This window comes from Chenopodium quinoa, unplaced genomic scaffold (genome assembly GCF_001683475.1).
Source record: "Chenopodium quinoa cultivar QQ74 unplaced genomic scaffold, ASM168347v1, whole genome shotgun sequence".
Taxonomy (NCBI): domain Eukaryota; kingdom Viridiplantae; phylum Streptophyta; class Magnoliopsida; order Caryophyllales; family Amaranthaceae; genus Chenopodium; species Chenopodium quinoa.
This window is the reverse complement of record NW_018744890.1, coordinates 138,081-254,497: the sequence shown is the minus strand read 5'-3', so window position 1 is coordinate 254,497 and position 116,417 is coordinate 138,081. Positions and strand designations below refer to the sequence as shown.

General features: G+C 34.9%; 8 protein-coding genes, 2 non-coding genes and 1 pseudogene across 12 annotated transcripts; 6 read left to right on the top strand and 5 right to left on the bottom strand.

Annotated features, from left to right (window-relative positions):
* Positions 1 to 22,504: 22,504 nt before the first annotated feature.
* On the top strand, positions 22,505 to 25,682 carry LOC110705956. Of its 3 annotated transcripts, none has more exons than XM_021883877.1 (2): positions 22,505 to 22,855; positions 24,113 to 25,682. In XM_021883877.1, exon 2 carries the CDS (start codon positions 24,136 to 24,138, stop codon positions 25,423 to 25,425), a length of 1,290 nt encoding a protein of 429 aa, XP_021739569.1. In that variant the 5' UTR covers positions 22,505 to 22,855; positions 24,113 to 24,135; the 3' UTR covers positions 25,426 to 25,682. The 3 variants fall into 3 exon arrangements, with proteins under 3 accessions (XP_021739569.1, XP_021739568.1, XP_021739570.1); XM_021883876.1 differs by having other exon boundaries at positions 22,505 to 22,880; XM_021883878.1 differs by lacking the exon at positions 22,505 to 22,855 and adding an exon at positions 22,894 to 23,215.
* Positions 25,683 to 28,371: 2,689 nt separating this feature from the next.
* LOC110705955 (protein TORNADO 1-like) lies at positions 28,372 to 33,731 on the bottom strand. Its single transcript, XM_021883875.1, has 3 exons — positions 32,189 to 33,731; positions 30,516 to 31,759; positions 28,372 to 29,915 (listed from the first exon to the last, which is right to left on the bottom strand). Exons 1-3 carry the CDS (start codon positions 33,699 to 33,701, stop codon positions 29,046 to 29,048), a joined length of 3,627 nt encoding a protein of 1,208 aa, XP_021739567.1. The 5' UTR covers positions 33,702 to 33,731; the 3' UTR covers positions 28,372 to 29,045.
* A 553-nt stretch (positions 33,732 to 34,284) lies between these two features.
* On the top strand, positions 34,285 to 36,275 carry LOC110705927 (annotated as a pseudogene).
* Positions 36,276 to 42,722: 6,447 nt separating this feature from the next.
* On the bottom strand, positions 42,723 to 47,188 carry LOC110705954 (heterogeneous nuclear ribonucleoprotein 1-like). The gene is made up of 5 exons (XM_021883874.1): positions 47,013 to 47,188; positions 46,802 to 46,917; positions 46,274 to 46,518; positions 44,811 to 45,999; positions 42,723 to 43,357 (listed from the first exon to the last, which is right to left on the bottom strand). Exons 3-5 carry the CDS (start codon positions 46,493 to 46,495, stop codon positions 43,344 to 43,346), a joined length of 1,425 nt encoding a protein of 474 aa, XP_021739566.1. The 5' UTR covers positions 46,496 to 46,518; positions 46,802 to 46,917; positions 47,013 to 47,188; the 3' UTR covers positions 42,723 to 43,343.
* A 2,419-nt stretch (positions 47,189 to 49,607) lies between these two features.
* On the top strand, positions 49,608 to 49,680 carry TRNAR-CCU. The gene has a single exon. It is a non-coding gene; the product is annotated as a tRNA-Arg (tRNA).
* Positions 49,681 to 49,831: 151 nt separating this feature from the next.
* LOC110705932 lies at positions 49,832 to 53,415 on the bottom strand. The gene is made up of 7 exons (XM_021883849.1): positions 53,247 to 53,415; positions 51,697 to 51,880; positions 51,459 to 51,620; positions 51,180 to 51,308; positions 51,001 to 51,082; positions 50,726 to 50,839; positions 49,832 to 50,456 (listed from the first exon to the last, which is right to left on the bottom strand). Exons 1-7 carry the CDS (start codon positions 53,311 to 53,313, stop codon positions 50,259 to 50,261), a joined length of 936 nt encoding a protein of 311 aa, XP_021739541.1. The 5' UTR covers positions 53,314 to 53,415; the 3' UTR covers positions 49,832 to 50,258.
* A 19,183-nt stretch (positions 53,416 to 72,598) lies between these two features.
* On the top strand, positions 72,599 to 72,671 carry TRNAR-CCU. Its single transcript has one exon. It is a non-coding gene; the product is annotated as a tRNA-Arg (tRNA).
* Positions 72,672 to 76,177: 3,506 nt separating this feature from the next.
* LOC110705953 (probable serine/threonine-protein kinase WNK11) lies at positions 76,178 to 78,781 on the bottom strand. The gene is made up of 3 exons (XM_021883873.1): positions 78,613 to 78,781; positions 77,554 to 78,063; positions 76,178 to 76,932 (listed from the first exon to the last, which is right to left on the bottom strand). The coding sequence occupies exons 2-3, from the start codon at positions 78,061 to 78,063 to the stop codon at positions 76,543 to 76,545; spliced, it is 900 nt and encodes a 299-aa protein (XP_021739565.1). The 5' UTR covers positions 78,613 to 78,781; the 3' UTR covers positions 76,178 to 76,542.
* A 13,747-nt stretch (positions 78,782 to 92,528) lies between these two features.
* Positions 92,529 to 101,180, top strand: LOC110705952 (probable WRKY transcription factor 20). The gene is made up of 6 exons (XM_021883871.1): positions 92,529 to 93,225; positions 94,784 to 94,963; positions 95,272 to 95,809; positions 95,893 to 96,058; positions 96,987 to 97,145; positions 100,367 to 101,180. Exons 1-6 carry the CDS (start codon positions 92,917 to 92,919, stop codon positions 100,869 to 100,871), a joined length of 1,857 nt encoding a protein of 618 aa, XP_021739563.1. The 5' UTR covers positions 92,529 to 92,916; the 3' UTR covers positions 100,872 to 101,180.
* A 1,283-nt stretch (positions 101,181 to 102,463) lies between these two features.
* On the top strand, positions 102,464 to 104,145 carry LOC110705951. The gene is made up of 2 exons (XM_021883870.1): positions 102,464 to 102,812; positions 103,525 to 104,145. The coding sequence occupies exons 1-2, from the start codon at positions 102,575 to 102,577 to the stop codon at positions 104,127 to 104,129; spliced, it is 843 nt and encodes a 280-aa protein (XP_021739562.1). The 5' UTR covers positions 102,464 to 102,574; the 3' UTR covers positions 104,130 to 104,145.
* A 19-nt stretch (positions 104,146 to 104,164) lies between these two features.
* On the bottom strand, positions 104,165 to 107,532 carry LOC110705950 (scarecrow-like protein 21). The gene is made up of 2 exons (XM_021883869.1): positions 107,339 to 107,532; positions 104,165 to 106,483 (listed from the first exon to the last, which is right to left on the bottom strand). Exon 2 carries the CDS (start codon positions 106,340 to 106,342, stop codon positions 104,942 to 104,944), a length of 1,401 nt encoding a protein of 466 aa, XP_021739561.1. The 5' UTR covers positions 106,343 to 106,483; positions 107,339 to 107,532; the 3' UTR covers positions 104,165 to 104,941.
* Between the last annotated feature and the right edge of the window lie 8,885 nt (positions 107,533 to 116,417).

Genomic DNA, 116,417 nt, shown 5'->3' with positions numbered 1-116,417 from the left:
CTGGCATTTCATGGACTTCGAATGCAAAGATGTCCTTGTATTCTTTCAATAGTTTGTGAAAGTCGTCACCAAGGTCTCTCAGAGCAGTCGTCCCAACTTTGACTGTTCGGTCAGGACGTGAGTCGTCTAAGATCAGGTCCGCATGCTCACCAGCCGGCTGAGGGCGGAACTCATCCGACCGCTCCTCTGCCAATGATTGCTATTTTCTTTCTTTTCTTGCGGCCCCTGTCTGGGATTCCTTTCTCTTCTTGCCGCCTGCTTCTTGAACAGGCACACTCTCCTTGACATTGTCAAGGTCCGTTTTTTCACCGCTTGACCCAGTGGCCATAACAGTGGGCTTGACATCCGAGAGATAGCACTCTCGGGCCATCCTCTGATCTCCCCTTAGGGAGCCGACTGTTCCATTATCCCTCTCAAACTTGAGCAACATAAGAGATGGGATTATAACAGCCTTGGAATTATTCAGGGTTGGTCAACCCAGAATCATGTTGTAGGCCGAGAGTTCTTCTACTACCAGGAACCGGACTACCATGTGTCGTCCTTCCCCTTTTTCGCCCAGGCGGATGGGTAAATCCACTCGTCCCAGTGGGTGGACGACTCCTCCTCCAAACCCTACTAAAGGGTGGGAGGCCGGATGTATGCAATCAGTCTGATATTTTAGTTTCGACAGACATTTTCTACTGATGAGATTTGAGGAGCTTCCGGTATCTATGAGGATTCGGGAAACTCTCTGGTTGGCCACTTTACATTCAATAACGATAGGGTCGTCATGCGGCCCTCTTGCCCCTCCTAGATCTTCTTCAGTGATGACAATCTCAGGAAATGAATATTTGGAGGGCCGTTCTTGGTGAACGGAATTTACATCTAACCGCCTGATATTGTCTTTGTTGCCCCTAATAGTGGGGCCGCCTCCTGAGAAGCCGCCTGCAATGGTGTAGACGACTGCATCATCTGTATCGGAGCTGTCGGCCTGTTGATTCTTTTTGGCCGACTGCTTTTTTGAGGAAGTGTTCCCCGTAGATTTCTTGACATAAGTGTCAAGATCACCTTGCTCAGCCAGGCGGTCCAGATACCGCATGAGACTGATGCAGTCATTGGTGTGATGACCAACATCATCATGATAAGCACATAATTTATCTTGGTTTCGGTTGTTTGCAGAACCCTTCATGGGGACCGGCTTCTCAATTGAGATCCGTCCCTTGATTTCTTTTAGGATAAACTGGTTATCTTTGTTAAACGCATACTTTGGGGAGTATGGTTTGAATTCTTTTTTCTTTTTCTGGGCCGGCTGTTTAGAGGAATCAGCCGCCCAGACCTCTTTTCTCTTCTCATCTTTGTTTGACGACTGTTTCTGTCGTCCTTCTCTTTTGTCGAACCTTTTTCCCGTCCGACTGTTTTACCGTACAAAGATCAGTCGCCTGTATATAGGCTTCTGCTTCAATCAAGGCCTCTTGAAGAGTCGCCACCCTCTTTCGAACCAAATCAAATTTGAAGGTAGACCCGTCTTTGAGACCTCTGAAAAAGTCAGTATAGGCTACCTCATCCGGTAACCCTTGAATCTGTATTCTCATCAGGTTAAACCGCCTGATGTAAGAACGAAGCCCCTCCTTCTCGCCCTGCTGAATTGTTCCTAAATCAAGGGTCATTTTCTTCGCAGGGATGTTCATGGCGAAGTTGGAGGTGAATAAGTAAGCAAGCGTCCTGAAGCTATTTACACAACCAGTCGGCAGGTTGCCGAACCATTGTTGTGCGATTCCTTTGAGAGTCGCTGGGAAACACTTGCACCAAGTGGGATCATCCAACCCTTGAAGGTACATCAGGTTGGTGAATGCCATCAGATGGTCTTCTGGGTTAGTAGTGCCGTCATAGGCGCCTACTAGTACATTTTTCACTTTGGCCGGCTGAGCGGCTTCAGTAATTTCCTTGGAGAAGGCCGACGGCTGTTCACCAAGTCTAAGCAACCGTAGCTGCCAGTCCATAGGTTGGACGTTTTTTGCTGCAGGTCCACCAAACGGAGGTGGCTGCAAAAAATACTGTTGTTGCGGCACAAATGGTAAGTTTGGTACCGCCTGGTCGCTATGAAAGCCGGACTGACGGGAGGTGCCGCCTGACTGACTCTCATGATACGACTGAGTATGCCTCATCGAGGCATTTCGCAGACTGTCTTGAAAGTTTGAAGTAGAGGCCGACTCTGACAATCGGTCACTCTTCTTCTGCTCTAGCAGTAGCCGAGCGTCTGTGAATGTTTGCTTTGACCCGTCCGCCTGAATATGACGAACAGGTTTCCTATTCCCTGTAGGAAAACGAAATTTTGTGAAATCAAGGGCAGGTGGCTCCCGCTTCCTAGATTTAGGATGAGGAGTCGCCTCTCGCCCTTGAACTGGCTTCCTCTTCAGTGAAGTGGAGGGTTTCTTAGCCGACTGCTCCTTGACTGGAGCAGGCGGCTTCTTGTTGATCAACTCTTGAATCTCTCCCTTGAAGTTCCTCATGAAGGTCATGAGTTCGTTCCTTGTGATGGGAGCAGACCCATCAGTCGGCTGTTGCCGAACAGGCGGTGCGCCTGCTGGCTCACTTCCAGTTTGAAGATGTTCCTGTTCCCTCCATTCGGTATGACGGGTACGTCGGGCCCTTAAGGTCCCGTCTGAAGCTGTGTGAGCTTCAACTTCAAATTCACTCTCGGTATCATGGTCCGACTGAACTTGAGGGTCGTCTAGGGGACGCCTCTCTTCAGGAGTCGGTACAGACTTGGATGCCATCTCAGAAGTACTCTCCCCACAGACGGCGCCAAATGTTTCGGGGTTTTCTGATGTCCTGCGGGAGAGTTACAATTCCGAGACTGGAACCGGACGCCTGTACCTGCAAAATAACAGAGACTCCTGGTGGTGGGAGCTCCGCCTCCAACGGTCAAGTTAGTACTTGATTAAGGAGTAATTAATGCGGAAATTAAAGTGATTGGGTCTCTCTAGGTGAGAGTGTTTAATGTAGGTAATCTGTTTTGTTAGCGAGATCAGCCGGTTATTACTGTGTGTAATTAATGTGTTTTTTTCGTAATCCCCCTTAATGAGGATTAAGGGAGGTATTTATAACCTTGGGAAACGTGCCCATCCTAGGTTTAGGTTAACCTAGGGCTGATAGGGCTTCCCTCGGAAGTTGGGCCTGGGTGGCCGGTTTCTCCATTAGGCATGGAGTATGCCACATGTCATGACATAACAGGTCCAAGGTGGACAAATAAGCGTGTGCCACGTGGCATGCCCTGACAGTTCCATCTTGGGGACACTTGGCAGGATCTGATTGGCCCACGTGGCGCATTCCGATTGGCGGGAGCAAAATCCCCTAATCAGATACCTTTCCACCAATGTTATTGCTTTTTCATTTACTAAATATTTTTAGGGAGGTTAATTTGATTGGAAGCCTCCCAAAAATTAGGCGGTCCCAATTTGCATAATAGAAAGGTAAAATCTACTAATAAACCTCATTTTTTAAGAGAATACTCAGATATGAGGTCACTTTTCATTTTTCCTTATTTAGACCGTATCACTTTTATACTTATAATAAAAGAATTATGATTTCTTAATGATACTCTTAACTCTTCTTTTCTAAACATCAATTGAGAATTTTCTTATGAATGTTGAGATACTTGAGAATGTTACAATAATATAAGCTTGTACTATATTTTGTTCATGATTTGATATGATTATATCTAGCACAAAATTGAAACTGTGCACTAGGGTTGTCAAATAATATCCTCGATAAAAAAGTAAAATAAATAAATAAATAAAATAAAATAAAATAAAATCCTTATTTGACCCTATCATCATTTAGAAAGGGCATAATTGAATATCCGCAAACGATATCATACCATTTTTATTTTATTTTTTTTGACAAGAAGAAAAAGGATTTCATTAATGAAAGATAGCCAAACGGCACTTACAAACAATTCTTAGAAAAATAAGAATTCCTACACAAGTACAAATCACCTTAGAACTAGATACATCGCAGATTCAATAAACGACCGCCTTAATAAAAAAAACTTCATCCGAAACAATACAATCTGTGAGTTAGCACTAATTCGGCTTGAGATCCATTGATGAATAATACTTTGAGTGAAAATACTCATATGGTCTTCTAGATACTTTCGGAGATTATTAAACCCTAAATCTTCAATATTCGGAAGACAAACCAAAAAAGAAATTAACCCTAATAGAATAAACACCATCTCAAATAGCAATTGATGCTAGAAAAACCCTCCCAAGAGAGAAACCCTATAGGAAACCAAATAAACCCTCCCAAGGAGAAACCCTAGAGGACGATATCATACCATTTATAAGTATTGGTTTCCTTATATTTGTGTATACAACATACAAGACGTTAATCTAATACTCTCTCTGTTTCACAATAATCGCAAGACTTTTTTTTCATAATAATTGCAACACTTATGACAAATTTGGATGAAAGAGTGAATAGAATGGATTTATTATTATTGATTAGCTAGATTAAACCCCGTGCAAGGCACTGTTGCTAAATATTTATGACGACAATGAATTTGACCAAATAATGGAATAAAAATTATGAATAGATTCACCAAATGATAAAAAGTATGAAATATTTTTTTAGATTTTTTTTTTTGAATAAAATATTATTAGAAATTATAAATATGCGAAAGAATATAATTAAACACACGTAATATTTATAATGGGTTATTTAATATTTAAGGAAGTTTATTTTAGATTTTGTACAAAGTAAAAGTCATAATTTAGGTACAATTTTACAAACCTTCTTTTTATGTAACAATGAATTTTTATTATATTAAGCAAGTAATTTTGGAAGGAAAACTTTTAATAATACACTGACAAGTGTTCCTCTAAGTTTCGCCTTTAGTAGTATGTAATTGATTGATATGTAGAGTATTTATACAAAACCTATGCTCATAAGATAGGAAACAATCTTCTTAAAAGATATACTAGTCTAACCATAAATCTTAAAGATATATTCAATAATATTTTAATCTATATAATCCTAAATATAGTGTTCTCCTAATTATATCTAGGGAAAATATATATATATATATGTAACACCCTCCCGCAATCGTAACAGCAGTAACACGAATGTTGCAATTGGAAATTCTTCTTTTGGTTGAAGTCGAGATACACTCTTTTTGTGATGTCGCCTTCAATTTTTTTTTCTTTTTCTTTTTGAATGATGAGAACGTTCAGATTTTCGAACCTATCAATCATCAACCAAGCAGGAACATCATTCTTTTCGAACCTGCAAAAATAACATTACAATAAGAACGTCTTTTCTTCTCGAACTCATTGTATTTTGGTTTTTCCTAAGCAAAACCAAGCTCCAATCAAATATTGGTTTTTCAGAGCAAACCACACTCAAATCTCTTATTGGTTTTATTTTAGAGCAAAACCAAACTCATATCTAAAGGAGCACAATCATGCTCGAATCAAATCACAAACCCTGTCTCACAGTACAAGAAGAACCAACAAATAAGCCCTGTCTCACGGCACAAGGAGAACCAACAAATAAGACATGTCTCACGGTACAAGGAGAACCAATATATCTTGTCTCACGACACAGACACAAGAAAGCCGATTTTTTTTCTCTTTTTTTTTTTATTTTTTTTTAAAAATTCATAGGTCCAAGCTTAGACCCTCAATCACCTTGTCAACTACACAAACTCAAAAAAAACTCATGATTAATTAATTGTTAAATAGTTATGTAATTATATAAATTGTTAAATACTTTCTCCGTTTTCTTAATTGCACCATTTAGACTTTTTCGATATCCACACTCCTCTTTTGACCTTTTTTGTGATTTATCCGTTAGAAAAAAATATAATTAAATATCATATTTTTATAATTTTACTAAAATAAATAACTAGTAATCATCAATAAATAATAACCAATCAATAATCTATAAGTATATATTTCAATAACTATATACTTAATGACACACTAAAATAATACGTGTTAATTCTTGGTGTGATAATGCATCATTCTTTTTTTTTTTTTCTTTTTTGTCATTCTCGTATGGAAAATAGTTGCGTAAAATAGAAATGCATATACAGATGATTAGTAAAAGGAAATTCTAACATAATAAAATAAAGGAAAAACTAACCACAATAAGTCAAACTTTAGGTGATCTTCCAATATTAAGTTCAACTTTAATAAATTCAAAAATAAGTCTAGCATTGATGTCTATATTCCATAGATAAGTACTTTACTTGTGACCAGTCAAACAAGTCATCAATTGACTTATACCATAATTAACTCTTAAATAAATAAGAATTGACATAATTAAAAACAAAATAAAGCTTAATATTAACTTTAAATACAAAAAAAATAATTTTAATTATAATAAATAATTTTTTAAAAAGATCGGGGTGTCGGGTTTGGTGTGGAGGGCTTAATTAAATAATCTTTTAACAAAGCTAACCATTAATTTCTTTGTCCGGAGGCGGGTTTGGCTATTTTGGCGGTGGTTGGGAAAGTGGGTCGATGGCTTCAAAGAGGTTAGTTTCTGTTGGTGGGGGTGGATTTTTGGAGGACATGTGGTTAATGAAAGACTAAATCAAACTAGGGGTGGCAATTCGGGTCAGCAAGTTAGGTTCGGGTCAGATTTCGGGTTGTGCTTAGAAACTATCAAAAATAGTGTAAAACTGAATATTATTACAAAATATGAAATTTCGGTCAAATCGGGTCGAATTCGAGTAGTTCGGGTTCGGGTCAGGTTGGGTTCGAGTTACTCTCAGTAACTTTGGCTCGGGTTATCGGGTCAGGTCAGGTTGCATCACTATCAGTTAATGGTGGCACGATTGTGGGATCTACGACTAGTTTGAATGTGGTGATTTTCGTGGTGGGAGTGGGTTAGAAGTGGTGGTTTCGTGGTGGGGTGGGTTAGACAGTAGTGGTTTCATGGAGGGTGGATTCATGATTTGAGTGGGTTAGACAGTGGTGGTTTCGTGGTGTGGTAGGTGAGACGGTGGGTGTGGGGTAGGGTGGCAGTGGGTGTTAGTTTTGGTGATTTATTGGGCGGGGAGATAAGGGAGGAGGCACGATAAATAATTATTAAAAAGGAAATAAAGAAATGAAACCAATGAAACAATTCCATGTGGTCCATATGACCGGTTTAGCGGGTAAGTTCTGGCCATGGACCGTTCAGAGAAAGTATATGCAATAGTTGGGTTAGTGGGCTACCCTTAGTTATTCAAAAGTTGGAATCTTTTAAAGAAGGTCATCCATAGTTGGACTTTTGTTGTTAATTTTTCCAATATTTGAATGTTAATGGAAATAAAAGCTTCTCTTTTATAACTTTTAACCTATGTCCTACAAATCAAGCTCATGTTCGATCTCTTTTTACCTTACAGTATCCCTGAACAGAACATCTATTGGTTTGTCGACTGTTACAGGTTGCTAAATTGATTTTTTCTTTGACCTTAATGATTTTTGATTCGATAGTGTATTTGCTGTCATTTTCTTATGTCTAACCATGCTGACCGGAATAGATTTACTTGCTTTACCATTAACTGGTCAAGTGGACCAAAATGAGAAGGCATGGTGAAAAGTTGGGATTATTCCCTGTTAATTGAAACGTGAGATTAATTTTGAGAAGACCCTCAAAAGATGTGATTTTTACTGTAAATTTTTCCTATTTTAAAAGACATAGTTGAAGTATAGTTGCATTTTTTGTTGTTGTTTTGTGCATCTTTTTTCAGATTCAGCAATTTTTGGTTATTGGGAAAGCGTGACACACAAGAGTAGGCAAATGCAAATGTAAATGGACAAAAGGATATTAATTTCTGCACAAGCACAATTGTATTCTCATTAGGGAGTATAAACAAGAACATTAAACTTGTCAATGAATGAACTGCTCTTAGAAAAAACCTAAAAAGAACAATATATAGGTTCATCATTAGGAAATAAAAACGTAGAAATTAATATTTACACAAAATTAAAGTTAGTACTTGCTGGTGGGAATAAACAGGAAAGAACAATAGGTGTTCTATCATTAGAACATAAAAAACAAAAATATATATACTTTCAAGTTGTAAATACTTAGAGCAAACTATAACAACAAGAATCTTGTGACCTCAAACCAACCAAGATTTCAAGCATATATATGGACCATTCAACACTAATATCTGTGAACAAATTGAGGTAAAAAATGTGATTAGTAAGAATTAAGATGATCAATTATTTAACAATAATAAAAAGCAAGAAAATAACTTGATTAGTATTTTTTTTTATCAATTTCCTGCAATGATTTCTTGGGATTCTATGAATTATCAAAGATTAAAATTATGAGACATATTAAAAGAAAATAAATAAAAATATTCCGTATACAAGTGATAGATAGAGAAGGTACGTATCTTACATGTGCATGATAGTGCGCAAATGTATTCTCGAACGATACTAAATGGCTTCCTGTATGTAATGACGTCATTACCTTTGAATTTATACAACGCCTTTAATGGGTTTATTTTACCATCCCAAGGTAATTGTAGCCCCATTACCAAATCTTCATATTTCTCTTTCCTTGTGTAAGTTGCATAGTAAGTTCAAATGTTTGTAGCAAAAATTTGCGATTTTCCATATGAAATTAAACCTCCCTTTGAATCCCAAAAAAGTGCACTGTGACAAAATGATATAAGATAAATCTAGGTTGCAAGGAAACGGTAAAAGAAAACAGAAACGAGAAAATGGGGAATTGGGGACACGAAAATTTTAATTACATGAAACAAATTACGTAAAGATTATTAACGGATTACGAAAAATTTAATTATATGAAACAAATTACATAAAGATTAGTAACGAATTACCAAATATTACAATTATGAGACTTATTATGAATTAAACATCTTGCAAGTAATCAGCCACCATATAGCAAGCACTCACACAAATAATCAGATACACATCATATAATTACATTATGGGTTTCACTTGGTAAAGTTAATTTTCAAAAGAAATTGTTAAGGAAATACATTGATATATATGCGTTTTCATTAGTGATTAAGCTTATCTGGCTAAGTGTAGGAGGTTGTATTACATTGGATGAATCGACGCTATTTCATCATACACCTCTTCTTCGGCAGCGGGGTCGGAGGGTGGATTTCGGTTACTAGATCTTCGTTTTTTCGATCTCTTTCTGTTTTTAGCCATAGTGGGGAGATATCTACACGTTTATATAAATTAAAAAAACAAAATCATTAGTAACTTTGTAGTATATAATAATTATCCCAAATTAACACTATAAGTGAACATGTCTATGGAAGGACCCGTATAACTAAAAAAACACGGCTTATTGTGACGTTTTTTTAGACTCATAGCAACGCAAAAAAGCGTCGTCGCAATTTTCTATTTGGACGCTTTTTAAAAGCGTCGATATTTTCCAGCTCAATATATTAGGACGCTTTTGTTTGGCATTTTTTTGTCTTTATTAGGGCACTTTTATTTGGTCCATTTTGCAAATTTTGAGACGCTTTTTTTTTGTCCATTTTTCAAAAATTTAGGACTCTTTTTTGGTCCATTTTGAAAAAATTGATTCAGCCTATGTAGGAATTGAACCTACATTATTGTGCAATCGCACATTACTATACCGTTTTGAGCTAATTGGCTTATGAATTCAAATCAAGCTATTATAAACCACTAAATCAGCTACATTCCTATTATGTTAACGTCGACAATATTCCAATCTTTACTATTATTAAAACACAAAAGGTATGTTTTCCATCTCGTCATGTGTCACCTCTTTACCAATGACTTAGCATGCCATGTGTTGCCTCCTCATTCGCATCCGCATTGAAAAATTGCTTTTTATCAAAACTTAAACCCACAACCCTTCAATTGTAATTTAATGACCTTACCATCTCATCTAAATGATTTTATAATTTATTTTATTGTACCAATCTATAATATTAAGCATCTATTATACTACCTCGTTTTTATTTAGGGGCCGTTTAGTTCGCAGTAATAATCAAAGGGAATGGGATTTCATGGGAATCATTCCCTTTGTTGTTTTTTTTTTTCCATTTCTATCATTCCCTTTCACCTTTAATTACCCAAAATCTTCTACTCCCATTCCCTACCCCCCCGTAGCCTTTCCCATTCCCTTTCCCCAACCACCACCGTACCCACATCAACCACCCTCACCCACTTCTCGCCGGAACGTCGCTGCCCCTCACCAGAATGTCACCGCCATCCCCCTCACCATTCTCTCTCATCGGAATACGAACACAATCACAGTTTCAGAGGAGAGAGAAAGAGAGAGAAGCTTCGACCTTCAAGAAGCCCGTCAATGGCGGGCAACGCAGATGATGACGATGCAACTCCTCTCATAATGTCGCCGCCATCTCCCATTCTTCCAACGGCTGCGATCGGCATTGAAGCTTGCCCTTCTGAACAAATTCAATGCCGTATTTGTCTCGAAACTGACGGTCTCTTTCTCTCTTCCATTTTCTAGGGTTTCATGTTGATAGTCAACTTGGTCAATTTTTTCCAATTTTGCTTTGCGTTCACTGATCTTTCAATATATTTCGATTGTTAATCTGGAAATGAGATCTTTTGGCGAGTGGTTTGGTGGATGGATGGTGGCTGGAAAAGGTGGAAAGTGAATTAATTGGTGGTTGTGTGGTGGTGGGATTGTTTCCCTTTATTTTTTAAAACAAACAACATAAAGAATATAAGGTATTTTCATTCCATTCTTTTCCATTCCCTTTGTTCATTCCATTTCGTTTACCCCGTGTGAACCAAACGACCCCTTAGTAATTTAGTTGATCTACTTCACTTTTCGCACTTGCTGAGACACAACTTTCACCCAAAATATCTCTAATTGCATAAATTTAAAAATAATAAAAAGTATATGCTCAAAGAGTATTAAACGAGACGAATCTAACAAGATCCCACATGACTATATTGTTCCTTATATAGAGATAGTACTAGAGGTCAAATTAAGCTCGATGAATAGTTCGTGCAAAAATCAAAGTGGAACAACTAATTAAAAACGGAGGGAGTATCATTAATCACACATCATAATTCATACACATTGCATTAGTACTTTTATCCATTATTACACTTTTAAATCCAAAACTTATTTATAAACAAAATGTAATTCTATGTATTACTAGGGAAATTTTTTAAGAATTATTAATGTCAAGAATTTAATTATACACAATAGAAGGTTTTTTTAAATTTATTAAAATAGAGTAATACTTCCTCTGTTCCACAAATATTGCAACAAGGATGAAATTACGCATCCCAAAGCACATTTTATATATTAAATATCTATAATTATATAATAGTAAAAATTATAAAAAGTTGATATTGTGAAAGTATTTTACGAGACTAGTCTAACAAGACCCCACATGACTATATTTTACTTTACGTATAAATCATAATTTGTGGTCAAACAGGCATGATGAATAGTGTAAAAGTCCAGTTGTTGTAATATTACTAGAACGGAGAAAGTATATAAAATTAAATGTAAAGCAAATTATCTAGAGCATCGACAAGCCGGGGAAAAAATTAGTTTTTACAATAAAAAATGTAAAATCTTTAATAAGTGATCCATAACGCACTAAGGCAATAAGGATCTTAGAGCCTAATTAAGCACAAAGCGCAAGCGTAAAGTGTGCGCTTCATCAAAGTGCGTCGCAGTTCTTAGTTATTAAACATTTTTTCACTCATACATACATAACTCGTTAAAATAAATCTACAAAACACATACAAGTCAACAAAAGATCTAAATATCATCAATTCCTATTAATATCCTACAAACAATGCATATATGTCATATAAATATCTTTTTTCTTTATCCTAAGTGTAGGTGTCGCTCAAAGTGCGCCTACGTTGAGCATACGTGAATATGCTTGGCAATCATACAAAGTTGGATTTGACATACAACGATAGGGATAAAAAGTAGTGAGCCGCCAACAAGTTTTTAAGGAACTTGTAATCCGTTCATGGATCATCAAAGGCAACCACGAAAAGGGACAAACCAAAGGCAACAACGATTTGATCCATGAAGGCTACACCTCATTCATAATCCATGAGATTACTAACTCTATAGTGGTCCTGAACCATAACTGGATATTCGGGGATGATGGTATGGATTGAGTCATGAACCCAATTCCGCTCGAATTGGCCTTTACTCGATTCTTATAGCGACATGTATTAATTGCAACCCAAAAGACATACAAACAATATTCAATTCGCTCCAAAATAATTAAACTAAGTCGGTTGAATATTTAATGCACACATAAATCTAATTATCGTGATCACTGAAATTAACAACAGGATTACTAGGAACCTAAACCAATTGTCCAAATTATTGTATTAGGCGTGATTTTCAATTACATATTCCCAATTAAACATGCAATATAGGTGATCATAAAAATAAATTAAATAAATCATATAGATTAAATAAGAATGCATAAAAACATTAGAAGCAACTAGATTATAATTACAGAAACAAATTGAAGCATCCTAAACATGATACTAAATGATTATTAATAAAATCCTAGATATGATGCTAACAAGATTAATATAACGCCTAAACATGATACTAATAATTAAAAATCAATCCCTAAACATGATGCTAGCAAGAATAAATATTGTAGAATTAATTAAACAAAGGAATAATTAAATCTACTTCCTTCAATTGCGAAACCTTGCAACTACATCATGAATAAATGGTTAGTAACTTCAATAAAATAATAAATCAAATTAAATAATGAAATTAAATTAAATTAAATAAAACAAATTAAATTGAGTTTAGATTGAAACCCACAGGGTTTATGATCAACCTTTCACGTCGTGGACCGCTAATAGAGCTTCGGGTAAAGTATTGATGTCTACGAGCAGGAGGAATGTTGAAAGATCAAAAGTGTGAGTGATTCAGAGTATGAGAGAATATGTGAGCAGAAAACTGTTCCCGTAAGCCCGAAAAGCTAAAATATTTTTAGAAGTAAAACAGGACAAGATAGAAAATTGAATCGTCAAACTAAGAGAATCATCGTGCCACGTCAACCTTCGTCGTGACGTGTTGGTTTATGTTGCGTTGCAACATTTTGGGCGCGTCGCTCCGGATTCCTTTTTTTTTTAATCATAACTTTTGATCTCGAAGTTGGATTAAGGTATATAATATATCGTTTGAAAGTTATGGAAGTTTACTTTCCAAACCAATTAAAATCTAGTCAATATCTTATCTAGATCAAAAGATATGATCAAAATAGTGCAAGGGTGTCGATTTTGGATAGAGTTTGGTATTTCAATCAAATCTTTTTCATTATAGCTCGGAATTGTGCTTATGGTATATCATTGGAAAGATTATTTCAAGGGCAATCCATCCATTTAACATTTGGATAAAAAATTATGAGACACAAAAAGCAGATTAGCTCGGTTTCTAGACTGCAATTATGGAAAGATAAAAATGGGCTAAGATATGTGGATTTTGGGCTAAAAAAAGGTGTTTGGGCTATTGAAATGGCTACAATTGCTAAAGAAATGATAGAAAATGAAAATGACATGAATTTCTAAGCAAGAATTAAGTGCTCATTTCTTTCAATACTCTACTCGAACCAAATGGAGATGAAAGGTTTTACTCATCATCGAGTTTCGGTCTGGGAGACATTTTTAGGTGTCTACACTATGTTATAAAGATACTACCTATTTTAACACAAAGATCATATGGTTTAATAGAAGGTCTAATTACCCCTAAACCTATTACAAGCACCAAAATTCTGAAAAGAAGTAGTGATTTGGCAATTCTTTCTAATGCAGTGCCAACTCTTAAAATATTCCATCTATGATCTCTCTTTCTTTATCAATCACAAGTTCAGTAGTTCACAACACCAAAAGGGTGGTAGGGAAATCCTTATAAATCGAAGTAATGAGCCAACGGCCTAGCACGAACCAACGTCCAAATTACATGTTCCCTCACATTGGACTTATAAAGTTATAAGTCTTTCTATCTACTGCTAAAAAATAAACATAAAGCCTTGAAGCAAAAGAGTTACTGCGTGCCTTTAAAAGAAAAGAAAAAAAGCACAAAATAACAACGTACTTTTCACCATAATAGGCAGCTACAAAGACTAAATCAGAATTAAAAAAAAAACAAGGAATTAATACACGAGGGCATTTTTAGAACAACTAAAATAATACTTTTCTATGTTTCTTTTTAGTTGACACGTTTTTTTAGTCATGTTTGTCAATGCACAAATTCAACTGTTAATATCTTTAATTATCGATTACCAAAAATTATTAAAAGTTAATATTTTGAAAATATACATGGTGACGAATCTAACAAGACCCCACATGACTATATTTTTCATTACATATAAATCACAAAACACGGTCAAAGGGAAGTGTGCGAATAGTGCTAAAGTCAAAACGTGTCAACTAAAAAAAACGGGTAGCAGCTTGTACGTAGCATTAATGTATAGACTGGTATAGGGGTGCTAATTGAGTTGAGCAGCTCGTGAGCAACTCGGACTCGACTCGGTCAAAGCTCAGTCAAAACTCAACTCGAGTTGGCTCGACTCGATTTCGACTAGACTCGAGATGTTAACAAGCACGAATTGAGCAAGCTATAACTCGACTCGATAAGCTCGTGAGCAACTCGATAATATATTTTATTAATACAGAATTTACAAACAAAGTTATTACCATGAACAAATTTGAAACTTAATAAGAGTTAATATATGTTATCAAAAAAGAAAGAGTAAGGGGCCGTTTGGTTGGGGGTATTCATCAAAGGGAAAGAGAATCAAGTACCCTGATTCCCTTTGTTGCTGTTTGTTAGCCATTTTTTCCCATTCCCTTTACCCCCTCCATTCCCCCAAATCTTTCCAAGTTGATTCCCCACACCCCCCAAGGTATTTCCATTCTCATTCCCTAGCACCACCACATCACCACCTTCCTACCTACCCACACCACCGGAAAACCCAACCACTGCGCTACCTGGCCTTCGCCGCCTCTGCCCCGACCCTCGCCGCCCTTCTCCTCCCCCACAAAAACATCCCACAGCCCCGTAAAATCCTCCCTATCTCCCTAATACCACCGTCTGCCCATCCCTCCACCCTAGAAACCCTAGCCACTAGGGTTTTGAGGGTGTAGGGCTAGGGTTTCGAGGGTGTAGGGATGGGCGAACGACGGTTTTACGGGGTTAAGGAGGGGTTTCTAGGGTTTTACGGGGCTGTGGGATGTTTTTCAGGGAAAGGGGAGAGTTTTGCGAGAGGAGGGGAGGGGCGACGAGGGCCTGGGGATCGGAGAGGCGGCGAAGCGCGGCGGTGGTGGGGGAGGTGCGGCGCATGGTGGGGTGGCTAGATGGTGGTTGGAAAAGGTAAGAAGTGAAGGAGATAGGTTGTTGTGTGGTGGTGGTATGGTGGTGCAACTGGTGGCTTGATTCCCTTTATTTTTTAAAACAAAGAACATAGGAAATTTGAGGGATTTTCATTCCATTCTCTTTCTTTCTCTTTGTTCATTTTATTCCGTTTACCCCATACCAACCAAACTACCCCTAAATCTTTAATAATAAATAAAATAAATAAAAGAAAACTATATAAAGTGAAAAAAAAATATAGGGCTATAATTTTAAAAGGGCTAAAACTTTAACGAGCAGATTGTGAGCTGTTCGACTCGACTCGAAACTTTAACGAGCACGAGTCGAGCTCGAAATTTTAACGAGCACGAGTTGAGACATGAAAAAAGTTTTCGAATCGAGTCGAGCACCCCTTAGCTCGTGATCGACACGCTCAATTAGCACCTCTAGACTGCTACATAAATACGAACAGGGAAGAATTAACATTGGCAAGAGCGAAAGTTTAACAAAAAGTACATATTTGTGTCAACGAATGTAAGATAGACTGAGTATTATGAACTCTGAGAATTGATGTAACAATTCATACACCAGTCCATAATCTTATTCTCATCCATTAACTATATAGAAACAAGAATCAGTATTCAAAAAATGCAAATATGAATGCATTTATTCAAAAGCTTTAAAACAACAATAATATGTATGAGTTTAGTGACGCATCAGGTTGATTTTCCCACGGACAAAATAACATACAAGCTTCTGACTAGAGGTGTTAAAACCACACCCGACTCGATCCGATTGAAACCGATCCGAAAAATATCCGATTTAAATTTGAACTCGCGTGAATACAATAATGTAGCATGACTCAACTTTAAATATTGACCCGACCCGACCTCATCAGACCCGATCCGATTATCCGAATTGACACCTCTATTTCTGACAACATCAAACTCATAACCAAAATATTCAAATTGAGCCGAATTAATGCAAATAGACTTGGAATAAACTTGACTCTATATAAACTACATTTTTTTGGTAATTAAGCAAATTTTATTAATTACCAAGCAAGGAACAACACATAGCCAAAACACAAGGCTACAACAAACACAACAAACCAGCCACTACCAAAACAACAAACGCAAACAACAAACCAGCCACTACAAATTCAAATTCAAGCTTACTTTCGTCTCTAGTCTAAAAAGTTGTTGTAAAGGCTTTAGTATTAAAAGCCATATTTTAAGTTTTAATTCTTGTTTTGTAGGTTGTAAACTCTGATTTTATGAATATATTTGCTCTTGTCAAAAAAAAAAAAAAAAAAGCCACTACCAAAACAACAAACGCAAACAAAAACAAAACAATACAAAACCAATAAATAAAAACCAAACCAACAAGAAAGCACAAAGTCACGCACTCTACACACAAAAGAAACAGAGAAAAGAACAGCAGCAAGCTAAACATAAGCCAAAGCCCAGGAAAGACAACAGCATTAAACCTAAAAATCAAAACTAAGCATGTAATTTGGTCCAAATTCAGCATAATTGTACTTAAAAAATACACAAGCGTGACTAAAGACACGTTTCAACAAAAAAACTAGATGAAGTACAATCAAAACTAAGCATGTAATTTGGTCCAAATTCAGCATAATTGTACTTAAAAAATACACAAGCGTGACTAAAGACACGTTTTAACAAAAAAACTAGATAAAGTACAAAAAACACAAATAGAAAAAAAAAAAAAAAAAAAAAAAAGGTACTCCCTCTATCCCATAATACATGACACAATCAAACATTGCACACATGCTAATGCACTAGTTTGACTTTATTTTTATATAATTAAATATTAATGAAAGTTATTTTAAAAATTATATTATGAAACTTTATATTAAAACCTATCTAACAACATATTTTATGTAAAATATAATTTTATTATGTTAGTAACAAATTATGGTCAAACCTAACATATGATTACTGAAAAAAAGTTCAACATCTCATGTATTATGAAATGGAGGGTGTAATTTATATAAATAGTGCTCAAAATTCAAAATGTATCAATTAAAATAAAACGGATAAAAGATGTAATCATAACAAGGGAAGATTATAAATGTGTGCCCTTCATCCACTTCACTAACATAATGAAGTGAAACTTCTACACCTACGTAAGCCCATAGCCAAGCAAGTGACTTTTTGGGAGACATTCACTGTTAATTTGATACGAAGTACCAAGAATTTTATTACGTAGTAATTACATTGTTTATTTAAAAGTGCTACTCATTAATTTTCTAGATGATTTTGGACCTTTTTAGTTTTTATTATTTATGTTTTTGTGCCTCCCTTACAAATCTACAAGGTGCATTTCTTAATTGTTATTGCGACTTTAGTTATGTTATAATCAATGATAGTGACCATATGTAGCCCTTACTCAAATGAAGCAACTCAAAAGCTATAATTATGGTGATTACGATCAATTATTGGTTAATTTTTAATTTTTGGGATGTGACCAAACAAGGTGAGGCGGCTTTGTTTGACAATTGGTTTTTGCGCATCTTTGTTTTTTTTGTCATCTGATGATTTTTTGTGATTGTTACGGTGAATATTTTTTTTATTAATAGGCGATTATACATATATGTTTGATAAATGACTTCTCATTGAATTTAAACAAATGAAAAAGGTCAATTGTATAACAACATTTTTTACCAACTTTTAATATCCAGACGTAAATAGTTAAAGTTGGTCTTTTTCTTAAGAAAAAAAGTTGATCATTTTACATCATACTCCGTGTAATATTTACTAGCTGGTCAACACAAGTCAAGTGAGTAAGAAATTGATTTTCTTTGATTATACATTATTGCCTTATGTGTGATTACATAAGTCAATTATTGCAGGAGCAAGTAACCAACGTTAAATTGGTTGATTGCATATTAGAATTCTTATTTAGATTTTTTAATTAGATTTAGGTTGTTTTATTATAAAAAGCATAAGGTTGTAATATTTTAGAGATAGAGTTTATGATATATGAGCATGAGCTAAGACTTTGACTTTGCTCTTAAAATTATTGTTAAGAGTTCACACATAAAAGTATCCATTTGGATGGTAGACCTAGAGTGATAGGTCACAAGTTGCAAACCCAACCTTGAATGGAATATATAATTTCAACAAATGGGTTAGGAAATATTGAAATGTGAGGTATATGGTTATTAATACTTTTTTCGTTCACATTTTTTTTTTTTTTTGTTTTTTTTGGCTTTAAACACCAATACATGATTTGTGCACCTGGTTAAATAAAAAAAAGGCAGAAAGAATATGTAGGTTTTTGAAAAAGAACATGTATGTGTTTAACAAAGAACATGCATTATTAAAGAACATAAAGACATTACCAAAAGACATTAACGTAATTTTTTAAAAATCTTTACCAAATATATCATTTCCCAAAAATTGTTTTTTCTCTCTCCAAAAACTAACATTCCATAATAATTTTAGTTTTCTCTCTCTAAAGTATTTTCAACTAAGAAAAAACCAAGATTTCATTTTCAAATTAAATTTCAAAATTTAAAATAACATATGTTAAAATAGTATAAAATATAATGTAAAGAACATATAATTCATGTATGAAGAACACACTGATCAAACTCAAAGAATATACGATAATATAAAATAATGATATATGATAATTCAAAAAAGAATTTGTACGTCACTCGTTACCTCAAAGAGAATACGAGCCAAATTCAAATAACATACTTTGTATTATTGAAACCCAAAAATGTCTTTAAAATGTTTTAAAAATGAAAAATGTCCATTAAGGATAATAATTTAAAACTGAAAGTAGTTTAAAGGGAATAATTCCCTATAATTTCGCCCAAAATTTTTTATTTTTTTTTATTTTCCACGAATTTAATGCTATTAGTTATGCCACATCACCAGGTGCACTATGAACATGGTGCACCCTGGTGTATTATACAATTTTCATTTAAACACTCATATTAACTATTAGGGAATATTGCTAAAGAAAGGGAGTTATTAAAAAGGATCAACATCATTTTAAGTTGAGTGAGAAAACTTTCCATTTCAAATAACACTTTGTGTTCAATCTATTGCCTATAGTGGAATCTCAGTCTAAAAGATTGGTAAATAGTCTACATAATGAGGATATTATAATTTTTAAAAATACAATCTTTAACCTAGACTCGATAAAAAATCACGTACCTCCAATAAATCCCTATTGTATATATTAATTTAGATGCTTTGGCGTTTAAATTTTTTACAATCTTTTTTACATTCGTCTTAATGTATGAAGTATGTAATTTCAAAATACCAACATTTCTATTCTTTATATTACATAGTTAATTAAAGATATTAAAACACCCATAAAAATAGTAAAACTCAAATACATGTATTAGCTACAAATTGTGCAAAAATGAAGATGTAACAAACTAAAGATAAAAGGAATGGATCACACTACTAAAAAATAGAGCACAAAACTAAGATATCATCTATGATTAAATGAAAAGAACGAGAGCCCTTTATTTGTTTCCTTTCTATTTCCTCCGTCCCACAATATCTGGGACTTTGGTCTTTTTCACTATTTATGTATTAGTTTGACCATATTTTTTTACTAATATAATAAAAATATATTTTTTCATAAATTATGTTGTTAGATAGGTATTAATATAATTTTTACAATAATTTTTAATACTATTTAATCATATAAAAATAAAGTCAAACTAGTGTATTGACATGTGTGCAAAGTTGAACGTGTCAAATATTATGAGACGGAAAGAGTATGCCGCTTTCAATACTTATACTAAAACGGCCCCAAAACCTTTTTAATTATCCAAATTTAATCCAAATTAGTTCATGACTAGTCACAACTCACAAGTCACCACAAATTTGGTTGGCGGTTGGCAAAGGTGGGTCCCAAGCCCAAAGGCTTTGTGTATGGCCTACAACTACAAAAAGCACTAAAAATGAAACTCATTAGCTAACAATATCGAACCATGACCACCTCATGGGTCGGTTCACCGTTTGTCCCATTTAAGTCCAAAATTTGGACCCTCTTTTTCTAAACCGTACACTTATATTAATTCCTAATTTACATTTTCTTACTTCATCCTTATTTTTTTATTCCCCTTTTCTCATTTACATTATCATTACTGTCTTCTTCCCTAACGATTATGTCGATTTCTCTATTTTATAATCCAGATTCTTTTCAATAATTTAAGAGGAAACTAAATCTTATCCTAGCATTAGTATAATCTTCTATTATTTCTAATATACTAACCATGACATAACTTATACTACCTCCAATCGTCCTTAGTACCTCAACTTCATTCTTAAAGGTTCGATCCACTTATATTCATCTGTTCAAAATATATAATATTGACCCCATGATCCATAAAGAAAAAAATTACAAAATTTAACAAGTGGAATCTTGTTTAGATTAACATAAATTTTTTAAAAATTTAACATTTTATAATATTTAATTATACATAGTTGAAGAAATTCATGGTCAAAGATGTGATTTTAAAAGAATCTCTAAATGTAAAACGAGTTGAACTTTTAGGAATTGAGAAAGTACGTTTTACTTTCTTCTTTTTCTTAGTTGTACCATTTTTTTTTTCCTGTAATATAAATATCCTATGCTTAAATTTTTCATTATTATATATACGTAAGAAAAATCTAATATGTCAAATATATTGAATCTCAATCTATATTTTTATAATATCAAAATTTTTACACATAGTTAATATAGTTTGGTTAAAGATAGGTGTTGACAAATTTCAAATCAATATTTATATGGTATTACTAATAAATAAAAAATGGAGCAAGCTAAGTATAATTTTCTTAGAGGATAGTGGTGTGCAACTAAATTGAGAAGTGAAATTGTATAGTTTTTATCCATATATGGTGTGGATTGAAGATGACATAACACCCTCAACACTTGTACTTTGAAGTTTGAACTCTTCTAGTCAAATGTTTCTCATAAGTGTTCAACCGCTTGTAAAACTTGTGAGAATGATGTCAAAGCTTTACCTAATTAAGGTACCAACAATACTGAATACTTGTACATTTATTGAAAGTAGATTTAGCAAGGTTAGTGTAGAATTTGGCTACTTTAAATTAACACATTCAGGCGACACAATTTTTAGTCTTGAAAGAATATTAACCTAACAACATACTATTACATTTGTGTATTTTTTTTTATAAATTTATATAAAAAAATTGATAGAAGAAAATATCGTTTATTCAGATTTTCATTGATTTTTGGTTGAAAATTTTAACAATGTGTGTTTTTAAGGAGTAAAACTACCCATAACATTTTGTTACCTTAGACATGGAGCCATAAAGTTTATACTTGTTATTTCTACGTTTAAGATTGAAGATGTTAGTATGGTGGTCCATGAACCAATTTTGTAAGCTTTTTATTTTTAGCATCACTAATTTCTAAAATGAGAATTATCAAAATGGTTGTAGACATTTTTTTTAATAGCAAATTGTATTAGGGTTGCTCTATTTTCACCTAAATCTCTATGTATAGAGATGGATCGGAATTTAGAATTAAATCCTTTAATAAGCATATATGACAAATGTTAATAATATGGGCCTGATCTAAATCCAAATCTAAATTCTTGTGTACATCGTACATGACCTCTATTAACTCTAGGTGATGTATTTATCAAATTACGAATATTAGGTTGCTATCTTGAAAGAAAAATGTTGCACAAATTGTCGTAGAAAGTTAACTCAGTAGAAACAAAAATTCATGCTTAAACAAGAAAAATTAATCTAACATCATTGACTAGTATGCATGAATCTCATACTAGACATCATCTTAATTAGACAAAAAAAAAAGGAAGTTTGAGAGGATCTTTCACCGTACACACATTCAAGATGTGAATCATCAATCGCCACGCTAAAAGATGATAACTGATAAGCCATTAATTAACCGAGTATCTAACTCGCAAATTTTGAATTACACCTTCAATATTGGCTGATCGAGTAGGTCCCAAACTAAACAAAAAATCAAGTAATCAAGCGAAATGTCAATTAAAGTTCCAAAATTAGCCAAAACTCAAAAGCATAATGCAAAATTAATTTGCAATTGATTTTTTTTCAATACTTTGAAAAGTAAAGGTTGGACCTTTTTGACAAAAAATAAAAAGGAAATGTTGAAAATTGTTGATACACCAACTATACATAGAAATTCCAAACAAACGTCCAAAAATACCCTGACTCTCACAGAAAAACAATAACTACTCTATGCATTTTTCAGTACAGAGATTTCATTCTTACCCTTTTTCTCCACTCTTCTCTGTCTTTCTTCTTCCTTTTTTTTTTTTTTTTTTTTTTATTGCACAAATTTCAAGCTTCAATTTTTTCTCGAAATTCCTTTTTTTAGTTTTTTGGGTAATAATTCCTCGATTAGGAGAATTGGGCAATCGACAAATCTTTGAAATTTAATCTCTTGAGCTAAGTGCTTGCCTCCTAATAAACATCATCTTTGACTTTTGTTCTCAAATTCCATTTTTTGGGCCTAAAAAGTAAAGAAATTATCCTTAAAATCAGGTCTTTTTTCTGGGTTCTTATTTGAATGTTTTTTTCTTGAATTTATTGCTTTCATTTGAATAGATGAAGGTTAAATTTGCAGTTTTTTGATCTGGGTTTTTTCTGGGTTTTTTTTAATCATTTATTTTTGTATGACTGTTTCAATTTACTTCGATTGTGGTGCTAGTGCTTCTGATTATGTGGGGTTTGTTATGCCTCTTTTTCTTGGTATCTGTTAATTTTGTGGGGTTTTGTGTTATGTTTGATTGATTATATTTTATTATACTCTTTTTATAAGCTCAAAATTGGGGTTTTACTTATTCTACCTGGTGTAATTTGGAGCTTAACTTATTGAGGTAAGTTTCCTCCTTTTAATAATCTAGGGTTTTGGGTTTATGTATATCTGAATTTTGGGTTTCTTTGATGGAATTTCTGTTTAGGGTTTACTGTAATTGAATGCATGTACAATTGGGTTTACTGTAATTGAATGCATGTACAATTGATTGCTTGTTGAAAAATTCGCTTTAATCAGCTAATTTTAGGTTTTGTGGTGCATGAATTTTGGTTGATTTGAAGAAATTTAGTAAGGGATTTTATAGTATAATAATAATAATAATTGAGTTTTTGGAATCTGGGTTTGGTGAGCATGTGCACAAGAATACCTCATACACTTCTTTCTAAATTTGTGAAAAGTTAGATTTTTTATTTTAATTAATTTTATTTAAATGTATCTTCTTTGAGATCAGTGGAATATTGCTTCTGGGTTTTTTTTTCATTTGTGTTTATTAAATGTAGCATGTGGATCCTGGGGTTTTGAAGATGCAATGTTCACTGTGTCTTGATTCCTATTGTTCTGGGATTTGTGTGATTGTGTTTGCTAAAAATTTATACTTGGAGCTTTGATAGCATTTATCTCCTTCATATTTGGTTGATTAAAGAGTGTATTACCGACGTGAATGATGAGGCTTTATAATTGTGCTATTAAGCTTCTTTGATCTGGATTTATTATATAAGAAAACTTTGGTGCTTTGAGAGAAGTTTCTAATTTTAGTTTTGATTAGTGGTTCCATAAGTTAAAAATTCAGTTTTTGTGGTTCTTGTTGTTGCTAATTTTGCTGTGATGTGAATAATGTGTTTTGTTGGACTTGTTATGGTTAATCATGACTATCTTCATTGATATAAACTAGTGTGTCGCGCTCTAATTTTCCCTTTGTCAAAATTGCTTCATAATTTGTAATCCCATGATATTTCAGGTTTGTAGTTCTTGTGTTGCATAATGGACTCCCCACAATCTGTTGTGTCACCTTTTAAGAATCTGACTGTTAGTGGTGCTGAGCCAGAGAAACAGAGATCAGAAGTCTTATCCCGTGGCTCTTCCACTCACATAGCTAACGGAACAGACAAGAACGAGGTGAATGGGAATGCTCATAATCCAGAAGACTACATCGGTACCCTTGATGTGTACGTACATCAGGCAAGGGACATTCAGAACATTTGTATATACCACAAGCAAGATGTTTATGCTAAGCTTTGCCTGACCAGTGATCCTGAAACTACTGTATCCACACAAACCATCAATGGTGGTGGAAGAAACCCGGTCTTTAATCAAAGCCTCCAGCTGAATGTTAGGACGGCAGAGTCCTCTTTAAAATGTGAGATTTGGATGCTTAGCCGTGTCAGAAATTACCTTGAAGACCAGCTGCTCGGGTTTGCTCTTGTGCCACTGTCAGAAATCCTGGTCAAGAATGGGAATTTAGAAAAAGAATTTACTCTCTCATCAACTGATCTCTTCCATTCTCCATCCGGGTTTGTTCAATTGTCTCTCTCATACTCTGGAGCTTCCCCTGAAGTCATAGAAATCCCTAAACTGTCCATGGATGCTGAAAATGCGGTGCAGGATTCAGAAGCTGTCAAGTCTGTTCCCAGCGAGTTTGACAAGTTTGAGTTCCCTGACCCAAACATTGTGAATGAAAATCAAATGATGGTATCCGAGTACTTTGGGATGAGCTTGGAGTCTCAGACTACTGAGAGTTTGGTTTCGTCAGACAATGAGAGTCACGAGCTTGGTGTTCGTATCGTGGAGAGCTTCTCGGCCAATAGTGAGGACTCTAAGCCAATTCTTAATGCTGATTCCCCTCCTAGCAGTGTTTCAACCAATGGTTCCCCATCTGTTTGTCTCCCTACAAGCTCTCAATGTTCTGAGGCTCCTGTCACTTCAAAGTCTCCAAGCCAAGAGCATGTTTCCCCTCTAAAAGACAACAAGAATGCTGAGGGACACGGTGAGAGCAATTCTGCCAATGTTAGTAAACCATCAAAAGATACAACTGTAACCCCACTTGTTACTGTGAATGTCGAGCCTGAAGAGAAGATGGTGCAACAGGAATTCGTGAATATGTACATGAAGAGCATGCAGCAGTTCACCGAGTCCCTGGCCAAAATGAAGCTTCCAATGGATCTGGCCGAGCCTGAACCAACCAAATCAGGGGATTCTAGCTCAGACCAGAAGTTGGAAACCCCGAAGAGTGCTGGATCACGGGTCTTCTACGGGAGTAGGGCTTTCTTCTAAGCTTTTTATGGTCACAGGTGGAAAGCTAAAACAGGTGACTTTTAGATTTTAGAATCAAAACCCAATATTTAGTGATTACTAATGTATGTTGTTGTGATGTAATTTGTGCTTTTAGTGTTTTACCTTTGTATGTTAAGAATTTCTTAGATGTTGATGGGAGATTGAGATATCGAGCAATGCTGTACTGGGTGCAAACTTTGTTCTGTTAAATTTCCTGTCATGATAAATGAACAAGTTTGTTCTGTTTACATATCTCATTCTTTGTTTACTACCTGTGCTAATGCATACCTTGTGCAATTTGTGTTACATGGAGTCATGGATCGCCTTTTCACCTCAACAACTTGTGTCAAACATGAATGACTAGGGACTCCCAATACATCATTTTGGACTCAGTAAGGAAAATCATCATAAACTAGCTGATTTTGATACTTGGATTCGTACTTATGGACGACATGACTAATGAGTTTGAGCAACATTAGCTACAAACTCAATTACAAGGTAATGAGTGAAAAAATAAAATAAAATAAATAAATAAATAATAAATAAATAAATAAATAAAACAAACAAACAAAAAGAAATATCCGAACATGATTAGTTTTGAAGTACGGTGATATGGTGTTCCAAATCTCGACTTAATATTCGGTTCTTTATCACCTTACGGGGCGCTTGAAATGTGGGAATGAGAGTTTGGGGATTAAAAGGTGGGAATGAGATTGGGATTGGGAATTAGTTGTTGGGAATTCATGAAAATATACCAATACCTTGTTTGGATGGTGAGTTGGAACATATAGGGAAATACTAATTTTACAAATTTACCCTTACTAATACTTCCTTTCATAGTTTTCATTAATGGCAAAAATGTCATTTTAAACTTATTCCCATTCCCATCCATTTATTACCTACCCTCCCTAGGTAATAAAATGGTGGGAATTCTCCCCTAAATATTCCATTCCCAAACCTATTTTTAATCCCATTCCCATCAAACAAACAAAACTTTTTTCTTGAATTGGGATTAAAACTCCCGATCCCACCTCAATTCCCAAATACCAAACACCCCCTTAGTGCTCTTTCTTTCTTTTGGTTTCCAGTTTGGGATTTTCCAGTAATTATGGTATCAAATCAAAGCATGTTATAAACTTCGTGTATGCTATTATGTATGCTGATGAACCCCCAAAATACATGTAAGGTGGTCCATGAGAGTATACAAGTATAAAAGATTCATTATTAATATTATTTTGGATAGTATCATATAATTGTTCTAGTTCTTTAGTGCTAGATTCATAATAATAGAGCCTAAAGAAAGGAAAAAAAGACAGTAATTGAGAGAAACAGGAAGATGTAATTTGTGCCTTTTTTTCTTCTCCAAAAAGTTCACTCCACTTATATTAGTTATATACAATAGTCTCTTTATTAATCAGTCCAATATGTAAGGCTGCTTTAAAGCTGCTGCTGTGATCATCAAAGCACAGATAATAAAAGTGGAAATAAGGGGTATTGGACTGATTAATTGAGAGAAACAGGAAGATGTAATTTGTGCCTTTTTTTCTTCTCCAAAAAGTTCACTCCACTTATATTAGTTATATACAAGATTGGCCCCTTATTTCCACTTTTATTATCTGTGCTTTGATGATCACAGCAGCAGCTTTAAAGCAGCCTTACATATTGGACTGATTAATAAAGAGACTATTGTATTGTATAATGGGGTAAAAGTTGCTGTAATAATGATTATGCATTTCCCTTAGGATAGTCACAGGGCTCAAGGGTGAGGGACTACTTATCCTCTATGTTACCTAGGCATTATAGAAAGAATTTAACTTTTTTTGAAAGATAAACTATCCATGGTTTCGAGGGCTGATACACTTATCTTTGAGAGTGCATTTTTAATTCTATGTTGAAGGGTTTTTTTTTTTTTTTTTTTTTTTTTTTTTTTTTTTTTTTCCCTCTTTATATGGATTAATAGGCGGTGTTTTGTGTGTTCCCGAACCCTAAGGAGGGTATTAGACTGTTGTTATGTAACCTCAAGATTATAAAGGATCAAATGTAGGGTAGAGTGAAATATTCTTGTACATCTTTCTTTAGAAAAAGAATTAATTAATCAGTGCATAGCGGAGTTAGACGTAACTTGAAGAGGCTTTTAACTATGGTATACTCAAATTCTACAAGTCAAATTATTTTCACTCCGTAACTTTTACTTTCAAAAATCAATTTAATTGGGTAGGCCGAGTGGGGTCAATTGATCCGTTTCCAAAGTGTAGCTTCACCTTTGATTAATACTAGCATTGTAAAGTTGCCAGTAATTTGCATTGTTTTAGTAAAAGTAACAAGTTATATTGTACTGGTATAGTAGTATTAAAGGAATTATGTGACTTTGAAATAGTCATTTGATTAGATGGTGGCTCCATCAAATATGGTTGGTGAAATTTTGTTTGAAAAGTTACTATACTAGGATACTTGTTTAGGCAGTGGGAAATCTGTTCAGATTAAACCACAATAGAGCTTGATAGTAACTACCCACTGTTAGTTTTGCTGAATTAATACAGAATGTATGGACAATAGGATCAAACTCGGGATTAGTCCTTGTTGATTAGATGTTAGCTTCCTGTCCCATGATGGTTTGATTGGTGTCAAGACTGCCAACTGTACTATTCATGGGGCGACGACTTTGTTCTCGGATTTATGAAGAAAGAACAGTCTGATATCCATTTCAACAGTATCAGACGAATACTAACAGTCTTATTGTGTCGCAGGTCAAATGAAATGGATTCATTCTAATATTATCTGAATCAACTTGATGATTATTTCTGAGATTTAAACAGAGATTTGGGTCATTATCAGTAACCCTGCTGGTTCACCTTTGAACCTGTATGGTACAAGCTACCTCTGCCCTGAATTACTGTCAAATTTTTAATGACCACTAATTGCTTCATTCCTGTACTTAGTCTTCTCTTACCAAGTCTCAGTGACGTTTGTATATTAAGTCTCGGTGACATATTCAATTATACATTAATTATGAACATCAGAAAGCACTCATATCAGAAGGGATTATACAGTTTATGAATATTGGTGGCTTCTACTGGTAAAAGAAAAGATTATATGTCATCAAAAGATAAAGAGTAGTAACTTTAAAGAGGCACTTCAACTATTTCATTGGCCCTTAAACTCATGTGCCTCCTACAAATCCATGCAACTTGTCCTGTATCTCTATATTTCACTCTCCACAGTCCAAACTTCTCTGTGATATCTCTACCAGTTGAACACCCTCGGTCCCTCAGGAAATCCAGAACCCACTGCTGTGCTGCTCTCTGATCCTGTTGAATATTTCGTGATCTGTCTCTTGTTCTACTGTTCCCCACTGCCATTGCCCCGATAGCTGCTGCCCCTGCTACTCCAGCTGCTCCAGTCAGAAGAGAAGAATCAAGCAGATGGGCAGCTTCTTTGCCTAAATTAGGAATCATAGATCCCATTCCAGTAGCCAAATGTGTACCTATCTTCAAGGCAAATGTTAGCAACGTCATAAACTTTGTCATGTAGGGTGCCAAGCATTTGACTGCAACATTATCAATCTGCATTACTTCACACCCCATTTGATCTTCTACCACGTGCATCTCCCTCCTAAACTCTCACAACATGTGGAGTCTCATTGCTGTCATTCCTGAAATGATTGTGGTCACAAGTCTCCTGGAATAATTTTCTGTTCTCACAAAGAAGAACATGTTTGGCACTTTCCTTTCTTCAATATGGGCATTGTAGTTGACTAAATGGTCAACTTTCCGATGTAGTTCAAGCAAAAGCCTGTGCTCGTAGTATCTCAGCCCTTGTATCTCTTGCTTTAGATCTCTGATCTCCTGTTCGATGATCTTCAGCCTCTGTAACACTTGCTCTACTCCCTTAGCTATCCCACTGAATGATGGATCAACACTTTCTGAAGTCACGACTGCTACACTATCAGGGTCGTCGTCTGGAGGGACATCAAGTTCATTTGCTAGGTTGTAAAGATCATGATATCTTCTATGAATTACCTCTAGAAAGTCATCATCTGATAAGAGGTCCCTTGCAAAATCAAAGCCTGCTCTTATGATGGGCTTTCTTGTATCAGATACTGCACTCCATGTATGCTGGTAATCATACATTCCCTCCGCTGAAACAGTTAGTAGAGCTTCTTTCAGTTTGTGTAGTGCAACTAACTGAGTCTTTCTGTATCTCGGAGGAATCAAACTTCTCACACATTCAGGTCTAATGATGTTTTCAATCAATACAATTCCTTGACAGAGGCCATGAATTGCAGGGATTATGAGATGATGGATTAATCGGAGTGTTTCTGTTAGATTCTTGGTCGAGCAAGCCAAGATATCAATATAATGGCTCAACTGTCCTCCAAGCTCCACTCTGACGTCAATTCCATTGATGTTTATTGAAATGAGAGAGGTTTCCATGCTGTAAGTTGCTCCATGCTGATCTTTCAGTTCCATGAATTTATTGTGGAGATTCACCTGCATTGCACATAACACACATAAACAAGGTATTCTTATTTGTCATGTGCTCAAATCAGCAATACTATTATTAGTGAAGATGATCTACTGTCAAAAATCAACTACGTTATTGGTTTCTTTGGTTCTTAATTTAATACATTCACAATACATACCGTTTTTGAAGATTGGAACCATTTATGGATTGATATATTTACCGTACTAAGGATGTTTTGAGAAAATGAAGAGCACTCTGACATCATTATATAACAGCTGACAGTCGGACACTTGTTTAATAAAATCCTGAATAAAGGCTGTGTTTTGGGACCTGAGGGACTAAATATTGGCACCGGATTTCTAGATTTCATCTGTTATCTGTTCGCTTTCTCATACTCCATCTGAATATATAGTTAACGTATACTATATTGGAGTCAGGAGAATAATTGACACCTTTCCTAAAATAGTAATGAATTAAGTTTGGTCTCTTAACGTGCCCTTAAGTGATGAGAATGTGAAATGCAGATATAGCACAACTATTATGAATGGTATTTTTGCTTAATCATGTTCTGTAAATTGTGGGATTAAAGGTAGGATAGTAGTGTAAAACGAGAAGATGAATCTTGCCTGTAGTTGTGGAAAGAAGCCAGGAGTCAAAAAAGTGCAGCTTGAATCATCACAGTCAAGATGCCGTCCTGCATACACACAATCAGATGAACTGAGCTGCCACTTTTGTTGTTTTTGCCTCCCCTCTTCAAGAAATGACGGGACAAATATGGCTGAGTTTGGATCGTTTAGGTCTTGTTCATAACAGAGTTCTAACTTTAACATCAGCTTCACAAGGTCAGTGGCCTCCAAATTCTCGAAAACCTTAGAACTCATCCCTAGAAGCTGACTCTGAAAACTTCCTTTCAGAATTTTTTCCAAGTCTTTCCTGCTTATGAAACCATTCCTGATTGATCCTTGCTTTCGAGCAGCTTTTAATCGGACTAATTGTGCCAGCACTTCTTGGCAAAACCATTCACAATCCAGGATAAAAAAACCAGGATCATCAAAGTAGATAACCTCTCCTATCTGATGAAGACAACTAGCAACTGCCCGCCTTCTCATATCAGTCTTCTCTTTGTTCTCAAACCTAGACTGAACCCTCAAAGGTGGAACCTTGACTTGGCAAAGCTCACAGAATTCTTTCCAGCTCATAGCAGGTTTGTTGTCATTATCTTTCCTCCAGTCCAACAGTATCTCTGCTAAGTCATTGCACAGCTCATAAACTCGGGGAACCCTTTGTAGGATCATCTTGCTCGTATTCTTTAAATGTTGAGCAAGTTTACTTACAGATGTTGATGATCTTGCGTCAACTGTAAAAACAGTTGGATAAAACTCAAGGAACCCATTGAATTTGTCCCTCAGTCCTTGGATTAGGTTCACAATAGCCTGAAAATTCTGAGAGGGCAGAATGACTTTGTCAAAGTGTGTTAGGACTATGGTCACATTCGGAAGCATGCATTGTTGGACTGCTCTTCTTGAGTTAGAGACTATGAATCTGAGCCAGTACTGCAAGTCTTCTTCAATTTCAGCCGGGTCTTTCATCTCTTTGTTGCTCGGTTTCTTGAACATACTCAACAAAACTAAGAAAAATGATGCACTCCCATGCCCTGGGAACATAAGGTCATGCAGAGAATACAGTTCTTGCTGGCCAGCCAGATTCCATATGAAGATCTTTGTGTCTTCATCTTTGAAACTACTGATTTTCATCCCTTCTGATTTGATTGCTTGTTCAACTGGGTTCACCAAAGTTCGGACTTGGTTTACATAAGGTAGCTTGGTTGATAAAAAATTGTAGGATATTGAGTTGCAAAGTGAACTTTTACCTGCAATACTGAATGCAATTAGCCTAACATATATTTTCTCCCATCATCATTACTCTTATGGTTGGTATTCACAAGACTAACCCTTGATTTATTCATCAGAAAGCCTCTTATAAAATTAAAATCCTCCATATAAGAATTAAGCCATGAGAGTATTTTGTAATGTCTATTCATAGTCTTTTGAATTATGGATGGCTTTCTGAAAATGGATAGCCTTTTTTTTCAAGCACCTGTAATCTATGGTTGTTTTATGCTATTACTCTCTAGATTAATGGACAATTTATATATAATCATGAATGTCATATTTATTTGTGCAACCTTCAGAAATAATGGAACTAATTGCTCTTGTTTCAATATAAGTAGTTCAGGTATGAACAATGACTGAAACTAAAAGAAAGCAAAATTAAGGTGACTATTTCTTCAGGAGTTTACCTGCATATTCTTGCCCACAGACGAAGACTCGACAGCTCTTGGGTGTAATCATCGGCATATCCTTAAAAAAATCCATATCAGGTTCAGACTTTGCATTCTGACCCAGTTTTTGATATATCCCTTCAGCCATTCCTGCCTTATGCAGTGGTGTATCCTCAAGATCAATCTCTTCAATCCAAGGATTCACCTGTAAAGTCTCCACAATCGCCTGTAAAACCGACTCTCCCTTAACTCCCCTACAACCCTTCAATGACAGATACTTCAACGACGCATTTTTTTCCAAACTCTGAAAAATTCTGACTATGTCACCTGGTCTCAGCCCCTGATCATCAACTATGCCGAGCCTACTCAGGCTCTGATTGCTCGTGATCATCTGTAGTATCGCTTCCAAGCCTGCACGCCCCACTCTCATTCTTTCTCCTCCAAATGTAAGCGATTTCAGTGTCGTGTTTGCTTGGCATTGTAGAGCAGAAAATCTGCTCAAAGGACAGAGCAAATGCTCTACTCCTACCGCACTAAAACAGTTTCCATCTAAATGCAAAGTCTCCAAGCTTCTGTTCTTAAATAGCCCTGCTGATACATAAACAACCCCTTTATCTTTTAAACAACATTTTGATAATTTCACTTCTTTTAGAGTTCTATTCTGCTCTAACACCCATCTGAACTCCCTCGCCCATTTCGACTTCAATCTAACTCCTGTCATATCAAGAACCTTAACTATTGTATTCATCCCAAGAGCACAGACAACCCTGCAACTTCCTGATATGTCAAGCCTGTATATTCTGAGTGTGCTGTTTTCTAGCACAAACTCCACCACTTTTGAACATCTTTCACCCTTTTCCGCGCTCCAAATGTGAACTTCCATGTCTCTATTCCTAGCTAAAACTGCTGAAATTAGCGGTGTTGCAATAAACAAGCTTGAATCGAATACTATCAGCAGCTTCAGAGATGTATTAGCTTCAATCATCTTTGACAGCTCTTCTGCCCCTCTTAACCCAATTGAATCTTCCCAAATTTGCAGCTCTTCTATGCAATCATTCGCCTTCAAAGTATCAGCTATTATCCCAGCACCTCTTCCTCCAATGCAGGATTCACAGAACACAATTTCCTTCACATTTTCGTCAGCCTTCAGAATCTCTGACAATTCCTTCAAACAGTCTAAACTGAAGTCATTTCTTTGAAACACGATTTGCTTAACTCCCGGGTTGTTTTCAAGCAAAGATTTGAGGCTCCGAAGATACTCAACTTCCCATATTACTCTATGGAACTCCAAGTTTCTTAAGGCCGATGTCGCGCTGTTTTTCGTCATTGTTGAGAGCTGTGTAAGGAGGTAAGAGAATAGAGCATTGTTTTCCTTTGACAGGTTTATGTTGATGCAGGATTCTGTTTCTTGTTGACAGCCTGAAATTTGATGAGAAAGAAAGAAGGAAACTTTCTGCAGATTTATGCAGTTTTCTGATTCCAACACTTGCAGCACCCATTGCAGATCTTTCAAGTTTTCATCAGATGCCATTTACTTAGAGGTTTATGAAATTCTTCTTATTTTTTGTTCAGATGAGTGTAATAATAAGTTACTTTACCCAGTATAGTTTCTGATTAAAGAGGGTTTTTTCTAGAGGTGTCAAAATCTGATCCAATTCGAAACTCACTTGAAACATATCCGATACGGAGTATCAATTTTGACTCGCACGAACACAATAATTTAGCATGATTCAAGTTTAAAATTAGACCCGATCTTACCGAACTCGGCCTGGACATTCCAATTGACACCTTTAGTTTTTTCCGAGTACAGTAATAGTGCAAAAGGTTAAATCATGTCAGTTTTTCTTGTGTCCGATTAAACTGTGTCAATTATAATAAGACGTCGGAGTAATTTGTTTAGAGGGGCCCAGATGAGGTGTGACTGATCTTAGAGTTTGACAAAAAGGGCCGTTATGTTGTTGTTATCATGTTTAGATATTCTGAGCTTCTTTTTCAAGAAATTACTTTTGGCCTTTTGGGAAACCATGTTCCCACTTTATAGGTTTTGATGCTTTTCTTTGTATCTTGTTGCAATAATTCCTGAATTCCACCCTTAAATTGTGGGTAGGTATCAAATGCTGTAAATATTCTTACTGGGTTGACAACTTGACATTGAGCAACCTATGGTATGTTGTTGCAATTCCTGTAAGTTTTGGCCGGCCGTGAGGAACGAGCTAGATCATGTTGTCGCCGTCGGCGGGGCTACCAACAGGCGTACAAGGAGAAATATGTAGTACAAAAACTACAAATGTACAATGACTACAAATTAGTGTTACCTTTGTTTTAGATACAGAAATTATTTACTTTGTATGAAATTTCTAATGTACATTTTTTATGATTAATATCTTTTTATTAGATACTTTGTAAAAATGTTAAAAAAATTGCATTTTTTTTAATTGCAACACATTTACAGGTATACTGTTAATATACTTCAAATTTTTTGCAAAATATACTTCATATTAATTATTGTAACGTTGCTTATTTAAAAAGTGATGCACTCCGTAACTATACATTGTAAAGTCGCTAAAATTTACCACCACTTGTATGGTTCGGAAGATCAACACATGGTTAATGATACGTCTCAATAGTGTGATTAATTGATTTTTAAACATTTTGTACTGTAGATTGTAGTGCAGTACATACTACATAGTAATTAATTTTGAAATGGGATTAAATAGCTCATGCCTTCCTTATAGTGGATCATGGGCCATGATTATTTAACGTTATGGGATCCTACAGTTTTGGGCTTTTGGCCCATAGCATTTTTGAATTTTGAGTATCTCATTATTCTTGTTTTCAATAATTTTGTATATGGACATTTTTTAGAGTTTATAAGAACAGTCTATCTATAATCAATAACTTTAAGGAATGACATGTGTCAATTCATGATAAAATACAAATAATAAAATATTTGAAGAGATATTTTTGCAAATGTTAACACACTATCTTATGAATGTAATATATTTTGTATATAAATATTTGACTTCATGATCTTCTTATAAATAACAAAGATATGGTAAATATGTGAGGATAATCTATATAATACTATACTACATAGTCTGTACTTATTATTTTATAGATTATTAAGTCAATGGAAACAAAATTGATTTTGTGTACAACTTTTTTTCTTTTTTTTTTTTTTTTTTTGAAAAAGTTAGTGTACAACTTTATATATGCAGTAAACTTTCTTTTTAAATTATAGATTAACAGGAAAAAAAAAAAAAACAAACTTTGACCTTGTAAAAATCATATGTTAAGAATATTAATTTTTATTCTAGGTAAACTAAAAAAAAAAAAAATCATCTTGGCCCCCAAGGTTCTACGTTTTTTTTATTTTTTTATTTTTACACTTATACTACAAACCTATATACTACCTCCGGGTTTTTTTTTTTTATCTGCAACTTTGGAATATTTTGTCTCGTAAAAACCTCACATTCTCTATCGAAAAAAAACCTAAAACTCTCACACGTACAAATAAATCCAGCATAATGGGACGAGTGATCCGTGCCCAACGTAAGGGAGCCGCAGGGTAAGTTCCATGCCCTAGACGTGGGTGAGAAAAAGGGCTACCTAAAGGGTTTGGTAACCGAAGTTGTCCATGACCCTGATAGGGGTGCCCCTCTTGTAAGGGTCACGTTTAGGGACACTATTCGTTACGGTCTTAAAAAGGAATTATTCATTGCTGTCGAGAGTACGTACATTGGCCAATATGTTTATTGCGGTAAACATATTAAAAAGTTTTGAATATTGAACAAATTATTATGGTAAATATTTATTCTTATGTGTAGCATATGATGTATGTGAAGGATGAAGCTACTCTCCGGATGTAAGAAGTTAATAAACAGCAATTGACGGTGCAAGTAGCCGGCGGAGGGAGGACTGAAAAACCACTACTGAAGGCTGGTAACGCATACCACAAGTTTAGGGTTCAGAGGAAGTGTTGGCCTCGTGTCCGAGGTGTGGCTATGATCACCCTTTCGGTGGTGGTAACCACCAGCATACAGTCCCAGGTGCTAAGGTTGCTCAAATTGCAGCTCGTCATTCGTCAAACTGCTCGTGGATGTAGCAAAAACAAGGCCTTAACTAGATCCGGTTAAGGATTCAAGTTTCAATTATGGACATTTATCTATCTTTGTTAGCATGTTAAAACGGTTTGACAGTTCGGTTTCGTTTCGGTTTGAAATCGGTTTGGTTTGAAATCGGTTCAAATGTCTTACGGGTCGGTTTCAGTTCGCTTTAAATAAATATTGGTTCGATTCGGTTTCGGTTTATTTTTTAACGGTTTAAATTCGATTCGGGTTGTAAATGGTCCGGGTAGTAAACAGTTCGGTGCAGATAGGTTGCGGTTTGTTAACGGTTCGGTGTAAACGTTTTTATCCTAGTTTAAATTCGGTTCGGGTAGTAAACGGTTCGTTGCAGACGGGTTGCGGTTTGTTAACGGTTTGGTTTAAACGGTTTTATCCTGGTTCAAATGGTTTCGGGTTAGAAACATTTCGATTCTTTTTTGGTTCAGTTTTATTTAGTTTGGTTTAAAACTAATTCGGTTCGTTAACGGGTTCGTTTCTTCTATGATTTAACATTATTCGGATCGGTTTTATTTCAGGTTTACTAAATTACGGTTTGGATCTGTTTTTTATTTCAAAAAATCGGTTTTTTATCGAGTCGTTTGGATTCAGGCAATTAAACGGTTTTGGTTTGAAATTTGATACTACTTTCTATCTTTTGTTGGTTAACAAGTTTTATATCAAGCCGAGACTTTATCACTTCATATTGAGGCATCATATTATATGCAAATTCTCATTAATTTTATAAATACATATCATGTTATATATGTTTCAAGTTTAGTCATACTGATCTTACTAGTTTATTACGAAGTAGATTATAAAAGTTTAGTGCATTAATGTATTATTACTATACTATCAGATTATTATCTGCTTATTATTTGATCATTGAATTAATAGTGTCATAATTATGATTTGATGAGTTGTTGTGACATCGAAATTTGCAATTTGGTATTCGATACTTAATTAGTCAACAAGACTGATAATTAAGACTCGTTTATCATTATATATTTGCATAAAGTTATATACGAAGATATTACAAATTAGTTTGATTTGTATAATGAAAGAAAACATTGATGAATAAGAAGGTAATATTGATTTTTTCAATCGATTATACATATACATAACATCTAACCATCTCATATTCTCATAATTAAATATTTATTAGTATAAAGGGATGAGAATCATAAGATTATTATATTTTTGTATATCTTTTACTGGTTTACCCCTAAGGCTTAAGTCACTAATTAGTAATTACTAATTACTTAATTAGACTAACAAGTTAATAAGAAAGTGTAACTTTTATCTTGAGTCTAATAGATCAAATACTGAAATGCTATTAGTATATTATCGAGTAGGATAGTCTAGTACACTGTTAATCTGTTATGCAACTATACTAAATTGACAATTGCTCATATAGTCATATTAGTCAATTACTCATGTAGTCATATCTAATTAAGTAATTTGTATTTATGTACAAATCTAATAGTCAATTTGGATGTGCTCATTGAGGTGTGTTTAATGCTTGCTTTCACTTTGGCTAATTGAATGCATGATCTAATTTATTTATAAACATGTGCGCATATGCATAATAATTATGTTTCAAATAAAAGAAAAAATAAAACACATATGTGCATAATTAGATTTTATTTAAAATACCTTTTAACTTGGTTTTAATCTTTTCTTTATAGTTAGTGGTTTGTAAACGGTTCGATTTATAAGCGATTTGGTTCATAAACAGTTCGGTTTATAAACGGTTCGGTTTATAATTAGTTCGGTTTATAAACGATTCGGTGCAAACGGGTTGCGGTTTATTAACGGTTCGGTGTAAACGGTTTTTATGCCAGTTCAAACGGTTTCGGGTTAGAAAAGGTTCGGTTCATTTTCGGTTCGGTTTTCTTTCAGTTCGGTTTAGATTTGGTTCGGTTCTTAAACGGTTTAACGTTACTCGGATCGGTTCGGTTTCGGGTTTACTAAAATGCAGTTCGGATCGATTTTCGGTGTCAAACACTCGGTTTTTAATCGGATCGGTTTGAACCGGTTCGGTTCGGTTTTTGACAATGCTAATCTTTGTGTTTTTCTTCTTACATTCAATTGTTTTGGTATTAAAGTTTGCTTTGCTACTAATATTGGACAAGGTTTTCAATTACTCGTATTAGTTGATTTTCAGACAATTGAAACATTTTCGTATATATTATTTCTTTTTTGAAGTAAAACTTGATTACTTCGTATTATTTATTTTAGGAAAAATTTGCCGCAACAATACCAACTATTACAAAGGTACGTGTGTCAGCACAACCTTTTAAGAATGCGGTTTGCATCACAAACTATGTACTTGGGTGCACACCAACGGATTAAGATTCCATGGGAAAAGTGGAATCTTCATTATTTTATTATTGTTTAAATATTTCTTAAACTTACATGATTTCCCATTACGCATGACTAAGTTAGCCTTTACTTTTATTAAATATTTTTATTTAAACACTTCTTAACCTTCACCATTAAAATGAATTCCTTCAAAAAGTTTTCACTATTATTTTCCTTTGTTCGCTTCATCAATTACGTTTTTTTTAATACATCGATCTCATGCAATTGATTTAGTTATTACCTCTCCCCCTCCACTAGTCATATACTAAATTGATAAATAAAAGAAAACCATCCGAAAACCATTTATTTCCTTTAAATTTTAGGATAACAAGTCTATTTCTAACACCATGCAAGCCCACAAAATGCTTCAAAATACTTAATTCTTCAACAACAACTTCAGAATATGATTTTAGGATAGGCCAAATTGATCCTTTTGGTTTTCAATGTACAGCACTTTAATGGTGGAGTTTGAGAGAGATAGTAATTTAAAGGGAGAAAATTAAATACAGGAAGTGAAAATTAAGACAATCACGTGAGATGTTAAAAAAAGTAACCGAAGAAACAAACGAAGGAAAATAATGGTGAAAACTTTTTGAAAATATCTCTTTAATGATGGAGGTTGAAAAGTGATGTTTAAAGGAAAACAATCAATATGGAAGAAAAGACTATATAGTCAAATGAGATGGAAAATCAAGTAAGATGAAATAAAATAAAAATATATTAAATTATGTATAAAAAGCATTAAAAATATTAAACGAAAATTTCACTTTTCAATGAAATCTGAGTTTAGTTGGTGACATTATGCTGTTATTTGCACCCAAGTGCATAGTTTGTGATGTGAAGTGCACCATCGAAAGGTTATGCTGCTGCACGCACCTTTGTCATATATAGTTAGTGCTATTATTCGGTTTTAATATTAGGTAGGTTGAGTAGTGTTAATTTCGTGTTCAGAATCTCAACACTAACCCAACTTGTTTAATTAAACGTGTCGTGTCGTGTTAACACGTTTAATTAAACGTGTAGAAAATCCTTGACACTAATCCGTTTTTTTCGTGTTCGTTTCTTGTCGTGTTATTGTAATCCCCCATATTTTTAGAGTAAATTATAATATATTTCTTTATTATTCAAACTAATATTTAATTTCGATACAATAATTTATTTTCTTTAAGGAAATGCATAAAAAATAATTTTCAATGTGTACCTAAGTACATTTTCTGTATGTCATTATGTGAGAAACATTTACTTCAAAGAAAAAAAAAATACACATTTGCTTTTATTTTTTAATGGGTTTTTCTATGCAGTAACCTTTTTAATTTCACTTTTCTACGTTGTGTCTCTCAATATAACACTTTTTACACTGTAATTCGAAAATTACATTTAGTTTTCATACAGTAACCTTGTCGTTATCCCGCCATTAACAAATTTCGTTAGTGGGGCCCACTTTCCACTTATTAATATTTTTAATATCGATTTGCGTGTTAAAAAATGTTCCGTTAAAAGTTTTGGTGGCTATTTTGTCCTTAAGGAACCAAATTGAGCTCATATTTAGTAAAAAATAATAACGTAAATGACTCCTTTTTCGTATTAAAAAAATGACTCAATTTGCGTATTTACGTTTTGAATACGCAAAACGAGACATTTACGTTATTTTTTTTGCCAAATTTGAGCTCATTTGAATCTTTAAGGAACAAAATAGCCCTCAAATCTTTAACGGAATATTTTTTAACACATAAATTGGTAAAAAAAATTAATAAGTAGAAAGTAGACCCCACTAACAGAATTTGTTAATGGTGGGATAACGGCATGGTTAATGTATGGAAACTAAATATACTTTGCAAGTTAAAGTGTGGAAAATGTTATATAGGAGGACACAGCCTAGAAAAGTGAAATTAAGAGGGATACCGCATATTTGAAAAACCCATTTTTAAATTTTAATAATTTTAATTGGGTAGAAAGGAGATGTGGCGAAGAGGGTGATGAAAGAGGATGGAGACATGGAAAGCATAAACATTCCCATTTGTTTTTTTTTTTTTTTTTTTTGAACGGAAAGCATAAACATTCCTAGCAGCAACTACAGAGTACAAACACAAACACAGACATATTAAATTATTAATGCTATTTCAATATTTTTTTTATAAAGTAAAATTAAATAAAATAAAGTACAATAACCAATACAGTGAGATTATACTCTAAATGGTGGGCCCAAAAGAATCTGGGCCGATATCCTTATTGCTTAAATGGTCAAAATATCTGGGCCCAACTATTCCAACAATTTTTATTTCTTTTTTAAAAAAAGAAAAGAGCGCGTTGGATAAAATCAACGACCTTTGAATTGTTAAGGCGCCGAAATACGTTAAGACAGTTGCAACTTCTCAACAGTCAACAGCAATATCAAATCATTTGGCTAATTTTCATTGGCCCGTTGATTATTTTTTAAAAAATTCAATACTACTTTTAGTAACCTATAAACTACAATTTGTTACTCCAAAATATTAATTAAATTGATAAAAAAATTCACTTTATAAATTATAATAATGTATATAAGGAATTTGAGGTAAAGAAACAAGTGAAAAATCAAGAAAGGGTTTGGGAAAATAGGTTTATTTGATCAAGTTGAATGAGATAGTTTGGTTGAGATTCTAAAGAGGTTTTAGCCATAACTGTGATAGGTCCAATCTTACATCAACATCTCTATCACTTTCGTATCAACATTGAGGTGGATATTACAATCACTAATAAATGGGATTGATAAGTTCATACTTCCAGTTTTCTACTTCACACGTACACCCATTGAATCCCTACTGGCATATGTGTTGCCTTCCAATCCCTAACTAGGACTCTTAGAAAACCCGATCATCGACCTCGTAGCTAGAACTCCACCCATCATGGATTAGTAAGGGGTGTAGAGGAAGGAATACTTAGTATACTAAAAAATTGGTGATAGTAAGGTAACAATAGTGTGTGTTTTTTTTTTTTTTTTTTTTTTCCCTCTTTTTTATTACAATTTGTCTGCTCATAGTCATAACACTACGAAGATATCCCTTAATACAATCATACACCACAAACTAGTTAAAAAAATGGAACAAAAAATAAGTCACTTTGTATCAAGTATCAACCCTCATGGGTTCCAATACAAATTAATAGTGGGACCAATTACCAAAGAAAACACATAGACAGAACAAGTATGGGGTATGACTAGTAAATAGTGATAAAGTTAGAACTATTAGAAAAGAAAATGTCCCCAATTTTAATTTTAATTTTAATTTTAATTTTTTCCATTTTTTTTTACTCATAGTGGAGCTTTCCCTTTTCTGTTCATTACAAAAATGGACCACAAACCTCATCCATTATAATCTCAATAAAATCTCCTTTCCCATGAACAGAAAATTTTTTAGGGGGGTGGTATGCAGGTTTGGAAGATAAGGTACCACAATGACCACACGTAAGAATATGTTTTGACTGACGTTGGATCATTTTAGATAGACACATCAAGATATCGATCCCTTTATGGAAAATAAAGATGAATCCTATGATTTTGTGACTTCAATAATAGATCTGTTTGTCACATTAATTTAGGGTAGGAATGTAGGATCAAGAGGATTTCGAGGCACAACCAAAGCTCAAAAAGAGGTACAAAATACTCGATATTATTAAGAATAGAGATTCACAATGAGGTTGAAATCTATATGCAAATATAAATTCTAAATAGATGTCATTCATTGGTTCTCCATAATATAAAAAGAGACAAGAAAAAGAAAATCAGTGATTTTTTTCAACACCGTATAAATATAATTACCTATTGGTAGGCTGACAGCAATGAATATTGCCTTGAAACAATATAAAGTAATTGCCTAAAACAGAAAATAAAGTGTTCTTGGGGTGTTTTAGTGCTGCACAGTTTGCAGTCAAATTGTTAGAAAAGCAAGTGGAAAAAAAAGGTAATCAAAGAATCAAATAAAGTTTTTAACAAAAATGTATACATGCAAGTTGCTATATGAGGAAAAATAGCTTTCCCTGTTCAACTGCAAAAGGCAATAAATAATGAGGATGGAAAATAAGAAAATCTAAACATAAAACTTCACAGCTAAAATCGTCAAGCTGCTTCAACAGCAGACATCTTCAACACAAATGAATTTTGAGTATCCAATAAACTTATTTTAAAGGGAATCCGAGATGGGTATCCCGCTATTGTTTCACACTATAAATCAAAGAAAGCCTCACAGCATACAATCGGAGGACAAAATAACAAGGTAAAATATACGTAATGAGTACATGAAATTCGACTAGCTAGTCGTTACAGTTTGTTAAAAGAGGGGGAAAAAACGAACAAAAACACTGATCTATATCTGATATACTATCACTCGCTCTCTCAGTTTTAGTGCACTGATAACTATCTCGAATGAACGTTTTGAGTATATCCCGCAATCTGATTTTACAGCTCAACCAAATACCAAGAACCTAACTTCAAAGGGAAGAAAAAGAAAAAAAGTTCAAGTTTTAAACCTTATCTGGAAAAAAACCTTCTTAACTGCCCTTAACTGAATTTGTATAAAGAGACGAAATCCCTGTTATTATCGTGTGCTGAATTTCCTTATATGCTGAGACATATGAACGAGGGAATGTATAACTCACAATCTTATCACCTGTTTAGCTGGACTTCCTGGATATTCCTAGCAATTACCATCTTCTGTCCAAATCACAGTTTTCTACGCAGCAATTCCTGAGGGAAGTTGAAAGAAAAAGAAATTTTTAAATTTTAGCTTACTATACATAATGCAAGTCTAAATCTAGCCAAAAAAAATTCAACTTGGCATACATTTGAGCAACTGTTTAAAAACATGAGTATAAACCCCAGTTAATCACAAATACGGGGTAGTAAAACAAAATGATTTTAAATAAACTGGCATATGAAGAGAGCCATTTCTTCTAGCATTGATGAAGCTGAAGGATTTTACAGAATTCTATAATATCTATCGCCAAGACAAAATTCAGAACTTTCAAGCACAAACTTCTAGTTCAGAGACTAACATTCATTCATGAAATTTAAAGGAAGAGGGCTCGAATACTTGCATAGTAGCAAGAGTGACTATTCCTATGTCAAACACAATTATGTACGCCTCCCTCAGACCAGAAAGGAAGAGTTGTAGTTGATGTGGATCAAAACAATACTATCTTATCCCATTGAAACCAGAATGTCACAGAGATGGCACGGCCAATCCATGACAAGACAATTCTATGACAATAAGCCTCCTCCATTATCAGGGTGACATTCCTAACCCAGGAGAGTAAGAGACTGAACTGTATAAACCAAACCTTTTGGGTATGTCCTAATCTGCCTGATGTTGAAACTGATTGTTCACTCCACTCATATGACTTAAAAATAATTTTCGGCTTCATGCTGCTATCTTACACTGAAGTAAGGAAATAAAAAGAGGACTAAATATATTCTAGTCTTTTCAGTCAGCCCTAACAAGGTAAGCAATAATATTAAGTAGAATAAATATCTATTGCTGGATATGGAAAGCAATTATACTGTTGAGGCTGAGTACTTCAAAAAACCTAGTAATATAATCCACAACATTCATAAGTAATGCATCACTTCTAAATTCAAAGTGATGCTATCTTTCACTGAAGCTAGAAAATTCCATGAGAAACTTAAGTTCACAGCAAAAGATAAAGCAGACAATATTATTGGACATAGCAAGACAGAAAGAGGGAAGAAAAACTACTCTTATTCTACCCTAATTTTCTTTTAGTTCAATGAGAAGGTTCAGCGATAAAAAGCTATGAGTTTTTTGAATAAAAGAAAAAAAGCATGAAGTTTGTCCAGATATGACACTGCAACTCAAATTTGACCTGAAAGGAGCACAAACTAGGTCAAGTTTTGTGTTAGACTGATGAGTGAAAGATCAGTTTTATGTGTTAGGGTACACCAAAATCAAAAGGCATGGGAGTCGAGCTTTAAGACAACAGATAACTATGATCTGGAACAATGATTCTTGGCCATTTGATATTAATATCCTACAATCCCCTAAATTTCTAGCATCTTTACAGGCAGCTTACAAAAACAACCTAAATCTAAGTTAGCACATGAATATTCATAATTCAACTCTCTTTGGTAAAATCATAAATTGCGAAGTTTATGGAAAGGAAGGGAAATTAAAGAAGTTTACCTCTACTTGCTTGTCTACTTGACGCACTATAGTTTCCAATTAGACCCTCAGAAGTTCTTGATGCAATATCTGCGCTGCCTAAACCAAAGCCAAATGAACCAGATCCATCAAGCTCAGGAGAAGTAGAACGCCATGTTGAATCACCATACCCTGACGTACCACGATATAGGTCACCATATGATGTATCAAAACCACCTGTTGATGCTGCAAATGTAGATGGTGGTGCAACATCAGTGTTATGTGTTCTTCCATAGCCTCCACCGCTCAACCCATAACTTTCACCAAAACCATACCCGAGATTCCCACTGCTATATCCAGAACCATTACCCCCACCTTGGGATGTTGTAGGAGATGTACCCCAATTGGCTCCACTGTTACCAAACGAGACCCCAAAATTTCCACTACCAGATCCCAGAAAAGCACCAGGACTGGGGGGATTTGTAGGATTGTTAAAAGATCCATTTCCCCAGACATTTCTTGCTGTTGAATTTGCCAACGAATCACCCCTTGTATTACCAACATTATATCCGATTGGAGTGTTGTACCTGTTTGAGTTGCCACTATAATAAGGTCCCAAAACACGACCATAACCCTGGTTGTTGCTGAAATTAGAATTGGCACCGTAGTTAGCACTTAACCCTGGCTCCATATTCATATTCATATTCATACCCATCCCATATCCAGGATTGCCAAAAGGTGGAAGCCCAGTTCGACCAGTAACAAGAGGATTAAGTCTACCATATCCAGCAATAGAGTTAAGATTGTAGCCTTGAGCATAGTTGTTAATGAAGTTGCTAGCCCTACTCATGCCATAATTATATCCTACTACAGGGCTGCGACTAGGGCCTGGAGACATCTCTTTAGGTACAGCTCGCTTAACCTCAACCATTTTTCCATTAAGTTCATGGAAAGTTCTATGCAACACCCTATCAACAGCATCTTCTGAATCGTAAGTAATGAACCCAAACCCTCTTGGCCTTTGGGTGTTGTGATCATACATTACCACAACATCTGTAATAATACCGAATTGATCAAAGTACTTCCTGAAGTCACTCTCGGTAACTGTTGATGCTAAACCTCCTACAAATATCTTTTTGGTACGTCCAGGACCGGGAGATCCTTGGATCATATTATTGTTTCTACTCAGAATTTGCTGATCATCCCTTGGGACTGCTTTCTTTGCTTCAACCTAAGCCAAAAAGGTCAAAGAGAAACAATTTTCATCAAAGATCATGTCAAAGTCAATTTAAACATCTAGTTAGCATGTCTGTACATTACTCATTTCAAGCTACACAAGTCGCAAACTGACTAATCAAACATGTCGATGCAAATTAGCGAGGCTATAGCAAGTACTAATGTACTAATGTACATAGCATAATTATTCAACATAAGAGCTAATGCACAATCTAAAATTACATTATCAAGGTATGCAGAACATCAACAATCACAATCAATCTACTCACTGTTCGGCCATCGATCATATGCTTGTCCATCACAACTCTCTCAGCAACAGCAGGATCAGCAAAGACAATAAAACCGAAGCCACGGGCACGACCTGTAATTCGATCCCTCATGATCACAGCCTCCACTACTTCTCCATATTGCCCAAAATACTCCTTAAGCCTACTCTCATCCGTGTCCCATGAGATCCCACCAATGAATAGCTTACCAAGATCTGATTCCATTTTTTTTTCCTTCTATTTTTTTTCTGCAATTCAATTTCAACAACATCATCATAAACCTTATAAAGGGTTTTCATTTATTCCCATCATTACCATAAACTCTAAAATGCAATAAAATTAAGCAATCATATAATGCAAACATCAAAATTCAACCTAAAAATCAAAATTATACCGCTAAATTGACTAATAATAGATCAAAATCATCAAAATTCAAATGCCCAACTCAGGAAACGACCAATTCAATGAAATTAAAGGCAAAAAATAGACTAAATCGACATCAAAACCAAAAATTAAATTTAAAAAATTTACCTCTTTTTTTATATGAAATGAGCAGAACCCAGTATAGAATTCTGATCAATGAAAAAGTGGGATATTGCCAATTTAATCCAGGGACATCGGATCGTGTACAAATCAATCTAGGATTCCTGAATCAATGAGAAAATAAATAGAAAATAAATAAAACAAAGAAAAACCCAGAATTAATTATGGGAAATGAGAGAATTAGAGAGAGAAAACAGACCGATTGAAAGGAAACCCAGATGCGAAAACTAAGATCTAAGAAGAGGAATGATAAGGAAGAAGGAGAAGAGAGGATGAGGTCATCCTCTACAAGGCTCTTTCTTTCTCTCTTTTCTCTTCCCCTTTTTCTATATTTCTTTGGTTTATTCCACCCCTCTTTTTTTTATTAATTTTTTTTTTTCAAATATTGGATTGGTAAAAATAAAAAAAATTTATAGAAAATTGAGATTTAGATCCTACACCCGACCCATTTAGATTGATTACCATTCAAAGTAAAAGAACACATGAAAATATGAAATACTTATAGGTCATAAAACTTATAAAATTATTTAAATCCCCACTACAACTATTGTGAGGGAATTGGAATTTAACCACCCAAAACTGATCCCTGAATTCAGATTAGTCCAAAAAGTGAATCGAGTGGAAAAAAAAAAACTTATAAAATCATGCTCCAATTGTACTTTATCACTTTATTTTTTTACTTGCACTATTTGTTGTTTTATGCTCACCAATGTTTAAATCGTGAATTTCTTAATTATTTGTTGGTAAAATTATGAAAAATTACGGAGTGATTTTAAGAGCATATATTAAATTAAACTAATAAAGTTAGTTCCACGTGATTCTACATGTATATTTTTTTATAAATTTTAAAAGTGTATTTTATGGTTAAAGAAAAGTAAGTAAATAATACGGAGTACACAAATTCAAATGATACAAATTTAATCACAGAGGTATCAAATATTCATTCATAGTAGAACATAACATGAAATAACCTACAATAGTACTTTATATGATTAAAAAAAATACTTTGTATATTAATTAAAAAAATAAAAAAAATAAAAAATATATGCAACTTATTGAGTTATTGGTCTAGCCTCACAATTTACAAAGGTGGTATTGAACAAAATAAAAAACATATACTATATAAATTGTTGATTTTAAGGGTCAAGCAATCTCAGATTATCGTAGTGTGCAAGAGAATATTTGGAAGGGTCGTGCTAATGCGCAATAGTACTACAGTAGTTGGAAAAAAATATTATGGAAATTACATTTTTCTTTTTAATTAGAGGTATCTTTAGATGATTAAATTAAACAAGTATATTACATAATAACGACAATAAAACTCCATTACAAAATGTTCTTTTATATAATACTAATTTGCTTGTGAGTTTACATATGTAACAAGTTTTTTTTCTTTCATCAAACTAGATTTATAATAATGGTTACAATCAAATCGTAAAACAAAATAATTAATATATAACCATTATTAGAACAAAATAATTAATATTTAACACGCTGTTCTACTCCTCTCTGCCCTGTTTTTCTCTTCTTAAAATTAATAATTATTAATAATAATAATTATTAATATTTAATAAAAAATAATAATAATAATTATTAATATTTAATAATAATAATTAATATTAATAGATAATAATAATAATAATAATAATAATAATTTATAATAGTAAAAATAATTAATATATAATATTAATTAATAATAATAAATAATATTTAATGATAATAATTAATATTTTATATTATTTACACATTTTTTAATGTTATAAAAAGAGTAAAAAAAATCTTAAAAAATCAAATAAGAAGAAGAAGAAGAATTAATGATAATTATGCGATAATAATAATAGTAATAATACTAATAAAATAATAATATTATTAATGATAATAATAATAATTATTATTATTATTATTATTTTGAAAATCTGCTCTGCTCTGCCCTGCCCTGCTGAAATCTGCTCTGCCCAAAAGCTCAAAAGAACAGGGCCTAAATTGTTGGGCCAAGTGATTTCGACCTTTCGCATAGAGTCAATTTCAAATACAATTATGTCTATATATGGTAGGAAGTATATTTAAGCAATTTTGGATCAAGTAATTAGAAATGAATTACTTCAAGATCAACTTACGCTACCTCTGATATAGTTTTATGTCATTAGGAGTGCTATGTAGATAAGGAAACTTCAAGGATAATCCGACCCAAATCTTTAAGATTAACTGGCAGGTGAAAGGGAGATAAGGGAATCTTAACCATAAATAATTACAACATATAGGAATCAAATCTTTAACCTCAATGACAATGTTATATGTTGATATCTATATCAATTAATTATCAATATCACTTGATTTACATTCTACTTAGCTCAAGCCAGTCTAAGTGATTGGCTGAATACCTTCCCTTTCCTCTTCTTTGGCTGAATACCTTCCCTTTCCTCTTCTTTCTATCTTCTTTAATTTGCTTCTTTTCTTTTTCTCTTTTGCATGGAAAGAGTTGAAATTGTTATAGAGGTAGGTTTTTTGTGTGATTTTACAACAATTCTTACTAAGTTTTTATTTTTTTTTATTTTTTATGTTCGCATTATATTTATAAACCAAGTTAAAAGTACTTTTTGCAAATGTTGAACATAGTAAATTTTGGACTATGGCTTCAATTTATGCTTCGTATTTATTTTATTTTTTTGGGGTGAGGGTTTCATGAATTTTTTTTGCCTTATACCAAGACTATCTTTTCTAGTTTTATTATAGTTGTATGACCCCTAACAATATAAACACTAAATTAGAACAAAAGCTGTATCAGACAACAAAGGCGTCTGTAGCTCAGTGGATAGAGCGTCTGTTTCCTAAGCAGAAGGTCGTAGGTTCGACCCCTACCTGACGCGAACAGTTTAATTCTTTTTTGTATTGTTCTTATTGTTCTAACTTCTAAGTAGTATAATACTGCAAATCTGTTGCATTTTTTACTGTTCTAAGTAAATCAACATTGCATCTTCCAGATTCTTAATCTCTGTTCACTTTTAATTGCACACAGTTTTTAACGACAACAGAGATAGAGAGATCTAATGTAATTTATTTTACAACTTCACAAAAGGAATACGTTTCAGTTTCAAATAAAAAAAAGAAGTGAGGAATTACAAAAGTTTTATTTGTAGTACAATGTACTCACTACATACATGCTTAATGTTCATAAGCACGACTTCAAAAACATAATTATCCACCACTCCGCCAAAGCGCTAACCTTTGAAATATTCTGCAGCCAATAATGATAATAATAATAAATTTAAATGAAGCTACATAACTTCTTCCATTTCTCTAAATCTTATGGAATATTTTGCACTCTTATGCACTATATATACACCTCAAAAAAAACCTACAAGTTATTTATAATCTGTTCATAAGCACCTTCACTTTAAGCAAAACGTCCACCAGCACCAGCCTACAAGGAATGATATCAAATGCATCAGTCGATGACTAAGACTACATCTTTGTTTGGTGGATAAGATGTTTGTGAATCTTTTTGAAAAGTTTGTTGTGCAGTGATCCTTTGCGAAATTCTTCTTGGAACTTGTTCTACTCCTTGTTCTGGTGTGGGTATGTCCTCTTCAAGTTTGTTACAAAACTTATCAAAATGCTCAGGACGGAACCAGTTAGATGTCAGCTGCACCATAAACAAAAGAAATGGGAGATGTTGTCAATTGCCATGTTATTACAATCGGATCTTTAGCCTTAGTTTGTATCTCATCTTATGTCCCATTGTAAACATTTACCAATATTTTTTAAAAACTTCCTTAAAGGTGATAACATGTCAAAATTAAGGAGAGATGAGACACAAGATGTGACACGAATTGGGACTAGGATTATATATTTATATGATCTCAACCCATAAATGGAATCTGATAGCGAGCAAGAGAAAAAGAGGGATCGTACAAAATAAGGGTAACCATTTGAAAGGCTAAAATTTTCAGGAGCAGCATCCATAAACAGTTTGATGAAGAACAGAACAAATCTGCCACAGTCAAAGTCATTTGTCTGTTGGGGAACCTGAAAACAATTGTGTTTACATTTATCAGAGTTGCTTCAGCTAAGAATCCATTATCAATATACCGTGTACAACAAAGAGGATGATGATGAAGTCGCAAAATCATATAAATTTAAAGTGAAAGATGTAATAATAAATGTCTGGTTAAGTATAGAATATCTACCTTAGGCATCTTTAGAGGTATTTGGTATATGTCATCTTTGCTTTCAGGTCGACCCTCAGCCTTAAATATATCAAAGACAAGCCTGCAATGCAGTATGTTATATGAAACAATTTCATCAAAAAAACAAATTTCAAATCATTACTTGAACAAACAATAATAAAAATGGGCTAAGACCATACTTCCTCACAACAGGTCCAATAACATCTGCACTCGTCTCAGCAGAATCAAGCAATAAGATGCAACGAGTTCTGGTTTTTGAGCTAATAGCCTCACCAAAATGGCAGAAAATCACTAGTCTCCAGTGATCCCTACAGTAAGGAAAATCAGAACAACATCAACAACTAAACAAGCTACAAAAGCTTCACAATCAGAGCATATTAACCAATAAACTTCTAGGAAAACTTGCATTACAAAATTGGAAAAAAAATTGATGAGGAAAGAAATATGCCAATACATACCAGCAAACAATGGGAACAAAAACATACTTCTTTGAGAAAATGTGCTTCTTTTTTATCAATTCCAAAGCACGAATTCTTCGGGATTTATAAATCAAATAATAAAAGCTATACAAGTGAGCAAATGCAGCCCTCTTGTCTTCAGAGAAACTCCTCCAAATAGTCCTACAAGTACCGGAATCATGCATAAGAACTGTGAAGATTATACAGGATCCAGTTGTTTAATGGGTTAAAAACTTACTCCAAGTTGTCATCAAATTTACAACTACCCATCTTTGAGCGCTTTCCAGAGAGTTGTCTACCTCTGCTCTTTGATTTTTTGAGACACGGTTCAAGCCTCTTCTTTGATGCTTTCGCATCCTTTCTGAACATCACCCCAGTATTGACGTCACAGTAATATGTTACAACACCATCTTCATATATTTCTGTCAACAATAGACGTTTGATCAGTTGCTTCTAGAACTAGGCATGCTAAGTTAGTTGTCACATTCTCCTTACCCCTCTAATTAAAATTATGACATCAATCAGAATATTTAAGTCATTCAATCTTCATCGCATCACTTAACCAAAGTGACAACTTTTTCCTAGCATCCTTAAACATAACTCCGTAGTCCGTATATGATTTATTTCCAAAGGGAGGAGTACATGATGATCAAAGTAAGATTCTAAAGTTAATGCCAATCAACGCAGTCAATAAGAGGATCTCAAGCCTCATCAAGACAGATAACATCATAACAGTCTCCTCATAGACGAATTTTATAACATAACTGACAAGATGAACCTTTAAAAACTCTAGATTTTCTGATAAATAGTGATCGAACTAACCTCCTAGCACAAAACACAAACACATTCATCATTCATCAACAATTTATGCCTATATCTCATACAGACTTTCGGTAGCAAAACGGTTCTATCACTGAACTCTCCACTGCCACTGAGTACAGTCCATGAATAAATTGATATGATATAGATCAATACATCAATATTAGCAGAATACCGCCCCATCTGCAACAAACTAAATACAGTCCATACAAAGAAATTATTGAGTAATTGCTACCCAAAATACACACTTTAAACACATGATAACATTGTCAAGTACAAAGACTTTGTAGAGTTGATAAGTTTCTTTATAAAAATACTTTTAGTCCAATACATTAAATTATAGTATATGAAACATTAAAACCTTATATCCTGAACAAACATTTCTGAAATTTGATCCATGTTATTCAGATTAGATGAAATGATGATCAAATACTCAGCAGAAATGATATACCGGGTTATTCAGATTAGATGAAATGATAATCAAAATACTCAGCAGAAATAATATACCAGTCCTTGAACAAACATCAGTACACATACTCAAGCCTCAAGAAAGAATTTTTCTATAAAGTTCTGACTGTCTGTTAAATTCAATTTTGCACAATTGCACTTCACCAAAATACACTATACAATAATTGAAGGCTGAGAAAGTCTAAATTAATATCCGATGTTGATCAATCTTACACACGTGAATACTAAAACCGCAAATGAATTTAAAACATTGCCAAAACCAAAACATACAAAATTAAAAACCACAAAACACCATAGACATTATTGCAATTCAAGGTTTAAATTGCCAAAGCTTATAATTAAAATCACTTAACAAATACCCATTAAAAAAATCCCAGAAAATTGTAATTTCCAACTACATATTCTTGTAAATTACCTCAACAAAGAAAATTCACATAATTAAACATAAACAAATGCAAACAATGCAACCAAAAAAAAAAAACAACAAATTTAAAAATAAACCTGAAGTGGGTGATTTAGTATCATTATCGTCATTCTTAGTTAAAACTCGAGATTTTCTCTTCCCCATTTGCAAAAAGATCACCCCTTTTTTCTTGGGTATAAACGTATAATAATTTCTCTCCAGCCAATAATATATATTCTTCACTTCAATGGTACAGTATATTTTTAAATGTTCTGTGTTTGGTTAAATTGATAATGAATAAATACTGTGAAATTTAACCCAAAAATAAATTAATTAATTAAATACTGTGAGAAAAACGGAGGAGTAAAAGCCTTACAGCATCAAATCTAGACCGTCCTTTTTTGCTGCTACAAAATTCAAGGGTGTTGATTGGTAGTACAAGTATTAAAAGAGGGTTATCAAAGGTTGAGCAATGAATTTTCCTAAATTGGTAAGTAATACTTGGAAAATGCAACGAGTACTTACTTTACTTACGTTTCTACACTTGCAATTATTTGACGAGTAATCGAGCATCTGTCTCAATATAAGTTTTACCATAAATATATGCAATTATGAATTATTACGTAGTATTAAAGATTATGAAAAAAAAAATATTAATACTCCAATAATAGAATAAGTGTTATGATTAGGGGATTTTTATCCACCAATCACCGTCTGACAAGTGGACCAACCAGGTTCCGCCACGTGTCCTTCACGTAGGCCAATAGGAGCCTGCCACGTGTCAATCACAGATACGTCCTCTACGGACCAATCAAGGCACGCCACGTGTCCACCCATGCCAAATGGGAAAACCGGCCAACAAGGCCCAATCCTGTCTAGAGGCCCGGTCAGCCCTAGGTTTACCCTAAACCTAGAGAGTGGCACGCTTCTCAAGACTATAAATACTTAATTAATCCTCATTAATCCGGGGATCAAGAAATCAAGAGAACATCAAGAAATCAAGAGAACATCAAGAAATCAAGAGAACATCAAGCAATCGAGCAAACATCAAGCAATTAATCTCACCTGAAGAACAGAGAAGAACAGAAACATTACGGAACACTAATAACCGGCTAATCTCGCTAACAAAGCAGATTACCAACATTAAACACTCTCACCTAGAGAGATCTTATTGCTTTAATTTCCGTATTAATTACTCCTTAATCAGGTACTAACTTGATCGTTGGAGGCGGAGCTCTCAGGAGTCTCCGTTATTTTGCAGGTACAGGCGTCCGGTTCCAGTCTCGGAATTGTAACTCTCCCGCAGGACATCAGAAAACCCCGAAACATTTGGCGCCGTCTGTGGGGAGAGTACTTCAGAGATGGCATCCAAGTCTGTACCGACTCCTGAAGAGAGGCGTCCCCTAAACGACCCTCAAGTTCAGTCGGACCATGACACTGAAAGTGAATTTGAAGTTGAAACTCATACAGCTCCAGACGGGACCCTAAGGGCCCGACGTACCCGTCATACCGAAAGGAGGGAACGGGAGCATCTTCAAACAGGAAGCGAGCCAGCAGGCGCACCGCCTGCTCGGCAACAGCCGACTGATGGGTCTGCTCCCATCACAAGGAACGAACTCATGACCTTCATGAGGGACTTCAAGGGAGAGATTCAAGAGTTGATCAACAAAAAGCCGCCTGCTTCAGTCAAAGAGCAGTCGGCCAAGAAACCTTCCACTTCACTGAAGAGGAAGCCAGTTCAAGGGCGAGAGGCGACTCCTCATCCTAAATCCAAGAAGCGGGAGCCACTTGCTCTTGATTTCACAAAATTCCGTTATCCTACGGGAAATAGGAAACCGGTTCGTCATATTCAGGCGGACGGGTCAAAGCAAACGTTCACAGATGCTCGGCTACTGCTAGAGCAGAAGAAGAGTGACCGATTGTCAGAGTCGGCTTCTACTTCAAATTTTCAAGACAGTTTGCGAAATGCCTCGATGAGGCATACTCAATCGTACCATGAGAGTCAGTCAGGCGGCACCTCCCGTCAGTCCGGCTTTCATAGTGCCCAGGCGGTACCAAACTTACCGTTTGTGCCGCAACAACAGTATTTTATGCAGCCACCTCCATTTGGTGGACCTACAGCAAAAAACGTCCAACCTATGGACTGGCAGCTACGGTTGCTTAGACTTGGTGAACAGCCGTCGGCCTTCTCCAAGGAAATTACTGAAGCCGCTCAGCCGGCCAAAGTCAAAAATGTACTAGTAGGCGCCTATGACGGCACTACTAACCCAGAAGACCATCTGATGGCATTCACCAACCTGATGTACCTTCAAGGGTTGGATGATCCCACTTGGTGCAAGTGTTTCCCAACGACTCTCAAGGGAATCGCACAGCAATGGTTCGGCAACCTGCCGACTGGTTGTGTAAACAGCTTCAGGACGCTTGCTTACTTATTTGCCTCCAACTTCGCCATGAACATCCCTGCGAAGAAAACGACCCTTGATTTGGGAACAATTCAGCAGGGCGAGAAGGAGGGGCTTCGTTCTTACATCAGGCGGTTCAACCTGATGAGAATACAGATTCAAGGGTTACCGGATGAGGTAGCTTATACTGACTTTTTTAGAGGTCTCAAAGACGGGTCTACCTTCAAATTTGATTTAGTTCGAAAAAGGGTGGCGACTCTTCAAGAGGCCTTGATTGAAGCAGAAGCCTATATACAGGCGACTGATCTGTGTACAATAAAACAGTCGGATGGGAAAAGGTTCGACAAAAGAGAAGGACGACAGAAACAGTCGTCTAACAAAGATGAGAAAAGAAAAGAGGTCTGGGCGGCTGATTCCTCTAAACAGCCGGCCCAGAAAAAGAAAAAAGAATTCAAACCATACTCCCCAAAGTATGTGTTTAACAAGGATAACCAGTTTATCCTAAAAGAAATAAAGGGACGGTTCTCAATTGAGAAGCCGGTCCCCATGAAGGGTTCTGCAAACAACCGGAACCAAGACAAAATCTGTGCTTATCATGATGACGTTGGTCATCACACCAATGACTGCATCAGTCTCATGCGGTACCTAGATCGCTTGGCTGAGCAAGGTAATCTTGACACTTATGTCAAGAAATCTACGGGGAACACTTCCTCAAAAAAGCAGTCGGCCAAAAAGAATCAACAGGCCGACAGTTCCGATACAGATGATGCAGTCGTCTACACCATTGCAGGCGGCTTCTCAGGAGGCGGCCCCACTATTAGGGGCAACAAAGATAATATAAGGCGGTTAGATGTAAATTCCGTTCACCAAGAACGGCCGTCCAAATATTAGGGGTGGGACTTCGGTCTGGCAGTTCGGTTTGACCTCGGTTTGAGTCGGTTTCGGTTTGGAGCGGTTCGGATTGAAACGGTTTAGTTTAGCAGGCGGGTCGGTTTGGTTCGGTTTGGGTTAGTCACGGCTCGGTTTGGTTTCGGTTTATTTCTTTGCGGTTTAAATTCGGTTTGGGTCATAAGCGGGTCGGTTTATAAACGATTCGGATTATGTCGGTTCGGTTTGATACGGGTCGGTTTAAGGGGCGGGTTTACCCGGGTCAATGTCAGTTCGGTTTACAAACGGTTTGGATCAAGCCGGTTTGGTTTGAAATGGGTCGGTTTAGGGGCGGATTTACCCGGGTCAATATCGGTTCGGTTTATAAACGGTGCGAATCATGTCGGTTCAGTTTGAAATGGGCCGGTTTAGTAGAGGGTTTACACAGTTCAATTGGTTCGGTTTATGAACGGTTTGGATCATGTCGGTTCGGTTTATAAGCGGTTTGGGTCATGAATTGAATTCATGATTGTTTTAAAGATCGCGTCATGACCATGATTTAATGAGTTGATACTTATAATACGATAAATCGATAATTAAGAATGTACAAGTATTCAATTAGATTGATCAACAAGTGTTTTAAACTTTTAAGTTTTAATGATCAGATATGTAAATAACTAAATATGTTTATCGATTATAGTACATACCAATAATTCAATGAGGCAATGATACTTATGATAGTATGATAATGATACCAACCGTACATTCGTACGATATGATATACATCATATACATAATAATATAATTACATATACATTAACAATATCTTATTGAATCAATTTCCATTTCCAAACATTGCATTTCTTATAAATTATAACTTACACGAGATTAAATGGATTCGTTATTTAGTTTGTTACTTTATTTAGATTACTAACTCAAACAACTTAATAAGTTAAATGGACGAAATCACGAAATCATGACCATGATTTAATGAGTTGATACTTATAATACGATAAATCGATAATTAAGAATGTACAAGTATTCAATTAGATTGATCAACAAGTGTTTTAAACTTTTAAGTTTTAATGATCAGATATGTAAATAACTAAATATGTTTATCGATTAGTACATACCAATAATTCAATGAGGCAATGATACTTATGATAGTATGATAATGATACCAACCGTACATTCGTACGATATGATATACATCATATACATAATAATATAATTACATATACATTAACAATATCTTATTGAATCAATTTCCATTTCCAAACATTGCATTTCTTATAAATTATAACTTACACGAGATTAAATGGATTCGTTATTTAGTTTGTTACTTTATTTAGATTACTAACTCAAATAACTTAATAAGTTAAATGGACGAAATCACGAAATCACTAATTAAAGTGGTGATGAAAGCATTATGCAATACTAATGTTAGTAATGTACGAATAGTCAAATATACAACGGTTAGATTGAATGCCCATGAAAAACAATGGTTAGATTTTCATTACTTTATTAGTTATTAGTATTATTACTTATTAAGTTATTATTAGTTTTATAGTTTATTATATATACTGATATACAATCACAGACTCACAGATGTCAGATATTGTCACATTGATGAGCATTAAGCCATTAACTCATTAAGTCATTAACTATGTCGTATTGAATCAATTTCAATTTTGAAACATTTGCGTTTCTTACAATTTATAACTTATAAGTAATAAACTAATAATAATAATAATAATAATAATAATAATATAATAGTAGTAGTAAACTAGTAATAATAATAATATTAACAAATAATTATACTAACAATAATAATAATAACAATAATAATAATAAATAATTAAAAAAAAACGGTCAAAAAGACCTAGAAAAACACAAAGAAAATCTAGACCGTTAGATCTAGATGAATATTCTAGAATCTACAAAAAAAAAAAAAATGAACGGTTAGATCTAACTTAGATGTTGAGATTGAATATGGACGGTTAGATCAACTGAAGTAAAACCTAAACCTCATTCACTCATTCAGCCATTTCTCACTCTCACTCTCTCAGCCATTCTCATTCACTCATTCAGCCGTTTCTCTCTCTGTCATAGTTTCTCTCTCTAACTTCTCAGTTTCTCACTCTTTCGTTCTGAAATTCTCAAGCTCAATTTCGTTTCATTTGTGTTTTAGATCTACATTTCTGATTTCTAGCTTTACATTCTCGTTTTTTTGTTAATTTTTGTTGTTTTCGTTTTGATTTTTTTCGTTTTTGTTCCGGTTTGTTAATATAGGGTTTTTGTTTTCGTTTCATTTGTGTTTTGGATCTATATTTCTGATTTCTCGCTTTACATTCTCGTTTTTTTGTTAATTTTTGTTGTTTTCGTTTTGATTTTTTTCGTTTTTGTTTCGGTTTGTTTATTTAGGGTTTTTGTTTTCGTTTCATTTTTGTTTTGGATCTAAGTTCTGATTTCTGATTTCAAATCTTCCTCTCCTTCAAGCCGTCAAACCCTAAGGTAATTTTTTTTGTTAATTTATTCGTTTTTTTCGTTTTCGTTTCGGTTTTTTTTTTAATTTCAAGTTCTGATAAATTCTTGATTTTTTCTTTTGATCTCCAGTTCAGGTAAGTTCTCCATCTTCAAATCTCCTTCAAGCCGTCAAAGGTAATTACTTTTTCCTTTTCGTTTTTTTTTTAATACAGTTTTTCTGTTTTTGTATTTGAATAATTTGATTATTGTTGTTGTTCTTGCTTGAATATAGTCGAAATATGCCTAAAATGAGTAAAATCTGTTGTTGATTGTATTTTTGTTTTTTACGGGAAAATGGTAGATTTGTGCATAAAATGAGTAATCACGTTTGTTGTATAATTCTGAATTTTGAAACATTGACTAGTGCAAATGAAATTCTGTTATCAAGCGGATGTTGAGGAAGACGTCCTCCTTATTGGTAAAGAGATTAAAGCCGAAAGTGCTTCATCTGCATAACTGGTATTTGTGTCTCATTGTGGTTTATTTTATCTTGAAAAATCGTTGCCCTTGTCATTTATTTTCAGACTTGCTGGCAGCATTTTTCTAGACTTTTAAAATCGTTGCCCTTGTCATTTATTTTCAGACTTGCTGGCAGCATTTCTTAAGTTTTTGTTAAAATAACCATTGCTCGGTGATGTAAATCTGAGAGCAATTTTAAAAAACAAAAGCTATAATTTTGAAGTTGCTTGAACTTGTTATGAGCTGCTGCCTGCTGGTAGTGCTTTTGCCTTTTGGTTGTTGTCTCTGCTGAGTTGTTATTGCCTATATTGTTGCCTGCATGAGCTGGTTCCTGCCTCCTGCCAGCTTGAGGTGCTGTGTTGCTGCCTTTTGTGTTATGAATTTATGATAAGTTTTGTTGCTGCCGTTTCTTATGCTTGCTGTTTTAATTTTTCTTGAATCATCGTTGCCCTTGTCATTTATGTTGAGACTTCAATGTATATGTACTTGCTGGCAGCATTTTTCAAGTTTTAAGTTAAAACAGCCATTGCTCAGTGATGATACGATAAACGTAAATCTGAGAGCAATTTTGAAAAACAAAAATAAGTTCCTCCCAAATCTGTGCGGGTTCCTGCTTGTTGCTGCTATTTCCTCTGCTCTTGGTTGCTGTGCTGCTGCTTCAAGATTCTGTTTCAAGATTCTGCTCCCAAATCACTCACATTCTCACTCCTCCCTTCATCTTATCATGTATCATTTTTTCAGTTGATAAATCTGAAATCTAATCTTGGTAGTAGTGATAGTAGTTTCATTATGTATTGCCGTATTGGTATATGTATTGTGAATTTTAATCAATGAAAATGGTGACTTTTTTTAATTGCTTGTTGATATTACTCTAATTTTAATGTTATTTATCTCCAATCTTATGTTATCTTATTGGATGATCATGAATATCAAGGAACAATGAAGATAATTTGGGTGGACTTTATTACTGGAATGAAAAGATACAAATGATATATCTTGTAATTAAAATAAATAAGTAATCTAAAATGATATTAATAATGCCGTTGGCCTAGATCTAGGTGATATAAACCTTTGTATAAACCTAAGCCGTTTGATTAGATCTTATTAACATTAATTATTTTATTGTATTTACTACTTAGCCATTTAGGTTGTAAATAATTCAATTTGAATTAAGCAGTTTGTAATCGGATAAGTTTAAACAGGTTGCGATTCGAAAACAGTTCGATTTTAACGGTTTAACGGGTTATGGCAGTTTAGTTTAGACGGTTAGCGGATTATAACGGTTCGGTTTATACGTGCGGTTTAAACGGTTTTGGTTCATAAACGGGTCGGTTTAAACGGTTAGCGGGTTACAAATGGTTCGTTTTAAACGGTTTTTTTTTTCGGTTTAAACGGTTTCGGTTTATAAACGGTTCGGGTCATTAACGGGTTTATAAACCATTCGGTTCGGTTTCGTTTCGGTTCGGATTTGCGCAGTTTGGTTTGTTATCGGTTTACGGTCCGTAACGGGTTGACATTGAGCGGTTCAATTCGGTTTCGGTTTGATATTGAACGGTTCAGTTCGGTTTTCGGTTTACATTTATCGGTTTATAAACAGATCGGTCCGTGATGGTTCGGTTCGGTAACGGGCGGTTTCACGGTTCGGTTTGAAAAGTCCCACCCCTACCAAATATACATTTCCTGAGATTGTCATCACTGAAGAGGATCTAGGAGGGGTAAGGGGGCCGCATGACGACCCTCTCGTTATTGAATGTAAAGTGGCCAACCAGAGAGTTGGCCGAATCCTCATAGATACCGGGAGCTCCTCAGATCTCATCAGCAGCAAATGTCTGTCAAAACTGAAATATCAGACGGACTGCATACATACGGCCTCCCACCCTTTAATAGGGTTTGGAGGAGGAGGAGTCCATCCACTGGGACGAGTAGATTTACCCATTCGCCTGGGCGAAAAAGGGGAAGGACGACACATGGTAGTCCGGTTCCTAGTAGTAGAGGAACTCTCGGCCTACAACATGATTCTGGGTCGACCAACCCTGAATAATTCCAAGGCTGTTATAATCCCGTCTCTTATGCTGCTCAAGTTTGAGAGGGATAATGGAACAGTCGGCTCCCTAAGGGGAGATCAGAGGATGGCCCGAGAGTGCTATCTCTCGGATGTCAAGCCCACTGTTATGGCCACTGGGTCAAGTGGAGAAAAAACAGACCTTGACAATGTCAAGGAGAGTGCGCCTGTTCAAGAAACAGGCGACAAAAAGAGAAAGGCGTCCCAGACAGAGTCCGCAAGAAAAGCGAGAAAATAGCAATCATTGGCGGAGGAGCGGCCGGATGAGTTCCGCCCTCAGCCGGCTGGTGAGCATTCGGACCTGATCTTAGACGACTCACGTCCTGATCGAACAGTCAAAGTTGGGACGACTGCTCTGAGAAACCTGGGTGACGACTTTCACAACTTATTGAAAGAATACAAGGACATCTTTGCATTTGAAGTCCATGAAATGCCAGGCATTAGTCCTGATCTGGCGGTACATAAACTCGCTGTGGAACCGAAAAAGAAGCCGGTACGGCAAAAGAAGCGGAACCATGGCGAAGAAAGAAGTCAGGCGGCAGCCGCCGAAGTTAAAAAATTACTTGATGCAGGGTTCATTCGGCAATGTTACTTCCCAGACTGGGTTGCAAATGTTGTACTTGTTAAAAAGCCGAATGGCACCTGGCGAATGTGTGTAGACTACACAGACTTAAATAAGGCGTGCCCCAAAGACAGTTACCCTCTGCCAAAAATTGATAACTTGGTCGACTCAACAGTCGGTCATGCCTTGATGAGTTTTATGGACGCCTATTCTGGTTTCCATCAAATTCCCTTATGGAAGAAAGATCAGGAGAAGACGGCCTTCGTCACTGATCAGGGGTTATACTGTTACACGGTCATGCCGTTTGGTCTTAAGAATGCCCCGGCTACCTTCCAACGAATGATAAACACTGTGTGCTTTGATCAGATTGGGAGAAACGTTGAGGCATATATTGATGATATGATTGTCAAGACTAAACTTCAGAAAGATCATCTGACGGACCTCCGAGAAACTTTCGCCACACTCAGGCGGCACCATGTCATGCTCAATCCCAAGAAATGTGTATTTGGAGTTGAGTCTGGGAAATTTCTCGGATTCCTTATCAATCAGAGAGGAATAGAGGCGAACCCTGAGAAGGTTCAGGCGGTCATTGACATGCAGTCGCCTCGTACCATCCGAGGGGTTCAGAAGTTAACAGGTTGTCTGGCGGCCTTGGGGAGATTCCTAAGCCGATCAGGCGACAAATGCCTATACTTTTTCCAGGCAATTAAGAAAAAGGCAAGGTTTGAATGGGGGCCGGATGCTGAGGCCGCCTTCCAGAAATTAAAAGTTCACTTGCATTCCTTGCCGAGGCTGGTCAGCCCTTTGCCCAAAGAGGATCTCTACATGTACCTGGCCGTCTCTGATCATGCGTTAAGCGCTGTGCTCCTTGCTGAAAGGGACGGCTGTCAGCTCCCAGTCTACTTTGTCAGTCACGTACTGAAAAATGCCGAGTTGAGGTATCCCCTAGTGGAGAAATTTGGTCTTGCACTCTTCATGGCTGTTAAAAAATTGAAGCCCTACTTTTTGGCACATGCAGTCGTCGTGTATACAGACCAACCAATCAAGCGGCCCCTTACCATCATGGAATCGTCAGGACGAATGATCAAATGGGCCATAGAAATACAGAGCCTCGAAGTTACTTTCGAGCCTAGAAAAGCAGTGAAGGGGCAAGCCTTTGCTGACTTTATTGTAGAGATGACTCGTCCTCCTGACTCTCAAGTTCCAGACCAAGTCTGGAAGGTATATGTGGACGGAAGCTCTACTTCAAATGGTTGTGGAGCAGGCGTCGTATGTCAATCTCCAGAGGGCGACAGGTTCGAGTATGCTCTACGCTTCAGTTTTCAGGCTTCAAACAATGAGGCAGAATATGAAGCTTTACTAGCCGGGATCCGCATGTGCAAGGCGGCAGGGGCAAGAAAAATAGACGCCTGTTCTGATTCACAATTGATAGTGAGTCAGTACAATGGCGAATACGAAGCAACCCATCCGACCATGATCAAGTATTTACAGGCGGTCCGACAAGCAGTCGGCTCCCTTGAGGATTTCCATCTGATCCAAGTGCCGAGATCAGAAAACAACCAGGCGGATGCACTGTCAAAATTAGCATCATCCGCCTCCTCCGATACTCCTCGAACTGTTTTTTGGGAAGTAATGGAGAAGAGAAGCATCGAGGAAAACCCTATTGGAATCCTAGACAGAAGCTCAACCTGGATGGATTCAATCAGGGCGTATCTGACAAACGGTACACTGCCGGATGATCCTCAACAGGCGGCAGCACTGAAAAAACGAGCCTCCTGTTTTGAAATGATACAGGGAGAACTTCACAAGAGGGGGTACCTTCAACCCTTCTTAAAGTGTGTTACTCCTGAAAAGGGACGAGAGATACTAGATGATCTTCACTCTGGTTACTGTGCTTCTCATATAGGTGGTAGGATGCTTGCTCAAAGGGCAAGGCGGCAGGGCTACTTTTGGCCTACTTTGGAAGCCGATGCAATGGAGATGGTGAAAAAATGTGACAAGTGCCAAAGGTTTGGCAAATTAATTCACCGTCCGGCTACTGACCTCACCACCATTCACAGCCCACTACCGTTTGCTAAGTGGGGCATGGACATTCTGGGTCCATATACGCCTGCTACAGGCGGCAGAAGGTATATACTTGTTGCCGTTGACTACTTCACTAAATGGGTAGAGGCGGAGGCGGTAAAGGGAATCAAGACGAAAGATGTAATTTCATTCATTTGGAAAAACGTCATCACTCGGTTCGGGGTTCCCATGTCTATGGTTTTTGATAATGGTCCCCAATTTGAGACGCCTGTTCTCAAAAGCTGGTTGGGAGACCAAGGAATTGCACACTACTTCGCATCTGTCGGCCGTCCACAAGCAAACGGCCAGGTAGAAGCCTTTAATAAAATCATCTCAGATGGTCTTAAGAAAAAGATTGAACGAGCAGGCGGCCTATGGGCGGATGAACTACCACATGTTCTCTGGGCCATTAGGACGACTGAAAAAGGGGCGACTGGAGAAACTCCATTCCTCCTAACTTATGGTGCGGAAGCTGTTCTTCCAATAGAACACTACGAGCCGACTCTTCGAGTAATGCTATATGACGAAGAGGCAAACTGGGAAGCCATGCGGCTGGCATTAGACTCACTTCCTGAAAAGAGGGGCAATGCTGTTTTGCGCCATGAGATCTATCGCCTGAGAATGACTAGATCATACAACAAAAAAGTACACAGGCGTCCACTCAAAGTAGGGGACTTTGTACTTAGAAAAATGGAAGCGGTTGGTAGGGCTAATGAGTCTGGCAAACTAACTCCCAACTGGGAAGGACCCTACCGAATCTATGAGGAAGTCAGGGACGGTACCTACCGTCTGGAAACACCAGACGGACAACCGTTGCCTCGAACTTGGAATGTACATAACCTTAAAAAATATTTCTTCTGAATGATGTAAAGTAAAGAGCTACTTAATAAAGTTTGCACTTACTATTCAATTTTGTATTACGAGGGGCATGCCGTCTGTACCTTTACAGTCGGCTACTCTCCATTGAGTTTTTTCACTCTATCTTCAGAGGGGCATGCCGTCTGTTCCTTTACAGTCGGCTACTCTCCATTGAGTTTTTTCACTCTATTTTCAGAGGGGCATGCCGTCTGTACCTTTACAGTCGGCTACTCTCCATTGAGTTTTTCACTCTATCTTCAGAGGGGCATGCCGTCTGTTCCTTTACAGTCGGCTACTCTCCATTGAGTATTTTACTCACAATACTTAGCTAAAAAGATTAGGGCCTGGCCGACCCTGTGCCTAACAGGCGGCTACCCTTCTTTTACTTAGCACCTACGTTCACCAAGAACTTACCAAGGCCACCGGCCGAATGATCAGACCAGGCGCCAAGCCACCTGATCAAATCTACAAAACTAATACGACCTGTCCCAACATCATAGCAGGCGTCCGACGGCATCCCTCCGGATGAAATTCGTCGCAGAGAGCAGCTCCCTTTTGGGTGGAACATTGTTCTATAAACTAATTACACGGCACCTATACGACTGTCCCCAAGGGCAACCACGTAGCCGTTTTTGAGACAAGGATAACTCTATCACTAACCAAACCAGTGGTAGCAGTTGACATCTGAGTCAGATGACCGCCTGTATTACTTGGGATAAATGCAGGGGGTACCTATTGAGTTAATAGCCAACAAACATTGGCGAATCAAGGGGTCTAGCCGGCCTACGCCGCCTGGTACCTCTACTTCTCAAACAAAAGTGACGGCGACTGAGTAACTCCAACGTTAACTCATAGTCACTCCTTCAAATTTGGTATGGAACCTAAAAGGTTTGAATCGTCCGCCTGTTTTAAACAAACAAGGGCACTCAAACCCCTATTCCTACTAGGTAACCTATTGAGTTAATAGCCAACAAACATTGGCAAATCAAGAGGATCTAGCCGGCCTACGCCGCCTGGTACCTCTACTATTCAATCTAAAGTGTGACGAAGACTAAGTAACTCCTATGTTAACTTAATAGTCACTCAAACTTAGTATGGAGCCTAAAAGGTATGAGTCGTCCGCCTGTTTTTAACAAACAGGGACTCTCAACCACTACTCTTGCTAGGTTAACAAATTACGAGTTAAAAGCCAACATTGGCAATAAAGGGAAACAACCGTTACCCGCCGCTTGTTATCCTACTTAATTCCTTGGCGACTAGGTAATACTATTTACTTGGTCAGACCGATTGAATAAATAGTTCGAATACCGATTGAATAAATGGCCGACTGATCGTCTATCCTGGAAACAGACAACCAGTCGTCCAGGGGCATAGGCGGCGTACTTACTATTTGTACCTGTCTGCAACGTTCGGCCATGTACAACAGTCGGTCTAGTGAACAATGGGATATTAGATATGGAATACTTAGACAAATTTGAATCAAAACAAAAATTTGATTAAAAATAAGCCGGTCATTAAAGACCAGCAAAATATTCAAAACCCCGGCCCCCTGGCCGGGTAAATACAAAGTAAACGGCACGCAGGCCGTGGAAAAAATACTTTAAGCTTAAGAAGGGGGCAGTTCAGTATTAGCAGCTGCCGCCTGGTCAGCACTCTTCTTGCTGGACTCGGCTTCAGCTGCACCCTCTTTTGATGCCTTACCCCCAAGTGGCACAAGCGCCACAACCGGCTCTTCCTCCTCCTCCAAAGTATCTCCCAACACCTCTTCTTCAGCAGCCGCCAGGATCTCTTGATTATATGTTTTCGAACACTGGCGGTACGTTCTTTCCCATGAGGCAAAGTCGGCATTGGGGAACAGGCGGCCCCAGGTCATTCGCTGGATTTGAGCGGAGTCTTCCACCATCTCCCGGACGAGCTCTTTCTTCTCTTGCTCGGCCTTTTCCGAGAGCTCTTGGGTAAGACTCTTCTCTTGGCTCACCAGGCGTTCTTTTACGTTGGCCAAAGATTTCTCCATGGCTTCGTAAGAGTGCATTTTTTGGCGAAGAGGTTTCAGCTCGGCCTTAAGATTTGTGACGGTCGCCTCCAGCTCGTCATTCTTCTTCTGGGCCGCCTCTAACTGAGCCCGAACAGCGGCGGTAGCCTGCGCCTAATAATAAAGAATATCAATGGTCAGTACTTCATTTTGGGCAATTTGAAACATTGCCTTATCACAGTTGGAGGCGGCCATAGCTTTTGCGGCCTTTACCTCTTTGTTTTTCCGATCAATCGGCTTGCGAAGGCTGTTAACTCGGAGCAGGGCCTAAGTACAAAAAGAAAACAGGCGTCAGTTTCCAAACAAAAAAGATAACAGGCGTCCTGGAATTCAAATACTCAAAAAAGTATACCTCAGCAAGGACCCCTGCAATCCCATCAAGGTCAATGGTGCCGGCACCCCTGACCGCCTCCCTTTCAGATGGAGGAACTACTTTGATCATGGACTTGGCTACCTCAACCAAGTCAAGCCCCTGAGGGCCGGCTGCATCAAGCGTAAAAAAGCAAGTTAGATCTAGTCAAGAAGGAAGCAAGTGTAAAAGTTTTTACAAGTAATTGTCCATACTTCTAGGCGGCCCCGCCGGGGTTTTAGAAGAAGTGGCCGGCTGCTTCTCAGCCGCCACTGTTTTCCTGGAAGACCCAGGAGAGCTTGCAACAGTCGTCCTCCGGGCCTTGGGGTCCGGCTGTTGCGAGGAAGAAGCTCTTGGAGTGCCCGACTGAAAATAAAAAGAGTTAGTATATGCATAAGACAACTCCTAAAAGCAGAAGAGTTTTCGAAGCCTACCAAGGGTGCCCCCTTGTTGGGGGAGTCGGTACAAGACTGTTGCATGAGAGAGGCCCGCAACATGGCCGCCGCAGCCTTGGATGCTGTGATTTTGCTCATGGCGTCAGCTGCCACAAATAAACAGCAAAGTTAGTAAAGATCCCAAGTAAACAAGGCGTGAAAAAACAGAGTATTTGACAGGCCGGCTACCTCTAGAGCACCGACTGCTGAGGCCACAGGCGGCCAAAAATTACTCGTCATAGAGCCACTTGAAGCTTGGGACGCAGTTTAGGGGTACTTGCTCTCGTACCCCTGAAGTAGAGTTCACCCTAGTCTCTACTTTGAAGAGTCCTTTGTCTAGGATCTCTCTTTTAGCCTTTGGGGGAACAGGCGGCATGCTGCGGCCGCCTGCGAGAAGAGGCGGATCCCTATTCCACTTGTTAAAACGTTGGTTCAGCTCCGTGTCTGAACCCTCAATGATAAGGAAGGTGTTCCGCCAATCCTTCCATTTGTTCGCCTTACCTCTCGTCATGAGGTAACCCCTATGGCTTGTTAATTGATACCAGCCGGTATCTCCCGACTTAGGGGTCCGGCTGAGATAGTTCATGTGGGCGAAAGCCTCAAAGCTTGGCTCCACCCCGTACATTTCGCACCCGGCCACATAGCCGAGTACGTTTACCCAAGAGTTGGGGGCTAACTGCCATAACCCCAAATCATACCCATCTAAAATCCGCTGAACAGCCGGATGTAATGGGAAGCGCAGTCCAGCTTTGATGGCCGCCACATAGCAGCCAAAGCAGCCGTCATCATAGCTGGTACCAGCCGGCCAGACGACAGTGTCTTCTGGATCCGGCACGAACAGTAAAAATTCCGGGCCCATTCTGTGGTTAGCAATAAAGCTCTCCACTTTGTCTTGCATGGTTGCGATCCGGCCCCGGGGTACCATGCAGTAGTAGGGGCGTTTTCCTCTCTGTAAGAGGCGGACGGCTCCGCCCAATTGTCCCCCTTCTCAACTGCATGAGAAAGTCTCGCCTCTTGTAGGCGACCGTTTCTTTCTTCTGAGCCTGGAGAACTGTGGCCAGAAGAGCTGGACTCGGACTCGTCCTCTGACGAGTCCGAAGAGGACGACTCCTCCCCTCTCCCTTAGAAGGAGCAGGAGGAAAATTAGACATATCAACGGTAAATTGGGAAGGGACCACCTTGGCCCCTCTCTCAGAACTGTCGGCTTGGCAGTCGCCTCGTTTCACTTCTACATCTGGCGCCTGGTCAGATGTTTCACTAATGAGCATCCTTTGGGAGGAGCCGTCCGAGTTTGAGATCATAGCAGTCTTTTTTGTTCTGGCCATCACGTTCTGCATAGACACAGATACAGTCGGACTTTGTATAAAGGGCAAAGATGGGTCCAGAAAAGGGCAGGCGGCACTCCTAGTCCTAGATTCAGCCGTCCCCGGTGACCGGCTGATCACTAACTTAGGTCGTGTCGTGTGCTTCCGTGGTGCCATTTCAAAAAATAAAAAGAAAATTAAGAGTAAGAGAACTGAGTTACCTGAACGAGTGACGGTTGATGAAGTTCTGGAAATCCGGTGCAGTCGGCTTGTCAGAACAGGCGGTAGGCAGAAAAGGTCCGAAATGTCAGAGCAAGTTCAGGGGTCCGAATGTTCTCGCAAAGTTCTCAAATGTGAAAATGACCGAAGTCAGCACTTCCTTATATAGGCAAAGTGAGAAGGCGAAGGGTCGCTTCCAAATTCAAAATTTGGGCGGGAAAATCTCTCGGTCGTTTGCAAGGTGACACCTGTAGCAGGCCGTCGCCTGTCACCGTGCGACACCTGTCACAGGCGACACGTGACCAGTCACGTGCCACCTGTGAGGGGCAAATGATTAGGGGATTTTTATCCACCAATCACCGTCTGACAAGTGGACCAACCAGGTTCCGCCACGTGTCCTTCACGTAGGCCAATAGGAGCCTGCCACGTGTCAATCACAGATACGTCCTCTACGGACCAATCAAGGCACGCCACGTGTCCACCCATGCCAAATGGGAAAACCGGCCAACAAGGCCCAATCCTGTCTAGAGGCCCGGTCAGCCCTAGGTTTACCCTAAACCTAGAGAGTGGCACGCTTCTCAAGACTATAAATACTTAATTAATCCTCATTAATCCGGGGATCAAGAAATCAAGAGAACATCAAGAAATCAAGAGAACATCAAGAAATCAAGAGAACATCAAGCAATCGAGCAAACATCAAGCAATTAATCTCACCTGAAGAACAGAGAAGAACAGAAACATTACGGAACACTAATAACCGGCTAATCTCGCTAACAAAGCAGATTACCAACATTAAACACTCTCACCTAGAGAGATCTTATTGCTTTAATTTCCGTATTAATTACTCCTTAATCAGGTACTAACTTGATCGTTGGAGGCGGAGCTCTCAGGAGTCTCCGTTATTTTGCAGGTACAGGCGTCCGGTTCCAGTCTCGGAATTGTAACTCTCCCGCAGGACATCAGAAAACCCCGAAACATGTTACATAATAAATACTTCTTAAATTTATAAGTACTAAAAAATGCGATCAAAGCTAATACGAAGTATTGAGTACATTTGTACAAGTATATGAATGTAAATTTTTGTGAATAAAATGGAAGGAGGTAAAGCTTAGTCGTAACTCGTAAGTTTAACTTTAGCATGAGACTTACTAACACGACAACATGAGCGCTACTTGTACAAATTGGTTCGTTCTACTTTGCCCACGCTATGCAAATATATTTATTTATGTTTTTTAAGCTCATCAACTTGTTCTTCGATCAGCAATGCTTATTAATTCACAAGGGTGTCTGTCTAATCACATTAATATGATTTCTCTTCCTTATAAACCTAAAGTAAACAAATTCTTAGGACAATCTTCTATAAATGGAATTATTTATGCACGGAAAAGAATTATACTCTTATAAAAACGCTCAATATATGGATCGAGTAAGAGATAAATATCCAAAAAATTTCATCATCTAGACAGTACACAATCTTATTAGCACGCATTTTATTCCATGATCGACCTATAGGATGAAATACTGTAAAATAAAAAAATAAAAATAAGATTGAAATGTGGGCCGAATTGTTTAATGTATGTATAACGTTGTGACATATTGTTTAATGTATGTATCTTAGAAGTAAAATTCGCCCCGACTATGGTGCAATCGGAGATGGCGTTGCCTCCCAAGATTAAACACAACGATCTCTCTTAATGTGCACTCAAAAAGAAATATTAGGAACTCACAATTGCTCAAAACAAATTTAAAGGAAAACTGATTTTAAGAGGAAGAAGACACGTTTTGAACGAGTAAAACGTATGTTGCGAGCTTCGTAACTGACGACGGTCTCATAAACCTGGACCGTCAGTTGCGCCACGGCCCAAAAGGTCGTGACGTGCCACGAACAAAACTGGCCAGACGGTGATGTGCATGGGGATGCCCCCTTCTAGCCCACAACAATAGGGAAAGTACTTCAAATAACTAACCTTAAACCCTTGTATAAAAATCATGTAAAAACTTTTTTCCTCCATCAATGTGGGACAAAACTCTTTTCTTTCAATATATAAAACAAGTAAAACCAACCTTATCTCACCAATGTGAGATAAGGAGTTTTCCTCCAAAACAAATAACTTATTTCCTTAACATTATTTCCAACACGACCAAGTAAGAATAAAGATTTAAAATGTTCAAAATTTAGATCGAGTTTCAAAGTTCATTAAAATCGAAACTTTAAAAAGAATATTGGAATTTCTTTAGTCTATATAACAATTTGCATTTTTTTCTCTATAAATACATGCAAATCTTTCATATATGATAGTATTGCAACAATATATACTAAAATGGTTAATGCAACTTTCATATAAGAAGATATGTAAAGGAAGAGATTACAAATTATTTTGCATTTAATAACATAGATCCATGCATGATTTTATAATAAATTCTCATATTTATACTCCGTATCATTTAAGAAAATGCATTAATGTATATCAAATCACAACCATAAATTAAATAAATTTGAGTTTATTACAATCAACATATATACTTCCTCCGATTCTTTTTTATGGTTATGTTTTCATTTTTAGCATTCTTTTCTTTGGTTACGTTTCTACTTCCAATGCAATAATATCCTCATATTTATCTACTTCCAATGCAACTATTCCCATTTATTTACTAAAATACAAAGTACTATGTATTTACATATCTCGAAGCAACTATTCACAATCACTCTTCAATATTTTTACCTACTCTTAAAGCATATGTTCCCAAAAATATTTACCTACTCTCAAAACAAATATTCTCATTTTACATACTTTTAAAGCATTTTTCTTAATACTCGTAAAAAAAATCAAGTGTACATAACTTTAGAAAAGACACAGAGGGAGCAATATATGTCGAAAAATTGCATCCTTTTAATAAGTAGTAAACCACAAAGTTAATATGAAGTATTGAAGTATGGAGTATATGATTAAAAGATTAGCTTGATTTCTTTTTATATACTTTCTCCGTTTTTCTTTTATTGCACAGTTAAGACTTTTACACTATTCACATAATGTTCTTTGACCATCTTTTGTGATTTATTTGTAAAGAAAAATATAGTCATGTGAGATCTAATTAGATTCATCTCAAAATCTACTTTTCAAATATCAACTTTTTATAATTTTTACAAATTATAAGTAAAGATATTAATAGCCAAAGTAATGCATTGGCAAGCGTGAGATCACTCATGGTGCAATAAAAAAGAACGGATGAAGTATGTAATTTGCATGCACTTAGTCACTTATACATACACTATATAATCTAATGATTAGAAAACCACATCAGACAACAAAGGCGTCTGTAGCTCAGTGGATAGAGCGTCTGTTTCCTAAGCAGAAGGTCGTAGGTTCGACCCCTACCTGACGCGTCCTTTTTATTTTTTGTGTTAGTCTTGCGTTTCTAGCTTCACTCCACTCTAATTTCTGAGCATATTTTTGAAAAAAAAAATATTGGGTTAATACCAATTGTGAATTTGTTGTTATATCAGTCACTTGTATAATCATCAACTGTGTTTATTGCACCTATGTATGTGGATGTTACTCCATGTCTCCATGCATGTTAGGTTGTAAAGTGTTGGCTAAGTCGAAACGTTCTATTAAGATGACTAAATTAGAGGAATGTAGCAATGTAGCATGTTAAAATTTAAAGTGTTGGCTAGGTCAAAGCGATCTATAAAGATGACAACTAATTAATTAGGGGGGTGTTACTTCATGCATGTTACTATGTTAGGTTTTAAAGTGTCGGCTAATAGGTTGAAGCGTTCTATTAAGATGACTAAATTAGGGGGATGTAGCAATGTAGCATGTTAGATTTTAAAGTGTTTGTCTTTGTCGAAGCGATCTATAAAGATGACAACTAATTAGTGGGGGTGTTACTTCATGCATGTTAGGTTTTAAAGTGTTGGCTAGGTCAAAGCGATCTATTAAGACGACCACTTATTAGGTCAAAATGTAGATATTTTTTAGCTGACTTGATTAAAATCTTAAGATAGATATTCAAGATTTGAGAGGATTATATTAATTCTCGTTTGCATTAATTAGGTCGAAGTTTGTTATTTCTAGTTGCCAAAAGTAGGGTGATTCAATTTCCAATAGGTAGCGTCATGTATGGGCTTATGTTGGGCATGTGCTTAGGTAACCATTATTAAACACTATCAAAACCCATCAAAATTATTTTTTTCTTAAATTTATCTAACTTTTTTTTCCGGAAACTCTAAGTAAAAATAAGATGAACAAAATATCAATAACTGCTAATAAGACGATTTTGTTGCATTATTCCATGTGCATCCTAAAATCAAGAAACTTGATGCTCACTATTCTCACTAACTTTTTTCATGGGGCTTTTCCCTTCATCCCCAACTTTAGTTAAGAGGTTGATTGATCACAACATTCACCAATCTTTCTTACACTAGCGTTCAAGCGATTCAAGTTTGCTTTTCATCCTTTTGGTAACGAATAGATTTCAAGAACATCTTGCTGAGAAAGCATGCTCTTGAGTCTTGACTATGGATATTAACTTCAGATGATTTTACAGTAGCCTTATCGCGGCGAGCACGCTTCTTCTCAGCCTCACGTTTACAAGTTGAGGGAGATGGCGAGATGGGTTGTTATGGCGGTGGCGGGTATCATCCCAATTTTTCTGGGTATCATCCCAAATTCTCAGGGAATTATCCCAATTTTTCTGGGTATCAACCAAATCATTGCCAGGTTGAAGCCTCTCAATCTTGTAAACAATTTTCTTAACCACCTTCTTACCTTTCCTTCCACTAATTTTCTCAGTGACCTATCAGCTTTGTGGTTTTCATCCATGGAGGTATTTTTCTTCTGCTTGGGTTTTCAGAGGTCAAGAACTTCATCAGATGGACGAATTTTTTTATTTATTTTGATTTTTGATTTAAATTTGATTTTATGATATTAATTAAGAAATTAAAAAACGAGTTTCAGAAATTATACAATATAATTTTCGAAAAAAAAAACAGAAATTACAAAAATGAATTTTAATTAAAATATGCTTTGAAAAGTCAAATATTACATGGCAAATTACATCCAATTAATTTATGCCACGCAATAAAGTTTTTGGTAGTCACTTTTCAAAAGATTACAAAAATTTTCAATTATTTCACTAGTTACTCAAATAAATAAATGCATCACTTGCTCAAATAATAGTGAATACATACATTGATGCTTAAAATTGTGCGATGGTAACTACCATTAAAACAAACACAAATGTATGTTAAAAACGACAAGAGTATTTGAAATATTAAAATATTATATGCATAATTATCACTCCGTAGAAGATCCTCAAAAGGATATGTAAAGCTCGAATTCCTTTAAAAAATAAAAGAAAAAAAATGATTTAAAGATGAAAAAATCATGCACATTGATGTTGATAATATAAGTAAACCGCCGAAAGTTTTCTCAGGGTTAAAAAATTAAAATCCATTGCTTAACCACTTTAATAAGAAGTACTATGTGTTTTAATTAAAGAGAAATAAAAATAAAATAAAAAGGAAGAAGAAGAATAATTATCACTCTTGCTGGTAGGACTAGCACAATAGCACATCTTTTAGCAACACACTCAAATATGTCAGCTATATAGAATTATTGTTCTTCTTTAATAATTTGTCTGGCATTTTCTATTTCTCAAATTAATCTTTTAATTCTCATGATTTCAACTTTGAAGTTTGTTCAAACATAATTGTCTCACCAAGTAAGAAGAAGTATTATTGACAATTAACACAATATATAAACTCCTCTTTGCATTGAGATCTTTTCAAAAGTTAAATAGATTAAGAGTATGCACGTGGATAAGAGATTAATTACTATATATTCGTCCAAAATTAACTATAGATCTTACATAAATTTTGGATGAAGATAATCTCTCTTACCCACGTGCATACACGTTCTATTCTAGGTTATTAGGAAGTATATAGTACTCCGTATATGATAGTATAGTTTTTGAGGTGACTCCGTATGGAAATTTTGTGTCGCTTTCTTAAATTTCTCATTGAAAATTTGGGAAATTAAGAGGATAACATTTTTCAAACACTATCTTCGACCTTCTTTTTACTTTACATGCAAAAGTACACATTCTAACATTTTATGTGGCAATGATTGAGTTTGTGTGTTGGAGATTATCGCCAAGGAATCCACCTTCAAAAGTATTAGGATGTCCTTTTATGATGCGACTAAAATGTAACTAACAATTCAAAGTTCAAGTTTCTAAAAATTGTGTAGAGTTAAGTATACAAGTATTTTTTGCTTACTTATGTATTACTCATTGATTAACATAATAAAATGTAACTTAGCTTAATAAGTGTTTATTTATACATACCAATGCAAAAAATTCTACATTTTCTACTTTGTTTTCATACAAAATGTAGATTTTAATTTTATTAACAACTATCAATAAGTCTAATTGCTCATACACGACATACGTATGATTTATATAACAACTATTTTGTATGAGTATATTTTTCATTACATAGCATATAACGACATGGACAGATTTGACTCGAGAGAAAGTTAAGAAAAGTGTGGAAGGAAGGTTTCTTTATGGTTATAGCAATAGCACTTTCAGGCCAGGGTGATGAGCTGTGATTAGCAATTTGTCCTCCAAAGTTGTGGATCGACTCAAATCACTCAATATGTGATTAGCAATTTTCCTAACAACTTTTTTGTATACATATATAAATTCCGTCCTACTTTAACTTTGACTTGACTCTCACCTAATTCATGTATTAAAAGAATAATGATTATTTTGAGAGTATTTATTTATATATATAATATAAAACATAAAACATTAAAAAAAAATTAAATAAATCCTAATCTCCTATCATGTATCTTTTCTTAAAATAAAATAAAACATAAAAGATAATACTAAGAAATTAAAGTAGAAGGAATTCATTATATATTGTGCAACACAATAGAAATTCAGATCAAATACCATTCAAATAATCTCCCTGGAAGTTATATATACATTTTGTAATCCCAGAGATAAATCTCACTCCCAAATTATAATTAAACCTTTATTTCCCTCAAAACACTTTTTTTTCCTATATAAAAAAACCTATAGATCAAACCAAATATTACATAACCTACCAAATATTGTATAGTCCAATAAATCATACATGCAACATTATCATGCAACATATAACAAAGATATGAAATTAAGCCTACAACAAAAATAAAAAAAACTTTGGAGGCTCAATTCCTAAAAATCTATGCAACTTTCTACCTCTACTCTTCTTCATTGTTTTCATCATCATCAATAATGTCATCAAAGAAAGGATCAGCCAAGAGCTCGGTCGCAGAGGGTCTAGCCCTAGGCCGAGCTAGGCACTTCTCAATGAACGCCTTCACTTCCGAATCCTTAACCTTGTCAAGGGCTTGAGGCCTTAACCCAGACGTTACCTTTTTATATATCCTAGCGACGTTGTTACATTCACTATAAGGTATTTCCATGGTAACAAGTTCAATTACACACATCCCAAATGAGTAGATATCGACTAGCTCGGTGTAGTCCTCATCATAAAGCTCCGGCGCCATGAACTCCGGTGTCCCTAGGATGGAATGTGCAGCATGGCTCCTTCCTACTACTGCTGCTAGACCCAAATCCCCAATTTTCACCTATTGCAATGCCACTCTTATCAAAGACTTTAGTATTTACATTCTATATAGTTTTAAAACAATATTATATTAAATGTTTATAAAGAAAATTAGACTTATAAATTACGAAATATGCGTACGTATATTATCCCATCCTATACTTAAAAGTTGTGACATTCATTTCAAAAAATATAAATTACTTATCTTTTTAACTAAAGTAAAAAAGAGTACAATCGTGTTTTTATATTTAATAAAATGAAATAATCAGATTTCAAAAAAAAAAAATGAAATAATCAAAATTTACTTATTTTTTGAACCAAAAAACAATACTTTGTACGGACTGGATAACATGATCACAAAGATTTTTCATACTTATACATAATTGGAATGAAATCAAATAACACAGAAATCACATCACATGGCATAGCAATCTAGTTTGGAATGAAATCAAACAGTACTGAATTAAAGCTCATTTACACCCAAACTATTGCAACATTTTATGTCATGTTTCTGAAAATCACGACATAATTCTAGACAATAAATATTTCATTTGAAAACATACCTATATCCGACATAGCATAACATAACATATCAGAAGAAGAATTAACCCGAAAACAAAAAAGCAAAAAATCGGATTGTTACCTGACCAATGTTACCATTGACAAAGAGATTGCTGCAATTGAGATCACGGTGTATAATACAAGGTTCATGAGTATGCAAATATTCCAACCCTTTCAAAATTTGCTTACACCATTTTTTCAAAGCCCTTAAAGAAACTTGCTTATGTTTCTTCCTATACTCCCTCAAATTTCCCGAGGTACAAACTTCGGTAATAAAATTTAATGTATTATGTTCTTTATCCTCCCAAACATGGTACAACGCAATTATGTTTTTGTTTTTCAAACTCCGTAATAACCTAACCTCGGAAAATAACCTATCTATCATAGAACTATCGCCACTAAATTGTTTCAACTTTACTTGGTTCCATGCCACTTCTATGCCCTCCTCTTGATCAAATGCCCTATACACCTTCTTCACGGCCCCGACACCGAGCCGTTCGTCGTAGCGCCCGTACCTCCCCGTGGGGTCCACCTCCACAGACGCCTCCGAGTCGCTATCCGGTGGGTCCAATTCCTCCGTTTCAATAGGCATCTGTTGGTTGTTGTTATTAATAATATAATTATTTTTATTTAAATTAAAAATGACTTGACCTCTACCATCTAAAATGAACACTTGTATAATAAAAAAGAATTAAATGTTTTTAAAGGCAAGTAATTACTTGATTATATTGCACTTCAATGAGGTTGATGGGTCGCTATTATTGCTTTCTTACTTTAATTTTATATTCTTTTGAATTAATTAAATCAAAATTAATGAAAAAAAAAAGAATTATAACTATGAAAAAAAAAATCATCTAGGAACCAAAGCTATACATTTTTTATATAACAAAATGTTTTTATACAAAATGAAGGAAATAAATTTGAGAGTAAAAAAATTCATGAATTATACCAACAATCCTATGTATATTCATAAATAAAATTTTAAAATTAATTGAATTTATACAAGAAAAAAAACCCAAAAAAAAAATACTAAAACCCTAATCTAGGATAATTTGCACCTAAATAGTATTATAAATCAAAAATCAAGAAAACTATATATATTAAAAAAATAAAAAATAAAAAATAAAAAGGGAGAAAATACCTTATTAGAGTGATTTGAGGGAGGGAGAGAGTCTATGCAACGGCAAGGAGGAGGAGAGAAAAAGCAACACAATTTGAAGAGAGAGAGCAAAAGTCATAGCAATAGAAGCCCATGAACTTTATTTATATAGTGTAGGAACTTCTTTACTATTTAGGTTAGGTGAAAAAGGTAGATTAAAAAAAATATGTTTTGTAATTTTGTATTTGGATATTGTAATTTTTTTTCTATTTGAGAGAGTAAAAGGATGTGATATGGAGGATTGTTTGTTATCTTTTATGTATGGAAATAATCTTCTCATTTTTGGGAAAAATCATTCTATACAAGGTAATAATATTTTCTATAATATTTTTTAAATAAACATTTAAGGTACAGTATATTTTTAATTCTGTAAAAATAACTTAATTCAATAATTTATTTATTTTTTGAAGAAAACAATAAAATTAATTTTAATTCAATAAAAAATAATATCAATAAAAAAAAAATTAGCCTGGCAAAAATAATTTCATTTTAGTAAATTTAATTTCAGTTCAGCAAAAATAAGTTAATTAAAAAGAACAAAACTTGGTTTTACAATTCTTAAAATAAAACTTGGTCTTATGCCATGTTCACTTCACCTAAAAAAAATAATATTCAATAAAAAGAATTTAGTTCAGTAAACATAATTTTAATTCAATAAAAATAAGTTCAGTTTAATAAAAATTAGTAACTTCAATTCAAAGAAGAAATATAATAGAGAATCTGTAAAAAAAATAATTTCAGTTCTATAAAAATAATTTAAGTTCAACAAAAATAATTTCAGTCCAGCAAAAATAAGGTGAAGTGAACATGGCGAGGAATGAGATTTAAGCCATGTTTTTTTTTTCTTTTTATTAATTTTAGAAAAAATAACTTCAAATAAGATAACAACTGAAAAATTAAATTTTGATTCGAGTTACCATATTCAAATTACAGCTAAAATGAATTCTACCAAGGTGTAATACATTCAGATAAGTTTAAGTAAGTTCATATAATAAAATTAAATAAGTTCTGATAAGTGGAAATTAGTTGAATTAAACATGTGTGTATACTATTAATTACGGAGTACTAACTATTTTCTAAAGACAAGAACTTTTTTTCACCAAATAAATTTAATCCGCATATAATTTAGCTTATTTTAGCTGTAAAAAAATTTTGATAGCTCTTCTTAACTTTATAAAACAAAATTGTAAGATTAGTTATATCATTTGAAATAATTAACCCTTTAATTTGAAATAAAGCTCTTAAGATTGGACCAAAAAATGATCAATGTGAAATCATGGGGATATATGCTTGTATAAGTTGAATAGTTAGTGGGGTTTGTGGTCAACACACGATTGTGTGCGTGCGTACATGCTATTTTCAATCATCAAAGTTAGTTGATGATGTTCCAGAGTTGACTTTTTTAATTGAAAGATATATGGTGCCTTCTACGCAGCATTTGGGTTTTGTCCTTTTAAATTGACTATGACAAAATCAACAAATAACATAAAATGGCTTCTAAAACTCAAAGCAATCTTTTGATTTTTTATTATATGTAATCAATATTGGCTTATACTGTATTATATTAGTTCCATACTATATCTCTTTAATCATAATTAATTATACACAAAGTAAGTATTATTATAAGTATAGTAGTACAATAACGGAGTAAATGACGGCTATTTAACTTACGGAATTATTCTTCATTAGCATCACTGTTTTTTGTGACTCTACACTCAAAGAAAAAAAAATATTAGCACTCCATAATACGTAAGAAGTTACAATACGAGTATTCGCCAAGAATAAAAAAATAAATTACAATAGGTTTACTTTGGTATTGTGTATTGTGGCCTTTGTGGGTGCCTCGAGACCATATGCATCAAGACTGAATAAAAAAATTTGTAAAGGAGGAGCTAAGGAAGTGGTCTTTGTGAGTGTTCCACTTCCTTAGCTCCATTTGTAAACTACAAGCTAAGTTTGCTAAATGTACCATAACATCTTTAATAAAAATTCTAATACTAACTAAAATCCTTCAAAATGCACTATTTGCTTGACTTGATAAATTCAAAAATAATCAATTCAGATAAATTTTAATAAATGTTATCCAAGTTCACGTTATTAGCATAGAGACTACACGGTAGTTATATTACTTATATACGAATGTACCCACTACATAGTCATGTACTCCACTCCCCGCTACATGGCCGTATAGACTTTCTATTTTTCTAACACAAGCGATAGAAAATCGGTTAGAAGTTAGAACACCTTCTAAATCAAAAACCTAATTGCAATCTATTAGAAAGTACTCCATAAGATAACCGGATTAGAAGGAACCAATCACAAGCTCCTAACTACACGACACACTACCAAAAAACATAATTCTTTATACTAATGGAGCGTCATATTCATATAATATACACCCCAAATTGGCAACTCCGTATAAAATATTTCTGATTTTTTGGAAAACTCAAATTCTACGCAACATGTATGATATCTGCATGCAATATGCAACATGAATAAACAAATGTAACACTTGGTTACATTATGGTTCATGATGTTCCAACTTGCCCCTACAATTCTTGGCACTCTTTCAAGATGGACAAAAGATCAAAGAGTAAAAAAAAAAAAAAGGTAATTATGCTATTATACCTTTTAACTTTTTTTTTTTTACCCGTATAGGTAATTATATACTACTGTCCGTAGTATTGATTATTATTTTATCTAAAGTTATTAGTGAGACAGTAAGTTGAGTGTCAAATGTATTTTCTCTATCTACAATAATCTTAATGTTAAATTTGAACACATAATCACACGTATTTCCTTCGTTTTTCTTTTATTGCACCATAAAGACTTTTACACTATTCACTTAATCTTCTTACACCATCATTTGTGATTTATCTATTAGGAAAAACATAGTCATGTGGGATCTGGCCTGGTTAGATTCGTCTCGAAATCTACTTTTCAAATATCAATTTATTATAATTTTTACAAAATTATAATTGAAGATATTAATAGCTAAAGTAATGCATTGACAAGCGTGAAATCTCTCATGATACAATAATAAAAGAAGGGAGGAAGTATTAAAATATTTAGTAGGGTGGGGTACTGGGGTGAGAGTGTCAAAGGAGGAGAGTCAATAGAGGGGGTTACTTTACATGGGTTGAGTTAAAAAAAAAATTAATTTGTAAAAGAGAGAATTTTATGGACAACATAAAATGGAATACAAGAAGATTATTTTAATTCTTATTGGTGGACACTCATTATGAACAGGTTGCTAGTAATAAGCTAATAAGTCATAAGACTATATAAATTATAAGCTTGTATAAATTTAAAAAGATTATAGGTTTGGCCGATACCTCAAGTTATTGCATTAATTCTATAATTCCAATTGTCATTGATATGTATTTTTGAAAGATTAACATCATGTAATATTTCGTATGACAATAGCTTGGTGATAAATACTTTAGATTTTTAATGGTTTAGTATAGATAGATTAATAGATTGCATACTTGACTACTCGTATTATAGTTAGATGAACCTTATTAGTTATTACTACATTTTTCAATAAAGCTTGGCGCAGTTTTCATTCAAATATGCAATGCCCCAAAGCCCAAAGGCAGGTGAAATGGACCAAGGGCATCAACATACGATTCTATGGGCCTCTTTTACTAAGCAAAATATAGAATTAGGCAACACTGACCCCATTAATTCAAATTCAAGCCAAAAGAAAGAAAATTGATTAAGTAGACTTCTTTTCACAAGTACAACCTGTACTAAATACTGGAGTTGGCTTGTATGATATCGTTTTTTGTTTTCAGTTTTTTTTTAAAATCAAAAACAAGAAACAAGAAAAAAAAAATGTTTCCACTTTTCTACTGTTAGTTTTCAAATTTATAATGGTTTTAATAAGTTTGACTAATTTTTTATTCATTTTATGACACATATTATATGATTTTGAAAAAACAAAAAAAAAAAAAAAAAAAAAAAAAAAAAAAAAAAACACAACGATGCCAAACACCCATTGCTTAATAAGATTCAGAGATTTGGTCCTCAAAATAACTTTGTTTTAGGTGAAACTTAATTGTGAACATCACAATTCGTGTATTGGATTGTACTAAGCTAATTTTTTTTGAAACATTGTACTAAGCTAATTGAACACAATATACTTCGTACCAAACATCATGAAATTTTTGCAAGTCTTTGGTTATATTTTTTTTAAGGGTTAAGTATGTATATCTCGTGTGTAAGTATCAAATACTTGACATGTATGAGGCTTTGTGTATCAAAGATTATGAATAACAAAGGATATAACAAACTCAAATGAACTAAGGATTTTTTTTTCATTAACAATTAACTTGTTATTTTATTATAATATCTTTATCAATTTAATTGTTGTACAGTTGTACTATATACCTAAGTCATAACTAAATGTTTTCTAATATATATATATATATATATATATATATATATGACTTTAAAAATCAATCCTACATTAATTATTTGATCTCATCATTACATGAACAAGTCCAGTGTTGTTTTGAAGCATTTTAGATCAGCACATGGTTATCTTTTCCCTAAGTTTGTAAGTATTGTTTCATCAATGACGATTTTGTAAAACCAAAACTTAAAAAAGGTTCTGAATTTGTGGGGCTAATAACTCGCCTATGTGTATGACATTTTAGGTATAATGTGTGTTTTGCTATCTTTATGGTATTTTTATTGTTAAGGTTAGTAACATATATCTATGGTTATTTATATGTATAAAAATTCTTGTCAATGGATTATTTTGTTCAAGTACGTAGCAATAGAAAATCATTTACAGACATTTCTTTAATGAATAATGTGACAATTGTTTTCATCAAGCTTAGCTTGTTTAATGTAGTTGCTTGGGGAATCATCTTGTAACTTTAAAGTCAAATCCTCGCAATACTTGAAAGATGCCGATCTTCCCTCCCCATCCCCTATCCACCAATATAGAACCAAGAATGCTATGAGTATTGAGGTATGTCAAGGTCTTTCTCCATTTATAAGAAGACAAGTAGTAAAAAGGGAAACATAATATATACCTTGGGAAAATTGTCAAATAATTAAAAACCCAATACTCATATATCGAAAAGACAAATCAGAGCCTTAGAGGATATGGGTGGATTACATATTCCCAAATGATGCCCAAAATTAATATTTATAGGCAAGGGATGAATTGTGTTGCTCGAAACATCTACATACGGGCCCAGAAAATTCTACCAATATGATAGAATTTTCTAGAAACCTATAGAGACCATGAGACACAATTAGTTGGGTTATGGAATTTGGATCACACTAAACCCAACAAACAAATATTAACCTATTAAGTTATTTATCATCAGTTTCATACACAAACCAAATTGAACCTATTTGGCATCATTTTTTATTTTCAGTTTTTTGGTTTTTTAAAAACTAAAAACAGGAAATAAGAAAAAGAAGTTTCCAGTTTTTTTATTGTCGGTTTTCAAAATTATCATAATTTTAATAAATTTGACTAATTTTTTATTCATTAAAAATGACATCTATCATATGATTTTGAAATAAAAAAACCAAAAAACAGAAAATACAACAATGTCAAACGAGCCCATCTCTTTGTTTCGGGTGTATCAAACAAGATTCTTGCTTTGTTTAGAAATAATAATCGCATATGTTATTATTTGAATTTTAATTTAAATGTATCATATATCAGTTATATTTAGTTTACCTTATTTTTTTTCGATCTGTTCTAAACTTATTTTTTTCTTATCTAATTTGATATGACTTGAATTTATTTTTTCAAATATGATTTGATTGTCTGATATAACCAAACTTTGAAGTCTTGTAAATTTGTATTAACGTGTATTTTCTTTAATATGTAATTTTTCATCTCTAATCTTATTTAAAAATACGGAGTAAGTAATAAGACATTGAAATAAGATAAACTAAATATAACTTTACGCGTTATTTCAAGAATTAAAATGATTTAGCTATGAGAAAAGATGAGATGGAGACAGCTTTCATAAACTATAGTAATATCATCATATGACAAGGAAAATGAAGTAAGACATGGTGACTTGATGAGTTAATGATCTGATAATATACCTTTGTAGTGTAATTCTCGAGAATGATTCTACAAGTAAAATGATTAGAATAGTTTCATGCATTGGATTCTGATCAAGTGTACTGAATATGAACATGGGGTGTTTAATTTGCAGCTTTTTAGGTTTCTCAAATGCTTGGATTGTTTCAGCCAAATTTTAGCCGATTTCATTTGAGAATGATTGTACTTTCTAATGGAATTTGTGCTTCACTTGACTCAACTCATGCTAGAAGACCAAGGATTCCACTTTAGGTAGGCTTTTAGATGATTAGACTAACTATCTGACATCTTTCGAGTGGAATATATTTTTAAGAGTATTGGCCTATAAAATCTATTAATGTAGACAAAAATTGATATATATCTTAAATTACTCGTACTAAGTTACTAAGCATATTAGTATCTATATGACAATATGGCCATATGTACAAGTGAAAGTGAAGAGAAAACCCATTAGTCGCCATTACTATAGTATTGAACATATTGGCAATTTATGTAGCAAAATATATCATGCCTTGATCTCAATCAAGCACACAATTTATTAGGAAACAAAAAGATTTTTTTAAAAAATAAAATAATTCATGTATATTGTGTGGTTAGGATTTACAAATTTCAAAATAAAATGCATATACTAGTATTAATTTACCATTAAACACAAGCTTTATTGTTGATCAAATTACATTAAAGTCTCTCTTTAGATTATAAGACTTTAGTTGAATTTGTCAATAATGACTATAATTTCATTGATACTAAGGCTATTTATATTACATTTCAACTAACCTTTTTGGTTAGGGACATTTATAAGATACTCAACTACTCTATAACAAAATGTTTAAATTCATAAGTTGGGACTTCTCAATTCAATCTTATTTGAACGGATGTTTTTATGGGATTAATCACATTCATACAAAGTCAATTGTTAGGCCACTAAATAATTGTAACAAGAGTCTCAATAGCCCGCATATTCAATAATTTTTTTAAGTTGACTTATGCTATAATTACGTATTAGTTAAGTTCAATTTGTAAAAAGAGTATGAATTGACTCTTTAATTCTAAACGGAAAATATCATTGGAGTTAGGACGGAGTAATATTTGTATGCATAATAAACCACTTAATGAGTGCTAGTAGCACATGAACATATACCCGTCCTCTAAATGATCTAATATAGTTACGTTGTACATAGTTGATTAGAACTTTTTCAATATTATAAGGCTTAAAATAAGCATTATTGTTGGGTTTCAAGTGTTTAACATTGCTCAAAAAACAGCTATCTTAGTCATAGTTTGTTGTAGAATTGGTTATTTCCAAGAGCATAAACTATATACTTTTCTACATAATTTCTGCAAATTTAGTTTATTTTTAAATAAGTCATTGTTTACAAAAACTCTTCTGTTTTAGTACACGAGTTGAATTATGGTGAGCAATAGATCCAAAATTCATGTAATTTAAATGCTAGTAGTTATGATTATTGTTAGGTAGTTATAGATCTAGAATTGGTTGGTCTGAATTTCTTTGCACAAAAATAATTGATCATATCATGTGATTGAAAGTACTTAAATTGTCATGTTTCAAAATTTGGAATGCAAGTAGCTAGTACTCCGTAGCATGCTTGACCCTCCTTTGATTAGTATCTAGCATATCTCAAGGATTTTATGCTAAAATGGACAAATTTGCTTGAATTGAGAAATTTCAATTTTCTTTATACTCTAAAAAAACTCGTACAAACGGTAATATAGATGAAATTTGATATTAGATCTTTATCGAGTATCCACTTCTCAAGACTTTAACCAATTAATTCATACAATTATTTTTACGTTAAACAAACATTATTATTTTTCAATTTTTATAGTGTAGGTCCCGTTAAAGCTATTGGTAGATTTGTTTGTGAACACCATAATTACTTTTGGGGTCCTTCGATTTGGCCATGTGACCACATTTAGGTGCTTTTTCCCTTTTGTCTATCGACCAAGTGGGATAATTTAGACACAAATATCCAAATTCATAGTGACAATCATTAGGATGTACCACTATTCTACCTCTCATGATCTAATAATCTATCCTTAAGATTTATCATATTTGGCATCATTCATACATTAATGGATAAAGTAGGAAAAAGAAGAATTTTAAACTATAAATTAATTCACCTTTTCCCTTTTTGTCTCAAATTATTGGTTTCATGTTGCTCATATAGTCATGTATATATATATATACACACCCACAAGAACTTTAAACACAAATAATGAGTCTTGTAATTAATAAGTTATCTTCTTATTACTCTTTAGCGCATCTTAATAAATAGTTGTTTTCACAAGTCGTTGTCCCTTAATTAGTAGGGTGTTCGTTTTACACTAAGTGTAGTTATAAATTCACGCATTTTCGTATATTTTGAACAATGTAACACACATGATGAGGGTAAGGTGTAATTTATACACATGTTATGAGAGGGATAGATGGTACAATTGGTTGGTTATTGTTAAGAGACAATTTGCATAACTTAAGTTTTTCTCCTTTTTTTCATCTCTCTTTGACCAATTCATTTAAACAAGTTATTTTTAATATGATCTTAGTTGTTGCAAACTAGTAAAATTTGTTGATTGCTTTATAGCTTGTTACTCGTATCGACTATTTGTTAGTGATTAGCTGTCAGAAAGTTGTTTAATAGACATTCGACATAAGTAGATACATACCTAAATTTTAAAAAAAATACGGGTCATTATCTTGAAAAGCTAATTTTGTTATGTATGGTAATTTTTGCAAATCACTAATTTAAAACTTTTAAAGAGGTAGTGTTTACAGTAATGTTGCTGAAAATTAATATTAGGACCGAAAAGTGAAAAAAAAAGCTACCGTAAAATTAAAGCTATTACGAGTTGAGTATATACTAAAGAGAATTATGTGATATTTTTCAGGTGCTTGAAATGTTGATGTAATTTGCTACTATGATAAATAATTGAGTTGTTACTGTCTTAGACATCACATATATCCTCAAAGAATAAAACATGATATTTGTGATTTTAGCGTTACAATTTTGAATCTCAATGCTAAAACACTCCACGATGTATTGAATTATTGATAATAGACTGAATGCATAAAATGCACCCAGCTCTCAATTTTACGTTATAGGCTTTTAAATTTATTTTGCAATAATGCTTCAATTGTGGATTATAATATCTCGAACAACATAATTAAGAAATACGAGTATAAATTAGTTGTAGTAGATACACAAATAATAAAATGTGAGTTTCCTGTCAAAAAGTAAAATAAAATGACTACAACAGTTTGTAAGATTAATACAACTATGATTAATTAGCATGAATGATCATAGACATTAATACAAGTTATAAAATTTGTAAGATTTGATACTACGAGTAATGTTTTTTTTTTTTTTAACTAACTATATACAACTACGCAATTCATTTCACATACTTGTAGTAACATATGATCGATCTTAAATAATGTGACAACAATTATCACATAATCAATGCTAAATTTCACCATGTTTTTTTTTACAAACAAGTTTTCACACTGAAAAACTAAGGGTGCGTATTATTCACTCGGTCGATTTATCAAAACTTATATTATCTTACCCCCTCCGTCTTTAAGTGTTACACTTACTAAATGTGACCGTTTTATAAGTAATACACTTTCAATTGTAGCAAAATACTCCATTTAAAATTAAATCTCTCCCCTCCCATGGACCTACACAAACCCACTTATATTTTATTTAAAATTTCAATTCTTTTTCTAAAATTATTAATGTTAATAAATTCACAAATTCTAATATGAGACTGTTAGGATTACTTCTTACTATATACTTTAATTTTCATATCAAATTAATCGGTAAATCTTAATTGCGGAAGCGTACCCGATTTCATGACAATTGATCGAGCCCCTTCTTGATAATTATGCGGCTTTTAAGACACACACTCTAGGGTTTTCTCTCTATTGATGGACTATTATTGAGAGTCTATTATATGTATTACTAGGGACCATAACCCTAGATGTCTATTTATATAGACCCCCTTCCCTAGTTCGCCCATCATGCAATTAGAAAAGGTCCAACGGTCTCTACACATAAAACTAAACCCATACTCTATAAAAAGTGTAACAAGCCCAACAATAATAATTACTTAAAAGGATCACTTTATTTTTGGGCTAAACTATATGATAGCGTATAAATACAATCATAATTGTATAGTCCACATACATTATTGTATTTAGGTCCATAAATTTCTTATAATCTCTCACTTGGAGCAAATACAATTACATGTTTGTGATTCTTGATAATTTCATTATACTTTAAAACTTTATGAGCTCAAAATACTATCATTTCCAAACGTCTTTAAACAATTCGATCCATCAATTATATTAACATAGAGTCGAAGCAATCTAAGCTACAATTAACATAACGTACTAGACTCATCAATGGTCACAATGTTAACACAATCAACGTCATGAATCAAGCATAGGTGTGTAGCATGGAAATAACATAAATGTGACCCCAAATTGTCTATTTTCAACTAGTCCACTTTAAACTTTAGCAAGATCACAATATGATCTAATAGAAGAGTAAACCAAATTGAATACTTTATTTCTGCAAAAATCCTTAAAACCACAATATTCAAAATGTGTCTATGTCATACAAGCAATAAAATAACAAACTCCCACTGAAACTATATATCCTTATGTGGCATGACACCTATACGAGGTGTGCTCATGAAATACTTTGGGTGGTAAACCCTTAGAAAGGAGATCCGCAATCATGGAGTTTGTGCTAATATGCTCTAAGGACAATTGTTTACTCTCCAATCTTTCCTTCACAGCTCTAAACTTGACATCAATATGCTTTAATTTTGTCAAGCTTTTGTTATTGTTGACATCAATATGCTTAGGTATTTACCTAACATTCCAACAATGCATGCAATATCTGGATGGGTACAAACTTGAGCATACATAAGGCTCCCTACAGCTGATGGATAAGGGATCTTCTTCATTTTTTTATTCTCAAAGTTATTCTTTGGGCATTGAGTGAGACTGAACTTGTCTCCCTTAGCCACAGGGGTATCACCTGATTTACAGTCTTGCATGCCAAACCTTTTCAAAACTTTCTCGATATAGCCCTTTTGTTACAATCCAAGAGTGGCTAGATGGCGATCTCAATGAATTTGTATCCCTAACACAAAAGAGGTGTCCCCAAGATCTTTCATCTCAAAGTGATTTGATAGAAATATCTTAGTTTCATGCAAATAGCCTATATCGTTACTGGCAAGCAATATGTCATCAACATATAAAACCAGGAAAACATGCTTACTCCCACTAAACTTATGGTACACACAATCATCAACTGCATTTGTCTCAAAACCATGAGACATAACAACTTGATGAAACTTAAAGTACCATTGACGAGAAGCTTGTTTGAGTCGATAGATGGATTTCTTTAATTTGCAAACCATATTATTTGAATTTCCCGAAATAAAGTTTTTTGGTTGCTTCATATAGATGGTTTCCTCAATGTCACCATTGAGAAATGTTGTCTTAACATCCATCTGATGTAACTCAAGATCATAATATGTCACAAGTGCCATCATAATCCTAAAAGAGTCTTTAGAAGAAACTGGTGAATAAGTCTCCTTATAATCAATGCCTTCCTATTGAGTATAGCCCTTAGCGACAAGACAAGCCTTACGCCTTATCACATTGCCATTTGAATCCCTTTTGGTCTTAAAAATCCATTTACAACCAATGGGTTTTACACCTTCAGGAAATGAAACAAGGTCCCAAACGTCATTGTTCATCATGGACTTAATTTCCTCATTCATGGCATCAATCCACTCTTGAGAGTTAGGGCCTTCAATGGCTTGGTGAACGGTGATTGGATCATCATCCACCATTTCATTATCCAACTCTTGTTCTTGAAGTAGTGCAACAAATTCTTCACTAATTTCATTGTTATCCTCCTGTTCTTGGAGAAAAACAATGTAGTCATCTGAAATTACACGTTTCATGACCACAAGACTCATGCGATTTGAGCGTTCCCACTTATCCATATTCCCTTTTTCAATAGAGGAACTGGAATCCATAAGAGCAGCGGGACGCTCAACCCAAAGAGCAAGGTCTAGATCCATGTAACCAAGAACGATCATAACGTTCTCTTTCCAACTCTTAGTTTATCCCATGCATAGTATTAATGTTGACAGATATCACATTACCAGAAGTATTCACTGAAGAGAACACAAACAAACAAAACAAGTTCACAATGAATATCAAAATTTAACTTTAATAATCAGATTAAAATATTAACAACACATCCCATCACAAGTGGTCCTCTTGGTGTATTAATCAAATATTAACAATAAAATCTTGTCAAACATTAAGCCTTTCTTTGGACGGACTTAACATTCACATGGAAAACCTTATAATTGTTACATATTTATTGCCACAAGTATGTTTAATTTCCAGCTAAATAATAGCCTTCCTTTGGACCGATCATTATCCGCATGAAAATCAAACACACACACATCTCAATATTTCAAATAAATTAATCTACACAAAAAGAGATTACTTTGGTAACATATTGTCTCAATTAATAAATCCAAAATATGAGACACAATATTATTTTTATTTTTACTGTTACCTCATTGTCAAACATAAACATTTGATTAACCATAATACGTAGTACATGTAATTAATTATGTGTTGATTTAAATTAAACTGAAAATACAACACAACTCATGATTAATTCTTGCTCAACAATCAAATTAAAAGAACGGCAACATGTAGAGATGTAGTCATGTACTAGTATCCAATTCAAGGGTACCGTATGATACTATAATATAAATAAATGATAAATCATGGAAGTATCAGCATGTAATACTTCGTAAATTAATCAAACTATATTGGAGTGATAATCAAACCATATTGCAGCAAATGCAGTGAAATTGATTTCACAAAAAAACAAAACGCAAATCCATGATCATTATTCCGATTTCAATCAAACGAATGACAAAGAATCACCAAACCATCGTTCACCAAAAATATATCTCAAATAAAACGAATTAACCGAAACGAAACCATATTCAATTATCATACTTTGAAAATTCACAAACAAGATAACATGCGACATGAATTTAATTGATAAACAAGTCGCAACAGATTTCAACATAAATTGCATAACATCATATGATTAAACCAAAACTATCAGATTTAAATTAACCGACTAATTTAATATGAACCTGGCTCTGATACCACTAGTTAGGATTAATTCCTACTATATACTTTAATTTTCATATTAAATTAATTGGTAAATCTTAATTGCTGAAGCATACCTGATTCTATGACAATTGATCGAGTCCCTTCCTGATTATGCCTTCCAGTAAATACACACTCTAGGGATTTCCTCTATTGATGAGATATTATTGAGAGTCTATTGTATGTACTACTAGAGACCATAACACTAGATGTCTATTTATATAGACCCCCCTTCCCTAATCCGCCCATCATGCATTAGAAAAGGTTCATCGGTCTCTACACATAAAACTAAACCCATACTCTATAAAAAGCGTAACAAGCCCAACAATAATAATTACTTAAATGGATCACTTTAATTTTGGGCTAAACTATATGATAGCGTATAAATACAATCATAACCGTATAGTCCACATACATTATTGTATTTAGGTCCATAAATTTTTTACAGAAACTAGCCATTAGAGTAATCATCATCATGTGGGTAACTCGGCCAGTATTAAGGTTCTTTGTTATTTTACGAACAATCATTTGGTATGATCAACCGTGCACAAAATACGGTAATAAATTCACCTATTTTTTTTCTTCTAAATAAACCTATCTTATTTGAATTTATATTATTTTATATTTGAAATAAGACAAATCATACCTTAACATTTTAATTATCTATTATGGAGTAAAATACCTTTAATTGTTGTGATTTAATATTTCTTAATTTCCCACCCCTAACAAAAATACAAAAAGTGAAAAAAATAAAAATAAAAAGTGGTTTCATTTCATTACATTACATTACACAAGTAGATAGACCCCACAAATTCTAGATCCGTTGCAACTAGTCAACACTCTCACGTCTCCCCCTCTCTTTCCCTCTTTCTCATTTTCTCTCTCCTCTCATTTCTCTTCTTTCTCTCTCCTCTCTCCCTTCAAAATTCCCAAAATACCCCTCGCCGTCGATGCACTGATGGACGCCCCTCCGTCCTCCTCCTCCGGTGATTCTTCGGCGAGTTCCGGTGGTCTGATGATCGCCTCCATTGACGGCTCTGATCTTCGCAACAACACCTCCGAACCCACCTCCACCACTGGATCAAACCCCCAATTTCACAATAATAATAATAATTTAATTAATAATAATAATTTGAATAATAATGCAAAGTATAAATTAATGTCGCCGGCGAAACTTCCGATCTCAAGGTCGTCTTGCATTTCAGTTCCTCCTATGTTCAGTCCGACGTCGTTTCTTGAGTCCCCTGTCTTCCTCTCCAACCTCAAGGTTTTCCTCATTTTCTCTCTACTTAATCATTTTTATTGTAAAGTTTTAATTTATTTTAGATTTTTATGAGCTCAATTTGATTTTATGTAGTGGGTAGTTTCTGTGATGTTTGGAATTTGATTTTGATGATTTTTATCTTGAATTAGGACAGGTTTTTTTTTTTTTAGGACAGTTTAGGTTAAATGATATGCATGAAATTGGTTTTGTAAGAATTTATTGGGGTTTGCATTTTTTTTTTTTTTCAGTTTAATTAAGTTAGTTGCTGAGAATCGGTGCCGGAAATAGGTTTTTGTAAGCAGTTTCTTAGCTTAAATTTGGTGATTTTTTTTACTAATGAGGGCAAAATGATACGAATTAGTTACTTGAATGAAATTTTTGGAGCTATATTACTGTGGTTGATTTTTTTTTTTTTTTTTTTGGTATTAAAATTTAATTAGGTTGGTGAATCGAATTCGAAACATTGTCATTTCATGGAGGTTTTGTGTTTTTGGGAATTTTAATATTTTATTTTTGCAGTAGGAAGATATTTAAAAATCTTATGAAAAGCTATGAAATTTTGAGTCAGTTCAATTATTTCTAGTGGGGAATTTTTGGGATGTTGGTGGGCTGTAAGATTCTTAATTTTAAACTAATTAATATGAAGTAGAGATTTTTTTTTTTTTTTAATAAATTTTGAGGATTCATGTATGTAATGAACAACGATGGGGCGAGGGGGGAAGAAATAAAGAGAGCATGAAATGAGATGCTTTGTTCATGTGTTTATTAGATAATCATTGTTTAGACAAGTGCTCAGTAATGGGAGGAGAAAAGAATTGTAGAAAATGGGTTAATGGAGGGGAGTGTAGATTCTGATGCTCGTTACGTAATATTGTTTTGTTTAATTAGGTTTGTTGTGCCATCTTCTATTGTTATTCTAAAGGGTTTTGTTTCCTGTTGAGAATATGCTTGTGTCCTTTAATCTTTACAAGTGTTGAGCTTTTTGATTTGGTTTAGCTCTTTGTTCAAATCGCAGCGTTGTTTCTTCACAAAGAGTGAATATTTTTGCCTTTTTTGCTTCCATTTGGTGCTGTTGCTTTTGTTTCTCTGTGGGCTGTCTTTGTTCTGTTTTCGTGATTGGATGTCCAACGGTTCACTGCCATTTTTATACCACATTAAGACATTTTCGTAAGATTATCAATTTTTTTCAACTATTCTTGATGGGCCTTGATGAGAAAAGTTTTGTTCCATGTTAGTTACCATTGTCTGACTACCTGGATTATGCTTTAGAATTTGCCGCATTTGCTATATTTTAGCGTTGTGGATTTGTTTCCCATTGTTAAATATGTCAAACTTATATAGTAATATGCTAGTTCACTGAAATATATTGATAATTAGGGTGGTAGCTCTATACTCTTTTCTTTGTCTGTGATAAGAGCCCCATCTTTATATATCTCCATTTCTTTTTGTTGCTTGGTCCTTTTGTTTTGTTTTGCTAAAAATACACATTGTTTTAGTTTGATGTGGCCTTGAAAAAGAAAAAAAAAAAAACCAGTGTGCTAATAAACTCTATATATTTCAGGGAGAACCTTCTCCAACAACTGGTTCCTTTTTCAAGCCGCAAACATCTAGTGGGTCCACCACATACCCATCTGTTATAAATAGCTCTAACACCTTTGATGGTGCTCAATCAAGTGGCTTTGAGTTCAAACCTAACACAGGATCATATTCTTTTGGAGGCTTTGCATTCTCAGGATCTCTGGTAAATATACTTCCGTCAGGTTTTTTGTTTTTAAACTTTCATTTGCTTGAATTTGACTTGACTTGTACTATTCTATAACAAATTGTTGAATTTAATTCCCCTTTTTATAGTTCTGTTAGATGTGTTGACTGTAAATACGGGAATATATATTGCACTTAACTCTTATCTGTAGTTTTTGATGTTGTGCTTCAGAGATTGATTGTTTTAGAATTTATGAGGATTGACTGCAAATATATAAAAAAACCCCGCCCCCTAGCTCCACCATAATATTAGAAGTATCCTACCTAATTTTTTCTGTGGCAAACTAGGCTTCTTCCTCAGATCTGAATCAACAGCAAGCTGGGCAAGCTAACCAAGTCCAGCCAGAGTGTCCACCTCAGTCATCTGATCCACCTGTAGCAGTTAAAAGTGAACCGGCACCTGTAAATGAACAGAGACCAACTATGGTTCTTCCATCCTCTGGTTTACCCACCGAAGCTGATTCCAACGAATTCAATCAAAAATCTGACTCTAATAATGAAGGTCAAACACCACCATCTGAGCAGAAAGTATTAGGTTCTCAAGTATCTGAGCGAACTTCAGATGATGGATATAATTGGAGGAAGTATGGACAGAAGCTTGTCAAGGGAAGTGAATTTCCGCGAAGTTATTATAAATGTACACATCCAAACTGTGAAGTTAAAAAATTGTTTGAGCGATCGCCTGATGGGACAATAACTGAGATTATATACAAGGGCCAGCATGATCATCCAAAACCTCAACCTAACCGCCGACTCCCTGCTGGATCTATGCTGTCTGCACTTGAAGATAAGTCTGACAGAGTGACTCCCTTTAATGGTCAAGAAGGTAACTGAGACAATGCTCATATGAGAAGTCAGCTCTTTATATGTAGCTAACATCATTTACCTTCTCTTGTAATGATATTGCAGGAATGCCTACAAACTCATATGGCCAAACAGCCAATAACAATGAGCCAGGTGGCACCCCTGACCAATCCCCTGGTGGGGCTAATGACAATAGTGGAGAAATTGGTGCTAACCAGTTAAATAGGATTACAGAAGATGCTGCTGATGATGATCCTTACGCAAAGAGGAGGTATTATATGCTTAAATTTTTCCTTTAATGCACTCAAATATATGCAAGCTAATAAACTAGGGGCGGGGGGGGGGGGTGGTGTTTGGTTTAAGAAGGGAAAGGAAAACATGGGGTAAGGAAAGATTAGACCTCAAATTTGTCTTGTTTGTTTTAGATTATGTAAGGTAATCACTTAATATTTCACCACCTCTTACCTTTTTCTCTTCCCACAACCACAACCACTCTTTCCCTTCTACTTTTCCACAACCACCACCGGTCCACCACAACTCCCACTTATCCATCGGTTCCAACCCTTCTTTCCAAGTAAAGTTTCTTTTCTAGATCTAGTGTTTGGGGTTATTTTATGGTAGGTGAGGGCGAGTGGTAAGTGAAGGCTTATTCAAGGTTGTATAGGTGTTTCCAGATGGGCGGTACGTGGGTGTAGAGTTTTCTGGATGGGTAGTGGTGGTTTTGGGTTGGTGGGGTTGAGTAATTGTTGATTAAAGGCTGATTTCATGGTGGCTTGGGTGGGTTTTAGATGGGTGGGGATTGGTTTTGATGGTTAGAGATGATTTTCATGGTGGTGGGGGTGGGTTTTGGGTGGTTGGGTAAGAGTGTTGGTGATTGGCTGAGTGTGGTTGTGGTGGTCAAAGTAGTGGTCAATGATGGCTATGTAGTAGAGGAGAGAAAGGGTAATTGAAACCATATGGGGGTGGTGGTGAGGGATGAGTGTAGAGGACTTTGAGATAATTGAGTGGGGAAAAGGGAATGTTCAAATAGACATAACCAACAACTTAGGTAATCATCCTTGTTGATTTCATTACCCTATTTTGAATAACTTGAGCCAAATACCCCCTTATGATATTTCTTACGAGGATGGAAAATTGCTAATAGGTGAAATGGACATCAATTCAGTAATTAAGCTGATAAACTAATAATGTCTTACCAGGAGGATGGAAATAGGTGAAATGGACATCAATTCAGTAGTTAAGCCTATTCGAGAGCCACGTGTTGTTGTTCAAACAGTGAGTGAGGTTGATATTCTTGACGATGGGTACCGCTGGCGCAAGTATGGTCAGAAAGTGGTGAGAGGAAACCCTAATCCAAGGTATGTCTTGTTTCCATATTGGCTGTACCTTATGACTTCTCCATGCAGTTTTTATGATGAACTTTCCGCAACATGGTCATGACACATGAGTCCGTTGGCTTAGTAATTTTGGAGTTTTGTCACTGCTTTTGTGGGTGTGAATGTGTGCATGAAATATTTATCACCAAGGCTTTCCCCCTGAAATTATGCGTGGCTTTTCCTAACTCTGGCTTGATGTAACTCTGTTTCTTTTCATGGACAATTTGAATTGTTACGAGGTTGTTTGTGGTGTTGCCGCGTTGGGATATCAGCTATATGTGTGTGCACCATCGCATGTGGGCATGTGGTTTTATATATCAGTTTTAAAAGGCATTGTCTGTGAATTTCTAAATGGCTTTGCCTAACCCTGGCTTGACATGATTCATTTTTTTTCACCGGCAGTTTTGTTCAAAACCAGGGAGGCTGTTTCTATTGTTGGGATTTGAGCTTTTGATAGGAACCTATCTGCACAATCTTGCTACGTAGCTTTGTTTCCTGTGTCTTTATTACAGTGCCTTTTTCTCTAGCTTGCCTCTATCTGCAAGTGTTTGAAATAAAATCTATACAGTCATTATCTGCAACCCCATAGCCCAAGGACCATTATCGGTGGTGGGGATTGGGGAAAAGTATATGGAGTATATATATGAAATGTGAAAGAAAATGGAGGAAGATTCATAAACAACATATTCTTAACGATGTCAATTTTAGATATGGTCTTTCAACTTTACCTCCTCTAGATAGAGAGACTTTAACGCTTTGTTTGGATATCAAAGAATGAAGGAAAGGATGAGAGGGAAAGAGGAGAAGGGGAGGGAAGAAAAAGGGAGGGTAAAGGTGAGCTCCATTTTCCCTCAAAATCTCTCCAATTTATAAGGGATTATTATGCTTGTTAAAGAGAAAGGGAAAATGGATCCCTCCCTCTCCTTTCTCCCCTTCTTTCCCCCAATCTTTTACCCAAACAAGAGTTGTCCTCCTCCCTTTCTCTTCTCTTCTTTTCCTTCCATTTCCTTCTTTTTAGACCAAGTGTAAGTTGTATCAACTCACTGAATGGGTTAAATAGTTGCCTTGCCTAGTTGTTATGAATCACTGGGGAACAGGTATGAAACTAATAAATAGACCTAGGCATTTAGTATATAAGCTATGATGAATTGTAGGACTTAGCAGCTGAAATTAGCGCTAGAGTTAATGTCTGCATCAAGTTCAATTCTGCCTGGGAATGAATACTGTATGATAACTCAAGTGTAATGACAGTCTTAGATGTCAAAGGTTACGGTAGAGTATTGCACTGCAACATAATTGGATGAACTAATACATGACCGACAGAGGAAGTGTGTGTGTGTGGGGGGGGGGGGGTAGGGGATAGTTTGAAATTTGTAGAGCTTTTAAACCACTTGTGGATGTGGTTATGAATAATATCTTTGTTGATTACAGAACGTTAAATGAATCAGAACTGGTAAAAACTGCAGCAATTATCAGGTGGAGCTCAGATATCTAGTTTTTTTTTTTTTTTTTTTTTTTTTTTTTTTTTTGAAAATCTCAGATATCTAGTTAGAGCGAGTAAAACCGAGGTTGAGTATAAAATTATTGGCCTTGGAGGAGTAGTCCTTAAAGAGTGCTGAAGGGCAGTGTTGCCTTTGACTTTGAGAGTGTATTCCAGAACATGAAGAGAACAATAAAGATGACTTAATTTGCTGATGACAATTAGGTTTTTATAGCCTTGATATTGTTCTTGCTTTATATGGCTTTCCTAATGGGACATCTTCAATTTTTTGATAAGAAACGAGGTAGTAAGGATAAGCAAATTAGGAAAAGCATAACATTATCATGATAAACCAAGAATTGTATGTCCAATTGTCCATAATTATAAGTTTTATGTCAGAATGGCACATGGGGGTATAGGTGTGCTGGGTATAGATATAGCCTGGTAAAAAATTTATTGTCCTGAAATCAGACACGGTTACATTGATGCAGGGACAAGATGATTATGAAACCAATTTCCAAGTTCAAACTTTTGCATGCTTTTTCACATTAGAAATACATGTTGATTTGCTGGTTTACTACTTTGAAGAAAGTTCTAAATTCCCTGGGCCCAATTGATAAACTAGTAGATATAACGGCAAAGTTTAGCATAAAATTTAGGACCCGATTGCTAAACTACTAGATATGAATTGTAAGCTGATTTTTGTGAGCTCAGAAGATATGTGCTTCTGTTATGGCCAGTTGGCCGCAAATTATTATAGGTGCTATCTGTTTTGAGTTTTTTTGATGATCTCCCTACCCTACCCATGTTTCGGTGATCTTCTCCCTTACATACCTCATCCCTCCCCCTTCTCTCTCCTAGGTTGTTTTCTGGTTAATAATCCCTGTAACATATTAATAATCCCGTTGAATAGTCTGATAAACGATCATTCCACTTGGCTTGGCTAGGCCCAAATCATTTTGCGATTCAGCAAGATCAGGGCTTGAACCACTCTCACCACCACCACAATATTTTTTCCCCCCATGGTTCAATTTTTTGTAATTTTTCAAGGAACTCTTTTTATCTTTGCATTCTCATTAATCCATAAAAACAAAGCTATATTTTGTCCTTTACATTCTCATATCCCTGAATTTTGTAACTGAATGAAGTGATTAGAACATCCTACTTAAAAAAAAAAAAAATAATTCTATAAATCCTTGCAAGATTTTATTCTTCTTTTCTGCTTCTAATTTTGCTTTTACTCTCCTATTTCAATTCTTCTTTGATTTTGTTTGGCGGAAATGAATTCGAGAACTGAGAAAGGCATGGAAGGGAAGGGGGAGGTTATTGGAAGGACAGAGGAGGGAGAGATATTTTAAGACTGAATCAAAGAAAATCTAACTGCATTGAACTTCGAACCTAAGTGCTGGATACATAAGTTTAGCATATAGCAGTAAATTTCAGTACAAGTTGTGTCATTGTAAATTAACAAATAGCCGCGTTTGACTTGAAAGATCTACTGGACACCTCTCTGTTACTGCATGAGCTTTCTTACCTTTTTGGGGCTGAAGCCTCAGAATATGAATCACTCTTATATTAGGGTTTTTCCTGGGAAGGAAAGCAGTCTTATCTTATCTCTTTGCAGAAAGTGTTGTGCAAATTTTTTTTAAAGAGTCTTCTGGCTCTTACTTTGGGCTTCCACTTTACTAAATGCATTACTGTCCCCCATTCTTTTTTTATGCAGGAGTTATTACAAGTGCACTCATCCTGGATGCCCAGTTCGGAAACATGTTGAAAGGGCATCCCATGACCCAAAAGCTGTCATAACAACATATGAGGGGAAACACAATCACGAAGTACCTACAGCTCGGAATAGTAGTCACGACACAGCTGCCCCACCAGCACAAAGTATGGCATCAAGGATGGGGTCACGTGAAGGTAATGATGCAGTAAGCCTCGATCTTGGTGTGGGTATTAGGTCAGGCTCTGGGTTCGTCCCTGGTCATCAGCAGCAGCAAGCTATGGGTGGTGAGCATTTACCTGGTCAGCCCCAGTTTAGCAGTCATAATCTGTTGTTGCTTCAACAAAATCCAATGTCGACTTTTCCTGGTTATGTAAATGGTGGTATGGTGCTGTATGGTTCTAGGGAAAACCATAGTCAAGGGCATAGTATTGGAAATCAGCCTGTAAATCACTCATCAACTAATTCATATCAGCAGAACATGGGAAGAATACTCATGGGTCCCTAGATTAAGAAGAGGAATCGAAAATATGACAATTTCTTTTTCTTCTCTCTTTATATGTTTTATTTATATCTTTATTTGCTTAGGATGGCTAGGTATCGCAATTTTAGTGGAATCAAATTCTCGTTGCTTGTTAGCTATTCCTAATGGTTATTTTCCATTTCAACTGGCTATACAACCAGAAAAGACAGTTAATTTCATCAGCTGAGCCAAGAGCTTGTGTACAGTTTGTTGTAAACGAGCAATAGAGATCAAGAATATATTTGTTTGAAATGAATGAAAAAAAAAGGCCCTTTTTAGAGTAATTGTTGAGTAGATTTGCTGTTTCGGACCTTGATCACAAAAACTTATTACTCCGTACTATATTTCTGTGAGATACAATTTTTCTTTGTGATTTCGGGATAGAAAATAGAGCTTGTTTTATCGCTTGCCAATTACTCGTACCATACAAAACATTACCTGTAAATTTGAAGAGTAACCATCTAAAATTGTCCCAGCACTTTTGTTTTGCAGGACCACAGCAAGTCCCAAGAGAAAAGGATAGGTTTAACAGTTCAACTGCCAAGTCGTTCGCCACCCCTCCAAACAAAACCCTTCTTGTCAAAGCACGTCTACTACTAGTAGCACAGGCTGCACAGTTAGCACTCCGCTTACCATAGAAAGCACGAACACACCATCCAAGTGTCCAACTTAAATACTCCTAGAACACCTGCAGCACATACATGTCTGACACACGAAATTGACATAAACGTGATTAACTGTTTGTAGTTCAATGAGAAGATCATAAACTATAAATTCCTTTTGTGGCGTAATTATCAACATCATTTACGAAAAAAATTTCAATGCAATCAACAACTAAAACTCAGACGAGAATAACTATAAATTATACACCTTCTGAGAGGTTTACCATTGGTCTCATTTTGGATATTTTTTTTTAGCAAAATTGATAGTTATGATTGCTGTTGTATAATTCTCTAGTTGGGAAGCTAATCGCACAACATATTATGTTGTAGCCATAAATCATTACGTCTAGACACATCAAGACATTGACCCTTACATAGACAGTAAAGTTTCTTATTTTATTTCCTTAGGTGAGTTAGGATTTAATTGAGTGAAGACTATTCTAACTATTATGATAATAATAATTTTGTACTTGGATTTATATTTGTCCAGCCACCGCTATAAAGTTTATTAGTGTTCAAGCAACAATCGCAAAAAAGAAAAAGAAGTTGTGCAACACTGGTATAGCTACAAGCTTTACATTTAAAATATTCGCAATCCCTTCCCACAATCATTGGAGTTGCTCTAATGTGATCGTTCATAATTTCAGACATAAAAACACACTCAGACCAACATGCTAGACAGGAGGTAAGTAACACACTAACATGTGAATATGAAGAGCAAAAAGCCAAAAATAGTCCCTAGTATTTATATCCAAAGAGGTCCTACCTTATAGTAAACAAAAATATTTTGCATGGATATGGTATATCAAACATGTACCAATTTTATTTCTTACTCAAGAAAGAAACAATAAAAATTTGTCTTCAATGGGGTGAATTTAATGGCAAATTATATGAAAAGTACAAATTCTTTAATATCTTCTGTTTTTATCCCTTTGGTTTCCTTCTACTCTACAAACTGATGCAATTTAGCCAAGTTTTGGTAATCTTAACCTCTCAATTTAACACATTCATAATTTCATACCACAAATGCAGGTTGAAGGCAGAGGGAAGCTAGAGATTAAAATGCAAGCTATGTGGATTTCATTGAATAACAGTTGTAGGAGCAAGATGAACGATGTCATTTGTCGGCCAAAGAAACTCTCCAAGCAAAGAAGCCTAGACCTACTCGAGGAGGATAAGCATGAACATGAGGTTCTCATTGGTAATAAAGTTATGGAGAGTGTTATAAGCTACAAGCAAACTGCCCCTTCTAGCAGCTTCAAAGGTATCCCGGTGATACATCTAACTTTTCTTTTTCTTCTGTTGATAAAATGAAGGATCTTACTGAACCGGACCCCTCAAGGGTCATCTATATAGGTTAACCCTCGAGAGTGAAGGGGAAGGGGTGAGAGGGGATAAGAGAAATCCCTACTTTTTTTTGATAAATAAAACTCGTGGTAGATTCAATCCTTTGATCTCAAAACAAGGTAGACATATAGAGCGTGTTCAGCACTAGATTTTGAGTAACTTTTAATGATTTGACTTAGTTTCACATTAAAATACAACTCTAGTGAGAAAAAAGTGGGTTAATGTGAATTTGACAGATAAATAGTTTAGGGAAAAGTATTAAAAGTTATACTTTAAGTTAGAGCTGGGACAATCATGATTGAAAAATGTTAGCTTGAAGCTGGGAGACGTATTATGTTCTCTTCAACATGTATAGCTATGATATGTGTTTTTCGAGCTCCTAGTCGAATCAGGTTGAAAGGGTTGGAATGTTGGATAGAGCATGAAGAATTTGAGTACTACACCATTAATTCATAATCTATGAGGCTTCAAGGGTCATGAATTAGGATGTCATTTTAGAGGTTAGGAAATGTTTTACTGTCAATTATTGAAGTGTTAGCTTCAGATTTCTTAAATTACTGCTTCTAAGCATCAGTTTCGATATTTCACTATAGGGAAATGTAAGTCTAACTTGAATTTGCATTTTACAGAAATAGGTATAGGAGACCCATCAAGGAAAGTCATTGAAAAGATCCTTGGAGATGCTTTAACAAACCCGGCAAAGAAAATCTCGAAGATCAGAAATGTATTCAGAGTGAAGAACTCACCAGAAGTCCTTGAGAAGTTTGAGAAGTATAGGGACATGGTGAAGCAGAAAGCTAAGGAGACAGGAGACAAGCAACCCAGGAGCTTGGTCGACGGGAATGAGCTCTTATGTTTCTATGTCACAACCATGACTTGCCACAGCAGACAATCAGAGCTGGTTTCAGGACCTTGTGATCATTCTTACTGTAACTTATGCCGGACTATATGCTCTAGTTTTGACATGAAGTACACAAAAAGGTTCGGGGTTCAACTATGTACCAGCAGTGAGGCCCTGAGGGAGAGTATGAAAGCAGTTCTAAAGGGAAAGAATTCGAAAAGGGCAGTGATTATCAGCAGGATCATAGCAGGGAGAGTAAAAAGTACAAATGATAGAGCAAGTGAAGAGTACGATTCGATTAAAAATTATAGAGGATTTTGTTTCAAGTCTGAGCATCTGATAGTGAAAAGCCCTAATGCTGTACTTCCTTGCTTTGTTGTAGTATTAAACTAAGTTAAATTTAATTCATTCACCCAACATATCATGTACAAAAGCTAGAAATAATAATTATAATTGGATAGCAAACAGAACAGTTTTGGATTCCTGCAACAGCTACTTGTATTTTTTTACATTGGGGGTTTCCTAAAGCCAGTACACGAGTACAGATTCAAAGGAAAGCTTGAAAAACTTCTCACCGCTTCATGAAGGAGAAAAGAGGCTAAAACATAACCAGAACCTAAAACCTAACTAAAATTTAACACAGAAGAATTTGAGCCATCAATGGTCAAAATCTAGATAAGTATCGTGTTATGTGAGAACCTTCGATTGCAGCCTGTAGGTCAGCAACAAAGGTAGCTCCATTGCCCTCCACAATGACAAAGTGGATTTTCCATTCATCTTTTATTATACAGAAGGCAAACCTGGCTAGATTATCTGCCACTGAGTTAGCTTCACTGCTAGTATGATGTTGACATTGCATTCCAAGTTGAGAAATGTGTTATCAGTGAGGACAGCAGCAAGCAAATGATCCAGATGAGCATCAGAGCATGCATTCTTTCCAGTATAAGTTTCAAGGCCAAAGCATCAGTTTCAAATTCCAAGTGGGTAATGTTGAAGACTTGAAGCCCCCTGCAAGTGGAAGTCCTCTTACGAATAATATTTAGGAGCTCCACTGTAAGAACCTCTGCCTTGGACACATAATAGTTATGATTCGAGTCTCTTTAGAAAGATTGCAGCCTGAGTAAGAGTTTTAAGCTTGATATAGAATCCCAGGTATCATATGCCTCAGTCCTTCTCTAGGAAACCTCCATTCACTTTGTTGAACCTCATTGCCATGCGCAAGATGTAACCATAGCTCGGTTCATCCATCCAAGATAAAGAGTTCCATCTCTCTCTTCAAGTCCATAACACCTGCTGTATTTCTGCAATAAATTTTTGATAGTAGCATTTACTAGTGGGTTCAGAGGATATGGTTTAAACCCAGCCATTGTAAACCGGGATCTCCACTTCCCATGTAGCTCATGCCGTTCCACTCTTTCAGCACCCTCACATGCTATGATGTTGACAATCTCTTTTGCTAAGCAGTGCTGCTCAACGTTGATCCGCTCCTTGCGATCCTTTGAGAGGGTAACATTGATTGATTCGAAAATTGCAGAATAATATTCAAGGGTCTCAAGAAACCGAGGGTAAAAAGGAGCTGAATTTGTGTTCAACTCGTACTCAACTAGGGTAACCACCTTGGGTGACCAGCTCTTAACGAGCCTCAATAATGTATCTCGGTGATTCTGAGGTCCAACACTCTCATCTGGTATGTGGTGCAGTAAGAAAGGAAAATTGACAGCCAAGGCTTCTTCAGATTTCAAGACAAGGTTTTGAACTTTTACCTCAGCGCCACAACAAAGTGCTGCAGCATGAAACTCGAATGGTAGGTTACATGCCTTAGCAAGCATAGACAATCTCTCTCCGACAATGTTGAGTCCTCCTCCACGAGCAAATTCAGATGTGGAATCGTCAATGCCTGTTATACGAACTCGTGGGGGCCCACCAGGCCGAGCTGCCAACGCTTGGATAAGGCTAATCCATTGACTCCCTTGAGCAATCTGAAAATCAATTATATGAATTCTGTCCTCATTCTTCAGGGCCTCAGCAATTGCCCCATTAGCTGACATATACCCGAACTTGAAATATGGGCAGACTTCATAGAGCACCTGCATATAAGAGAGGAATTCACTGCTAGTAGGCTCCTTACAGTTTAAGGCTCTGTAGATAGAGATTCCTGAAGAAGAATATCGTGCAATTAACCCTTCTAATATGTAGGCTCCCAACCTCTGAATCGGTTCACCAGAAACCGAAACCATATGTTGTAGCTCAGAAATCAACCACCCAGATGTCAGCAAGTCATCATTAGATATCGCTTTTGCACAAGCAATTAGTACCTCCCTAAGTTCCCTTCTCGATATCATCTCCCTCAACTGTTGCCAATTCTCATTGTAAAAGTTATCTGAAGTAGGTTCCATCATGACAGACTCGAGCTCTCTGAGATGATGCCAAAGATTACCAATTTCAAGTGAATCAATTGAAGGGGATTCAGGATCGAAAAGTGAAGCTGCGCTCCCGTTACCAGAGATGCTTCCAGTTGATGGAGATCCACAAGGATTATCTACACCACTTAACAAGGAAGATTCAAAGGTGCAATATGTTCCTTGAAGATTTCTCAGATTCTGCATTTTGTATATTGACCTTGATTCAGATCTTGGAAGAAGTAGAATGTAATGAAGTTGTTATCAGCAACTAATACTTGCCTTTAAAGACTGAAAACGTCGCCTGAGTCTTAATTTATTTCTGAACAAACTTCCTGATTAGAAATTCTGCATCAAAGGAACAGAATGGCTTTAGATAACTGATGTCGAAAACTCGAAATAATATGCAGTATATACAGTAATAGAAACTATAGGAATCAAAGTGGCTTATTCATGGTGATTTTATACAGAATTTATTTTGCAATTCACAAAATTACTGGAGAAATTAAACAATATTATTCAACATGATAAGCAAACAGTGAAATGGAATAATAGCAATCAATTATTTCCTGAAACATTCAGAACATAAAAAATTGACATTATTGTAAGAATCGTGATACATCAACCAGAATCTAAAACATCCTTTTCACCTAAAATTACACGGAAATAAACCAACCAAACAAAGTTAAAATAATCTGAAATCCCAATCACCATGTAATCACCAAATTGAATTATCTTATCCAGATATATTCAGCATAAAATCCAGCTTATCAAGCCCATAATTGAACTGACAAAATCCAAGAACCCCTTTAGAGATAAGCTGAAAGAAAAGAGATTAAAGATTCAATCTTTAAAACCTAGAACACTTGAAAACCTAGAACAATCACTAGAATTACATAATTACCCAGTTATCATTCAGCAAACAACTACCCATTTCCAGCTAAAAATTAGCATAAAATCACCCAAAACTTCATATTACTCAAAAATTCAAGCCTACCTCATACTACTTCAAATAACAACAATTATTATACACTCGGGTGTACCTAAATCTAATATTGGCATGCCTAGAGCTAGGTACAACCGACATAATAAACCCTTTACAATTAAAGAACAAAGATTCAATCTTTGGTGAAAACAAAGAACACCGCCATCATATTGAAGCTTATGAATTAAGAAACATGGGTTTTTTGAGTTTGTACTAACCAGAATTTTGGTTAAATTTAGAGCTGTAGCTTCTCTTCTATGCCGCCAAGTTCAAGTCCAAAAGAATTTAATTGCAGGGTTATGTTTTCACCTGAAGAAGGTCAATTTAGTTTCTAGTTTACGCGGTTAGATCTTAGATAGATGGATTCTTTTGAGCCTTTTTATAGGAGAAGTGCAAGTTAAAACAATACTTAACCTTGTTGTTTTACCAAAATTTCCATTTTGCCACGACTATATACATATTACAGAGTACAATATTCCTTCTGCTTCATACCTGTTCTCTACGGAGTATTGTTATTTTACTTTGATCATACTCCATAATTTTTTACTAAATTAGCATCTCTCATAGGTTAAGTCAGTTTAGTTTCACAAGTTAATACTTGAGAGTAAATAAAAGGTAAAGGAATCTCCCTACTCCCAAATAAGTGTAGCTGATGGATTCAAACATTATAATGGTAAAATTTATGTAATCCATACTACTCATAACTCATTTATGACAAAATTAAAGGATCGTTTGGTTCGCTAAGCTGGAGTGGATTGGTTTACCATTTATAATGGTAAAGGATTGGTATGGATTCTATATCCTATCATCTCATACCAATTTAAAGTTGTTTGGTTTAATCATGGAATGCATTCTTATACTCGAGTGATAGCGTGGATTATGAATCCTTGGAGTGAGGGTGGGTATGAGATTCCAAGGGAATGAGGTAGAGTTAGAATCCCCCAAGTATGAGATTCCATATTTAAATAGTCCAACCAAACAAATAAAACCAATGAAATGGATTTAAATCTATTCTAACCCATTTCAAGAACTTCAACCATATAATCCCTAAAGAGGATGTTACTTACAAGAAGTATACCATTTGTAATGGTAAAATTTAAGTACTCCATGTTACTCATTTACTCCGTGATAAAAGTACAAAGTCGAAGTGAAACAACTACAGAGTAGAAGGGTTACTCCGTAACAAATTTTGACACCTTCCTTTGATGTTGTAACTTGTGAGGCAAGCATTTGGTGTAAGTGGGTTTGTGACATGTGGTCAAACATAGGGTTCTAATTCTGTGGTTTCCAAGAAATGGATGAAGCAAATTCTGTGGTCAATAAGTGATGATCCTATTATACAACAAACAAAGATATGGTCCACTCTACAAGTGATAAATAAGATATTCCAATTTTTTACTCTGTTTATGATTTGATTTATAACCTTGTACCGACTACCGACTCTTCTAATCCAAGGAAATATTGATAATTCAACATACTTTTCTAGTTTATTTATTGAATTCTGACATGTGAATAATAGATGTCAAGCACTTTTTCATTCATTAAATTCGAGTGCTACTGTACTTTATATTTTCTTGCTTGGTTATTTTTGTCATGTGGTGAATAATTTAGAAGAATATTCACTAGGGAATTTTATTTTGACCAAAGTTGTTATGAATTGGCTTGAAACTATTGACAATAGAGATCAAGTAATGTTCCAAGACTAGTTGATTTAACTTATACTGTATGAGAGAGTGAGGGATAGCTCAAGTGGTTAGAGCTCCCTCTTGGTTCTAGGGGATCCTGGAATCGATTCTCATCTCCGCCCTTGTGGCTCCTCTAAATACCAAAAGAAAAAAAAAAATACTTATACAGTATGAACAAATTTGAACTGATGTATATGAGTGTTTCTAATCTAATATGGTCCTTACCTAGGTTGCCCAAAAAAAGTTGAACGGGTACAAAATTGTGTACAAAATGAGTATGTAATACCCTAATTTTAAAAGTAAAGGATACGGGTACGACTAAGTTAATACTTATAACAGTGTATTATATTCTTAAATGGAGATTTTGTTAAACAATAATACGGTAGTTGATAAATTTTACTTTATATATACAAATAAAATGAAAAAAAAAATCATTAAACCATAATCAAATAAATAAACTAAGATTAAAGTTTGTTAAAAAAAATATATTATAATATAATATAATATATCAAAGTATCATGAAAACATAAAATACAAGAATGTATCGTGTGTCTGATATGGGTACGATGATCAATTGAAGTGCTCGTGCATGTTTCGTAGTTTTGAACATATACTTTAGAATATTACTTGTCAGCAAACACGACTAGTCAATAAAAAAAATAAAAAATAAGTGAATAAAAAAGAAATTATAGATTAGTCTACAATTAAATTGACATAAGATACACAAAGTTACACAAGGATTAATTTATTTTTTTTACCAAAACCATCTCCATTTTACATTATTCATTCCACGATCAAATCAAAACCATTAGATCAATTTTGTTACATTTTGTAATTTTGAGGGTTTGATTAACTTGAGGTTTTATCTTGTTGTTATTATCATATTCAAATACTTCATACGGAGTACTAAGTACGACAAAACACTCAATTAAATTTCAATTGTGTTGTCATGTCATATTAAACCTTGTAATTAAGAGACTGTTGACTCTACGAAATGTATTATTTACCCACATATATTCTAATATTTTTAGTGAAATTTAAGTAATTAAGAGATTGTCGACTCTAACAACGAAATGTATTATTTGTCCACATATATTCTTATATTTTTAGTAAAGTTTAAGTGAAGTTGATTGAATTATGATTAATAAATGTCATTTAGCTTTCCTTAATTAATTGATGCAACCGTGCAACCAAAGCCCACCAAAAGATAGCTGCGTTGTAAACTGGCCCTACCAACTTTCATTGCTTTGTTTTTGAGAACGGATAAAATGACCAACTTGTGAAAACTGTTTCTAAAAATGACCAACTTGTTGTACAACCGAGTTTAGAAATTTTGACTTTTGACTTTTTAAAAATAATTCCGCGGTTTTCTTTCGTCAATTATAAATTATACGTGTACTGACTATTATTTATAGTAGTCTAATACTTCTAGAATTCTACTCATATTTTATACTCTTGTATTTATTTTAATTACTTAATCCCAAAATATAAAATAAGGTTTCTATATATAATGTGTTTGGGTCCAGTTTACATTAATTGGGCCGGTCCACAAATCATTTAGTTAAAAGCCCAAAGAAGGTTCAATCCTTTCAAAGCATGCCAAGTCAGTCAATGGTCCAATCAACGTGGCAAGCCTATTTGATCTCAAGGCCAATTATCCATTGAGTAAAGGTATAAAAGCCTTTAATATTTTCTTTTTACATTCATTCAATTAAAGCCTCAAGCAATTAATTCTATTGTATAACTTTCTCTCTTTAACACTATACTGACTTGGCATCGGAGGGGCCTTTCTCGGCACAACCCCGGAGACTAGTTTTACGTGTGTTTGCTGTGCAGGATATCCTCGGCCCAATTATCACTTGGATCAAGATCAGTCTTCATCCACAAAAAAAGACCTAGCCGAAGTACCTATTTTTTTCACCCGAAAAATAATGTAACTTCAACTTGTACACTAGCTATTTTTGGCCAAACACTTTATCGTGTATTTTATACAGTGTAAAAAGCTTGACTAGAATTCTTTGAAGAATTTGAGTTGAATTTTCTCTTGGCTAGCTCAACTGCCTCAATAATTAATTATTACTCTTGCTTTTCTCAATTCATTTATTTTAATGATGAATTCAGGATAATTATCCATTAACTTAATTGACTAACGTTTAACTTCCATAATACTGATTATTAATGGTCCAACAAACATATAATAAGGGTTGAAGATTGAAGTATACATGAAAAATGATATAAAGCTTGTCAGCATATAAAGATTTTGTTACGTATACTTTAATCAACTAAACTTATAGACATTAACAATATACTTGTACATGAGATATTAGGTGCGATATTAATACATAATGGGAGTAAGAAAATAATTAATACTCCGTATTGTACAAGGGCAAAAATCGCGGCATTAACCAATACTTATACAAAGTACATAAGCTAATCAACTACTAGAAGTACAATATATAATCCGTAGCTAGATTTGAGGGGTGTATACATGTATGTATATGTAGACATAGAATTCAAAAACATTGGTAAATTCATTACTTCCTAAATGTCATTTACGACCAGACAACCCCTAAATCATCCAGAAAAGAATCTTCTCCAAGATTGCCATGGTAGAAAACCTCCTGTCAAAGTAATAATGTTGGTGCGGTGAAATTACAGCTGAAGGGTGACAATATGTATGTAATTATAACTACTACTACGTACGTTTATAAGTATCAATAAAATTACTGCGTATTAAAAATGAACATTTACCACATCCAGGCATTGGCGGACTTGGCCTTGTGCCTGGTGGGTCAAATGACTCACCAGGGCCCAAAATATTTTTTAAGTTTTTTTAAAAAAAATAAATAAATAAATTATTTTCTAAGTTTTTTTTTTTAAAAAAAAATACTAACTTTGAACCTTTTGTTAATGTTGTTGGGTTTTTGATGAAATGTGAACCTAATGCTTGTACAAATTTTAATCTTGTCAATTATTAGTTTGTTAATTATTAGAGAGCTAAGTTTGTCATGTTGTCAATTATTAGCTTGTTAATTATTAGTTTGTTAATTTTAGTCTTGTCAATTTTAAGCTTGTTAATTATTAGTTAGTATTGTAATCTTGTCAATTTTCTATTTGGATGATCTTTGTAAATAATTTTCTTGGGAATTTTGGTAAATTTTTTCTTTTTACATATTTGGTTATCAATTGTGACTCACCAGTCGAAAATTCCTGGGTCCGCCACTGCATCCAGGGCACCTGAAGTTGTATTTTTTGTCTCGTAAAACTAATCCTGAACCTCCACAAACCTCACAACTTCTTTGTGCTGCCTGCATCATTAGATTAATCATGCATTTCAATCAAAAAAGGTGATCAAGAACTAAAAACAATACTATTCAACAGTCTTGGTACGTATGTCATGACTTTTTAATTAGAATTCCCCAATAAATTTAAAGTCTTTATTAAAACTCCAAATCCGTAAATTTATTTAAATTGTCCCATTTCCTCGTAACTAACTATCAAATGTGTACGTATTTTTTATTGGACTTGGACTATTCTAGTTCAATAGTACCTATCATGGCATCAATCTCAAAATATATACTCGTACAATGGTAAAATCACTCATGCACAATTTACTATCAATTTAGGAAATTTAATTATATAATTTCAAATCTTCTAAAATAGTGTTCCAATATAACTATTGTTTAAAAGCAAAAGAAATACAGCGTTTAAAATTTGATTTTATCATAATTCACTAGTAATTCTAGAGGAAAAGGTCAAGAGAACAACATCTCACACAAAATGTCGGTTTACGATGTACAATTATTGCTGTCAAATTTCAAACCGAAACCGTTTAACTGCCCGAATCCAACCGACCCAAATGAGAACTGAACCGATTAAAAACCGTTTCTTTGAAACCGAAAACCGACCCGAACCGCATTTTAGTAAATCCGAAACCGAACCAATCCGAGTAATGTTAAACCGTTTAAGAGCCGAACATGTTAACAAACCGAACCAAATATAAACCGAACTGAAAGAAAACCGAACCGAAAAAGAACCGAACCGTATCTAACCCGAAACCAATTCCAACCCGAAACCGTTTGAACTGGCATAAAAACCGCTTACACCGAACTGTTAGCAAACTGCTACTCGTTTGCACCGAACCATTTTAAAACCGAACTGATTGTAAACCGAACTGCTTATAAACCGAACCGTTTATGAACCGAACCGTTTATAAACCGAACTGCTTATAAACCGAACCGTTTATGAACCAAACCGCTTATAAATCGAACCGTTTACAAGCTTTTTTTGTATGTAATAATAATTTTTTTTGGTGCACTTTTTTATGTAATTATATGGATTAAGTATTAGAAATCTTAGAATATATTTAGCATATATTCCATACTTATCAATTTTTCTTGAGACCATATACTTATCATATTAATTGTATATATCTTAGTAACTTAGTTAATACTAAATTCCCTTAGAAATAGCACTTCGTTAGCTAATCCGTGAGTATTGACTTTAATTTGGTTTTTGGGGAATAATCTGCAATTTTGGTTTTGTGGGCAATAACCTACAAGTTTTTGGCCTTTTGGGCCTTATTCATCAACATAGCAGTATTCCAGTAGCATAATAGGATTAATAGCATTAACAAGTTATAAAACTTCTAATTCAACAAGTTTCAATTTAACAAAACCAAAACAAACTAATCCAATCCATACACATAATTAAACAATTTTTAACAACAAAGTAACAAAATCAAACCAACCAATCCATACAAACAAGTTTTAACAACAGAATTGTACAAGTTTTTAGCATAACAAGATTAACACCAGCACCACAGTCTGCAGCAGAATGGCAGATCAGCAGCACTGCAGACTGCAGCAGCAGAATGACAGAACTGCAGTGATGGAAGAAGAGCAGCAGAACAACAGAATGGAAGAAGAGCAGCAGAACAGCACAATGGAAGAAGAGCAGCAGCAGAATGGAAGAACAACAGCAGAACAACAAGTCAGCAGCACAACAAGTCAGCAGAACAGCAGTAAGGAGAAGAAGCAGTCAGCAGTAGCAGCACCCTATACTTATCATTAGTGTAAGAAATGAAGCTACACTTTTCTCACAAAAAAAAAAAACAAGAAAGCTTGAATTAAGCAACACAATATAAATTAAGCATCAGTAAAATAGCAACATCCATACCTTTCTAATTAGATGCAAAACTTTCATCTATCACCTCTTTACCAATTTCAAGGACGTCTTCTTCAATATCACAATCATAACCACGTAACCAATTTTGTGTGGTAACCAACGCCTCAACATTCTTAGGCAAAAGTGCACTCCTATACTTGTTTAAAATACGACCACCCATGCTAAAAGAAGACTCAGAGGCTACCGATGTAATAGGAATGGCCAAAACATCCCTAGCCATAATAGCTAAGATGGGGTACACATTAATTTGAGATTCCCAATACTTGAGAACATCATAATTCTGCCCTTCAATTGATGGTTGACGAGGATTATTCAAATAATTATCAATCTCCATCGATGGTCGATTTAGGCTATCATCAACATCCTAGAAAAGTGCAAAAAAATATGCTTTTATTAAATAATAAAAATTAAGACATATAATTATTATTTTAGTAAACCACAATAAACAGAAAATGATTACCTTGAATATATCATCATCATCCAAGAGACTATTTGATTTATAAACCCCAATAGGGATGGAGGGGGGAACAATTGTACTTGACTTAAAACCGGAACACATAGAAGAATAAAAGTTATACAACTCCAAAAGAGCATCTTTAATCACCTTCGCCTTTTCAACACATGCCTCCTCAACATAAAGCACTTTCAACATATTCGTCAATCGAAAAAGCTTATAGCGAGGATCAAGAACAATAGCTATTGAAAGGATCAAACTATAGTCATCCCAATAGCCCTCAAACTTTTCAAGCATAACTTTTGCCATGGGTGCAAGTTTAGGGTCTATATGGGCTTTAGTTATTGTGTGCTCAATTTTCAAAACACTAGCAAAGTACAAATTTGCGGTAGGATATTCAGAACCAGAAAATAACATAGTGATTTCATAAAATGGCTTTAGGAAATGACATATTTTTGCAAGGGTATCCCATTCATCATCCGAAAGTTTGAATTCATAACCCATATACTTATCGATAACCACTTTCAAGGCTTCCTTTGCTTCTAAAGCTTTTCGGAGCATCGTATAGGTGGCATTCCAACGAGTCACAACATCAAGACGTAACTTACCGTTAAATAGACAGTTAACCTCAGAAAGAGCATGCTCAAATTGAGTAAGTCTAGAGTCCGAAGAATCAATATATTTACAAACCTCACGCAATTTTTGAACATTACTATCAACTTCTTTCAAACCTCTTTGAACAATAATGTTCAAGACATGAGCTGAACATCGAATATGAAAAAATTTACCATTACAAGGAAGAGGAGAAGTCAACATTAAATCTTTCTTCAAAAGTTTAACCATAACATCCATAGATCGAGCATTATCAACAGTAATTGCAAAAGCTTTACCCCGAAGGTTCCACTCCCCAATAAGTTTAAACACAAATTTTTCTATCTCAACACCAGTATGAGGAGGACCACAATATCTAAAATTCAGAATTTTAGACCTTAGACACCAATTTTTATCAACATAATGTGCAGTTAAAGTGAGATAACCTCGATTAGTGCATGATGTCCACAAGTCACAAATGAAGCTAACTCTACCTTCAATTCCAGAAAAAGATTGCAACAACAAGGACTTAAACTTATCATGCTCAGCAATACAATATTTCAACATAGTGTTTCTACACACATGCTTCACATTAGGATTCAGATTCGTAAAAACTTCCCTAAGGCCATGATGCTCCACAATATTTAAAGGATAGGAATGCAAAATTATAGCTCTAGCAAGCAATTGTAAATGACGAGTTTGATTAAACGTAGGATCAACAACACTTTCAAGATTTGCAGGATGATGTATATTTTTACACATGCATGCCTTAGTATGAGCTTTACAAGTGGAAGTACCAGCCTTACCTGGTGCTTTATATTCATTACCGCAAACATTGCATCGCGCATATCTTATCGGAGCAAGACCAACAATCTTATCAAAAAAGGTGTAATGCCTCCACACATCTGATGTTCGTCCACGCTTACTACCACTAGTGGTAGTGACTTGTTGCTGAGAAGAATCTTGATTCTGAATAGTGTTTTGAGAATCTGAAGTTTCTAAATAATCTTGTTTGTCCTCATCATAATTTTCATACCCTTGATCCATTGCTGAAAAAACAGGATCAAAACAACACATTTCAGCCTTATAACAAATAATTGTCCCTATCAATGCTAACACATTTAGGTACTTTTTACACTCTAGTTAAGAGTCGAAAACCCATTACATTGAGATGTACACTTAATAGTGAAACCAACAAATAGAATAGAGAGTGAAAAGTCATTAATCCCATATTATTTTTCTATAAACGCTAATAAACTCATATAATCAAATTTCAGTAGCAACCCATTAATTTTTAACTACTAGAAAATTAAATAAGATGAACCCATATTATATACTATTACCACTAACTTACAATTATACAATTATATACTCATTAAG

Bases quoted from the DNA above. Each gene is read 5' to 3' on its own strand.
- LOC110705956 (XM_021883877.1), top strand. From the start codon at position 24,136: ATGGACTCCCCACAATCTGTTGTGTCACCTTTTAAGAATCTGACTGTT.
- LOC110705955 (XM_021883875.1), bottom strand. From the start codon at position 33,701: ATGGCATCTGATGAAAACTTGAAAGATCTGCAATGGGTGCTGCAAGTG. The intron at 31,760-32,188 runs GTAAACTCCTGA...TCAGTATTGCAG, and splicing joins CTGTGGGCAAGAATATGCAG to GTAAAAGTTCACTTTGCAAC. The intron at 29,916-30,515 runs GCAAGATTCATC...TGTGCAATGCAG, and splicing joins GCTTCTTTCCACAACTACAG to GTGAATCTCCACAATAAATT.
- LOC110705954 (XM_021883874.1), bottom strand. From the start codon at position 46,495: ATGGAATCAGATCTTGGTAAGCTATTCATTGGTGGGATCTCATGGGAC. The intron at 46,000-46,273 runs GTGAGTAGATTG...TTTTTGGCTTAG, and splicing joins ATATGATCGATGGCCGAACA to GTTGAAGCAAAGAAAGCAGT.
- LOC110705932 (XM_021883849.1), bottom strand. From the start codon at position 53,313: ATGGGGAAGAGAAAATCTCGAGTTTTAACTAAGAATGACGATAATGAT. The intron at 51,621-51,696 runs GTAAGTTTTTAA...CGGTACTTGTAG, and splicing joins AAATTTGATGACAACTTGGA to GACTATTTGGAGGAGTTTCT. The intron at 50,840-51,000 runs GTAGATATTCTA...AATTGTTTTCAG, and splicing joins TACCTCTAAAGATGCCTAAG to GTTCCCCAACAGACAAATGA.
- LOC110705953 (XM_021883873.1), bottom strand. From the start codon at position 78,063: ATGCCTATTGAAACGGAGGAATTGGACCCACCGGATAGCGACTCGGAG. The intron at 76,933-77,553 runs GTAACAATCCGA...GCATTGCAATAG, and splicing joins TCAATGGTAACATTGGTCAG to GTGAAAATTGGGGATTTGGG.
- LOC110705952 (XM_021883871.1), top strand. From the start codon at position 92,917: ATGGACGCCCCTCCGTCCTCCTCCTCCGGTGATTCTTCGGCGAGTTCC. The intron at 93,226-94,783 runs GTTTTCCTCATT...TATATATTTCAG, and splicing joins TCTTCCTCTCCAACCTCAAG to GGAGAACCTTCTCCAACAAC. The intron at 97,146-100,366 runs GTATGTCTTGTT...TTTTTTATGCAG, and splicing joins AGAGGAAACCCTAATCCAAG to GAGTTATTACAAGTGCACTC.
- LOC110705951 (XM_021883870.1), top strand. From the start codon at position 102,575: ATGCAGGTTGAAGGCAGAGGGAAGCTAGAGATTAAAATGCAAGCTATG. The intron at 102,813-103,524 runs GTATCCCGGTGA...TGCATTTTACAG, and splicing joins CCCTTCTAGCAGCTTCAAAG to AAATAGGTATAGGAGACCCA.
- LOC110705950 (XM_021883869.1), bottom strand. From the start codon at position 106,342: ATGCAGAATCTGAGAAATCTTCAAGGAACATATTGCACCTTTGAATCT.